Consider the following 144,179-nt stretch of genomic DNA (forward strand, 5'->3'; position numbering starts at 1 on the left):
GATTTGAACGTGCTAAACATTAATTTAAAAGTAATTGTTCCCGCATTGTAACGGTGTATATAATATTGATACTGTGTCCCTTGTTGTCTGTCTGTCTGTCTGTCTGTCTGTCTGTCTGTCTGTCTGACTCTTTAGATGTTGGACCATTGCGCACGCATCACGCTAATTCAGGTTGACCGGGGCTCTTTCTTGTGACAAAACCGTACAGATGTCCTCAAATCAATAGATGTCAAAGAAATATGAAAACAAGCATGACACGAAAACCCGAATTCTGGACTCCCTCGCTGAATGGGAATGTGCCTCTATATTCTCAGGGCGGCAGATTAACCCATTCTGTAGTAGACTACATTAGGCCAGTGGTTCTCAACTTTTTCATGTCAAGGACCCCCAAATTATTATGTAATTGGCAACGGACCCCCCCCCCCCCCCCCCCCCATCTGAAAAGGTTTTGTGAAGAGAAGATTTGTGTAACATTTTCCAAACGTTTTCAATATTTTTCAAATATTTTCAAAAATATATTTTTGAATAGCCAACATATACATGGATAAAGTGGTAACATGTATTGTGACGCTATATTAACTACTTTTGCTGGGGACCCCCTGGTAAGGATCCCTGGGGGTCCCCGGACCCCACTTTGAGAACCAATGCATTAGGCTACACAAACTTATGTAGCCTTAATATGCGTCTTGATTTACTGGCGGCCTCATTTGTTGAGGTGCCTTTTTCAGCAACGCAGGAGGGTTGCATCTGTTAGGGTCCAATGTTAGTCTTAATTACTGGCCTTCATGTTCTCAATGGCCCTCAACCGTCTTTAATTAAAACCTCGATTGAGGGGGGGGTCTTGGGCAAGACTCTTACCAGATGGGATTCAAGCAATAATAAAGACTTTATCCTCCACCGCTGCTGTCTGTGTACCATAATGCTATACCCGTTCATATCAAAGCAGCACAGCACGTCTGTTAATTACATGTCTGATAACGAGTCGTTTGTGATTAGATTTAGAAACGTTTCATGTTTTACATATAGCCTGTATCTCAGAGCAGTAGCCTGACATTTTGTATTTTAATAAATGTAGCCTACTACACTGTTTTGTTGGGGGGCAGAAATGTGTATTATTAGGGGTGATCATATAGGGATTAGGTTGCATGAATTGCCTCAAATCCTCCAGGAGGTTATCTGATTTAAAAAATATATATAGGCTATTGGTATCCAATGATTTCATAGAGAACTTTCCCATGATCTGCTTGTTTTAGATTATTCTTCTTTAGACAATTCTTCCTTGATATAATTCACACCAGCTGCTGATTGTATAATAATGCTAATTATTTGACCAAATCAAATTCAACGTTGGTTTATTTTCTTGTCTGTGGAGTTCTTGAGAAATAGTCACGACTGCACTGTCTGTTTCATATTTCTCTTTCCCCTCCAGTTTTGGCAGGTGAAAGTGAGCCATTGTAAAACACAATGGAGGTCAGCCTATAAGGAGCTCCTTCATGACCTTTGACAGGCCCGGATCTCCATCCAACTCATATTATGTCTCAAAGAACATGTGATTAGTGAAATAGCCAAATCAATAAATAATGCATTGTGTGGAGAATTGTAGGAAGGAACTCACATTTGCATATTTTAAGATTCGTCACATATGAATATATCTTGCCATTTGTCTGAAAGTCATCAGAAGCAGTACAACATCGTCCCTTATATATTCACAAGACGGAGGAACTTGCAAATAACAATCAGGTCAATTATCCTCAAAATATTTACTCCAGGATAGAATTTGTCATCCAGACAGAGAGAGGGAGGGAGGGGAGGGGAGGACAAAAGTGAATTCTTGCTGCACTATGCGTCCATTTTCCAGACGGTTTGCCGTCGTTATTGCCTGATTTAGTGTGTTGTTTTACAACAGCCCGGGTTTATATGTGTGTGAATTCACTACAGAGTTGCTGCTGCATCCATTTAAACATATCACTGAGATGTGTGTTGAGTTTGTCACATTCTGTGTCGCATGTCCCGTCTCCACTGTGATGCCCGCAGCTATAGGCTATGTTATGTAGAACATCTTAATGGACGACGTCATGCCTGAGCCACATTTAAACTCCACCGTACGACGGTGTCTTTTGCAGTGGTGGAAAAAGTAGGAAAGCAAAGAAAAAAAGCATCAATACCGCAATGAAGAAATACTCTGTTACAAGTAAAAGTCTGGAAAATGTACTTCAGTAAAAGTACAAAAGTATATTGGTATGGTAAATCAAAATGTAGCCTACTAAAAGTAGCCTACCAAAAGTAGAAAGTAGACCTATACTCATTATGCAGAATGTCCCGTTTCACAAGTTTTCACAAGAATATAGCAGATCTACAAGCTCATAATGCATCACATCATGACACATTGTGAGCTTGTAGATCGGTAGATTTTCAAATGGCCGAAATGTATATAAGGCTGAAGTGGATAACGTTTTGTAATAATCAAAATCTACAAAGTAACTAAAGTTTTAAAATGATTGTATTGGAGTAAAAGTATAATATTTGCCTCTGGGATGTAGTGGAGAGTAGAAGTAAAAGTAAAGAAATGTTTAAATACTCAGGTAAAGTAAAGATACCTCAGCATTTTTACTTATACTTGAGTAAATGACTTAGTTACTTTACACCACTGGTATTTTGCCGAAACGAACAGATGCGACAAAATAAGCCCTTATACTTCATCACACGATGGTGTCACGCATAGCTTAAGCCACAATTAGGCTTATAAGCTTGAAGATCAGTTCTTTTTGCATTCTTTCAAAAGTAGCCTATAGTTTATTCATAACTTATATCTGTCTATTAGGTCATTTGATATCTATGGCGTACACACATCTCCACATAAACGGTCAGAAAGGAGCACGTTTATACCTTCAGAACCACACACACAAAGCACAGTTTATTCTTGAGATAAACTCTGAAGGCTGTAATTACCTTCCTGTATGTTGTTCTAGAGGAGTGGTTTCCAACCCGTTTCATATCAAGGTCCGTTATTTATTCGGCATTTGAGTAAGGGTCCATTTGGTTTCATTTTACACTCTTAAGAGTTCAAGGTCATATAATGGTCCATTTGGTAGCCAACTCTCCATCATTTAGCTGCGGGGACCACCTGGAACCCCCTCAAGGACCACTGGTGGTCCCCGGACCACTGGTTGAGAAGCACTGCTCTAGAGGAGCAGGTGCTGTGGTCCTCTCCCTGCTCTGCTCACCCTGCAGACACACATAGAGAAGTGCTGGCGGCGAGCAGCGCCATGAGGGCAGGTGATGTCATTAGTGAAATGATGGCTATTTTTACCCGAACATCCCGCCCCCTCCACACCAGGATATAAATGAGCAGGAGAGTGAGAATACCACGGGTAAAAATAAATGTAGGCCTATATATAAAATGTAACATTATTTCACCCAAACATTAAAGACACTGGTATCCCTATAATTACCCTACATGTTTTTGAAGTTCATCTCATAGACCAGTGGTTCTCAAAGTGTGGTCCGGGGACCCCCCCAGGGGTCCTTAAAGGGGGTCCCCATAATTAGTTAATACAGCTTCAAAATCAGAAATCAGTTTAAGCACTTTAACCACATGGCCTACATTGGCTCTTTGGAATAATGAGCTTGGATGAAAACATTTGAATTGAAAGAATCTGAATATATATTTTTTACATTTTAACAACGCACATTTTGTTTGGAGGTTGGGCACAATTTTTTTTTCAGATGGGGGTCTGCAGCCAAATTAATTTGGGGGTCATTCCTTGACATGAAAAATCACTGTCATTGACCAACGTTGAATGATTTTGACAATATTTTTTAATTCGCTAATGGTTGCGTCGTGGTATATTATATATAGGCTACTACATTGCCTATACCAAAACACGGTTCTTCAACGGTTCTTTGGCTATAGCACCTCTGCCATGCAAAGAACCTGTTAGACCCCTATATGGTTCTTTATGTTCTCTTCAGTTTAGGGACCATCATTTGACAAAGGTGATAGCCTGCACCAAAATAGGTTTGGTGCAAGCTATACATGATTACGAGCCAAAGAACCGCTTTAGTACAATTTAGCACACTTTTTCTTGAATGTGTAATAATCACAAAGTTCTGAGGACAAACTCAAAGTCGGTGCTTTTTTGTATGGTCAAATGGGCCATAGGGAGGAAACAATGGTCAGATATGGAACATGCATGATATTTATAAACACTAGAGAAAAGGCCCTGCAACCCACCTGCTATAGGCTACTTAGTTTCATAGCATCATCCCTTATATATGCAAAACTAACAAACATGTAGAGGCAGCATCACATAACACCAATTACACAGAAGAATGCACATCCTCAGATCTGTTCAAGGGTTTCACGAATCCTGTAGACAATAGCCCATACTCGTATGTATAGAGGGGAACTTTTTCATTGCACTTTCAACGTTTTGTTCTGCTTATAGCGCTTTATGTAGGCTAGTAGGGACGCAAATTAAAACTACAATGGTTTTACAAGGAAAATATGACCTACACAGGTATACAAATTGAACAGTTGGTCCATTAAAGGTCAAATTGGTTCTATTTGTACACTCTCAGAGCTAAATTAACACTGAGAATTTGAATGTGCACGAATGATTTCTGATGCATGTCAAATGAGCCACAGAGTGACACAACTACAGATTCTCCACTGCTGATTTGCTGACTCAAGGCAGCTGCTTGACTCTGGAAAGTCTCTGGAAAGCGTAAAAAAGCGCAACAACAGCCTAAAATACAAGTATATGAACATATTACTTGGTATTTAATAGTTCGGTTGTGAAACAGAATAATAGCTCTCTCTTTTGAAAACATATGAAAAACTTCTATATCCACTTCTGAACATCTAGCTACAGCGATGTGGATTATATTCATTTAAGCTTCTGGAATTGATCCATTCTGTCTGTATATATCATTATTTTCTTAATTGACAAATAATGGCTTCTGACCAACTTCTGACCAACTTCTGACCAACGTTTTTTTTTTGTTGTGTGTGTGTAAATTCAAGCACATGTGCTTTCTTCTTCAACACAATTTGTACGAAATGGGAAGTTTCTCTAAATGTGTTCAAGGGAATATGCAACGGGAAAAGCCAAGCCCAATGTGTAATACTATATAGGTTAGGTTAAATCCGTTTAATATAATCGCATTTGTTAGTCAACATAACAAGATCGAGAAAGTTCAAGGTCGAGGTATGGTGTGTCAGTTGCTCTCGGTGGTGCTGAAAATCCAGGCCAACACCCTTTAACTGATGCGTAATTTACCTCGCCGTGCGTAATTAACTGCGTCGCCGCGTCCACTCGCGCAAGTCCACAGTATTAAACACTTTATTTTGAACGGTGCAATACGTTTCCATTAAACGTTATTAAAGCGCAGGGATGTGACGAGCTCTCATTTGTCTTGTCAGTACATCTGACAACCTCGTTAACTCCCATTTTCCCTTGTCAGCTCACAGCGCGACACGGACACTGACTACATGAGCCACTCCTGGCAAGTGAGTGATAAATGCGCCTACTCAGCCCTGCGCAAACAGCAGCATTATTGTTGCCAGCACGGGGCATCTGAATCAATCACGGGAAAGTCTGCTTGGCAGGTGTCAATCTTGCGTTTTTTATTTTGTTAAATCCAACCCACTGTCAATCTTTAATCTAATTTTAAGGGTCACAGATTTGGAGCATATCCCCTCGTTAGACCATGCGCAATCAGATCATTAGCCATATGATAGGCCTCTAGATTAGAGGTGTGACAAATTGAATTGTTATGAATATTTTTGAACAAATTGAAGATCTTGTTATCTTGCAAAAAAAAAGAAGGACACTTAATGGCATGGGATCTTTACGCTTGCTGCACTTTCAGATGCAATTGTAGATCGAAGTCAGCCTTGTCACGTTGAGCCAAAGTGAATTCCTAACATCCAGGACGTGCCTGTCTACTCCGGACAAATTGCATCCAATCACCCCGGGGGAATTCGGCTAATGTCTACGATCCAGGGCCGGGGAGCATGGGGAGAAAACAAATCAAACTGCACACAGAGCGTGTAGGGCTTATTAAAACATTTCACACAGGGGGAGAGAGACTGAGAGAGGGAGCGCGAGAGAGAGAGAGAGAGAGAGAGAGAGAGAGAGAGAGAGAGAGAGAGAGAGAGAGAGAGAGAGAGATGGGGTGGGGTTATGCTACTCTTATTTGGACACTGTCCATCTAAAGTGAAGACACCTGATCAATCGAAAGGTATGGAGCTCATATGCCCATTTGACACACAGCCATTTGACAATGCATGTAGGCCCAATTGTTTCAGCAAGGCCTCACTGAGATTAAACATGCCTTTTATTTCAAGTGTGCATAGTGATCTACATAATTATGAAACAATAGCCTGTTAGCTTGGAGAGATTCAGACTCACTTACCTCCTGGCTCCTATTGCTATTAATCCAAATGGATCAAACCGTTGGGCGTTTGACCACCCCATCCACTCCCCGCGTGGCTGTTCTGCTGTCCAGTAAACGTGGTCCGTGGCCGGGTCCCAGTGTGCTACAGCGGCAGTAAACAATCAGCTCATGACGCAGAGCATAGCAGCCTAATGTTCTGCATGGCTAGAGAGGGGAGGTCGATCATTACAGAATTTGTTTTAAATTTGATCAGTCTGAGTGAGCAAGGGATGGACATTCCCTTGAAAGCTTCATGGAGTCCAGTTTTGGAACATGCTCTATAATAAGTTCCCTATTTACAGCATATTCTAATCTTGGCCTATTAGCTATTCATATCCATGCCATGCTTGTGTAACATAACAAGCAAATGTCACTTATAGGCTATAGGAGAATGTCTCATATATCTCAAAATATTGTATCGTGTCTATTGGCTACAATGTATCAATTTAAGCTCAGAGTGTACACATGTAGGTACATTTAACATACTGATTGTTTCAAAAGTAAAAACACCACACACATACACACACGTACGCACGTGTGTGTGTGTGTGTGTGTGTGTGTGTGTGTGTGTGTGTGTGTGTGTGTGTGTGTGTGTGTGTGTGTGTGTGTGTGTGTGTGTGTGTGTGTGTGCGCGCGCGCGCGTGCGTGCGTGTGTGTGGGTGCGTGGTGACGGTAGAGGGAAAACCGGCTGGACAGATTTGCCTTTCCGCCTGATCGGGTTGTGAAGAGCGTGTCTGTGTGGGAAGGGGAAAGGGAGCACCTGGTCTAGCATCTCGTTTTATTGACAGCCTGATAAGCGGGGACCCGAGCCGTGCCGTTTCCAGCGCGGATGTCGAGAACCCTGCTGCGTTGCACAGTATCAAGGCCCCTTAATGGTTGTTACTCCAAATAATGGTCCAAACACAGCCAGTTCTGACCAGCCCGTACCTGCGCCGTCCCGCTCCCTTCCTGGGAGACCAGCGGCGGCGCGGTTGTCCATTTACTCACCGTCTTGTTCAAATTGACACAAACATCAAAAGGTTGTGAAATGGGATCTGAGGCTTTTAGCCTGCCTTGGTAAAAGGGAAACCGAAGGCCCATTATGAGTTACAGACGACAACTTTATAGGGCTACAGAAATAAATAGTCTACTTTAGGACTTTTTTTCCTACAGGTGAAAAGAAAATCGGAGACTACATAAATAACACGTTTGAGGCATATAATCCAATAACACGTTTGGGGCATATAATACAATCTAACATGTTCCAAACAGAATGGATATTCAGAGGGTTAAATAAGGTCACCAATACAATAAAACAGCCTGTTTTTCGTGAGAGTGATTTTTTTCATTGATAAGGGTGGTGGTTCCATACTCATTCTATTTACACCTGTTGCACAATGAGCACGCTCTTGTTATTAAATAAATAAATACATACAATACGATATAATACGTTTTCCTTTTGCTCGTGTGTCCATTAAGGTCATAGTGATTCAACAGCTTGTGTCCTGTGATGCCCCATCCTGCTTCTCAGTTTGACCTCAGGAGACTTTTGAGCTTCTTTCAGGTGATTTTGGAATGTCATTGGTAGCCTATATGATTAGGATATTATTGGGAATAGTCGTTAATTTGCATGTGGCAATTCTCAAGCCAAGCCAACCCCTTTGGCCGTTACTAAATGCATCTTTGGCGTATATTATATTATCATCATATCAAATACATTCATTTTACTGCTCAATTACAAAAACATAAATACATCCCCCGTCGTAAATTGATATAGGCCTATTGATTAGTTAAAGGCCCAATATGTTGTTGCTTGTATATACGAAAACATCTACAGCCTTCGGATTCCTCTGTTTAGCAGCAATACCGACACGCTTAATTGTTTTTAATAGTTCAACATTCACAAACGAAATATTTATGCAGGCTATATATGCATATTTATTTAGGATATAGGCTACTTTACATCGCTGGGAACTGTTATTAATGAGACAGTGCTCAGTAGTACATTTACAAACAAAACTTTTAATACATTAATAATATAATAATGATAATAATAATAATTGTATAATAATATATAATTTATGTATTATTAATCATTATTGTTATTACTATTATTACTAGGTTATTATTATTACTACTAGGCTATTATTATTATTAGACTATTATTACACGTCAATTTTCAAGAAGCCAATACAAATAAGTTGTTATTGCCTGTATGCATGTTATTATGATGCTGGACAGTATGGGCCGGTGTGCAGCAGCACATGGACCCTCCATTCACTGCTGTGTCCTGCTGAAGGTGACGTGGAACCTAGGCTCTAGTCTGGCCAATCACTGCCAACCTGAGGCTGATGCGACTGGGAAAGTTGGTCAGCGATGCAGCTTGTTCACTCTCTCATTGACATTTCAACTCCTCAACGGATGGTATAAGCGGGACCTATAAGTTTCTGTCGTTTTGATATATACCTAAGATATCATCTATATGTAAAGGGTGAAGGAACACACCAAATATTTACACAGAGGATAGCGGTCAGGTCTGCTGCCCTGAATCTGGTGAGTTTGATCGTTTATTTCAAAATATGTTTCAAATAGGCCTATAATGCATTGCTTTCACGAATGTCGCATTATTTTGACGGGGAGACCACTCCGAATTTGTGTGCTTTTTTACTTTCAAAGGGTAGTCTATAAGCCTATAGAAGACCGGGAAAGCATCGCTGTCATTTTAGATTTATTTGGCTATTCAAAAATAGCAGATATACAAGCTCATTGCGCGGCACTAAGTGCCTGCACTATGAGCTTGTAGATCTGCTGTTTTTGAAAAATCGTGAACATTATTTTGTGCAAATTTTTTTGAATATATATTTTTCAAAAGCGAATATTTGTAATGGGGGGGTTTGCTTCTGGGGGGTCCCTGGAACAAAATATTTTGAGATGGGGGTCCGTGGCCAAATACAAATCATTTTGGGGGTCCTTGGCATGAAAAAGTTTGAGAACCACTGATATATATATATGTATTATACATTAATTTAACATACATTTAAAATATCATATATAGGCTACATTATTTTAATGTGGGGAAATGGGCAGGTCAAATGTTTTAGCAAATGTAGGTTAAAATATCAATTAGTTGGATCCACGCTATCGTAGCTATAAGAGAGGTATCTAAATATCCATGTCGTCGAACATGCTGGTAAGAAAGTGACTTCTTTATGTTGTCATCTATCAAAGACTCACGTAGCGTGTAATTAGCGATCCTCACTGAGGTTGCCTATTACTCGCATGATGCTTCTTAAAGAGTGGCTATTATGAGCTTTACGCGCACTGATCTAAACGTGTGGACAGTAGATTGAACATGCAGGATCTACCCAATTCTACTGTCAGACTAGCTGATTTATTGGCGTATATGCCCTAAAACCAAAAATATATAGATTGTGGAAATAGCCATGTTGAATTAACAGGTGGAATAACAAGGTTGCAACTTATAGGCTATACCTTTTCCCACGAAAGCAGTTAAGTATAACATAGCCTGTTATAACATGATAACAGTGCAGATAAATGTTCTCAGGAAGTTATGAATGAATTATCCATAACAGCCTAACTCTCTGTGGTTCCCACTGAAAGATCAAAATCACTTAAAAGCAGAGCTACTTATCACATGATGGAGATAAGGACCTCAAAAGAAGCATTTTCAGTGGGTTGTAAGATATAGGCTAAATCCCGAGTTTAACTGGTAAAAAAAAGTGTGTTTTAAAAAAAAGAAAAAGGACCTATCTCAGAGTCAAACCCTCAGGATTATTCTGTAAGAGTAGTTGGACTTCTTTTCTTGCGCAAGGTCCAGATGCAGGTGTTTGGGTCCAGTGTTTTCTACTGTGACACGATTATCTGGAACTATTGACCCAGCATTTGCCAGGACGCTGCATGGCAAAGGCAGGTGGGATGTAGGCTACACATTGCCTGCATAGCAATCAAGGACCATGCCCTGACAAATGAACGACCAATCTAAACAAACAGTTAACAAGAAGAACATGCTCTTATTTACTGTAGGCTACTTTCATCAGCACGTGGCTCACATTTTTACTGATTTAAAAAAGGCACGCTGTCAGCCAATGACGGTTGTCAACACAATTGACAATACAGTATTTTTTTTTTTTTTTTGTAATGTAGACTGCACATAAATTGTATTTAACGGTGCATTTCATTAATCTGCAAGTGTGTATTTTAGACTAGTGACATATAGACTTGCATGACCTCACAAGTATAACGGATTTGTGTTGGAAATGGAATAATACATTATAAAGAACGTGGAAATGTAGTATGCACACTAATCTGTTTCAAGTTAGCATGCAAATTCTGAGATGCGCAAAGATGCATGGGATGTGTTTTTGTTGTTATACTTTTAATAGAAATAAAAAGTATAGCCTTCTCTAATAAAGTAGGCTAGTGACATCATAGGCCCTCATCAGTAACAGTGGCCATTCAAAATCGAATGACACAGAATACATAGGCCATTTTGATAAGCAACTCTGACAAACAGCAACAATAATATGAATAATATCAACAATATTAATAATATGTCATTAAAGATTATATACAAACACAATAGGATCAGATAATAATAGAAGTAATACCTGAATTATGACTTATTATAATATATTATAAAGACTTATTAATATTAATCTATTAACAGAATCACCTCAGACAGTCTTAAGTAGACATGCTCACCTGAAACAAATCTCTCTCTATATATATAATCTTTCTATCTTTCTATCTATCTATCTAGACTATAGGCCTATTGAAACCTTTATATAGGTCATCATCATTTGAATCCGCAACATCAACTGCAGGTGAAGTGATGTCCGGGAAATCATATGCCTTAACTGCAATGCAGCATTTATTCAACATGTTTTGCTAAAGAAACAGTTTCCACTTAGCTAACTTAGCCATCCAAGACATGGGTGGCTCGTATCCTGTTTTATCCATTTGAAACTCCTAATTTAAGTGATAATAACTCCTAATATAACTCCTAAGATAACCAAATGGTCCCTTTCGGGTCCATTTGGTTATAGTTGTATTCTCAGAGTTAAATTAACACTCGGGCTTTTATCGTTCCACTTCCTCTCTCATTGGTTGACTGGGTAGTCTTTTCACCATAGATCCATGGACCCCAACTCTTTGTTTATGTTTTCTAATAGACCTCCCTTTCTCAGTCTAAAAATGACGTCATCGCGCACTCCCCACAACTCCCTCCCCTTATGATTTTCCCCCTTTCTTTCTGGTTTAAAAGTTTTTAGAGGGGTACAAAGACCACATTGCCTCAGGGGAAAATAGCGACAAGATTACGGTTTCTTTTCAGGGCCTGGGACATTAGTTGCTGCTAATCCGAATTGGGCTAATTGCTTTTCTGCATCAGCCTATCCGTTTGCAGACACTTATCTGAACTGTACGTGGGCTTTAATTTACAAGCAAAGAAATAAACTGTCAGTGTTTTTCATCAAGTGTCTTAATTGATACATAGGATGGCTGAACATAGCAGGTCTACGTGGCATGCAAGAGAAACTGAAGGAAAAATATATCTCTTGAGAATGGAGACGACGAATTAGCTCTGGTTGGAGAGGATTTGCAGCTTAACTAAAGAAATCAATAATCTAATGGGAAGTATTGTTTCCAAAGAAAACTACTTGACTCATCGGGGAATCTGTCTTTCAGTGGAGCAGGTCAGTGTGGTGAGATTTTTTTTGTCAGCTGCACATTGTAGCAAGCTAATGGCAAAATACATTTGCACTACAAAGTAGGCTACTGGGTAGTGTAGTTGATGCATGGGAGGGGGCGTGTATTTAGAACTTTATGTGCCATGGTGAGTTTACTAATCATGTTTTCTTTAACATTTACTTGGTAAGAAATTGCTCTACACAGTAGGCCTATTAGGGTACGTCAGCCTACGTGTATGTTATGTTTTGAACCTCTGCTTATTTATGTAAGCAATGGTCTCAAACAAACAGCTCACGTGAAGCTTTCCATGCAAACAAAACCTGAAAATCATCTGACATTAAGGATAGCCTATGTCTCTACATCGTTGGTGCCAACATGCTCCACGTTAGAGGTAATTAGAGCACGCCTGTCGTGTAGGCTATAAGCCTAAACTCAGGTGGCCTGGTGGCCTCTATATAAAAACGAATTTTGTTTTAAATGATCATCATGGGCCGCATACAACAACAGTGTAGTTTATAAACTGCAACGATTATTATGTGGGTCTCGAGTCAAAGCCACCAGTCTAAATGAGAGGAAGCAACGTAGAAGGAGAAACAGATGAATGTGCTCGTTTAGTTTACGGGTTGTTTGATGGAAAGTATTGGCCAGAGTGTTGTTCCTCACCACGGGACCCTGGGTGACAGTTTGAGCTGGTCCTCTCGGCTCATTATCTGGCGCGCCCACTGAGGGCCCCATTCAGGCCTCCAGTCCCCCCCCCTCTCTCTGGCAGCGTCGTTTGTCTACTCATTGAACCCATAGTCAGGAATGCGATGGTTGTTAGGGAGCCCTCTTTCACCTCCGAAGTGCTTTATTGATGAGCCCTGACTTCTCCTACTTTTTCACATGTCAAAGGAAGTCAAGTGTAGGCCTCCATGACTTCATTTCATGCCCCCTCCCGAAAATAAATAAATAATAAGACCCTTCTCCCTTCCCCCCTTCCCATGTATCTCCCTTTCTCTGATGGCCTTTCACGCACATCTTTTCTGCTTTGGTTTGGCTCCACAACCATACAGCTAGTATTCCTTTGCGCCGGTTCTATTTCTTTGGAATAAGCGGCGGGGATCCACAGCACCGAGACTGGTGCTAGCCAGTGTATGGTGTGTATGGTCAAACATGGACACAGAGGGGTTGCTTTCGGGTGCGTTGAGGTGTGCATTAATGGCCAGCTATTCAACTAGCTCAAGTTTGGGAGCGTGTGGTCATGGCTACACAGTCATTTGCTTTACTTTAGCCTATTTACACGTGCTATTTGCTGTCAGGTCATAGGAGTGACGTTGTGTGTCCATAAAATGCACCAGAGCTTGTCTAAACGCACGCCGGTGCTTGCTGTTTGTTGACAGGAGGGGTAGCCTAAGCCTATTCAGCGAAGGTGATGCCGAAAAGAGTCAACAAAGGCACGTGGTAAAAGTTTGGATTGCTGTTTAGTGAGTTTGAGCCATGCGACTTTCAAGTGCACTTGATACACTCGGATAAAGGCGGTAGCCTAATAGATAGTCTATAGCACTGGTTCCAAAACAGTGGCTCGGGACCCATTTGGGGGTCGCAGATCCATTTCCGTGGGTCGCAAGTCAATATCCCTTTATTTTTTGTTTCCTAAATTGTGTAATTAATTATTATTATTTTAAAATATTTTCGGAAGATTTCCACAAAAAAAAACAGAAACTTACATTTCTCAATTAAAGGATTTCATGAATAAAATAAAAATAATGAAATAAATTCCTTATATTCATCAATCATCAATCATCTAATTTCTCTTTTGGGTCTTGAGTTAAAAAGTTTGGGAACCACTTGTCTATAGCCAACAAGGACTTATTCTCCCCTCCACTGTCACCAGTCAGTCACTGAGTCACACATATAGGCCCACAAGAATGAAAGTTCATCTGATATTTTTTTCTCAAAAAGAAAACAAAAAAAAAACATCAAAAGTTTCACATCGGCAACGCAATAAAGTATATGCTGCAGCACTACAAATTCACATAACTATAAGACTGTCCACCGACACCTTGATCAAACAATAGTCTAATTGGTAGCCTATATAAAGTATATTTTAGGACGGTTTCTAGCGCATTTTATTTTCCTATAGCTTCGTGGTCTCTCCCCTCAGGTTGGAGCATGCCTGAGATTCCCAGCGCGGACCCAATTCAGCCTGGAAGAATAGAGCTTTTCCATCCAATGGGCATTTCACTTGCTTTGCATAGGACAATATTCAGCAACTGAGCAAAGGGTATTTGCATGCGTGGGCTGATTAGTGGGCTGGGAAGACTCTCTCTCTCTCTCTCTCTCTCTCTCTCTCTCTCTCTCTCTCTCTCTCTCTCTCTCTCTCTCTCTCTCTCTCTCTCTCTCTGGCTGTGTGTTTCTATGGGGGATGATGACAGAGGTCGGGTCGCGCTAATGGGCCAGTGAAGAGCGGTGGAGGGAGGCGAGGCGAGGCGAGCCACAGAACAGACCAGGCAGGAACACATACATTAATACACTTGTTCCATCACCCATCAGCATAGGTGTGTTCATTCTCTTACCCCCACCCTCCTCCTCCTTCTACCACTCACTCTCTCTCTCTCTCTCTTTCTCTCTCTCTCTCTCCCTCCCTCCCTCTCTTTCTTTCTCCCTCTCTCTCATTCGCTCGCTCGCTCACTCACACGCGAGCGCACATTGTCGCTAACTCCGTGGTCCTGACATCTGAGTTCACTGTCAATCTCTGTCTCCTTCGCAGGGATATCCCCTCCGTCTCCGCTCAACGCCACTGGAAACTATTTTTCCTCGACGAAAGTTTTGCAAGAGACCGACACACATTTTTGGGTCTTTCCGTGGGGTGGAAAACTATAGGCTATATTTGCCAAGGACTTTGACAGCGACGCAAGATGCCCCAAAAAGGTGAGATCCTTTAACTAACGTTTTTTTGTAGGATAGCTACTGCTAAAAACACAAAGTTCAAAATGTAGGACATAGTGAAAAATAAAATAAAATCCTATTTACGCTATATATAGGCATAGTACTTAGCATTTCACAATTTCAGCAATTATCATTATTATTACTATTATTATTATAATTATTATATTTATTATACAGTGAGACATTGACTATTGGGTCGGTTCAAGCACAGTTGTGTAGAGGTTGTGGTGTGGGTGTATAATTGTTGGAGTTTGCAGGCTATATTCTGGGACGTCAAAGTGCGAACAGCCTTTAACTTCCCTGTCTATTTTATGTGCTCGATTTTGTTGTTGTGTTTAGGCCTACGGATAGCTTACCGCTTATTTATGACAGCAAAGAGTAAAAAGTCACGTTAGGCCAGGACAGTGATCATCGTGGAGAATGGGGCGCACTGACCCGTTGAGGAAAGGTGTCAGTTTGATTCATGCAGGCGAGTCACCCAAGCGCCTTCTCAAAAAAAGCTCCAAGACCCACTCGGGGAGGCCCTTCTAGCTTTCCCCGTTATGTGTGTCAAAGAAAACGCAACTTATGTGTTTCCTGATTTTAATATAGGCTATTTCATTCGGCCATTATATAAGCGAAACATTTGCGGTTTTAGCGATAATGTAATAACATAGATTAAGATATAGCGAGAAAAGCAACATGACATTGGACTCAGTGATTCATATACATTCCAGTGTTATTACATACGTAATGTGCATATAGTTTATTTCTGCATTCCAAGTCGCTTATTTTGTCAGAAATATAATAGTCTTATTTTGTGCAACTTTTAGAAGTGTCAATATAGCACGCACTGTTAAGATAATGATTTAAAAAAATATCCAATTAAAATGTTATAATACAAATTATAATGTAAATATATATTTTTTGTTGTGTTATCTTTAAATACTTAATTGTTGGCTATTAATAAAAGTCGAAAATGTATAAAAGCAATTCAATATATACCCAATATATAAACCAATTCTGCATTTGAATGTTATGAACGTATACGATCAGAATAAGCATGTTGAATTAAGGCATTGTTTTGTCGGATTACTAAAGGTAAAGAAATGCAGATTAGATCTAACAACAGCATCGTTTGAGCTTTTGACTTTAAATAAATGATTAACTTAAGGGCCCTATACCAGGCTAAAAGCTCCAAACCACCGACTCCCCTTTCTGAAACAAGATGTGCTAACATAACGGATGTCAGTTGGTGTGGAATTGTGTTGTGTTTGGCATAGCTAAAAATAAATAAATAAATGAATTAATGATGAAGAAAAAAAGACTAATTAGTTGTGGTAGGACTAGTTTATGCTAAATAACCTAACGTGGGCAATTACCATTGGTGGTGGGCCAGTGTGAAGGAATCTGATTTTGATTAATGACTGAACGCCGTATACCGCTTTTATAAGTAGGTAATAAAGGCCTCCAAATGCAATGTGATATAGCAAAATGTCTCTGTCTACATGCAGACTCCCCAGTATAGCCACCGCTACCCGGCACACACAACAAGTACTACTTTGGTAGAGGGAGAAAATGAAACTTCAGACGGTTCCTTTTCCCTGGCCCCCTTTTTAGCCTGTCCCATTCAATAGCTTCTTTATTGCGTTTGTCTTTTCCAATTGAGCGCCCTACTGAGCTGTTGTGTCTTTAAAACCGCCTAACAACCCAGCACCAGCAACACAATATAACCTACCAAATATTTATAACGAGAAATTACTTTTTCATTTCTGGAAAAAACACTGCAAACAAAAACCCCACATTCACGCACTATAGCACCGAGGTCACGGTCAGTCTGTGGTGACACTGAGGTGTGTGTATGTTCCCGGAGGGGGTGGGTGGCTCTTTGTATTCTGAACTTGTTGGTTCGTTTAGTGGGAAGCTGTGTTGCTAGTCGCGGAGGCCGAGTATTCGCCCCGGGTTTGGGGTATGGAGGCAGAAAGGGGTGTATTGTTGGAGTCCAGCAGGCTTTGTACACCAGCTCCTACCCCCCTCCCCGCTTGGGACTCTTTGCAGAGCAGTGAGGCGAGGTAGACAAGCGTGTGTCACTGTACACTTGTTAGAGACCAATGGTTCTCAAACTTTTAAACATTTCAAGGTCTCCCCTTAAATTAGTTAGTTCACCCCCCCAAAAATAGGCCTACTCATTTTCTATCAATTACACTATCCCACGAAGCCTTGAATTCATTGTTTTTGTTTTTGTCGCATTCCTGAGCTATTAATTTGATGACTGGGTCATCGTTCAATAGGAGACTCAATGGAGTTTTCTTTGAGTCTCTTACCGGAGACATTAGCAACTTGGCTTAGGAATGCTACAAAAACTAAAACATCTCCATGAATTCAAGGCTTCATGGGGTGTGTAATTGATAGAAAATAAGTCATTTTTTGGGGTGAACTACTCCTTTAACTCTGACAGTATACATCTGACAGTATACATTTGTATACTGTCAGAGTTACACGTAAGGGTCCATTTAGAACCCCCTAAAAGAACCCAGAGAGTCTAGAATCCACTTTGAGAACCACTGCTGTAGACGATAGGGTCCACAAGAGGAGAGTCATGGGTATAGTAAAAAAAAGAAAAAAAATAATTCATAAACCTCTTGCTAAGACAAACTGCTAGAAATATTAATTGGTCTGTCGCTGTTGAATGCTTTTTATGAGCCCGGGGGAAATAAAAGAAACTTAGGAAATGGCGATAAAGCAATTATAGGCCTTAGGTTTTGTTTTTGTTTCCGGAAGCAGCCCTATAACCAAGATAAAAATAGGTCTCCCGTGTCAATTTTAATTTACTAATTTGACAGCAACATTTAATACCATTCTAAATGTAGGGCGCAGACGTCAGTATAGCTGTGGCTGTACTAATATATTGTTTTGCTTTGTCCTAGGGAGACATTAAGTAGTGAAAACGGCAGATGATTGACTAAATTGTTTTAAGTGGACAGTCAACTCTGTTTCCAGGCAAGTTTAATATATTAAAATGCATACACACTATAGAATTTAACTCTTGTGTGAAATTGATAAAAAAAAAAAGAAAAAAAAAGAGAAGCAATATAAGAACCAGACTATCCGAAATGAAATTAAAGGAGATGAAAATTATTTGTCAATGTTGCAAATAATAATAATAAAACAACAGAACAAAACAAAAACAACAGCAACAACAACGTTATACTGTAGCTATCAGGTTTATTATTTGATGCTAACCAATTTGTTATTTCCTTGTGATGCTTAGAATACCACAACCAAGCCACGTGGGAGTCTGGCGTTGCCTCAATGATGCAGAACAGTAAGTTGTTTTACATATTTTTCTTTTAGATGTTTGATAACAACCGCAAATTCTATTAATTGCATGAAACCAACACCCACTGACATTTATGTATAGCACAATAATATGTAAACTACTGATAGATTTTTTTTTTCTCCTGAAAAACTTTGTGTATTTACATCACTCTGAGAAGGCGATGATATCAAATTTCCTCAGTTGTTTGATGGCCGTTTCATTGCTGTTAATTTATTCTTGGTAATGATATGTAGGCTAGTTATTATTGAACAAGTTAATCATGTGTCTTGTTTGAGAGAGAGAGAGAGAGAGAGAGAGAGAGAGAGAGAGAGAGAGAGAGAGAGAGAGAGAGAGAGAGAGAGAGAGAGAGAGAGAGAGAGAGAGAGAGAGAGAGAGAGAGAGAGAGAGAGAGAGAGAGAGAGAGAGAGAGAGAATAGAGGGGGCTGGGTTGAAAGGGAGATTTTTGTTTCTGCTTGAGTTGGTATTAAATAATTGCACAGCCGTATGCATTAGCGTTAGAGCTGACTGCCAGGCTGCATACAAGATTAGCTGCATAGAGAAGGGCCTTGCATGAAACATGAGGAATAGCAATAATGTCTTATGTAGATTAGCCCATATTCTTCATGGGCAGACATAGCAGGAACTAAAAGGAAAATGCTCATAGTAAACAGTAGCCCTTACACTATGATGACAGAATAAGAACCACATTGTCGTGGGTGCCTTAAGGGAGAAAACATATAGTTGAAGAGGTTGCTTTTTCATAGGCCTCATATGTTTAATTAAAGTAGCCCCTGAGTTTTGTAATGTCTTGTTGGCCTATTAAAGCAAAAAAGTTAAACATGAAACATTTTCTCTCTTGCTGCTGGACAAGAGGTGTATGACATCTGTGATGAAGGTGTGTGGAATGATTTCCTCCTATAATTCTCCTCACCTTGATGACGTGTCTGTGCTGTAAACCTGTGCGAATAGTGTATTTATATACTGTTTAAAACCATATGACAAGTATGACTGTTTTTGATATAGCCTACATATATATATGGATATTTTATTCACCGGACAAATCCTAAAAGCAACAACATTTTGGACCGCAGGCGGACTTAATTGTGTGCATCCTTTCACCAGGCCAGAGCACTATATGCTTTGATTACGCAATCACAGCGAATGTTTGCCCATGCAGTTGTCTTTTATTGAGATGATGATGATGAGGCCTTATCAAAGCTGCGAACAACACCCTCTGCTCCTGCTTTGCTGCCGGATTGATGTTAATGGGATGCTCTCCTGGCTCGGCGTGTGATGTCTGCATGCGAATTGTCGAGGAGATATCACTGGGCCCGGCCCTTTGGGTTGTCTAAAGGTCGCGACGGCCTCGGCGGCTTTTGTGCTAATAACTCCTGGGTGTATATGGTGGGGAGCGTCCAAATTGACACCATATGTTTTCCTATTAGTCGACTCGCAATAGAATACAAGGCGCATAATCAGCGCCAGCGGGCGAGATCGACTCTGGGCACTTTGGGGAATTGTGCCATGATTAGGACTTAACCTTAGGAGACTTTAATATTTATGTGATGTCCTTATCTGACGGCTTTATCGATCCAGTGGATTTATATGATAGTTATAAATCAGAGGTGATGGAGCAGCCATGGAAAAACCCACAAAGCATGACTACTTAATGCGGCTAGGCCAATTTCAGTGTAAGAAGTCTATTAATTCCACTTAATCCTGGAATTACCAAAGACCGAAAGGGGATGATAATGGATTTTCTATTAATCAGATCCACGCTGGAGGATTATTACACATAGTGGCCAAAGAGATGCGTAATTCTGTTTAACAGATTTATGTTTCGCTCAAAACAACTACAGGCCTAACTGTTTATTTATACAGAATTAAGTAGGCCTATATAACCCCTGTAAAACATATTCCCATAAGCGCAGACAGCCTACCGATTGCATGCACACAACAGGACTGTAGTGGCTGTGAGCATTGTTGTCAAATACAAACGAGAGGGGGAAAAAACGGCATGTCAGGTTTAATATGTTGAGAATCCGGGCGCGCCCTCGTTTGTGTGACCGCGCGTAGCCCCTGGCCACCTTAAAACGAAGTCTCCCTCGAAGGGTAAACGAGTATAGCGTCCAATTTATGTCTGAGTTGATATCCAAATGCAGACAGAAAGGCTCGTTTTTATCATGCTACTATTTGTCGTGACGATGCGATTTTCCAAAGCAGAGCGGTGTCATATAAAGTGACATGCCTGCCACAAGTGCTCCAACTGATCTTTTCAATTAGCCTTCCATGCATGATCCGAGGCGACTTCCGCCCATTTCCAGAAATTAAGCTCAAACTTGACGTGCAGCTAGCTTTATTTTAAAGACAAATGTCAGGCTAGGCTCATCATATTTTCTTCCCCCTCTTCTATATTTGGAGCTTATTTATTGCTAAGGAGCCTCTGCTGCTGGAGTCAATGCGCCGGGCGGCAGCGCAGGGGAAGGCAGCGGAGACACGGAGCAGGCACTGCGGGGAGTCAGCTCTCCCTTTTGGAGAGAGCTTTAATTGTACTTTGCAGGCTGAGATCATAGAACAGAGGCGACTTTACGATTTACCGGCACTTCGAAAAAGGTTATATTTTAAGACGATATCCCGCTATAAAGCATCGGGTTTTGAGGAGCCTATATTTTTTATGTGCACCTGTCTTGATGACGCGTGATTCCAATTTAGGGTAGTTTATACGTATGTGGTGTCTGTCCTGGTTATGTGTGAAGGGCTAACGGTATGTTTTAATGCTGAAGCTTGTGGTTTTGTTGAAGTTGGAAGAATTTTCTCGCGACTGAAGTAGACAAAGTTTTGTCCGATTTGAATTGTTGATTTCATTAGTTATATGTTTTGGTCCAGCTGTTGACGCTATATACTATAGTCGATGTTCTGCATGTGTTTTATTACTGTGCAATTATTGTCTTGAGGTTGGGGCGCTCCGAACGAGACTAACAACGTTAAATAATTAGGTTACTATTTATTATCATAATTTAAGGCATTTTACGTGCAGGATACCGTGACGTTGATTTTTGTATAGCAATCGACATTTTAACCTACACAATTAATTCCTCTGGTGTTCCGTCTTGAACTCGTTTATGTCGAAAGCTATACCATTTTATTCACCGTTAAAAGATAAATAATTTGCTGGTGTGGTTTGTAGACTCTGTAATGTGTTGTTTTGTCTTGATCCAGGCCATAGTGGTGTGAACCAGCTTGGAGGAGTGTTTGTTAACGGTAGACCACTACCGGACTCCACCAGGCAGAAGATTGTGGAACTTGCTCACAGTGGCGCACGGCCGTGTGATATCTCCAGGATTCTGCAGGTGAGACAAAGACAGTTTTATTTTTCCGCAGATACTTTCTAATCAATAAGCATCACTTGAAAGATTATCTAAACTTAGACTCAATTGTGATATTGTTTCATTAATAAACTTATGTTCCATAATAATATAATGTAGGCCTTTTTGCTGATCGTCTTTGCAATAAGCCAACATCTTTCTTTAGCAGACAATTCAACATTTCTGACATTTTGTACAAAAGGTTAAATAGTATTATATCGATCTTATACAACGCTTGGCCTAATATACCATTCAAGGCATATTTTCTGTGTTTATAGACCCATGATGATGCAAAAGTCCAAGTGCTGGACAATGAAAACGTAAGCTTATAATTGTTTGGGCTATCTTAAATTTTTCGCAAATAGTCCTAAATAATGTATGTGAATTGTGTCTTTTGTTTTTCTATCCAGGTGTCCAATGGCTGCGTGAGCAAAATTCTCGGCAGATACTATGAAACTGGCTCAATAAGACCGAGGGCAATAGGCGGCAGCAAGCCCAGGGTCGCCACTCCAGAGGTGGTCGGGAAAATCGCTCAGTACAAGCGGGAGTGCCCGTCTATCTTCGCGTGGGAGATCCGTGACAGACTGCTGTCGGAGGGGGTCTGCACCAACGACAATATACCCAGTGTAAGTGTAAGTTGTACTGTCTGTAAGTTGCGTGCATGATTTAATTTAACACATGAAATGACTTTTCTCATGCGGTGGAGGGAAAAAAGATGATGGGCAACCAACCATTCAGTCTTATTACATCCACTGCATTGGAAAGTGTATAGTACACAGTAAAATACTGAGTGTTAATATAACTCTGAGAGTAAATGGAACCGAATGGACCCTTCCATTTATACTCTCTCAGAGTTCCAAATGGATAAATAAACACTGAGGATTTTACTGTGTACATGCACAGGCACTGTGGCATATGTGACCATCCTAACACAAGTTATAACATAGCCTCGGGAGTCTGGAAGCTTGTGTGTTTCTCAGCAACTCCTCTCAATTCCTCACTTATTTCTGATGGTGCATTTGTGTCTGTGTGCATGTGCATGCTCAAATGCACCTGTGCATACATAACACATCACATCACATGCCTGTGTCAGTGAAAGGTTGCATACCTATACACACATACCACATACGCATTATGAATGAATCTAATTCCGACACTGAGTCTTATCATTTCATTTGTCATTCAGGTGTCATCGATAAACAGAGTCCTCCGCAACCTGGCTAGTGAAAAGCAACAGATGGGCGCAGATGGCATGTATGACAAGCTGAGAATGCTCAACGGTCAGACAGGAACTTGGGGGACCCGCCCCGGCTGGTACCCCGGAACATCGGTGCCAGGGCAGCCCAACCAAGGTGAGCCTCATTATCACATGGTAACTATAGAGATACATGCGATGCATGTACAGCTGGACCAATGTACACAAACCAATGCAGATTCTGGGATTTTATTCTGAAGGACATGTAGGCACTATTTTTGCAACCACTTTTTTTTTTTTTTCTCTTTTTCTTAATAATAGTAGGCATAATGATGTAGATATTATTATATCTGACAGATAGCCACAAGTCAGGTGTAAAAAAAAACATAATTACATAAACATAACATCACAGTGTGGTGTTTATCCTGGTGGCAAAGCAGATGTATATGGCTGGATTAATTTCACTTAACCATATTTGCTGGTGGGGTGTTGAAGGTTCTGGGTGCACTACATTTTTTACATGAATGTGTTGTATTGGCATGCTTTGATGCCCTGGACAAAATCCCCAATTAAGACTATAGTCGATTAGAGGATGCCATAGGCCATGCAGCCATGCATTCTGAATACTTCCACTGTCCCAGACAAGGATGTGCGTGACAACGGATTGTCCTTTCAGCAGAGGTGTCCATCCAACAGCCCGCATGGTCCTTGCTCTCCTGGTGGGGGGAATGGTGCTGAACGGTGTGCGGGATTATTAGTACAAAGGAAAGTTTTCCTTCACACGCCACGATTGGCTATGGGAACAGTATGTGTAATTGCTCATTAGAGAAAGCTTTGTCTCTCATTATGACAACATGCAGGAGTGTGGAGCCGGTGGAGCTGCTATGGACGTGTTATACACTGAAACACCTTACTCTGGCAACCAAATGGGCGCTTAAGGTCAATTTGGCTACACTCTCGGAGTTAATGATGGATAAATTGACACTGAGGATTTTACTGTGTACTGGCCAAATATAAGATGAGTTGGTTTAAGAACTCCACCTGTAGGCTTTGCTGTGCCACTGATAGCCTTTCATTAAACAAGCGTTGTAGGAGGAAGCATTAGACCTATTTTATATTCATCAGGATGGGGGAAAAGTGCTGCCTGGAATTCACATGACAATAATGGATTTGCATTTGTTTGATGACACGTGGAGCTGTTATTAGCAAGCAGCAAAGCGGAAAGGATCATTAATATTATTATTATGTTAATAAAATATGTACTTAATTTTGTAATCACTTAGGTGTAATCTCTATTAGACCATTTACATTATTAACATTACTACACATAGTTTTGTAATTGAACACAACAATAATCATAATAAATAATGTATTTATTATATTATTATTATAATTAATTATACTATTATTATTACTGTTGTTGGTATTATTATTATTATAGTTAGGATACAACATAACATGTTAAACTAGCTATACTGTCATTATTATTATTATTATTATTATTATTATGCTAACAATTTGCCTGTTTTGTTTTGAATTAAATTAGACCATTTTTAATTAAATGAGCATTTAGTCGAGTCCACTATTCTCAAGGGAGGGAAAATATGTTTTCCATCCGCCAACAACTAAGTAACCATATATAATAGCTACATGGAGAATGACAGGGCCCCATAAGAAGACAACTCTATCGAGAAAGGAAAGAATAAAACTCCACCGATTTAGTCTTAGATCTCTTTCTCTCATAGCATTCGTTGGCTATATGGCACTAAATCCCGTCTATAGGATTTAGTCTCTCACTTTCTCTTTCAGTTTAAGCGGTTTCTCAAGAGTGTTTTGATCCGGTCTCTGCAGCTGAAAGGTGCCGCAATTGGTTCGGTATCTCTTTTGCTGCTTTTCCGCCTCACTGACCGAGACATCGTGATACTAAAGAATGAGTTTATTTCCCAGCGCTTTTATAAAGAAAACAAATCCCAACCTAGCGTCAGTGGGTCTGCAGACGGATAATAGGCTGCACATTCTCTCCTTTTTATGGATTATAGGCCTATCCGTATAGTGGAAAAAAAGAAATGGCGTGGGCAGCGTGGACACAGGCCATTGTTTTTTTTTTAGAATATATATATTTTGTTGATACTTGGCAGCAAGATAATTTGTATAGGCTATAGCCTAATATTTATTTTATTTTCCTTTGAATATTTATTTTTGACATTTAATTTTAAGCCTATAGCGTTATGACAATCCACTTGCAGGATAGTATTCTCATCAAATTGCATTGGTATTATTATTGGTTAGCTGTGAGAAGTGGCATAGCGTAGGCTACACATTATTACTAATTGGACTAGGGGAATTAAAATATTTGATCAGGTTATTTTTTTATCATATAATGTTTCTTAGCCCTTGAAAACCACGAGAACTTTTTATTACCTTTTTTATTATTACGTTTCCATACACATTAAATAAATAAATAAATAAATATATACTTCATTTCAACCAAGCCCAAAGCACCAGTCAAATATTGCATAGACCATTCTTTTGACTATCAACGTTACCCCCTGCTTAATTTCACATTAACTTCTCGCCGTGATAATGATGTCCAACAACAACAAGACAGACATTAGTCGATAAGCCTCGCCCTGCAGAACTGAAGGGCCTTCAGGCCCACCGTGAATAGATTGGCCTTATTCTGGTTGTTCAGGGGGTTGCATCAGGGTTGCATACATGCTCTCTCCTCACTCATTTGTTTCCAATTGAAGACAGGGATCCTGACTGGCGTGTAGCTGGCCGGGGGACGTGATTAATGATGCTAGTGGATAAGGGTTAACACACTGGGATCCTCGTGTGCACAATGCCAGAGCACTATAGCAAGAGAGAGAGAATCCTTTTGTCATCTGTCCTCCAATAGTGCACTGCCCCCCCCCCCCCTCCTTTATATTATGCCCACGGAGGGTTCGCTGGTCGTCCCCAGGGTTGCCATGTCCGCTTATTATAAGCAACCATGGGCTTGTTTTTCTGTAAAGTCGCTTGGGCCTGTTTTGTTTCTAAAGTAGCCTAGTTGCTTATTTGGGCTTGTGTCGTAATGTTGTTTAAACTAAGTCAAGGACCCCCAAATTAATATGTATTTGTCTGCGGACCCCCATCTGAAAACATTTTATACCAGGGACGGACCCCCATACAAGATTTGTGTTGTTAAAATGTTTCAAAAAATATTCCACATTTTTCAAATTTTCTTCAAGATTTTTTTCTTTTGAAAATAGCAGATTTACAAGCTCACAACGAGTCGTGTCACGTGATATATATGATGTAGGCCTATATGTTTAAAGTGCTCACGTGGCCCGCATAGTCGCTTCTTTTCCGGTTGCTTGTTTCTCTCACACAATCTGGCAACGCTGGTCGTCCCTCGCCGTGTCCATAGTTTAATGGTTTCCCTTATACTCCTCCACGGTATTGTATCATTGTGAAAAGCGTCTTCTTCTATTCAGAAGTTGGTGGTCAACTCAATGGCTCTACCAACGCCCATATGGGACCGGCCATTGAGGCCATTGCTCTGCTTTAGAGCGTTTGGGCTTTTAATACATTTCATAGGCCCTGAAAAGGGGCTCTTTTAGCCACATCTTGTCACATTTCTCTTAACCTTTTGAGAACATACGCTATTGTTGGGGAGTGATAAGTTTAGCGAAGCTGTTTTTCCCACAATATTTTATAAACAGTCCAACTGCAAAACCCCTTTTTGATTGATTGATTGAATACTTTATTTAGCAGTTTGCAAAAAAGCACAGAAAAGTACAGTTCTATACAAAGGGATGCTAAATAGGATAACCAAGAAAGCACTAGTGGCTTGTTCCCATTGGGGTCCTGTGTATTCAATTCATCGAAAAATGTAGTGACAGACAAATATACAATATGCAAAAACATCCAATAAACGAGTTGTAATAAAAACATATATTGTATGTAAATATCTCATGCATGGAATTGTTTAGGTCTTGAAAACATTTTTTTTTGTTTTAATTAAACCAACCATGGTAGGTTCTCTGTAATTAATGTTGCACCACCACGGTGCATTCAATTTGCGGTAGGTTAATTGAACACGAAGACAATTAATTAATCAATCAATTAATTATCCTAATTAAATGTATCCGATATTTTAATTTAATGGTTCTTTTGTATTTTTTTTGCAGATGGCTGTCAACCGCAAGACGGTGCAGGAGAAAACACAAACTCCATCAGCTCCAATGGGGAGGATTCAGATGAGACGCAGATGCGACTTCAGTTAAAAAGAAAACTACAGAGAAACCGCACGTCCTTCACTCAGGAGCAGATTGAAGCGCTGGAGAAAGGTGGGGATGGACTATGAAAATGATATGCGTTTTTAGAGCCATTTGTATAACCCCTCATGCTACTTTTTTATAGCCTCAGGAAGGCTAATATAGCTATCTATAAGCTTATACATAGTTAAACACAGGCCTATGTCATATAAACTATCCTAATCATACCGTATTAGTGATTTAATAAAGAATTTTGTATTTTACAGAATTTGAAAGAACTCATTATCCTGATGTTTTCGCACGGGAGAGACTAGCAGCCAAAATAGATCTGCCTGAAGCAAGAATACAAGTGAGTGCGATTTATTGCAAATTTACAACGAATGCTCCCGCTTCAACAAGCATGCGTAGCCCGGCCAGCCGGCCTATATAGGCTACGTGTAAATAAAAGGCTCTGGAAACTAATCTAAGCATTTGTGCAGGTATGGTTCTCGAACAGAAGAGCGAAATGGAGGCGGGAGGAAAAACTGCGAAACCAACGTCGTCAGGCCAACAACTCCTCCAGTCACATCCCCATCAGCAGCAGCTTCAGCACCAGCGTCTACCAGGCCACTCCACAGCCCATCACGCCGGGTATGTATGACTATGTAGGCCCCATTCCACAGCCCACCACTCTGGATAGAATATGTAGGCCAAACCTCATTCAGAACATTTCATGCATAAGAGAAAAGCAGAGAGACCTTGTTGGCAGTGGTGGAAAGTACATTTTGAGTTAACTTAAGGCAACAAAAAAAAAACTCCACCCAAGGCAGCTTAGTTACTTTGTAGACATAATTATATTATAATGAAACATACATTAACTGATTATCGTGTATTATTATATAGTTTAAGCTCAATAGCACACACATTAACCCCACCTTTACCAGCTGTAACCATTAGCTATATAAACATTAAAACATTGTGCATTAGGCATTTAGGCTACTTGTAAACCAGGAATAAGATGGGCCATTCTGCACAATGAGTACTTTTGGTAGCCTACGGTTTGATTCCAATACCTTTGTATTTTTACTCAATTTAAATGCTGATTGCTGTACTTTTACTAAGGCTCTATATTTCTACTTTTTTGTTTTCTTGGTAAAAAACAATCTGAATGCATATTCCACCACTGCTTGTCAGCATGTGTGTTACATAAAGATGCAGCATGGTAGTCTATTGATGTCTTATGCACACAAATGGTTGATTGAGCATTTGATTTTCATTTATTTGCTTAATTAGCGAATCAGCCACCAAGGCACATCAGCAGAGCTAAAATTCCTTCGATATGTCAATCACCCGAGACACATTTCTGTCCAGACCTATCAATCTGTCAAAGAGGCGTCACTTTGCACATGCACCAATTAACGCTAATCAAACGGTCTCCTACCCCAGTGGAATGCATGAATTCAGCAGATTTTAACGGTTAATGTTTCTATCTCCCCTTCCTTAGTGTCTTTCACTTCGGGGTCAATGCTGGGTAGACCTGACACTGCACTCACAAATACCTACAGTGCGCTGCCCCCTATGCCCAGCTTCACAATGGGCAACAACATACCTATGCAAGTAAGTAATGACCATATATTCATTATTTTCTTCATTATTACCTTTAGGAAAGTGACTTTGTATGGATATTTCCTTATCAAATGTTAGGAGTGGTGTCAGTCACGAAATGAGATAAAGTAAATCCTATTGCCTATAACGACAAGTATCCTTAAGATTTTTATTTTTTCAAAGTAGGCTACAAGGAGCATATAGACTAGTCTACACAGGATTATTAAGACTAATCTTCAAATGAAATCTTAGGCTATCACTTCATTATGTAGGCTATATTGACTAAGAAATTGATAGACAACTACTGAATATGCTTATAACAGTGTTGATGCTGTTGTATTGACTTAAGCTGAAAAGTTTGGTCATCAAAGCTAATGTAACGTTCTCTCCTCGTCCATAGCCCAGCCAGACCTCTTATTCCTGCATGCTGCCTACCAGTCCGCCTGTGAATGGGCGGAGCTACGACACATACACGCCCCCTCATATGCAGGCACATATGAACAGCCAATCAATGACAACTTCTGGTACCACCTCAACAGGTAGGCAGAAAGTTCATTGTGAAGCAACCTGGTTGGAAATTAATGAAAACAAAATAACACACTCTGATTTACGGATTAATATATATCTGCCACCTTTCACGTAATTAGGGGGTACTACATAGCCATGCTCACATTCCTCACTTCATAATCTTTCATAACAACTCTATTTTTACCTTCCCTCTATTTGAAAAACTGGTTAAATATCTGAGGGTCGATATCACATTCCATTCCATTTTCTTTCTCCAATTGAATGAATGAAGCTAATTTCATTTCTGCTCAATGCCATCATGTCAATCCAACTCCTCCAGCCCATAGTTTAGTTCCATCCCATTAGAATGCTGTTACTGAGGGCCATATATACTGGTTATACTCATGAAGAGTTAATCATGCATAGCTGCATTTCCTCTGTGCTAAATTGCTAATTAATTTGATTCATTTGGTCTTGTCCTCTATCCGTTTAAATGCCATTGCCGAAGCCTCAATTTATTGAGCTAGCTGGCATATTTCTGTGTATCCATATGGAGACCATTGTGACTCATTACGGCTTGAATGCTCCTCTGCTTATTTGCAACCCTTTTAACTTACAATGCTATATTATACTGTAAGGCCAACTAGCAAAAGCTGTCACGGTAAATTTGCACAGCATGTGCACTTATCTGATTTAGCATGTACTTCATGTCGACTCATTGGATTGTTTTACTGATGTCTTTCTTTCCTATCTGTGCAGGACTCATATCTCCTGGAGTGTCTGTCCCTGTCCAAGTCCCAGGGGGCGAGCCTGACATGTCTCAGTACTGGTCAAGACTACAGTAGAGAGAAGAGCTACTTCACCCTGTAACTGCCCACTCCATGACCGCCCTCCGACAGTGTTCCTCACACATACACAGCAGAGCAGAGAAGGGGACAGGAGAGAGACTCTGGCAGAGCCTTGGGGACATCTGGGCTTTGTTTTTGCGATGGGACTGTGTGCTGTGTAGCTCTATAGGCACATTCACATGAGGACTTGGGAGAGAGAACAACGACGGAAAGACAGAAAAAAGGACCTCTGTAAAGTGCGCGGTGTTACATTTTTATGGAACAAAAACTTACTTTTTTTTCTATTTCAAACTTCAGTCATTGTTTCCTTTTTTCTCTGGTGTGTTTGTAAATGGCCATTTGTATGTTAATATGAAAAATCAAGATCAAGTACTGATAGATGGACCACTAGAAAACCATGCTGATCTTGCGTATATTTGAGAGGAGAACCTGAGAGATGCCATGACTATCGTTTAATCTGCTTATATCGAGACTTTCTACCAGACGTTGCATGGTCTTTGGACGCTGTTGCATATCATTTAAGAGGAAAAGCTGGAGGGAAGACTAACAGTCAAAATAAACCCCAACTATTTATTGGTCTCAACCCTTCATAATGGATATTAGCAGAGGAAGTTCAAATTCGATCCACCCACTTAGGCTGTGGCCCTGACTCCTCCATGGTCAGGTCAACCAGCCAGGCATGGGCTAGGAGGCTTATTTGACCAATGGACCAATGGCAACAAGTAAAAGGTGTGCAAACATGGTGGGACGCGCAACAATGCTTGGACTCCTGCTTTGGTGGCTGGATTGACTTTAGATGAACACGAAGAACACTACACGTGGAAAACAGGCACAAGAAATGCCTGTAGCCTGTAAATGGTAGACTGCTTTATCGATATAACCCAGTTTGTTTATGTCAAATTGTAAAGTACTTGTCTTCCCTAGAAATCTTCCAGAAGGATTTCTCCCAATAAAAGTTGATTTCATTTATATCCCCAAGAATATTCTATAAATGTCTCATGCATCATAAAATACATTTCTTTAGGGTCAGGTACAATTTGTCTCTTAGGTATAGTTGTATTATAGTGTCCTATGGTCAAAAAAAAATGTGCAACTAGAAATATTTAATTCCTATAATTATGATTAAACATTGCTTGACAAGAGTTTTAAACATAAGTGTTTGGCAGTTGTTTACAAGTACATATCAGAATTAATCATTGTTGATTGTAAAACAGACCAAAGCCTTTGTATTTCATCTAGTACACAATGTTTTTTTTAAGGATATTAGTCTTGTGTTGCAAAATTTTGTAAACAAGTTCTGTTCTATTACATTGGCTTCGAGTTCGTTAGACTGCAGTCATTATTTATAATTAAAGACCATGGGAGGGTTTTTCTAGCATCATCTGTCATGCTCTTTTGAGTTATGCGTTTTTATTTCAATGTGTACGTAGAACATGAACACGTATACTGGGTTTACGTCTGAGCAATGCTTCTGAGATAAAAATGTCTACACGCTGTCTCTTAAATATTTCAATTTAATTTTATTTAAAATGGAGCTTTCTAAATGTATTTTGTGAAAACTATAAAACATTTTGTACAGTAAAATTGTGTCTAAAAGAAAACTTTTTTCCCCCCTTTTGCCTGTTTAACGCAATCTAACACAACCTGTTAAGCGAGCGGGCGGACACACTTCCTCAATAATGGAATAGATGTGTCACTGGTGCAAAGTTGAAAATCAACTGACATGAATACCGTTGTGAGAAAAAGCCAATGGAAGAGCTTCTCATATACAAACAAGATGTCCAATTCCCACCAAACCAAGGTGTCCAAAAATAACAAACCTCTCTTGATGCATGGTATGCACCAGCTCTACACAGACCACACAGCACAACAACACCACACAATGGGAAAGGTCAGGCAATTCACCACCGCTGGCCTTGTTTTGGTAGAGTTACGATGGTCTGAAGGAAAAAAAAGAAAAAAGCGAGGGAGACACAGTACCAAAGAGGAGGAGGAAGCAAGGGAAGAAAGGGGGGGGGGGGAAGTGGGTGAATAAAGCATTCAGTGCCGACAGCGAGGCACAGGACCGATTGTGTGGCAGAGTGAGTTATTTTGCTTCACTTGCTGCCGCCGCAGAGGGGTTGTCTCTCAGTGTGTGCACACGCCTATGTGTGTATGATTCCAAGACAGTGTGTGTGTGTGTGTGTGTGTGTGTGTGTCAGAGAGAGAGAGAAAGCGAGAGGGAGGGAGAGAAATTGAAAGGGAGGAGCGGGAGGAGAAAGAAAGAGCACAAAGGTGAGTGGGTGAGTCTAAAAGGGGGGGGGGGGGGGGTTGCAGGTGAGTGAGGTCAGGTAACATTCACACAGCATGCCTAAACAGTAACATCACCAGATATCTCTAATTGATTTATAAATATACAATGCCTACACTTCACTGCCTACAAGTTCCCCTCAACAGAGGTGCAGCCTTGGAGGTGATGCTCATCAGTGTTTGAAGAGAATTGTCTTTATTTTTTCTTTTCCCTTAGGCTTAGGCTGATGCAATTTCTCAATTTCATTTTTGAGGACGTATGATAACCCGCTTGTTTTACAATTCTGGCAACAGCATAAATGGAGAAATAATGTTTCGAGAACAGAGCAGTGCGGTGGGTAGTCAAGACAACCTTCCTAAGAGGAAGAAGGAACATTAATAATTACAGAGAACAATACACAGATGGCGAAAAAGAGAGGAGAGAGCAAGAGATTTAAAATGCAAGAAAGACAGCAATTAGTGGAAGTCTGAATAATACACAGCATCGGGATACCACAGGATAAGTGAGAATCCTGTTTAGAACGAGGTCAAGTCAAGGAAAGGAAGTTCCTGTAAAAGTTCCAGAGAACTTACCACTCTCTTTGTTCCGTCTTTGTCCTGGTAGTGATTGACACAGTAATGCCTGATTTACACTTGGTTCCATGCCATGGTGCGCACTGACAATAGCCGATCTACAACACATCGCACCACAACATGTTGTGGGCTTGTAGCTTAGCTATTTCCATCATGCAACAACAACGTGCAACTAGCTATAGATCGGGCTTAATCATGGCCTGGAAGATGTTCCTATATCCCCTGATGAAGGAACATTACATCCACTCTGGCTATGGGTTATGATGAGATGCTTGAATTTGAGAACAAACAGACACAGACACAAAAAACACCCTCTATCTCACTTCTATATATACAGTACCCTTGCTGAAGTGCTGTTGAGCAAGCACTGCTTCCCAAGCTCCAAGGGACATCATGCTGTGGCGTGGAGGAGACCAAGCAGGGCTGGAGAATTTCCCTGCTAAGAATAAGTCATACAATATGATGATGATAATAATAAAAAAACATGTTGCACTGTTGGGGGTCAATTAACTTAAATCACATTTTGAAACAGAGATTTCAATTTAAACCTTTTAGGGTGGACATAGGAATAATTTGATCATTTGTATCATATATTGTATTTCTTTGGATTAAAAAACAAAAACAAAACAGTTAAATTTACTTGAACTGAAAGTGAATCATCCAACAACCCTGATACTGTATGTAGGTGTGCAGTGTACCAACAGTATTACATAAAGCATGACTGACGGCATGTTTGCAACACTGAAACAACTTTCCCTGAAGTCAGATTGGATTCTCTATAATAACAAGTGTAAACACAGACAAATGGATAGGAGCATAAACACGTGTCAAAAATGTTTAAATGTATCTCAAAGATGCATTCTGTCAGTTCTTCAACAACAATAACCATGGATAACTGCATTTTGACTCTAACAATAGCAGCTTTTTTCACCTGTAACAGTGACCTGTGTGTGACATCTCTCTCCTTGCACAGACATATACCACATATAAGAGGAATCCAACCATGCATGAAGCTGTCAGGTTATACACTTGCCTTTCCACACACGTGTGTTGCAGATGGTTACCAATGGTGCCAGTCCTTGCAGGCAAACACATTGGACCCAACATCAATGGTGAAACAAGAACAAACAGAACTGAAATATTTTATTCCTCACATAACGTTTTCTGTATATCTCTGTCACCGTTTGACCTAATTTGTACTTTTGGGGCGTGTCATGGCAGAGCAGCTCATCCAGCAAACATGCCTGATGAGCTGTGAAGTCAGCATCCAAATCCAGGTCCCCTACCCTGTGCCTGCATTCCTATCAGCTCTCGTTTCTACTCACCTCCCACTGGAGGTAGACGTCATTCACTATACAGTCTTGGGGTCAGATGGAGTGATCTCATTTCTAGCCTGAAAAACGTCAAGACAGACTGGAGATCAGAGGTTCATAACACATTAGTGCTTACTTTCCTTAGTGTTTCACACGCAGTAACCAAGTAAACAAAGAAACAACAAAATAAGAAAACAGTTTTGATATTTTGTTTAATAAATGAAAAGACACTTTGTTGAACTATCCAGAGAAATAATTGACCAGCATATATACAATAATGTAGAGTTAAGGCAGAAGTAACTATTTCTTTTTATGTTAAAAATTTAGTTTAGGGGAGTCCTATTTTCTAACTTTAATTCGATTTTCTTTCTTATTTTGCATCTACTCGCTCTCCCTAAACAGGCCTCCCTTTGCCAATGTACTGTATATAAGAATGTGTTCTTAATGACTTCTCTCGTTAAATAAAGGTACAAAAAAAAGAAAAAAGCCGAGCAGGAGTCACAACAAATGGACTCCCGGATAACACATTTTTACAGATTATACATTGTTTATTTAAAAAAAGAAAAGAAAAGAAGGCAAATTCTTCCATGATTGTTTCCGTGAGGTTAAATCTTTGTTGCCATACATTTAAAGGGAAATTCCACTGAAAAGTAAGAAGCATAAGTGATCTCTGCACAGAAATAGCGACTGCAGAGGTGAAGTGTTTAGAGGTAAGTATACTTAAAGTAATGACATACCTTTGCCACTCTCAATCAATTTTGAAGAACTAATATCTACAGAGATAGCTACAAAGTTAACTATGGAGAAACCAAGTGATGCCCATGATGTTTTCCCCCAGCTTCAGTCCTTTGTAAAGCAGGAAGTTGGAACACGTGCAGTATACTTTAGGTTAGGGCTATATCTCTAGACTGACAATAAGGGGAAAGCTGGCTGTGAGCTCATTTTACTAAGTAGGAAAGAGATCCAGAGTGGCATTTCCCTTTAAAAATAAGAGACTTGAAATGCCTGTTAAACATGTCTGTTACAAGTTGAGGTATTGTGGAGATTTTGCTCATGCCCTTAATTTATTCTCTGCTGTACGACAGTGTCCCATGCCGCAAGTAGCCGACCTACAAGCTCACAACAGGTCGCATTGCCGCACGTTATGAGCTTGTAGAACAGCTATTTTCGACATATGACACCATCGTACGACTAAAATCAGGCAAACCACTGGTTGGGACAGTTGGCAGGTGGAAATGGTCGGCAGGGTGATTAAGGTTGACAATACGCAGGTGAGGGAACAACCTGGTTGCTGCAGTCAAGAGGACAATACTCCGGAGTTCCAGGTGTTGGCTGCCCCTAGTGACTGAGCGGGGGCTCTAGAAGTCCAGGTGCTTGTTGCCGGAAGTACCGGAGCCACAGGCTGAGCCCGCCATGACTGCTCCTGCTAGCTCCCCCCTGCTGACACGACTCACTGTCTCTGACAGGTCTGGAGGCAAGTGCAGCCTCTGCCGTGGTGAGAGAGAGAGAGAGAGAGAGAGAGAGAGAGAGAGAGAGAGAAGGGGGGGTAGTGTGGGGTCAGGGAAGGGGAGAGAGGGGGAAAGAGAGTATTGCATTAGTGCAAATGGAAGGGAGACAACAAATACAACATCAACATAGGCGGTACACTTCAGTGATGTTCATTTCACGGAGAGCCCTTGTCGAGTTGAAATTGCATTAGATGCTTCAGCACTCCCCTCAGTACTGGCAGTGTGGCAGAAACCTGCTAGCATGCTGCTAAATGCCTCAGAGAGCTTTAGGTCTGTTACAGCTCATGGGGAATATAATAATGTGTGTGTGTGTGTGTGTGTGTGTGTGTGTGTGTGTGTGTGTGTGTGTGTGTGTGTGTGTGTGTGTGTGTGTGTGTGTGTGTGTGTGTGTGCGCGCGCGCGCGTGCGTTCGTGCACATGCTATGTGTGGAGGGATGTATTGAATGTATGATTATAGGACATGAATTTATGGGCGAGCTTATAGAAAGTGTGCACATGTGGACGTGTACATTTGAGTGTGAATACGTGCACTTGTGTTTGTGTCGATTGCAAATGGCATTTGTAACACAGATGTTAAGTTGGCTTACACCAGAGTCATTAGAATCAAGTGATTTAGCGGAGTAACTTGTTCCTTAGTGAAGCTTATCAGTGGAGGAGCCCTGTGCCAAGTTGGAGCACAAAGAGGCTAGAAGGTTAATGAGGGCCACTCACGTAAAGCCCCCCAACGCTAACACGCTAACTGCTGTAAAGCTTTAGAGGGGCTACTCAGCTCTCCCTCTTTCCCCCTCTAAGGACCGCCAATGGCACTCCACGAACAAAGTACTGAAGAGGTGTTGAGTGCGTCAAAGGAGGTTGAAGATCTCCAGAGTCAAGTGTGTGCACAACAATGGTGGAAAGCAGCCTGCTGGTAGAGTGTCTGTAGAAGGAATAAATGAGAACACAACCACCCCCCTGGTACATGAGTTAGTTAAAACCTGTAATTTCACCCTGAAAGAATCTACCAGGAGGACATCTGAAACCTGACAGTCCGAACCTCCACACCCAATCCCACCCCACCCCATTAAACCTTTCCCCGCCCGCCCCCAACCGTACAGCCTCCAGCCACACAGCTTTAAGAGAGTCCTTACTACTACAGATACTTATCACCCTCCTAATGACTAGGTGTTTGGGCATAGGGGTTAACAGCATCATTACAAGGAGATAATTCAGAGGGACTATACAGAGCCCCCCAGCCTCAGGGTGGACAGGGCTGCTTCCTACTTCAGCAACATATTGTTTTAGGTAAAGACAATGTCTAAACATCTGCAGGGCATGTAAAGGTTCCACATTGTCTTTGTGTTTGAGATGTTCTGGCTCCTGTAGCTCACAGGTCAGAGGCGAGTCGTGCTCATGCAATCTCTCCTCCAGTCTCACACTCTTCCTTTCTTCCTTCCTTCCTTTGTGTGTGTTTGGAGACAGGCAAGTAGACGATGGCTGTCATGCAGTCCTAAAGATTACCTTGGGGGCAGGGGAAGCCTTGAGATGTGGTCAAGGACCTATCATTTAATGTCAGACTTGGTAAGGTAAGATGACCGAGGCTGAGACGCACAAAATCTACAGGACTCGCAAGCATAAGCGCACAAACACTGCTTTTCTGCTTCTCCATGTTGATGATTCTGACTGGCCACACCTGAAGATTTTTTTGCCGCTTTGGGCGGAAAAAAGCAGCATGTCCGCACGCGTATTCTCATCGAAATACATTGTACAGTATAAAGGGTGACGAGACGTTCCAGTTTGGTCGGGATTGGCAAGAACAGTTACGCACAAACCTGTGCAAACAGACAACAGAGATGTGTAATGGGTGATTACCAAGCTGGATTGAACCACTTAAACCCTAAATATTTAAATGACCAGAGTTCCTCAGGGGTCTATACTAGGCACCCTCCTTTATTACTTTAAAGTCTCTTAGCTGAAAATAGTCGATCACGATCACCAAACTCACACGTGTTGCATTGCGACACGTTGTGAGCTTGTAGAATTTTTCTGTGGTTAAATTAACCCCATGCCTAATGAAACCACTAGAAAAGTTTGCACAAAGATGGCATATTGTACTAAATGTTTCTAGACCTCTCTTTCACGGGCTCTTTTTTCACAGACTGCTTCGCTCTCACAGAAAATGGTTTAATAATCACACAAACTCATGTGTTGGGCTCCAAGGAGACCTCCAGAAAGTCTGCCTCCGCCCCTGCTTAAACTCACCTGCGTAACCTTTCGTGTCTACCGCTCATTCGAGTGTGATTGAGAAAGAAAAACAATGCATTGATCAAGCCTGGACTCGGTCCTGGTAAGTGCACTGCAGCGGAAACATGGTGGAGAGAGGCTGGGAGGAAAATCAATCACATATACATCGTCCTCAGTGGGTGAAGACATCACACCGTTGTCTGGCTGTCACGCACTCATGGGCCTGGCTACCGAGTGCCTGCTTGGCTCTGGGCTCCGGGAGCCCACTGAGCATGTGCAGAGCGAAGGTCAAACCAATCCAGAAGTGCAGCTCAACTCTCCTAACCTTTGAGTTCAGGGGCAGACCAGAACAATCAATGCCGACATCAAAGTTTGAGGGGGGGTGAGGAAAGAGCCAGTCGATAAGTTTGACACACAGTGGGGAAAAAGAGGGCCAGTGACAGCTAACAGCCATCCCTGAGCATTCAGCAACAGCAGGTAGAAAACAATGTCTGTAGGTGGTTTCTTGGTTCCTGCGCCGAATCATGCACCATTATGCTTTCAGTCCTGCTCCATAACAACTGATGTCATACCTGAATTCAGCTGTAAGTAAATTAAGGACGGCAAGCGCAGGATTCAGAGCATTTCACCCAGATCTTAAATGTATATGAATGTATAATGTGATGCACTTTCAGTTTAACAGCGACAGGCCGACTATGTGTGGCAAATGGATGCAGGTCAGAATAAGACTGAGCCAGCGATACACAGTAAAATCCTCAGTGTTCATTTATCAATTTGTAACTCAGAGAGTGTACTAATGTAAACAAAAGGACCCATAACATGTGTACACTCTCCGAGCTAAATTAACACTGAGGATTTGACCGTGTAGACAGAGAGGCTATGGGTGTGCGTCCTTATGACCTGCACACGCCATGATGTAAACAAGCACATCCGGAAAACCCTCAGAGGCATCGTGGGGTGTATGTGTGTATAAAGTCTTTCCCTGCTGCCTGGCAACCTACTGGGGGGTGGGGTGAAAAAAAACCCGAGAAGGGGCTGGATGTGGGGTAGGAGTGGGTGGCGGGAAAAAAGACCATTGGCTGCGGTGCATGGGGGCGGGGTGTCTGCGCATGTGCCACGATGCGAGCGTGCAAGTGTGTGAGTCTGTGCGCGTGTCATTGGAGTCCATGTGTGACAGAACAGAACGATAAGAGCGTCAGTGTGTGTATGTGTTGGAACTGTGATGTCGGTGTTCACTCCCTTGTGGCAGGAAGGGCTAAAGGTCTGTGGTTCAGCTGTGCTCCACAGCTAGAGGGGCTGAGGCCATGCTGGAAACAGGGTGAGGGGTGACAAAGCCCCAAACGAGCGCTAAGCACTTGAAATGAGCCCTCAGGACCGGCCCACAGACTAGCTTTGCATAAGAGGGTTACCGTAGTAATATCACCTCACAATGGACAAAACCCCTCAGTTTACTACTCAACTCTAAAGACTTATGGGATATAATGCTTGACGCTGGACTACAACACAACTGGTCACTCACGATCTCCACTTACAGCACCTATTACATGTATGGACTCGAGAGTTAATTTGACACAGGGCTGATGACAAAGGCTGATGAATTCCACAGTTTTTTGTTGAACTGTGTTCTGACTTCATATTCACCACATGAACCCTATCGTTCCAAACCTGGGCAACGTGGGCATGTAATTATAGGTGAACATTCGGCGAAAATAGGGAAAGATTTGGTGAAAATAGGCTAACATTCGGCAGATGTACAAGCTCACGCATTACAACATGTTGTGATGCAATGCATCGCATGATGTACAATGAAATATACTTTTTTTTTTATGACACAAACAGCCTTATTTCCCCAAATGGAGCACAGAGGGAGCCCAGTTGCACAATGCAGCACCCATCAAAGGCATTCTACTGGTGGTAACGGCTTGCTAATGACTAGAGTATTAGGTGCTAATTTAACGAGTCATTTCTTCCATAGAGTTGTAGCCACACTTTCAAAAGGCCCGTGTCACTGTACAGCTTAGAACTCTGGGAAACCCAACACCCTGTTGGAACACATGATGATTGGTCTGGCTGTTCCAATCAGATTAGCTGATGTCGGAACATGCTCAGGGAACTGACACGATGTTTACCATAAACACCTACTTAACACAATCATTGTAGAAATTCTGCAAGCACATAAGCTCCATTAAGTCACTGATATACGACAGACAACATGGTGTCAATTAAGTTGATATCACTACAACCGCAAGCAGAATGACAACCGAGCAATCTCGCCATCTGCTATCATGCATGAATAAATAATTCACAAAATTCGACGGTTGCGATAGTATATGAAATACACAATTTCTCACTTCACCACAGTATAGATGGATGGATGGATGTATATACTATATGACAGTATTCATGGACAGTGGTCACATTCGAAGCAGCATCTCGCGCACAGATTCCATTTTCTTGAGCGGCCGAGCTGCAGTGCAGCCACTGTAAACTAATGTCTGGCCATCACACCAGTCCAATGTCCTCCATTTCCAATCCCATTTCTACCACAGGACAAGGGTCAAAATGGTAAGAGAACATTTCCTGGCTAAAATGGGTAGAAATTTCCCAGACTTGCTGCACTATACAGTCACTAGAACCAAGCCAAATCACCTCCCAATACCGTAATCCCTCACACCTATAAAGTTACCATGCATTGTGTGGGAAATAATTTGCTGAAGGTTCCAGTCTTAACTTCAGCAAACCCAAAAGCCCACATAATGAGGTGATGTTCTTTTCTATTCTGGGGGCAAGCTAACGTCACATTTACGCTAGCAATTTCAGAGAATACTTCCGCTCCCCTGCCTAACAAAATGCAGAAACGGCACAGCATAAATCCCATCACTTTTGGTAATTCTAGCCCACCTGCACCTAACAAAGACTGACGAGAAGCTCTACCTTCCTCTTCTTTTGTGGTTACAAAGAGAGTGCAACACGATCCCCGGCCTTGCCCTCAGAATAACCTGCAAACTCAGAGAGCTTTTCATCCCCCCTGCTCTAGGAAATTGTAGAATACAGAATGGTATGTGCGTCTCTCATATGCATTTGCTCTTGATGCAGTTCTGTTGTATCCTTTCATATTGTCCTGTTCTATTGTTTTGAAAAGTATGCATGAGTAAAGTGTGTGTGTGTGTGTGTGTGTGTGTGTGTGTGTGTGTGTGTGTGTGTGTGTGTGTGTGTGTGTGTGTGTGTGTGTGTGTGTGTGTGTGTGTGTGTGTGGGGTAAGTGAGAAACAGAGTTGGAGGGGATGGGTAGAGGGAGGGAGGGAGAGAGAGTAAGAGAAAGAAGTGCAGAAAGTAGGCTAATAGGCAAATCTGGGCCTCATCTCATGTTTCTCCTTGGTAATTGGGTGATGGTCACCTGCTCACCATGTCACCTGCCGTCTGAACCAGGATAATCTCAGAAGCAAGCAGACAAACAGTCCGATGAATGCAGAGAGACAGAAAGAGGCACGGGCTCCACAATTCTTCTGCTTCACGGCTAATGCATCTGACAGACCAGGCAGGCGGGAGAGGGATGAGTAAGCATTCTAAGAGTAATTATATTCCCAAACAGTGAAAGAATAGGAAGGGACTAATAACCTACAGGATTTGATTAAAATGAGCATGTCCCAACGGGAAATTGATTAGCTGACAATATTTCTACCATTTAATTTTAATACCAAATGGAATGTTGTTATTTTTTCTCTTGAACGGCTAGCACCTTACTTACCCTTCACGCTCCAGAGACTGGCGTGAAACAGCATTTGATAGCATCTGTCATGTTACTAAAGATAAAGCTCATGAGAATCACAGAGGTCCGCTTCTGAATAATGCCGTCGTATGCTTCAGCATACGACGGCGTCGGGCACAAAAAAAAAAAAGATCTATAACTCACAGCGCGTCGCATCTGCAATGCGTTGCGAGGCTACAGATCAGCTATTTTCGGTGCACGCCGCCATCGTACGACGAAGTATGAAATAAATCGGGCTTAAGCCAACGGAAAGACACAGACATCTAACTGTACTGTGCTCTAGTACTGTACAACACAGCTGGGCTCGTTATCATCATCTTCATCTTCAAGTGAACCTTCCTCTGGGGGCTTCTGCTCAGGACTGTCAAGAGCTTTGACAGGGACGACGGTACAGGGCCGTTTTGCATTTAGTCTTTTCAGTTTGGTTTTGTTTCTTTTTGGAGGGCACTGTTGGTTTGGACCGTGGGCATTGTTGGGTGAGGGGGTGAGAGCATGTTGACCACAGTATGTGTGTGTGTGTGTGTGTGTGTGTGTGTTTGTGTGTGTGGGGGGGTTAGCTGGTGTTATGGACTCGGGCACAGCCAGAGAGTGCTGGTCAGTCCCTGGAGTGACATCACGGTGCCTGGGGAGAGAGGGGGAGGCGTAGAGGGCGTAGAGTACAAACATGCATAAGTGTTGCCTTCACTACTGATAGGGTCTCTGCAACCAGCACGGCTGCATGGGTTATGACAGCGTATCTGGGGCACCTCTCATGCCCTCCACCCCTCAAACACACATTCTACCCCTCAAACCATGACTCGGATATAATATTCTCAGGGTTAAAACACCCCTGACACTTCTGGTAAGAGCACATTTTCTAGCGCAACATAGATGCCCTGTTTACACTCCTCACACTCTGGTGTGAGAAAATCTCCTTAAACAGTATCTTTATCGCCTAAAAATACAAAATAAAAAGCACAGCTTGCCACCAGCTACAGCCGGGTAAGTCTATATACTTCCACAATACAGAAAACCACAAACATTTTAGCCCATTTCCTCAACTGAACCTCATCACGTAGTATTTAGAAATCAACTGTAGCCCCTCGGACAATGTCAAGACAGGATTCTCCTACTAGCTGTCTCCTCACACACAGCATTATTTTAACTCTTACTGTGCAGCATCAGTCATCATGCATAAAAGAGCATTTCCAATGATATTTTATCATGCATTATTTACACCTTCTCCCATTGCATTCACTCTGGAAATGCCCACCACAAACGCACACACAGACCTGTGTCACAAAGGGGTATTTACATCAGTATACGGGAGCTTGCCTCCCTAAAAATGCATCCCATCCCCTCCTTTTAACCCTTTCCATTTCTGTCTTCCCCCTCACTTTTCCTCTCTGACTGGGTTCACACAGTTTACAGGCACAACATTTGGCAAAGTGAAAGGTCGTCTGGAGGTTACTGTGTCAGCCTGGGTAAGGGGCTGACCCCTTGGGAGTGTGGTGGGGTGATGGAGGGGGTGGGATCTGTTATTGTCTGTCATTGTACTACTGGGTTCGCTAGCATGAGACCCACAACTGGAGAGAATAGGAGAGTGGGGGTTGGGGGGGGAAGGACATTATCTGTCATTTGAAATATTTAGCTGCTTTTATTAGATGATGTTATCGTGGCTGCTGTCACCACCGAGACATCGGACCCCCCCCCCAATCCCCCCCCCCCCCCCCCCACACACACACACACACACACACACACACACACACACACCTGCTGACTGCTAATGTACTCTGTGGTGCGACTTTCACCACGCTTCGCCCGGTGAAGAGAGATCAAAGTAGCTGTCTGTCTTTCTGTCCGCTCAGTGCCACGAGGGGAACCCAGCAGGGCAGCAGGCATTTAATCTGTTTACACAATAGCAAGAGGGGAAAAGAAAAGATAGGAAAGAGGTAGGTGGGTCAGCGTTTCTCAACGCTAATGCAAAGCAAATGCTTTACAATGGCACAGTACTGCTACTGGGACGAGTAAAGCGCTGCATACTGCAAGTATATTATCTTGGAATTAGACGGAAGAGCCAGACCGCCTGAAACCATCAAATTAGACATGTGATCAGTGTGAGCTCAGCCGGACTTCTACGTACATCTTGGATGGTCTCAATCCAGGGTTTTCCAAGATCGTGTAAGCCTGATTTAAACTTAAGTTACTTGCACATTGTGTCGCACACTTACATACAATAGGCAATCTACAAGCTCACAACGCGTTACAGCACAATGCATTATATAAGTTTGTAGATCTGCCATTTTAGGTGTGCGATACCAGCGTGCCACTAAGTAAAAAATCAGGCCTACTTGCAGGAGGCAAGATGAGGGTTCAGAGCTAGACGAGTAAAAGGGATGAGGAGAGATGTGGGAGGTAAGAGAGATGGACAGAGGGTTGTTTGATGTGGAGGTGAACAGAGGGGGACAATACTTATTCTTCAGAGTAGATCTACACTGAGTTGTCAGGGGGGCCGTGGGTCAAAAGTGTGAAAGTGTGTGATAATGAATATATGATATTTAGTGTGTGTGCCAAAGAGAGGCATGTGTGTGTGTGTGCGCATCTTAATTGTTCGTGACATATGGTGGTCCAATGTGTTTGTAAGTGTATCTGCGTGTGTGTGTGTGTGTGTGTGTGTGTGTGTGTGTGTGTGTGTGTGTGTGTGTGTGTGTGTGTGTGTGTGTGCGCGCATATGCGCTCGTGTCCGTTTGATGGCCCAAATGAATAAAAGAGGCTGGGTATAATCCATCACTAGCTGATAGTCCTCACAAAAAAGGAGCCCTTTTTTGCTGAGAGGACAGCCCTTGTGTGGACAAAGACCACCATACTGGGGACTTCATAGGACCCAGCTGAAAAGGTGTTGCCCGGAGTAACCCCATTCACACTAACAGGCATGCCGGCCAAAGCCAGTCATTACTGCTGACTTGGACCAGCCGGGCCACACATAGACCAGCCTAGAGCCTCTAAGGCCATTCACTGGGCCATTCGGCCCACAGGCAAACAGCCTGAACTCTGCCACTGGGGGAGCATCAAGAATTGTTACCGTCCTATTCGACTGTCTGCCTTGACAGCTTGAATGTATGCAGCTTCTTTCTTAGGAAAAGAAAATGGGGAAAAAGAAGTGAATCTTCAGTTTTACTGGGTAAACTTTGAATATGATCTGAATACGATGTTGAATGTGGCAACGCGGTTTGAAAGATAATTCACTATGCGAGATGAGATGATTCAGTATCATCTAAGACTAAACTCATTGAATGTAAACAGCCAATCCAATAAGTATAAACGATGAGGAAGTAAAACAAAAGGAAAAATAAAAAACCCTCAATGCAAAAAAATATTTAAGACTATTGCCAACGCGTTGACTTGCGTCTTCCTCCATCAAGGCAAAAAACATTCTATTTTTGGGGTAGTAAACAAGTAACTGCTATTTGGAATTAAGGGATAGTTAACTCTGAGCTGTGCGGTTATCGAAAAAGAATGCACATTGTAGAGGCTAATAAGCCCCGATGAGAAGTGGAGGAGGGTTTGCCTCCACAAACAGCATTCTTTCATTATCCTTCGATAACAGAACGGTTTGCATTTGATAATCCCACTTATTCCATTGCCACTTACCAAGGATGAAAAAAAGAAGCAGCATTTATTCACACTTTGGGATAATGCTCTTTAAAAAGAAAACTGCATGGTCACAATCTCCATGGGAGAAGCCGTAGTAACGATGCAGACATGAGTACCAACTCAGTCAGTCAACTGACTATAGGCTCTGTGTAGTCCCGGGTTTCCAGAAGGTCATACTGTTTCCTGTTTCGCTTCATTTTCCATAGCTTCACACACATAAAAGGTGTCATTTGTGTTTCCCGTTCAAAACTGTTGTCTGTTGAATCAAATAAAGCTATGGGACAGTGGACCGGAACAGGAAACAGGTATGCCACCTTCTGGAAACCTGGGACCACAGTTATGCACAGAGTCGATAGTATGTCTTTTATTTTTTTACCACAATATAATTTTGTGTTCCCCAAAAGGTTGAAATGAATATTGAAATCCATGTTGTTTATTGCTTGTAGCTAATGTTAGCTTAAATAATGGCTAATACAGTCAAATGTTTAAATAATGGCTAATACGGTCAAATGTTTATTATGTGTATTAATTTAGAATGGTGTTGAGACCGCAGCCGCATGGTTATCTGATCATAGAGCAAACTGTCTGGCCAATCAGGGTTGAGTATTCTCTTTCAGAGCAATTTGATGAACCAATATGAAGAAAATGAAAAATGTACATAGTTTTCTGTGCTTGTTGTCACCGTTTACAGAACGTTCATCAGTGTGGATGGTCAAATCATTATTGGTATTGTTATAGTTATCATTCTTGGCGTAGAACCCTGTAGACAGTAAAATATTCAGTGTTCATTTATGCTTTTGTAACTCAGAGTGTAGGTCCATTTGGTTACATTCATTTTGTACACTAATTAACACTCATAATTTAACTCTCGCAACCCCACACACCCTCTCTATTTCAGTGCATGCCACCCCACCCCTTCATCTCTCCTCCCCAGCACTGTCCCTGTGGGCTGGTGGTTGTGTAAATTTAGCCGCAGCTTAGGTGAGGTGCATCCTGGGTAGATGGTGGACACAGCCACCTTTAGGGTGTTTAAGATGTCAAAGGCAATGAGACATCACCTTGGTTGCCCTGTCAAAAAATCCCCACCTTCAACGTTCCCCATAACCCCTAGGAACTGAAAGTACCATGGTGGTGATTCTCATTTTGTGTGGTTTCTAATTTTGCCTGAAACACACCAGCCATTATCTAACCTACAGCTAGCAACACTGGCTGGAGTGTTAATTGTGAAACATTAGTATGGCTATTAAAACACTGAGCCACGGCCTGGGGGGAATGCTTACCAAAGATAGAATTCAGACAGACAGCACTAAAACATGTGCTCCCCTCCCTGTAAGTGACACCTACAAGAGCTGGCAATACAGAGACTTGATTTAATCCAATGTTCATACACAATATAACAATTCAAGAAGGGTGACACTTGTTTCCCTGTTTGACAACAAATTGAAATAAACAAAAAATAGTTGTAGGCATTACTACAAATTTGAATCAATGAATACACAACAAGTGTCCACGTATAAAGTTAAGCTTGTATAGGATTTGTATTATAAACTCTCTCTTACAGTAAACATCTGTCTTACAGTAAACAATTTGTGCCACTGTGTATTACAGTAGCTCTAATTGATTCATTAGTCATTCATGTTGGCTTCTCTGTTCTAGTTATTTGCGCACAATTATTTCCCCCTACAACTGTGCGTTATTGCCAAATATTTTGATACAAGCCAACATTTTGGCTATGGTGGTGAATATATGTCACAAATAATGGCAAGTGAGTAGTGTTAACTTGCAGAACTCCAAAGGACATAGCTATACCCCATCAAAAGTGAAGAGACAAATAATACCATCCCTGCAAAAGGTATGTGTTCAACACACAGGAAGCCATTTTGTCTGTTTCAGATGTCATTGAAGCTCAGGGGGAGCATCAGTGTCAAAGCAGAGGTTCAGTTTGAAGTGCTGTGTGTGTGTGTGTGTGTGTGTGTGTGTGTGTGTGTGTGTGTGTGTGTGTGTGTGTGTGTGTGTGTGTGTGTGTGTGTGTGTGTGTGTGTGTGTGTGTGTGCGTGTGTGTGGAAGTGTGTTTGTGTGTGTGCACTGTGTATAGCATACAGTATCTATCTGCAGGTAAGTTGCCATAGTGGTTTACTTAACAAGAAAATCATATCTCTGTGAAGCTGGTCCACAAAAACAAAACAAAAACAAAAAAGTAAATAAGAATAAGTCTTTTCCTATCTTACTTTAAACCTAGAACTAACTGTGCAATATTTTGCTGGCATTCCTGTAATTATGCTGACCAATGTGCAAGAGTCTTCTGGAAATATAGATTTGAGTTGGACAACTTTTGGTTGTCCAAATCAACCAAAAAGATTCTGGCAATGTCTCCTTTGAATATACTGTAGGTCCTATGGTATATTGAAAGGAGTCATTGCCTGGGAATCAACTAATCAGTGCTGATTCATGGTAAGTGAAGCCTAGGTATGTCATCATCTTGAGTAGTTTTTGGTGGTAAATAAGGATATTGGTAAAACGATCAAAATAGAACTTTGAGAACAATTAATTTCCCCCGAAATCTTTTATTGATTCCATGAAAAAACATTGCACTATTAATGCCCAACTGTGCCATCTCGAAATTCTAAGACAAATGCAGATACAAAATACAGGAGATTATGGTGCTGAATAACAACATTGGGAGGCATTCCAAATGTGACTATCAGCTTCTTCATTTTCCCTGATGCCGAGTTAGGCATTTTGCTGGGAAATGGGCAGCCTGCCAGATTGGGGCCAAGTCAGAGTTGTCAGGGGATTACAGTTCTGCCTTGCTCTCTGCAGGGGGTGTAGAGTGGGCCTCAATTACCCCAGAGCGGCGTGTTTGATTTGGCCCAGCACTTTTGGGGACAGACCAAAAGCTGAATAATGCACCATTAGCAACTCAAAATCCTGCCCTAAAATGAGTCCACTTATGCATCGCATACAGTAATTGTGTGTCTATCAAAGGCTGGCAGGCCTACACCAATTACCCTGATAACAACAAAACATTCTATGCATATTATTATCGGCCAAACACCTGTGGGCAACCCCGCAACATCCAAACACTGTGGAATAAAACTTATTCATCTCACACACAACTAATTTGTCACTAAAACACTAAACACTTTAGAACATTGTTCATAAATACATTCTTTTTAAAACATTTCTTGCAAAAACAATATAAAATGTATCAAGAGAAAGGGTGTGATTGTTGAACTACACAGGAAGTGATATGTGTTTATCTGTTTATATTTGTATTTAGCGGGTGTGAGGTGTGAGACAGAGAGAGAGAAAGAGAGAGCAAGGGAGAGCGAGGGAGAGAGAGAGAGAGATCCCCTACTCTGGCTACAGTTGGAGCTGTGCAATTGAATTTCACAGGATATGAGGCAGCAAATGGCATGTAAAGGCTGGAGCGTTGGACGGCTGCTGCTCGACGGGCCAGGCAGATAAGGGAGGTGTAAGTGAAATCATTAGGTAACTCTGCAGGGCACCAGGGCCAGTCTGAGGCTGGCAGGGGGCTCGGTGAGCCAAAGGTCCTTCTTGAGCTCCATTGAACACCCACTCAGCCTGATATACATGCACTTACAAACACACACGGAACATCACTTACACAAACACAAGCTCCAAGACAAATAAGGACTCGGCGGTGCACACACACACAAACAAACAATTGCACGCTGCTTTTTTTCACATGCACAACGTTGCGCATGCGCGCACATTCATGCACAGCGATGAACGTGCACACAAACTCAACTCAATCACATATGCACACACAACGCACGCGCACGCACACGCACACACACACACACACACACACACACACACACACACACACACACACAACTTCAAACTGCAGACGCCTCATTGAGGTATCAGCCCCAGTGATTGTGTTTGTCCACCTGGGTATGAAAGAGCCATTCTGGCCTGTGTGGCGGAGACAGCAGTGTGGTGGCTACAGCTCAGCCCGGAGCCCAGCTAGGCTGCGTCTGTCCTGGGCTCACGGGGAGGGGAGCAGCCAAGTGTGGATGCACCTCATTACCTCACTCATCCACACACCAATTACCCCTAAATAAATACACCCAGCCCACAGGCAGCAACAATGACATCCAGCCTGAAAGGGAAGAAAGGACGCCGTTCAGAGAGCATTTGCACGCACAGAGAAGTCCTGTTGGATGATGATGAAAAAGAGGACAGAGAATGGAAGAACATGCAGGGGGCTCGTCCGTTTAAAAGAACTCAAAGACGAAACGGAGAGAGTGAGAAAAAAAGAAACAAACACCAGGCGAGTGAAGTGATTCAGAAAATGATAATTTCTTGCTAAATTTCACCCGATACATCCGAAAGTGATTGTTGTGCGGGGGGGTGGGGGGCTGAATTGTTTTAATGCATGCAACCATGAGATGGCTCTGCTGTGGACTGAAAAGGGTGATCATTGTAGAGCCGACACATATTTGCATGTAAGACGGACCGCTCGGGGTGACGGTAACAGCAGCGTGGTCACGAGCCAAAGAACACTCTCTGAAATGTCAGCTAAGCCACACTGTCTGCGAGAGAATGAACCCTCACTTAGTATGTGCGAAAAGCTTGATCCCAAGAACTGCCATATTTGACCAAATACGTCAGGTGGTGTGAAATACGATGATAAAAAAGAAGCATCATTCTGAAGAAGTATTTTCTTCCCCTACATCATAGAAGTCCCTTTCAACACCAAACAACGGTAAGTCTTCAATGTAACAGCGAATATTACAATTTACAATTCAGGCATTTAGCACTAGCACACACTCTTATCCAGAGTGATTTACATAATGCAAGATCGAGAGTAAATGGCATGAACCCTAGTCACTCAAAAATGGGGTAAGTGGTCAAGTTAATAGTGCAAAGAAAACAATAGAAATAGCACAAAGTAACTTTGATAGCAGGTAGACATCAGACCTTGCATCTGTTTAAATAGCATACCATCTATAAAACACACTCTGAAAGGAAGCGTCAGAGAACAAGCAAACAGCATATCCATCTAAATAACACACACGTCATCTGTGTATTGGAGATGGAATAGCGATGCAGCTGAAAGGAGAGAAAATGAAAGTGGGGTGGGATGGAAGACAGATGTGTGCTCAAGGAAGGGGGGTATCACACAGAATGGAAGCCAAGAGAGGTCCAGGTCTCTCCCTCCTTCATGCCTCACAACCAACCCCCCTCCATGTGGGATCTTTCTGCACGAGTAACTCTGTCATACCTGGGGGACAAACAACCTCTCTCACTCACTGAGTCTCTCTCTCTCTCACGCGCACTGTCTCTCTCCCCCATCTCCAATTCTTTCCTTCTCTCTCTCTTTCTGTTTGCCCCAAATCCCTCCCACCTTTCTTCTCAAGTGGTGAAGTAGAAGCCTATGTTGTTTCAGTGAGGCTTTGAGCACCAAGGTTCTGAAGACTAAAGGAAAACGGTAACATTTCAGTACCATAACACCATAATAAAAAAAAAAGGTGTTCATGCCTTTTCCATAATATATATATATCTTTTAATTAAAAAGTTGTGCCTTGCATCATAATCATGGCACAACTTGTACAGTGGCAGAAACACGTCTTCCATGGAACCCAAAGGCAAGGGCGGAGGATGAATCACTTCCTTTTCCGACACCTGGACGGTCAGGGGGTGGGTGGATCTCTTAAGGCGGTGTGTGTGTGTGTGTATGTGTGTGTGTGTGTGTGTGTGTGTGTGTGTGTGTGTGTGTGTGTGTGTGTGTGTGTGTGTGTGTGGGGGGGGGTGTAGGATATCGCTCCTGATCGGCAGCCCTCTAGTCACCAGGACATACGATCAACATGCCCATGTTGCCTGAGCCTGCAGATTGTTTTCAACAGAAACAGCGGCTGTGAACTGTCTCTCCTTTTCCACGCTGTCAGATACGGGTATCAACTTTAAGTTGATGGATGGAGCGGGAGTGAAGGGAAGCAGGTTAATTAGAATTCCTTCCTGTTAGAGGGCTAATTGGGAGAGGGCACCCTGGGCAGATCTGGTGCCACAGGTGGGTGGAGAGGCACTGACATGCCATGACAGCATAGTCAGAATTCCTGGTGAACAGCCCAACCCTCATGGGAATCCTCACCTGTACACAAGGCACTCAATATGAGGTACCGTGCAATGAAGACGCACGCACGCACACACACACACACACACACACATGCGCGCACGCGCGCACACACACACACACACACACACACACACACACACACACACACACACACACACACACACACACACAAATAGTTTAGATATTCATAAAGTATGTGAAAAATTAGAAATGTGCAGCTATGTTAACTATGTACTCTGGCATTTTAAGCTACTGTGTGGTGAGGTTTGCGTGACCCAGAACGTTCCAAAGAGGATCTAAGCCTGACAGGAATGTACAGGTGATTTGCAAATGCTAGTGTACACACCCACGGCTGGTCTATGCTGCACCTCAAAAGCAAACAAACCCCAGAAATATTCAACATCTGCCTCTACAGTATCTATCAGTGTTCACACCAAACCTCATTGTGGTCTGGCAAAGCTCAATAGGGATTTGCTTTGGATGTTGTCATCATCCGTGCAAACAACCTGGTGGTGACTGATGTCAGTTGGAAAATCAAACTCTTGTTAGGCCTGTCTCAATGATTGAGAGAATCGCAATTATTTTGCATAATCGTCACAATCATTTCCATGTTGAAATATGGTCCCAAAATAGTGGAAATATAAGATCTACAAGCTCTGCGATGCGTTGTGAGCTTGTAGATCGGCTGTTCCCACTATTAATGTTATTTAATAAGTATAGTTATTAAATATGACAGCCTAGGGTCTGCCTGACGTTTCTTCCAGTTCAGGAGGAGTTTTTCGTGACAACTTGTTGTGATTTGACACTTTAATAAAATTGAATTGAATTGAATTTCTTTGTATATTTAGGATATTTGTCATATCTGTCCTGTGCAACTTCAAAGCCTAAAAGCAGAACAGATATGTCATTTTTATTCATATGTTCCAGTGTTCAACATCAAAAACACAAGGACTAATCACAATTATTTGGGTGACTATTAATCGTCATGTAAAATGTCATAACCGCGACAACCCTGTCAGGAGAAGAACAAATATAATAATATCTCGACAAAGACCATACATTTTTAAGGTAATTCTATAGCAGCATTGACTAACCTCTTCAAGTGCAGCCATTACTGTCATTCAACGTTTGAGGCCTCTCATTGTTGTCACCATTCAAACTTTAAATGGGGAAGGCTTCAGCATCTGAACATTAATCGGATAGCTAATAAAAAATCTATTTATTTAGCATGCAAAATACAGGGTGACTTGCTTGATTAATATTAAATATTGCTTTATTTGACACAGTGCCATTATGTTTGACGTGTTTTACCGCATAGGCCCAACGTGCCAATGACGTGTTTGACGTGTTTTTTCCAAGATATCATGATCCGAAGATTTGCTGCTCCATTCACTTCTTGGTTAACTTATTACTTAAAAAGGTTGTATCTCGGCTCCTGTGTACTTTTTTTTTTACTATGTATTTTTGGCAGAGACGTGCTATTTTCGAAGGCTTATAAAATTGAACGGGGAGATCGCGATGACATTTTTTTTTTTTTTTGCGGAAGCACAGTGAAACCCGCTGTGATTAGCAACCATCAGGGGATCGATCATACCGGAGATAAATATTCTGTGACTACTTGAAAATCTAAGAAAAATCAAAAAATCTCTGGCACTGGGCAAACAAAGCCAGAAATAAGTCTGGCACTGAATGAGTTAAGACATTATCTATCAACATAAACCAGAATTCTTCCAGTCTTCCTCAGTGGAAAATACCTGGGTGGTGAGGTTCTACTGAGGTTTTTCCCATTGAAAATCATACTATCAGCATCATTTAGGTTTACAATATTTTATGGCGGCATATATTATTTTATTCTTTTACTGTAACAACCAATGAAGTTAAATGTTTTAACTTTAAAGAAAATACCATAGGAACCATAATTTAATAGGTACCATAATTTGTAAAAAATACTTTCACAAAATTATCTTAAAGCTGCACCATGTAACTTTCCTATTCTACCCGGATTTTACCGCATTTCCTGCGCAAGTCCTGCGTTTTTTACCATTGAGCTAATCAGGGAATAAATTGAATCTTGACCTTCAGGTCAAAATTCGTGTCAGATCCTGTGTCTAGGTGAGACATGACCTTTGACACGATCTAAATGTCTCAAAAGAAGAGCAGGGACACTAAATACAACCACCCCAATTGTTATATTGTATTAACATACTCTACCATACAGATTGGACAAAATTACATTTTATTCATGAAAAAAAAAGTTACATAGCGCTGCTTTAACAAATCACAACAGCAAAACAATCTCACTACATCTTTACATTTTCAATGAAATGCTATAGAGAAGAAAAGTATTAGCAACTAGCTTGCTAAAGGCTGAAGAAAAGTATCTTACTGTATAACTCTGATCCACCATTCTTTTAAGTTATATGACTTTGGAAACAAACAGCTGAACAGCTGTGGACACCAGTTAACTTCTTATCAGGTAGTAATTCTTAACTTCTTATCAGGTAGTAGCAGGCACAATACACAGCACCTACATCGCTACTTCTTTATCTCTCACCATTTGACCGCAGCTTCCATCATATCATCTATCAAGCCTGCTAGAATGGTAAAAAATTATACAATGGAACCCAGGATTAGTTTCTTGTTTTCATCAGTTTTTAAAATGCAAATTTAATTCCAGTCAAATGTCAGATCACTTGAATATGTGGAACCATATAAACCCAGCAACCTTGATACAAATCTGTAGTAAAACTCATAGGTAACACTCTTCCGGAACCACAAGAATTTCCCTGTTACTTACAAGGCCTATACCCATCCCACCAATACAGTGTTTTGTGCTTGTAGGAAGTTTGAATGAAAACGACATAAATAATGTACACAACAGACAACTTGATCCAAAAACAAAACATGTGCCAATGTAACTGGCTGCGTGTTTAAACAAACTGTATAGGTGCTGCTAAACTTATTCTCTGTAAAGAGCATCTCCTGGCCCTGACAAGTGTGTCTATTGGGCCACCCAGTGTGTGCACACACACACACACACACACGCACGCACGCACACGCACGCACACACACAGAATAGGACAAATCATTATATAGACCCTGCTCTGTTGGCCGAGAGAAATAATTGTATATGGACAGATTGGACACATCACAACAGTTATGAATGTCCTACATCAGGAAATAGACTAACAATCCCCTCACCATTGCATGATCTCGGGTCCCCAAATCAAAGCCCGATGCAGTCATGTATGTTGGCAAACAGGCTAACTTCATCTGCCAAATCCCTAAATTAACACCTTTTTCGTGAGAAGGCTCATTTTGGAAAACGTCACTCCAACACCACAGCTGGCATTCAAGGGTAAAATTAATTACTTCAGATACATGTGCTTCCTCTCAAAGCAGACTTATTTGCATTGAGGAACATTCGGCAGAAGTAATCGATGCACACGCAAAATACGGCCACCCAATGACCCCGGCCCCGTCTCAGAGTCCCCCCCACCGTCCCCAAGGCCCCGACAACTCAGCCACGCATGGAGGAACAAACACAGGTAGCCAGAGCAAATCAGAGCCCAACAAAACACAGAAACATGAATGGGGGGTTATTACAATGAGGGGCCGCACAGGACAATGGGCTCGCCATTAAACAAACGGCAAATCCCAGGATGGGCTGCAGGAGAACGATACAGATTACAGGCAACCTAGTCCCTTGCCTGGGGAACTAGGGAGGAGAGAGGGAAAAAGGACACAATATTGCAATCTGACAGCTGACGTCTTCATATAAATGTATGAATTTACATTCCAATTAGAGGAAATTTACATCTTAATCACGGTGAGCCGTGCGTCGGTCCCTCGGTTAGCAGTGTTGCTGCGGTAATGAGGTGGGATGCCGCTGTGCTCTCTCATCCAGACAGTGATCTGTCAGTCGACGACACCTCCTCAGTACGGGCAGCGCTGCGCACCCGAATCCAGCCGCCGGTGCGATCCGGTAATATCCAACCAAATCTGTCTTAAATACCAACCAAGGTGTGTGTGCCGCCACCCGAGGATAATGTGCCAAATATGGAGTTTGAAAAACATCAAACATATCTTAAATACAGTGCAGTGAACCACGAGTGTCTCTGACTGTCACTCAATGACAAGCTTTCATCAGTCCATGGCATCCCAGGCCTAATTTCCATACTAATAATGGGCGTATCATCTTTAATGGTTTGATTTTGTTTTTATGGCATTTCAAATGGATGGCAGAGCTGTCTTCGGTATTACTCAAACATATCATGTCATCAGATCACATGCTGTTCTGCCACTAATGAAGACTAAGTGTAGAGAGCATGGTGAATATATCAGAAACGTTCTTTCCCCCATTTAACTGTGATATCAAGTGTAGAATCCAAAATATCCTTTTAGGAAAGCATTGCCTCGTGTACAGTATAGGTGAGAGGTTTCTGTCGATGGTTGTGAGAAGAAATAAGTCTGGGAAGAAGTGTAAAGCCTTCCTACTCCAGATTTGTGAAGTCTATTTAAGGACACTGTTGTGGTTTAGTTTAATTAGCAGACAAGAGTGGCTGGTTTGAGGTTTGGAAACGAACTCTGAAACCACAGAGAAAAGCCTAAGGCCACTCGCCCTCCAACACTTTTTTTCACGAGTTCAGAGCACCGACAAACTGAGCACAAGTCATGGCGCATTGTGCATATCAATTTTAATGAGTTCTGAAAATGGTCTATTTGAAAAAAAGGACCAAAACCCCCCCCCCCCACACACACACACAAAAACTTCAAACTTTTACTCTCACCAAAAACAACTTCAATTCATTGAATCCGTTCCTTGTACGGCATTCAGATTGCTGACAATGCAGTCAGGAGGAGCAGATTAGCTGCCGCAACAGAGCGGCACGCATAAATCTGTTTAACACAGTCCTTTGCCATCTTCACGCTTGACTTTAATACAGAGATGTGTGAACAAAGAGACGGAGGTAAATGAGGCATGGCTTCTTTATCACCTTCTTCGTGGCCAATCGGACCACTCCCGTCAGCGACACAGCTCTAATGGCTGATATCTGTGGGAGAAGCCCATTACTGGATACTGCCTATAATTAAGACAGTCTGATTACAGCAGCCCAGTGCCTCCTCGCTGATATGTAGGGCTGCCATTAGGGGCTAAAAGTGGCCATCCACTACTTGTACACTGCACAACAGAAAAGTAAGATGTAGGGGGGAGGGGGGACAACAACTGACATGCTTACAACGATGGAGCTAGCATGTTTAGGGGTATGTGCCCCATAGCCTTGTGAACCGGCCCATGGCGTGATATGCGGGGCGTGGCTGGGATTGAGCGTTAGCCTGCAGGGCGGTGGGAGAGGGTGCCAGGGAGCTGCAACACACCCCCTTTGGCACAAGTCTGACATATTCTAACCTCGGAGATTGATTCCCACAACGGCACGGCACTGCCTAACCCTTCTCACCCAGCGCCTGCTGGCCAAATAAGATCTCTTTATCTTTTTTTAAGGGGCAAGTGAGGTTCAGCTGTTGAGTTTTACCATAATATTCCCATATAATTAGAACATCCTAAAACAGGCGCAGGCTTATAAAATGCCATGCCGAGTTTGTTTCTAATAGCAAATGAGGTGAAAGGGTGAGTGTGAATGCTATTAAGTTGGAATAAGAGAATCGAGAATGGTACTGTTAAAGAGCTGACTGCGGTAAAAGAGAGGGACAGGGGTAGGAGAGGGCAGGCCAATAAAAAACAGAGAGTGATAGAAGGGAAAGCACTTCTGTACACAGAGACCTTGCTAACACTGCCTGCTCTAATATTCACCACTACACATGCTTTTGTGCTCTACTCGTCGCCCATCTAAACACGCAAACCTGCTTTTCACCTCCCTGCACACACGCACGCGCACACGCGCACACACACACACACACACACACACACACACACACACACACACACACACACATCTTACCAGCCAAAGCTATCTAATGGCATGCACATGCAGCCTCTCTCTTTTACACACATGCAAAGATGAACGAGACACACGCACGCACGCGCGCGCAATCTATTGGAAGGGTGCACAAAATTCCCTTTACTGATTTAATTATAACTTTGTACATTACATCTCCCCTCCTCTCTTTGCATGAGTTTTGTGTAGACGGAGAAAGCTCAGGCGATGACTACTGAATGTGAGAGTGATTTTAAGGCTGCGCATCAAAGGAAGCTGTTTAACTTTCAGCGTCCTTTGAGAATTTGCATGCAACTGGGCAAGGACGTTCGATGGAATCTTTTTCTGTTGTCAAGAAAATCAGGCTCTTTCTGAGGAGATCAGAGACTCCGACTGAAGCCTTTGATTTCTGATGCCGAGAGCTGAAATTCTCCCATCCAATCTGATCCAGCAAAGGCAAACCGTCACACCTCAAAGTATAGACTGAGGCATATACAGTATATACACTATTGATTTCCCCAAACTTTCTGCATTTTTGCATTAAATAGTTCCACAGTGGCATACCATAGTGGTGCATGGATACATTGTAAGGCTTAAATGCATGCTCAAGAACACATACACACACACACACACACACACACACACACACACACACACACACACACACACACACACACACACACACACACACACACACACACACACACACACACACACACACACACACACACACACACACACACACAAATGCAAACATGAACAGGCACGTGTGCATAGAGGGAGATGAAGCTAGCGTACATGACGGTCCCCATACAAACAGGCTGTGTAAGTGAGCGTACAACATCAGGCCATCAGATCACTTCCCTCTCCAAACATGAAGGCTTTAATAGATGTGAAACTCGGGGCCCTGGACTTTTTCACACCACTGAGTCGCAACTCACACAGAAGAACAGCAGGCAAAGGATGACGGAGCAAAAAAAAAAAAAAAAAGAAGTGGGAAACTGACTCCATGCTGGAAAGATATCCCATTTTCGGCATCTGTCCTGTGTTTCATAACTGCGGTACTGCCATGACAACTGAATTTCCCATGTTGGATCAATAAAGGTCTATCTATCTATCTATCTATCTAAATATGTATGATATGTGGACATCCCTGACGATGAGTCTCATGTAAAGGAAGATCAACCATTCTGGGCGTAAGTGTGGAAAATATACAAAGAACAGAATATATAACACAGATCGCAAGAAGCTTCAGACTAACATATGGAGTAACCTTTGTTCCCTTCTGGGATTTGGGATAGGGTGGGCTGAGGTGGGTGGGTTTTGTGTGTGTGTGTGTGTTTGTGGAGGGGGGTATAACGCTCCGAGGACTGTAGGCACGCCAGGGAGAGGTGAGCTGTCACCCCCCATTATGATCACCGCCTAGGCTAGGAGAAGGGGGAGGGGAGGGGAAGGAGAGGAGAGGAGAGGAGAGGAGAGGAGAGGAGAGGAGAGGAGAGGAGAGGAGAGGAGAGGAGAGGAGGCAAAAAGCTGGTTTGTTGCTAACCGCCATCCCGGGGCATCAGAACCCAACCCTCGGTGTACCATTCCCTCCAGGGAAACACTTGCACGCATGTCCTCCCTCAGCTGCAACCATAAATGTGATGTGTGTCTTTTAGGCTGCGTAAAAGACATTCTTTGGATTTAAAGTGTGTGTTTTTTTGCCTCAGAGAAAAAGGAATAATACTGATGTGGCTGTAGGTTGAGGACACATACAGTAAGGGGGTTTTGCAATCAGTAGGCTAGCGTCTCAGATGAGTACTACAGTACTACATTAAACTTTAACCCATTCAATCCGGGGAACGCATCTGTGTCACTTTAGATTTCTTTGGCTATTCAAAAATAGCATATATACAAGCTTGTAGATCTGCTATTTTTGAAAAAATAATTATTAAAGGTAGGGTAAGTGATATTTTTGGGTTAAAACAAAAAGTATTTTGTTAAAAGGTTAAAGCACAATATTCTGATAGTAATCATTGCTATAGAGTGTTTGTTCAGTAAAAGGAGTCTCACTGTCTCTCCAGCTATTTAATAAACATAAAATACATTTTCCGGTAGGTGTCGAAATCTCAGCCAATCAGGAGAAAGTACCCATTTTTAAGCTTCATTCTTATAGTGTTCCAGTTCCAATTTTGCCTGCTCATTTCTTAGTGTCATCACTTCCAATTTCACTTGTTTAATCTATATCCTGATTGAGTTCTCTATCCTGATTGGATCAAATTGGAAATTAAACTGAAACTGAAACGAAAATGCATTTTCTGTTTTATAAAGAGCTGGAGAGACAAGGAGGCTCATTTTACTGAACTAACACTCTATAGCAATGAGTACTATCAGAATATAGAGCTATTTAACACTTATTTTAACCAAAGAAAATCACTTACCCTACCTTTAATATATATATTTTTGCTTCTGGGGGGGTCCCTGGAACTAAATATTTTGAGATGGGGGGTCCGCGGACAAATACATATCATTTTGGGTGGTCCTTGACATGAAAAAAGTTTGAGAACCACTGATATTACAGCAACATACGTTTTTTTTCAAAAAACAACTGTTAGGATTTAGAAGACATTTGTAGAATCCCCAGAGGCAAAGATTTGAGTTAAAAATGTTAAAAACATATATTCAAAGATTTGCACACATTTTCTCCCCAAAAAATAGCAGATCTAAAAACACTCGGTGACATGCTATGAGCTTGTATATCTGCTATTTTTAAATAGCCAAAGAAATCTAAAGTGACACAGATGCGTTCCCGGATTGAATGGGTTAAAGAGGCAGGAAGTGCTAGACAGGGATGAGTGACTATTAAAGGGCTCCAACTGCATACATGTATTCACATTGTATTCAACAATCCCACATATACCCAATATAAGAGAATATATTAATCTATAATAAGGCTTCCATGAGTCATAACTCAAAACAAACCAGAGACCACACTCTTTGGTAGAATGGTAAAACTACTTTTCCAAATAATGCATACAAGGAGGTATAGGGTAATGTAATTATATCCAATTAACGGTCTGGACACTGTAGAGAGACATCATAATGAAATACGATGCATAAAATTAATTAATACAGTCGCGGTGCTGTTAAATATTATGCTTAGCTCAGACCTGACCTTTTGCTGCCTTTTTCAGTGAGCTTGGGTGCTGCTGAGGCACATTCTGTTCCCCAGATCCCGTTCCTAACACCCTTGTCACTCATCATCACTCATCATTGTTAGGGACAATAGGAAAGTTTGGTTAAGGCACACACTGCAGTACGCCCCCCCCCCCCACCCCATCACATATTTGTGCATGTGTGTGTTAACTCGCATGTAAAAGTGTGTAAAACACTCACATGCACATGCATATACCCTCGTTGTTGCAAACACACAAAATCACTGGACGCTAAGCATCACACATGCACCGTAATCCTTAATCCATTAAGACCGGGAACGCATCTGTGTTATTTTAAGATTTCTTTGGCTCTTTTTTGAGAAATCGAGATTTTTTTTACAAATCTTTGAATATATATATATATATATATTTTAAAGCCAACATTTTTATCTCCAATATTTGCTTCTGGGGGTCCCTGGAACTAAACATTTTGATATGGGGGACCCGGCCAAATACATATAATTTTGGGTCCTTGACGTGAAAAAGCACCAGTGATATAATAGCAACATAAGTGTTTCAGAAAACTGTAAGACATTTGTAGAATGTGTCGTATCTCAGGCCTTAATGGGTTAAAAATGCAATTGTCTCATTTCCCTCGGACGTTGTCTTTTGAAGTGCGGGGCCTGTCCTTCATATGGCCCTCTGAATAATCTACTGAGTGTAATTAAAGTCCATTCAGTGCTCTATATGAGTCCTGGCCGCGCTCCATCATCTGGCCAGGCTTTTCAACGGCCACCTGTGAACCCTTGCAGGACAGGGACTCTGACCCTCATAAAATTCATGAGTGCGCTACATTCAGCCGCCCCTCCGACCTCCCTCAATGGACAACAACCACTTTAAACAAGTCATCTGTTGACTGTTGGGGTGAATCCTTTTCAAATACCCGATTCCCAACCATATTCACAGTGGCAGGGGTTAAGTGGCTGCCGTGATTAGCTGAGATGGATGTCTTTATATAGTTTGCTTGGAAATAAAGAGGATCAAGAGGGGGACTGTTTGTTTTCTTCAACCAAACTTTAGATGTATTGTTCGCAGACGGGTGGGGGAAAAAAACGCTTTTGTTTTTGTTTTTGTGCTGAATTGATTCATAACAGATAATAACGACGACTCAGTAATCTCATCAAAGAAAAAGTCTGGATGAGGAAAAACTGGTGGAAAGGTCAGGAACATCGATAAAAGCATTTTTATTTATGCCGAAATGGAAGAATTATGAATCCATCCTATTATGATGATTCAATCATTTCAGGCATTTCAGGGAGGCGAGCCTCAACTCTAACCTCCAAAGTCAGCTAAACAGAAACAAAACACTCTCTAAAAGGCATGAGGTTGAAATCCAGCACATTTTAGTCTCTCTCTGCAGCTAAAACAAACACAACACATACACACACACACACACACACACACACACACACACACACACACACACACACACACCTCTATACAGGCATACACAGATATGGAGCGCGCGCACATAGACAAGCCCCCTCACACACTCACTCCTCCTCCTGACCCCCCCAGGACACAGAGCATTGGGAGTGTGGGAAAGTTATTTTTAGGACCCATGCAGAAAGCGTTCCTGGGCTTGACGCTCCTGCGCTGGATGGATCAACATTCCACCTTTGAACCACTCCGACCGTGGACCTGTTTGTGCCGATGATGACAATTTTAACGTTCTCTGAGGACCAATGCCAGTGAGAGGGGGACCGGTCCATTTGGTTGTATTCTCTGAATTGCCATGCTATGGGACGGTCTGTGCTGATTATTTTACTAATATCTACAGGAGTGAAGATGGTGATAGCTGGACCACATTTTTTCTTCAGAACAGCACTGGAACGGAAGACGTTCAGAACATTAAATGTTGGGATTATGTAACATAATTGGTTGATTTAAATACACTTAAATACAGAGAGCTAGCTCTTAAAACATTTATATAACCAGTCTTGCACTCTAATATAGAGTAAATCATTTATTTAAATATGCGTTTGCCATATACTTGTATAGGCCTGGTGGGCACGCCAGGCCAACAAAATCCTTGTAGGATGCTCTTTTGAAGATCTTGGCAATCTTTTCATTTAGAGACTTACTGTTAATTGTCCCAGGGAATGTTTGAAAAAACATGTGGGAAAAAATATGCACATAAGGCCCTAACCCAGATATGACAGGCCAAATATGTCAATGATGATAATTTGAAAAGAATGAAAATTTGTAAGATTTAATTATGTGGTAGATATACAGTAGCTGGCAGTGCATGCAGAATGATTGGCGCTAATTTCAAAAGCAAGTAATTTGTAAATGTATTGGTGTGGAGTATAGTATTTATTACAACCTGAAAGGAGATAATGTTTGTCTGTTGGTCTGTCTATTAGCAGGATATCTTGAGCAGTTATGACGGAATGGAGAAGAAGAAATTATTACCTACTTTGCTACTAGTGTTGATGATGTCTTGTATATTACACATGTCTTTAAATGTCTCGATGAATTGAATAAACAGGACCACAATGGAAACAAGCCCTTAGGGCTTTTCATGTTATCCTTTTAGCACCATTGTATAATCGTACCACTGTACTATTTGCAGATTTTCAATAAAGTATTCAATCAAAAACCTTTTCATTAACATTGATTACAATGAGCATAGCAGTGGGTGTGACATATGTGCATAACTAGAAAGAAAAGTTGTTTTATCATGGGCTCAAGGACAACACCCAGAAGACACTGAGTGTCAGTACCTCCTGAGTAGGATAGGATACTGTTTGATATTAGCCAAATGTAGCACTGCATCACCTAAAGCCTAAGTTATACTTACTTACGTGGGTAAGACTTTATATTAAGGTTGGGTCTATAATGTGTTATAACTACATTTATATGTGCATTATAATGCACATATAAGGCATTATAACAATAAAAAACTACTTAGAACAAGGTTTATGAAGTATTATAACTTATAATAGTAACTTATAAGTGCTGGTCATAATGCATTATGAACTCAGTGGAACAGCACATTATAACTACCAGGTAACACTTTACTTAAAGGTCGGGTCTATAATGCATTATAACCACATTTATTATGCATTATAATTATTTTCGTTGTACAACACAGACGCGCAACTTAAAGTTTTGATATAACTTCATCCTTAAGTCCATAGTAATGTTTAAGAGCCCAAACCTCAAATGCAAAAATGGAACACTTGAAGGTGCATTATAGGCTTACCATCACATTTTTCAGTGACGTATTAAACATAGTTTAGATGCTCTGTATGCAATTGTTGAATGTTGATTATAATACATCATATGATGTCACACAGTTTATTACTATGAAATAAATACAGCTTATTAAGTCAAACCCTCCATTTTTGTCTTGCATATACAAAGTGAACACACATTTGAATGCAAATATCAATTGCAGACTGCTGCTGCAGCATCCACCCAAATCCAACTGCGCCAATATGCCATCCTGTGTTCCGCCTATGTTCAGAGGTTTTTCGGCGTATACCATCAGGCCAGAAAACAACAGCATACAATAAAATCCTCAGTGTTAATCTAACTCCAAAGACTCAGCAAGGGTCCTGTAAGACCCGTAACCCTTACTGGCCCATTTGGTCCCATCTGTACACACTTCTGAGTTAAACTAACACCTTACTGAGTAGGGGAAACACATAAAAAAATACTCAACAACTCTACATGATTCAAATCTTAATATTTTTTATGATGTCAGAGTATTGATCTTTAGTTATCATTAAAAGAAAGGACTGCAGAGGTTTAGTGCAATATTAACAGTGAGCACATGTACTGTATAAGTCTTACCAGCAGTGCTCTCACATTCATGAAAAAAAGACAATCCTAAGGCAGAATTAGAGACTACTTCACAAAGCTTAGACAATGGCAATAAAAAGATATGACCCCAGGATACTTCATACAGAGAAGACACAAAAAGCACCAGGGGAGCAATGGCCCCAGTCACTGGGATTATGCTAATGGCAGGCTATTTCTGAATGCACTTACACATATCCTATAGCACCACGTGACCCCATGGTTGAGGGGTGGCACGCAAGTGGCTAGCTCCTCTTTCTTAATGGAAGCTGAAGACGACTAGGGCTACTTTAATCAAGTCTGAGTCCAGTGTGGCCATACCAAACCAGTCTGGTCTAATGGGGGCTGAGCAGTACACACGCCATGTTAAGGGTTCACTGCTCACTGGGGAAACAGCTTCTATTCCAGGGCCAGTTCGGGCAGACCACAGTCTTACTGAGTGTGACAGGAGGGGCACATGTGTCCCATTTTGTTTTGTTCTATTGAAATCCTGTCTGTTTGTGAGAAATGTTTCCACGTTGTATACACATGGTAAAATCCTCAGTGTTAGTTTAACTCTGATAGTACGCAAATGTAACCCAAGGGACCCGTAGGAGTCCATTTGGTTACGGGTACACTCTCTGAGTTACAAATGGATAAATGAACACAGATTTGAGTTGGGCAAAGTGCTTGGCAAAGCGCCCGATCTTGTCTTCTCTGAGCTTTGACTAAGACTACAAGACAAAACACCACAAACATATATGCGATCGCATTTGCTGACTAATTAGAAAAGAGGGCTCAAGGGTACTGATTAAACCTGCATCCTGTCTTGAGCCTCTGAACCTTGACCTCATCAGGATACACATATCCTCTGTCCCTGGGCTACACTGATTCCTTATCATAACACCTATCCTTGTCCCCGGGCTACTCTGATTCACTTATACTTACTGCTGTAATTGGTCTGCTTTGGTTCTCCATCCACACCCAACAAAAAACTTGGTAGTGGCACGGACGGCTGGCATAGCAGTCCGGGCAATGACAGTGTGTCACGGGTTTGAATCCCGTTCCCGTCGACCTTTGCTGTGTGTCACCCCCCATTTCTCTCTCTCCATTTCCTGTCAGTCTACTGTATTCTATCAAATAAAGGCAGAAAAAGCCAAAGTATTTGTTTTTCTTTTTTTTCTTCAAATTGGATCTCTCCTCGAGATAGAGATTGTGAAAACAGGGATAATTTCAGCATACACAACAATTATAAGTTACTACTTTGTGAATACTGTATTTTGTCAGTCACATCACTGCATTTTTCACCATTTTGAAGCTTGCATTTTAAGACACCAGGTCATTTAAAGGGTACCACACGGTACCCTTTAAACCCCTGACTTCTAATTCAACAAGATTAGGCGAGAACTGCGTATGTCCATTTGGACTGTATAGTGTGATGCGACCTCATTATACAGGTATCATCACAAGGAAACATGTGCACGCACACAAGCATTCATGCTCAAACACACACACAACCACACATACTGTACACATTCACATTTGCAGAATAGATAAAACCTCTGCTAAATAATTGATGTAGATCTGATATGTTGTGAATATTGTTCAGCTAAGGGGTCCAATCGCGTGCCATGGACTGGCCTGCACTGGGCTCTCTCTCTCTCACACGCACACGCACACGCACACACACACACACACACACACCCCATACCTTGTCCCAAAACAGTACAGGGACCGGCGTGAACCGAGGGAGGATGTATAAATTATTAATTGAGATTATTATTCTGAAGGTCCGTTCCCATTTGATTTTGACTACCAAAGCAGGCAACGGAACCACAGGCAGATGTACTGAATATCCTAACCACATGAACCCTAGCGTCCCTATTCTGGGCATGACATAGTAGGGGAACATTCAGCAAAAATAGCAGATCGGCTAATTTCCCCAAAGAGATTTTGGTGCAGAGGGAGAAAAGCAGACCCTAACCCTAACCCAGTATAGACCCCTGGGGGAGTACATAGGGCTTAAATGGTTAATTGTGTGTGCTGTGAACTAATCAGGGACATCTACTGATGCCGTTGTTTATTTCTTTATTCTCTGCATGGGATTATGTATTGTGATCCTCTATTGATAGTAAATATTGAATGACCTAGTTAGGTTCCATCTCTCATAGGGGTTCTTTTCAGCACTGGCTTTTCCTCTCCAATCTATGCTGTAGTGCCGCACATTAACTGAGACACGGTAAAGCAGAGATACGAACAGGCATGGAATGCAAACAGAAACAGAAACACAGTAAACAAGCCCCACGGATGTAGGTGAGCTGTCTAACTCATTCCACAATGATTCTCTTTTTCCTTCCAGTAAAATCCTCACTGTGTTAATGTATCCATTTGTTACTCAGAGGGTGTACACATTTAACCACATGGACCAGTAAGGGTCCATCTGGTTAAATACGTACAAATCTCAGAGTTAAGTTAACACTAAGGATTTGACTGTGTTAGGCGGTTTGTGGCCTCAGAGGAAAAGCCCTCATTTTAATTAGACCTGACCTGAAAATCACTTAACTGCTCCTCTCCGCTCCCCCCCTCCCCTCCAAGCCTGCGCACTGGTCCTCACATAGGTCCATTAACACCCCTCCCTTGGCACCCACAGGCTTCAGCGGGGTGGGGGCGGGGGGGCAGGCGTTGTCTTAAAGACGTTTTGAGGACACGCCAAGGAACATTAACCTACTCCACCAGCTCTCTCGCTCGGACTCCCTTACTGCAACTTCCTGAACTCTTCCTCATCTTCGTCATCACCTCACCCCCCACCACCACCACCCAATCCTCTCGTCTTCATCATAGTCATCTTCACCTCACCCTCCCCACCACCTATTCCTCTCATGTTCATCGTAGTCATCTTCACCTCTCCCTCATTACTTATTCCTCTCATCTTCATCATTGTCATCTTCACCTCCCCACCACCAATTCCTCATATTTTCATCAGTCATCTTCACCCCACCCCCCACCAATTCCTCTCATCTTCATCATAGTCATCTTCACTTCTCCCCCCATTAATGATTCCTCTCATCTTCATCATAGTCATCTTCACCCCAACATCTTTGCTTCCACTCTGTTCAGCTTCAAGAGGTGTTCAGATGAGCTGTAACCTCAAGTCGTCCACACCTTCAGTCAAGAGTGCTAAAAGTTTACCGCAAAGCCAACACACGTGCCCCGACCGCACGGCCGTCTGAAAGACGGGGGCTTGTGTCAGTTCCATGGCGGCCTCTCGATGGCCTCTCTAAAATGGGACTAATTTGACACAAATCCCTCCGTCTTATACTGTATTTGACCCATTGACCTGCCTGTGGCACCCCAGTACCCCGCAGGCGCATTGCCTGTCAGTTTAAAGGGTCAGATAAAGGTAAGCGAAATGTAATTGCGTACCTTCGTGCATTCTTTCAAGCTTCCTCCTCAAAGCCCCTTGCATTGTGAGACATAGTGACTTGAGTGTGTGTCAAGCTTGTGCGCCAGTGTGCGAGAATGGGAAAATGTTCGTACGCGTGTGCTTCTGAATAAATACAAGTCATGAGATGACACAAGCGCATATTATGCACTTGTGTCATCACCATGAATATGAACATAATATCTATGTGTGGTTTCTGTAGTATGTGTTAATCTTCTAAACACCTAACACCCCCTCTACCTGCTCAGACAGGGCAATGGGTTAATTCTGGCTTCAGGCGTTGTGGCTAATAACTGCTCGTCAACCCCGGCCTGAACTTTCAGAAACTCCAGCGGTTACCATGGCAACCTTATCACTGAACCTGTGGAACAATTTTAGGTCTAGCGCTGGTGTTTGCCTCCCCATTATGTGGGAAAACTCAAACAATTCAAATAAATACATTCAAAGCACACATCTTTACTGTCAACCTTTACGTTATATGTTGGTAAATCAGCGTGCTATTGAGTGACGCAAGTGTGAGCCTAATAGCAGTTCAGAAATGTGTTGTTGGTGACTATGAGAATTTGCAATGTGTAGGTGGGGCATTATGCTGCCGTCAGACCTCACAGACAAGAAATTATAGCTGTCAATCCCCACGTACTAGTCACCAATTCCTAACCAATAGACAAATAAAGAAACAAAGACAAATAGAGAAACATGGCACACTGTACCATGGGAAAGCTGTGAACAAATAGAAAGAGACACGCAGCAGTAGCAGCGTGTATCTGCAGCACACAGTAATATAGTGCTAATTCAACCCGTAATGGCACAGTTGAGTACATTGTTACACTCTCAAAGTTGGATTAACACTGAGGATTTAACTGTGCAGGTGACTTAAGCAGAAGTGGATGGTTAAAACAAAAGACAGGCAGGGGTGCAAGCTGTGAGCAGTGTGGACCTGGAGGAAGCCATTGAGACAGTGCTGTGTGCGGCCCCAGGGAGACCAGTCCTGTCGCTGAAGAGTAAACGAGGTGATTAGCAGGGCGGGTGTGGGCTGTCACACATCACACGCAGGGGCTGACAATCTGATCGCTATCTCACATGTCAATCTGCCGAGACAGTTGACCAATGGGTCACACACACCTTGGTCGAGACACGCAATCAGTAGATACAGGTAAACACAGACAGATCTGCATGTGTGGATGTATAACCTGCACGCGCGCGCACGCACGCACGCACGCACGCACGCACGCACGCACGCACGCACGCACGCACGCACGCACACGCACACACACACACACACACACACACACACACACACACACACACACACACACACACAAATCTGAAATCTTCAACTCGAATGATAAATGAACTATTGAGAGGCAATCAAAGTACCAGCGTGCAAAAACACAAGAAGTAGTGTATCACAATGGATAATCATTGTTTTGATTAGATTGATGGATGACTGGCAATGTGATACTATGTCCTCTGGAAATTCCCAACACACCACACCTGATCACTGTCAGCGCTTTTGAGTGGCATTTCATATTGCATCTGCTTCTTATGTCAACACAGTAAGCTATTTTCAGAATTTCATAAAGTGCTCTTTACACCCCTCTCTTTGTTCTCGTTGCAAAATCTCCTGCACTGGATGCGACACAAGAGCTCGCTAATAAAAGCTCCTTAAACAAGACAAAGCCTGGCCCTTACAATGTGCTGCTGGGATATATATGACATAGTAGCCGGGCCCGCAGAGCAACAGAGGATCTCCTGGCTTTTGCCCTTTGCCTTCCCACCACGGAGGCCTAATTAAAAGACCATTGAGGAGAACCACCTTGACTTTTACGAACCTTATAAATCTACACTGCACAGTGGCCTGAACACAGGGATGTTCGGCCAGAGGAGGAGAAGAGGGCCAGAAAGAAGTGCAGAAAAGGGGTGGAGTAGAGTGGGATGGTGAGGGGCTGGCAGAAAATGAGAAGGGGTTGACCACACCCCTCACCCGCGGCCACCACCACCTCCCGTCTGTGACAATAGACCCCTGATCAGAGCTTAAGGAGCACAGGGTGTGATAAGGTAATGATAATGTAATGAGGACCAATCATAAGGCTGAGCGAAGGGGAGGGCCCCTTAATTTGTCTCTGGAGTGGTGCTCCTGTGACAGATTGATTACTCTGAGTGAGAGTGAATTGAGTGATGAATTTGGCAGGCAGAGTGCATGTGTGTGATGCAGAGAGAGAGAAAGAGAGACAGACAGAGAGAGAGAGAGAGACAGTGACAGAGTGATGGTAAGGAACATGTATGTATACATCTCAGTGAACAAAGTAATGAGCTATACATATAATATTGTAATTACTAAAAACATTTTGCACCCCATCGTGTAAACACAGTACAAGCGTCCCAAATGCTCGACTTAAATTGCAACCAGAACAATGTAAAGAGCATTGTCGCATCGCATATTCATTCATGAGCATAGACGCACTTTTCTCTCACTCTGCTGCCTTTTGAAGTTACGCTGGGGTAGGTGTGACGGCAACGGTGTATAATCAATAGTTTCACCTTTCGCGTTGCCACCCGATAGCAGACGAAAGCGAGCTCGCTTTGGCCGTGCGAGGCTAACGTGAGAGACTGCTCATAATCCTCGCCACTTAATGGGAGTGCCACTGGGAACAATGCTTGGGTAAAAAACGTAATGGCTTTTTAAATAAATCATTACTTTACATCTAAGTGGAGCTCTTGTTTTATATTAATAGTTTGCATGCGTTGCTGAGAGGGTGAGGAAAACGCAATTGGTTATACATCTGAGGAATAAATTGAGGACGGTGCAAAAAGAAAAAGAAAAACAAGTAGGCACGAGAGGAGCCCATGGCAAATGAATCCTACCTCAATGGTGAACTGTTTCCTCTTGAGTTTGAAGGCCAGGTCCTTGTGGTCAGGAAGGTCACTCACCAGACCGTTTAGGCGGGGCACCTGGCGCACATGTAACAGGCCTGCAAGAGCGAGACAGCGAGAAACCAAAACATTGACTCAACACTAATGAAATAGACCTCAAACAGTGGATCAGACAACCCAAAAGTGAAGTTGTGATAAATAATATGTTTAATGAAGGAATGCTGTGCTATTTCGTACTGCATCTTGGGTCCTGACTTCATGGTTGAAGCAGTATTTGAGTCCCAGTGTGAGACCATTTGAGACCGACTGCACCGAAGGCATAATTACAAGGGCAGGACATTCCTACCCACATTGTGCCCCAGTTGTGTTTTGCTGTGCCAAGCACTAACACCCCTGAGGCAACGAGTCATGTGCTGATCCTTGATAGAGAAGAGAGCCTCTTTGAAACATCTTACAGCGGGTCAGTCCTCTGCACCAGTCCTTCTCAAACTTTTTAGAGCTCTAGAACAGCAGCATATTTTGAACAATCTTCAAGGACCACCCCACCCAAGAAGAATATACTGTATATATTGTATATTTAAGAAGGCATAATACAGTGATCTCTATTTTATAACCTTTGTTTGAATTCATATTTATCATGAATGATCTTAAATCCAGATTCATACCTAGTTGCGCACACTGAAAGTAGCATATCTACAGGCTCAGTGAGCATGTAGATTCAAATTCGGTGTGCGACACTGCATGTAATGAAGTATATCAAGCCCATAACAGTCATTAAGTTTTTCCCCCACACTACGCTTACAAGTTCAAAACATTTCTTACATTTGCTGGATATATTTTTGTTACATTTACATAAAGGTATAATATATTGTTAAACATTTTCCCATGGACCACTAGTGGTCCGTGGACCACTGGTAGAGAAACAGTGCTCTGCACTCTCATTTTTCCCTCTCTTTCTCTCTCTCTCCTCACAGACTTGGCTCTTGCGGAGCTCATGTGACACTGTAAATAGGCCCATGTAATGAAGCAGAACAAGATAAACAGTGATTTTAATTGTTGAAGAAAAACTCTTTTTCTTGCTTGCTTTTTTCAAAGGAATATCTGGTTATGGTGCGTGATTTTATTCTCTCCCTCGTGTGTGTGTGTGTGTGTGTGTGTGTGTGTGTGTGTGTGTGTGTGTGTGTGTGCGTGTGTCCGTGTGTGTGATAAAAGAAGTGCGTCCACTAATTCCTCTCACTGGCAATGCATTAAAAGGCACGAGGTCGAGAAATGAGTACATAGACCAGGTCTTCACACAAAAAGAAAAAAGAAAGAGAGGACGACTTAATACAGCTTTTCATTTTTTTGCCTCATCCCTCATTCCGTTTTACTGTGAAGTGACATTTTCATAAAACAGGGGTGGTATAAAAGGGGCGTGAGAGAGACAAGGAGGGAGAGGGGAGAGAGAGAGAGAAATAAAGAGAGAGAAAGACAGAGAGAGCATGAGAGAGTAATGGAGAAAGGGAGAGAGACAGAGAAAGAGGGGGATGGTGGGTTCTCTCTTCTGTGCACTTGGGTGATTTCCCCTCGCCTGATTTGCAGTGACAGGCTTCCCAGCATGCTTTGAGCAGCCCTGAACTGCTGCCGCAAACACATACGCACGAACACGCACGTACACTCATGCTAACACACACACACACAAACGCGTGTGCGCTGTGCCCGCATAGATGCGTTCGCACTCGTGAACACACATCAAAACAATCGCACACATAAATGTATTTCATAACCTAATTGGATTTTCTAGAGCTGGCTAAAAGCAGGGGTGCGTATCATTGTTAGAATGGAGATTAAATCACAGAATTTGTGCGAGTCCCTTTGGTATATCATTAAGAAAATGAGGCGATGTTAAAGTAATGTGTTGAATGGCCTTGCAATGCCATGTTTTTACCTGTGTGGAGGGACGTGATCACTACTATGTAGGCCTGCACCTATGAATTATTTTCTTCCATTACTTTTTCCATTAATTGAATAATCAAGAAACGATATTTTTTTCATTTTGTATATATTAACAAATCGATTAACAACTTTTAAGCGATTTCATACTTCGTCGCACAACAGGGTTGTGCAAAAATTGTGAAAATTGCAGATTTACAAGCTCACAACACTATTTTTGTTTCTTAACTTCTCGCCTACAATGACATGCCCAAAATAGAGACAGATTTTTAATCAATTATTTTATTAAATTACAGATATTTTTTTTATAATCTATTAAATAGATAAGTTTGATTGAATGACTGCACCACTACTACTAAGCATTGTGTTTTATCGTGTAAATAAAACACCCACTGACGAAACCAAAAGCCATCACTGAATGTGTTCAATCCTCATCAGGCCTTCACATGTCACAACTGGAACTGTCTAACTCGGGGAGAGGAGGAGAGGAATGAACCAAGAGGAAAAGAGCAAGAGAGAGAGAAAGAGGGAGAGTTTGAGAGCTACGACTAAAAATACCCCATTCGCTTAAACTGACCTTTATGTGTGGAGAGTGTGATAGTGATGGAATAGAGGGACAGAGCACAGAAAAAAAGAAGGGGATGGTGAAACGGGGGAAAAGGGAACGATGGCGCGTATGTGTGTTTGTGTGTGTGTGTGTGTTGTGTGTGTGTGTGTGTGGGGGGGGGGGGGGGGGGGGGGGGGGGGGGGTAGAGGAGTACAGCGACAGTGCCCTCTCCTTTCCTCTCTTTCTCCCCATTAGCTCTCGCTGCTGTCCTCGTCCTCCGACCATAGAAGAACCCCTTCGTCTTCCACTTATTACCAGAGCGGGCCTGGCCACACGGAGTCACCGAATGAGGGAGCGGGCGATGGAGGACGAGAGAGAGAGAGAGAGAGAGAGAGAGTGATGGTAAGAATATCGATTCCCCATCGTTGGCCTGTTCTGCTGCGGGCCTCAGGGGCATGGGTCTGCAGGCTGGATGGAGCGGGGAGAGAGTGTGGGGAGGGGGGTGGGTGTAGCGCTCTGCTGGGGGAGGGGGGGGGGGGGGTGAGAGCGAGAGGGAGGGGGAGGGGGGTTGGTGCGGTGTGGCAGCTGAATCCCCCCCGGTCTGTCTACTGAGGAGCACGTCTGATTGAGCAGCAGCACGCTAACATGCACTGACAGCCTGGCCTGTGAGGGGGCTGCCCTCCCTGCCTCCATCCACAAGCCCAGCCCCAGCCTTAATGCACTGCCCGTGTGTATATATGTGCTCTATCAGTGTGTGTGTGTGTGTGTGTGTGTGTGTGTGTGTGTGTGTGTGTGTGTGTGTGTGTGTGTGTGTGTGTTGTGTGTTTGTGTGTGAGACAGAAAGACATGGGTAGTGTACGTTCTTACCATGATAATCTCTGTAGAGCGCGTTGGTTTCCCTTTCGGAGCCTTTGAATGATTCCAGAGCGATGGCATTGTCACACAGCCTGGTTATCCTACCCATTAGAGCTCTGTTCTATAGGACCAAACAGACAGACAGAGAGAGAGAGAGAGAGAGAGAGAGAGAGAGAGAGAGAGAGAGAGAGAGAGAGAGAGAGAGAGAGAGAGAGAGAGAGAGAGAGAGAGAGAGAGAGAGAGAGAGAGAGAGAGAGAGAGAGAGAGAGAGAGTATGTGTGGGGGGAGAGAAAACAGAGGTGAGTGTGTTACTTGGGCAGGTAATTAAAAACCTCCTGACGAGCCATCGGTGCTGCAATTAAATTAGGTCATCATTACCAGCCACCAGGTCACTGCTGCCCACCACTTAGGTGAGGCTGGTCAGGCGGAGAGGGGACTGGATGCTGATGGGGGTGACACAGGTTATAGAGGGAGGGAGGGAGGCGCACGGACATAACCATTAAAGGAGCATCTACAGTACAGACGTGACACAGGACTAAAGCCACACAAGTCTGAAAATTGTTCTACCCCATCCAGCAAATAAAACTTGTCCGTGCGCTTGCACACCCTGTGCTCATTCACACACCCAAACACAGTGCGAGGGGAGGGGGGGGGGGAGAGAGAGAGAGAGAGAGAGAGAGAGAGAGAGAGAGAGAGAGAGAGGCTTGAGGAGGAGGGCTCCCCCTACTGGTTAGGACAGTCACTTGACAGGGATGGAAAAGAGTGACAGAGTACAGTAGAGGAAAAGAGTGCAGTGGAAAAAGGGGACAAAAGGGCAGAGGCATATTAGTTAGACAGAAAAATGGAGGAGAGGAAGGAGAGAGAGAGAGAGAGAGAGAGAGAGAGAGAGAGAGAGAGAGAGAGGGACATTGGGATGAAGGGAGAGAGGGAGTCCTGTATTATTCATCCTTTTGCCTCTTGAATCATTCAGGTCCTTATCTCTGTGTTGGCTGCCACAGCCTAATGCAGTTTTCATGCCTTCATGCCCCCCCCCCCCCCTCCTCTTTCTTCTTCCTTTTCATTTTTGTCCTACTTTTAAGTATGCATATCCTCCAGTCAGATCTGTCAGCCCTGAAAGGCTATCTGAGGTCAAGTCACACATATGAAAAGTGTTTGGCCAGGCCAAATTACTCAGCACATACAGCAATGTATTAAAGGCACAGTGAATGTCTCTGTGATTGACACAGTTGACTAAAACTCTCTTTTTCTTGAACCAGAGGGTCAAGACGCCACTCCTATGTTTAGCTATTATCTACATGGTAAAATCTTCAGTGAGATAAATAATATAGTATACTAAATAAATACCCTGTATTTTGGGTATTTCTCTGCAAATGTTCAACATTTTGCGGAGAAATACACAGAAGACAGGGTATTTCCTTGACCACACTATATTATTGATCTCCTCACATCAGAACAATGTGATTTTGGTTGTAAAGTTTTCATTTCATTTAATGATTTCTATGAGAGTGTACAAATATAACAATTGTAACCAAATGGACCCAGTCCATTTGGTTACATTTGTACACTCTCCAAGTTACAAATGTATCCATTCATTAATGCTGAGGATTTTACTGTGTAGATGATAAAAGTACAGATTAATAGGGGAACCTCTGTAGTGCAGAATCGACACTAGTAACACTGTAAGTCTTTGCTGTCACAAACATGTCAGCACAGACTTCTTAGGCATGGCAGTAGGAAGGGTAGTACCAGGTTCTTCATAAACACACATTGACTCGGACGACACAAACAGCACAGGAAGAAAAGAAAGAAACCTCACCTCAACATTAACCACATGAAGCGTAACTTGTATATCAGCGAAACATAAACGATATACAAGCTCACGAGTCACAACCGTAGATCGGCTATATTTGGTGTAGAGGGAAAAGGAGGGGGGCCAAAGAAGTATATACGGTTTAAGTGCTTAACATGCTTTTCCATGTGTTATCCATAATAGATAAAGGGGGCTAAAAATGAGAGGCACTTCAGTTCAACTTCCAGCTCATTATGAAGGCCTATGCTGGCTCAATGAGCTCAGATTCCATCAGTGTAAATCCCCTGAATGTCCCCAAACCTCAGCTGACCACCACTGCCTGACAGAGTCCAGTGAGAGCCCAGGCCTTCAATAAGTCATTAATAACAGAGACACTATTGATGGAAACCCTTGTTGAGTTGTTTGGCTCTGACTGTCGTTGTTGTTTGCCATAATTATGTACTTGTTCTACTAGTGCACCTCAGGGCGTGTTTGCCTGTGCTCCACTGATTGGACAAGACGCATAGCAGTCAGCTACTGGACAGCCCTTGAATCTGACCTAGACGCAACACATTTCTCTTAATCACATGAACCCTATATACTATATATATACACTATACATATTTATTTTTCTGAATCTTCGCCTACTATGGCACACCCAGAATCGGGACGCTAGAGTTCAAGAGGGTGTGGAAGATGTGATTGTTATTCCAATACATATATTGGTGACATGACCACAACATAATGGATTTTTATGAAATGTGATATCACTGGAAAACATGGAATCTACCTAGCATAAGTAGAGTCTGACCGGTGCCAGAGTTTTGGGTCAAATGCTGATTCTGGAGTCCTAGACCTAGACAACAGATTACCGATGTTTTGACTGATATTTTGTCAACAAGCGCAGCATTTTCTAATCAACTTTGATTTGATTGAAGTTTATATTTCAACATTTAACTTGTGAGAAAACAAGTAAATATAAAATACAGACAAAGTGAACTTTTATTTAACCACTTAAGCCCTATTCAACTACGCATCTACAAAGCTTGTAGAAATATTTTTGAAAACTTTGGACAATGTTTGACAATTCACCTTATTCAGCAGCACCATTGCCCTTTTCTGCGGCTTCATTCAATATCTGGTCACTTCCACCCTAATAGGCTGCAGGTGTAATGCAGGTAATCAGTGTGTTGCCAGATTTTGCGAATCTGGCAGAGAAACAAGCGGACAGAATGAAAACAAGCCCAAAAGAAGCAACTACGCAAAGTTTTACCACTTAACATCGGCTATTTGAAAATAGCAGATCTAGAAGCTCACAACGCATCACATTGTGACACGTTGTGATCTTGTAGATCTGCTATTTTCATGTTTTTAACAACACATTTTCAGATGGGGGTCCGCGGACAAATATATATTAATCTGAGGGTCCTTGAAATGAAAAAATGTAGGAACCACTGGTTTAAAAAACATTAGGAAGCAAGCCCAAATAAGCAACTAAACTTTAAAAACAAGCCCAAAGTCGCTTATTAAGCCTCAATCAGAGGCAGGTGGGGAGGCAGCCGCGCTGCAACAAGTCAGTTAGATGCGCTTTGATTGGCCAGTGGTCAGCGTGCTGTGATTGGCCAGTAGTCACTTTGAGTGGCAGCGTGCCTCCTCTAAAATGGCGGCCGTGATACAGGTCGCTCCAACGAACTGCAGCGGCCAATGAAGTATCTAGGTTTCTATATCTATGCACCACCCCCCCTACTCCCCTAACTGGACGTGGCCAGGTATAAGGTGAATAATGACCTGTCCTAAATAGGGATGCTAGTTTGAAAGTGGTGAAAATGGAGACACAGATAAAGATGTTGTTTAAAGAAATGATATATATATTGGTTTGGCTCTAATCATAAGGCCCTGGTATGTACAGACACAGATCAAGTTTACATGGGTAAGAGCAAGACAGGTAAATAGAACCTCAGTGGTTTTGAGACCTCTCTAGAAGCCTATACCTACACCACAAAACAGGGCTGCGGCCCTCCAAACTCCCTTCCTGAGAGCTCTGGCCATGCTGACAAATGCGGGCCTTTACATTTGCATGTCAGGTCTGAGGACATCGCTTACTGTAAGCAGCAGGTGAGGTGGTACTATATATGGGTGCATTTTAGAGAGGACCACGTATGCGTGTGTTTGTGTTTATTTATGGGTGTGGTAGTGGGTGTTGGAGGACCAAGCTGGGACAAGCCTAATGAATGTTTCAGATGGACTGTGGCACTGTGCTGCTGTGAGGAGGCTTTCAGTGAGTTACTCAGCTTCCCAAGCTGTTCAATAATGGATGAGGACCCCGGTGCTGTCTCAGCCAGCTAGCCCACACCACTACCCAGTCTAGACTGTCTTCCAAGGGCCAGACAAACAAAAGCTACAGTCATTATCTAAGCAAAAGACACTGGCAGAAAAGTGTCACACACGTGTCTGTCCTTAGAATAGCAGCCATAGTGGGGTCATTAACCACCACCATCAGTTGATCAATTGGATTCTTCTCTTAAGACAATGTCCGATTAATTTCACTGTGTTACAGAATAACATGGTCATTTTGTAGATGCCCTGTGTTAACAGCCTCTCATTACCTCCATGTTGGCTTAATCATCCAACACCTGATTCAGGCCAAACTCCCCCCCCCCCATCTTCTCTCCCCCACTCATGCACCTCTCTCCCCGGGGGTGGTGGAGAGGGAGGGGACGGATTAAAGTGTTTGGAGCCCAGGGCAGAGAGGGACAGTGGGACTGCTCCCTGCCACAGCTGACATCTGCTAGTTAGCCACTTTAGCTCTTTCTGAGGAACTCTAGGCCACTGTACACTGAGCCTACAGGCTCGGAGCCAGAGAATGTTGTGTGTAACACAGCTGTTCTAATCTAAGCGTTGGGCTGTGACTTTGAATAATACGGAATCTTAAAAAAAAGGTGCAGTTTCCGTACATCCTGTGGTGTATGAGGAGTGTGTGAGGTGTAAGATGTTTTAAGTCGCGACAGATACAGAACATCTCTAAAAAGTCTCAGATGGCTGTTGTGTGGTGAGTATGGTGGACAGTTTGGGGGATGGGGGGGGACTGTGCGGTCTGCCATATGCCTGAGCAGATGACTCCACCTTCACACTGTGAGGCCAGACTGGACACACACACACACAAACACACCCTAAATCCTGAGTGTTACTTAAGGGTCCATTTTTACACTCTCAGAGTAAAATGAACACTCAGTATTTTACTGTACGGATGGATATTTCTAGAGATGAATGAAGAACAAAACTCTCTCTGTACAGTAACAGTCGCAAGCAATTACAAGTCAAAACAAACAAATATAGATTCAAAACAGTCCTGAATGAGGTGTGCACTCGACTGAGTCTGGACCTGACGCTTGGAGGAAGAGGCCTCTCGCAGGCCTCAGTCATACCAGGGTGGCATTGAACCAGAGGGTCAAGAGGAGGCCCCCACAATCAAAGAGAGTAACTTCATGCCCCATTGAGGATGACACAAAGCAAACTTACATGGGCCAAACATACACAAACACACAATCCTTAGCGACTTCTGTCAGTTAAGCACTATGAGATACTGTGTGATTCTTACCGTTGTTGCAGGACTTGTTAACCACTTCAAACCTCTAGACTTGGTAAAACAGACCTGAGTTGGCTCTGTACATGGACTGCTTTTTTCCGTCTACACCAATTCTCTTCACCACAAGCAGCCAATCTACAAGCTGACAGCGCATCACGTTGCAATGCGTTGTGAGCTTGTAGATCAGCTGGTGTTCCCCCCAGAATATGGATGCTGGGGTTGAAGTGGTAACGGAACACTGGTGTGAATATAAAAGGCTAGTCAGCTCATGAGAACATCCCTCTTCTGAGGGTGGGTGTGTGTGTGTGTGTGTGTGTGTGTGTGTGTGTGTGTGTGTGTGGTGTCAAAACACTGTCTCACCTGGATGAGGTGTGAGGGCACGGTAACTACGGCAACGGAGAGCGATGACCTCATCAACGCGCGGAGTCCGTACAGAAACGTGGTGAGGGCGTGGCTGTGTCTGGGGTTGTCATGGCAACACAGGTCGTCGCCCCACAGAGCGGAACCCATAGAGTGGAGCCCGATCCGCAGGACGTTCCGCGACTTGGACTGAGACATTTACAACGAGACAGTGAGACAGGATAGAGACACAGAGCAACAAGTGGAGAATTAATGCCATGTCTTGTCATTTTTATACCTAATATTTTAACACAGCAAAGAGTTGAGCACAACATGTCAAATTAACATTGAGGTGCACAGAATACACTTTCTTTCTGGAAGGATGCTGTTGTGTTGAGTGGAGCTCAACATCGCTGGGAGGCTGACTGGACAGTGCTGCTCACCAGCACAGGCCATCCGAACACAGTGCCTAAACGTGATTGGACGCAAGCGCCCAATCACAGAGGCCATCTGACACAGGCACAATGGACCTGTCAGACAGGCTTCCAATATGGCCGCCACCCAGAAACCCCGGCACATTCTTGGCACCACCGAGAATGCTCTGCAGCCAAAGGGGCCTGGGTAAGGGTGGAGTGCCTTCCCTTGAACGTCCCTCCTTACCAGTGCACCACCACCACCACCACTTCAACCAGATCAACGGTAACCCACTCTCACGCAAAAAAAAGAGACAAAAGTATGTTGGTCGCCAACAGTGATGGGGATATATATCACTGACACACAGGGACAGGAGGAGCTTTTCCACACCGTGAGAGGTTTCTAACCTTTAGTACAATTGCCTTTTATCTCAGGTTTCTTCAGGACAAATCCTGATTACTTACATGCAAGCCAAGGGTGATTAACCAAGATCTGGCCTCAAATCTGATCTATTTTCCTTTTTTCTCTCTCCCTCCCATTCTATCATCTTGGCCCCTCCTTAAATTCACCCCAGCCACAACTCCTTGTTTCTCTCTTCCTCTCTATACAGTATGACCTAATATGTGTTTAGTTCTGAATTAGAATCAAGGGCATCTAACACAAATAAACCCCATTGTGTTCACACGTTTCCACCATTGGCTCAGGGTTTCCCCAGGCAGGGCTCTCTCTCTGGGCTCTTCCTTTACATTCACCCTCTTGCCATTCAACCTTACACTCTCTTTCCATGCCTACATCTTATCACACTTAGGTATTATCTCCATATATACGTCTGCGTGTTTGTCTGCACGTGTGTGTGTGTGTGTGTGTGTGTGTGTGTGTGTGTGTGTGTGTGTGTGTGTGTGTGTGTGTGTGTGTGTGTGTGTGTGTGTGTGCCATGCTCATTATTATACTTGCCCTCTCTTTGTGTGGAAGGCTCTGCCTACTCAGGTCTCGGACCCATAGAAAGAGAAATCTATTTCTATGTCTGGAGCCCAGCATGAGGGAAACAGTGGCAAGATGACTGTTGCTGTGGCAACGTCAGGAGGCAAGGCCAAAACTAAACTCCTATAGTTTTAAGCCTATAGGAAACCCAGGGAACGGTGCCAGTATAGCCCAGCAAAAAGGGCCAGAGGCCAACCACATAGGCTACAGCCAGTCTGGGCCACAACCTAATCACCAGCCGGCTTCAGCAGCAGAGTCACAATCCTGCTGCCTTTCTCCTGTTCCATTCAGCCTAGAAAGATTTCATGCACATGTTTATCACAGAATGCTTAAGACCTACTTGAATCTCTTACTTTAACCCATTAAAACCGGGAAAGCATCCGTGTCATTTTATACTTTGGCTATTCAAAAATAGCAGATATACAAGCTCATAGCGTGGTGTGCAAATCTTTGAATATCTTATATATATATCTTTGTTTTTTTAAGTGGACATTTTAACTCAAATCTATGCTTCGGGGGGTCCCTGGAACAAAATATCTTGATATGGGGGTCCACGGCCAAATACATATAATTTTGGGGGTCCTTGACATGAAAAAGTTTGAGAACTACTGATATACTGTACTGTAGCAACATAAGTATTTTCAGAAAACTGTTAGGATTTAAAAGACATTTGCAGAATCGGTCTCGGGTCTTAATGGGTTAAAACTCGAATTGAAATATGCATTAGGAGGACAACTGGCTGTAACAGTTGATCTAGTAAATAAACACAGATAAACAAACTTCCCCCCACGCGATCCCTGATCCCCCATACTGAGCATTCTTGTGCCAGTGCCTGTATCGCTCTGTGCCTGTCTGCATTCCTGCGCTGTGCCAACAGCGCGACAGGCAGGACATGGTGCTTTGATGATGTCAGCAGTTAATCTGGCGTGTGAGTGACAGCACTCGAAAGGGATGGGGGAAGGGTGAAGGGTGGGGTGGGGGCTCGGGCGTACCGGGGGTGAATCGTACATGTCAGTGACAGGGGGAGAGGTGGCTCCAGGTGACGAGCAGAGGGGTCACAGAATGTAGGTGAGTAACACACACACACACACACACACACACACACACAGCGTTATCAGGCGTATACATGGCCCCGTGGAAAATACATACAAATGCCAAGAGAGACAGACGAGGCCAAGGACATTTCTGGCATTCTGCGGAGGATTGATGATTATTAAAAAGATGTGTGTCAAAGCTAAGACACACGCAGCTGGGATACGCAGGTGAGGCCAAACCAGGCAGGTGAGACGAGAAGTAAACAAGGTGCAGTGAAAGGCTCTGTGATCACAGCTTCAGCCCGGGGAGACAGTCTCTTCCTCATATTCTGCATGGAACACATGCTAGCTTAACCACTTAAACCCTTTATAGATATTCACTGACCAAGCTCACAATGTATCGTGGACACAGCGCGCTTTGAGCTTGTAGATCGGCTATTGTCACCGCGCGACACAGTCTTATGGTTCAGTCTTTGTTTTTTTTTTGTTTTTTTTCAAAAAATGTCCAATAGCCAATCATTTTTTTTACTCCCCCTTTCTCCCCAATTTTGTTGTTTAATAATTAATTCTTCCCCACACACTTTTCTGTGTTGTCACTGCTGTTGTATCCTACTGACTTACCTGCCAGTGAGGAGCCCCCACCGGGAGGATGTAGGGCCTTCGTCCTACTCCTCCCGTCCAACACTCCCCGCTGACAAGTACCGCCCCAGCCCGTAGGAGTACGTGCAATGACCAATATCACCCTCCCCACCCGGCTTCCCACCCCCGAACACTGGCCAATTGTGTTCGCATAGACGCCCGACAAAGCCGGATGCAGTGTTGGGCAGGGACTTCACCGCTGCGCCACCCAAACGCTCATGGTTCAGTCTGTATTGTGGCACACAACACTACCACACAAAGCCATTCAACGTCAATGGGAAAAGTGAAAGAAGGTAATCAGAACAAGACATCACAGTCATGGTGTTACGCCAAAACACATAACATAAATTAAAACAACACTACGCATAGTGTTCCACAACATAATCCCCCAATGCATTCCCATATTCAAATAATAAATAAATGATACAAATACATTTTATTTGTACAGCATCTCTCAAAACTGTGTGCTTTACACAAGAAGCAAAATACACATAAAATGCAGATACATTAAAATGGGAGGAATAAGCAATAAGCACACTTGGGAAATCAACATACCCTGTAGTGAGCTTCACACACCCAGTGTTGAGAACAGTGTTTTGTTCATGATTTTGAAACATAATCTTTTGGCTTTTTTTTTAATTGTTCAAATTGTTAATTGTTTGGCTGGTTTGGTTCATAACATTATTCTGTTGTGTGACAAACTGAGAATATCCTGTGAACCTGTGATCATGTGCTTTATTAACAAATTAATGAATGTGACTAATTTCGTGCAGGTGAAATGTTTCGATGTGAGACCTCTATAGCTACAACAAAACAAAACAACAAGAAAATCAATTCAGATCGTAAGAGGCCTAGTGTAAACAGTCTTTAAGACTCTTACCGGGGTAGCTGCTCCATCAAAGCCCTGCTTGTGTATGACCTCCTGAAGTGACTTGAGCAGCGTGGAGTAGGACTGGACCATAGGACTAGAGAGGATAGAGAACAGGGGAAAGGGTGGCTATAGTAAAATTGATATGCCTGATTTAGTCTTCGTCATACGATGGTGTCCCACACCCGAACATAGCCGATATACAAGGTCACAACGCATTGCAATGCCACGCGATGTGGACTATTTCCAGTGTGGGACAATGGCATGCAACAAGGTACCTGTATATTTCAGGCTCTAGGACAACAAAAATGATCAAACAATGGTTAATGGAGATCTAATTCAAACCAGTTTAGATAATTCCAGGCCAAGCCCATCACTGCAATGGCCTAATCCTCTATGACGGCAGCATGTATCTCCTGACGGTGCTTTTCTTTAACCACTGAAGCAGACAGATGATCCATATCAAGAGATCCAATTAATTTATTTGGTTGATTAAATTACAATGTGACTGGTCCTCTGTCAGCTCCCCATGGATCAGATTGTGCCGAGACAGACAGAAGACAGACATGTGAGACGCACGCACGCACACAATATACAACTCAAGAGGGGTGAATTAATGACCTGGTACAAGCACGGAAACTAGCAGGGAACAGCATTTTGGGGTTTAATCAAGGGTAGGATTTGCACCACTGTCAACTAAACAGCCACACCAATAGTTAGCAACCGTCCTGAGATAGCGTGCTGCTGAGCCAGCCATGTTGTCAACAGCATGGCCAAGAGGAATGTTAACCCTGTCATTTTACACAGAGCCCTCCACTTAAGAACACCCCACCATTGTAATGACCACTCTGCACTGAGTCGCAGTGGGCCGCTATGTGAGCTGTCAATTTGACCGGCAGGCTACAAAGGCTGATGCCCATAGATTTGGTCTCACACCAACAGCCCCTGCATAAAGAACAGTAATGTACACTCACGACACATACGCTCGGGCCAAGTATACCCATGTAGTCCGTTACAATTATTCAGCCAAACAATTGTGCCTCCTGACCCTGCTGGGGCTAATGATAGAGCTTGGTTCTGTGAAAGAGGGACACCTACCCACCAAGGCCTCTCTGGCCTGGGGCTTAAGAGTGATATATACTTAGTTGTGCGCTGGTGTCACGCCAGGAATATAGTCGATCTACAAGCTCACAACGCGGCGTGCTGCGGCGCGTTGTGAGCTTGTAGAGCAGCTATTTCCGGCACGCATCACGGCACGCAACCAAGTATAACGCTGGCTTTTAGGGGGCAGGGATGCTTCAACATGCCATTGAGCAGGAGGCTGCCCCTGCCCTGGCTCCTCAATTTGGCCACCATTGTGTAGGAGGGCAATTGTGTTTCCGAGTGTCCCCACTGGGCACCCTTCATTCAGGTAGCGATGAGGTCTAGGTGCTTAGCTACAGGGGCTAGCACGTCTGCTAATTAGGATCATACACAGGGAGGCTTCTTTAGCTCAATGTTCCTCTTTCAGTAAGGGGAGAAAGGGGGGGAAGGGGGGGGTGCATGGTCTTAAACAACAGGATCTGTATCACCTAGAGAGCAATTTGTGCCAATTATGCCTTCAAGTGAAATGGAGCAATTTAACAGCTAGGGTATCAACATGGGGCTGTGGCCACGTGCAAGGGGGAGTAGCCTGCTTAGGAGTGTGCGGTGTGTGTAACATGTTGAATGTGTATGTGTGCGTGTGGGATACTGTATGAGTGAGTGTGTGTGTGTGTGTGTGTGTGTGTGTGTGTGTGTGTGTGTGTGTGTGCATGCAAGATTGAGTCGGTACTGGGGCGTGGCTGGGGGCACAATGGAGCAGTGCAGGTGTACTTTCCTGCTGTCATATGTCTGTCAAATCTTTAACCATTCAGAGGCAAGGAGAGCGGTGCTCTTGTTGACTATATCAGTAAACCACCACACAGCACTGCAATGGGGAGGTTATTTTTTATGTTTTGTCCCATTCACAGAGAATAATCATGTAGGTGCTAAATGGACGACCAAGCATTAGCAACAAAAGGTTGTCCATAATGCAGTTTTTTTTTAAACCATGAGGATACATATAGTACATGTAGCATTTTGAGTGTGTGTGTGTGTGTGTGTGTGTGTGTGTGTGTGTGTGTGTGTGTGTGTGTGTGTGTGTGTGTGTGTGTGTGTGGTGTGTGTGTGCACGCTGCGTTAAAGGGTCTATTTGCTGAAATAAAAGCTGAGGGATTGCTCAAAGTCTCCATGCTCCAGATTGCTGTGTTTACCAAGCGTGTGTGTGTACGTGTGCGCTTGTGTGTTCAGTAACTCTCTAAGTAAAGAGCCTGTGTGACCTCTAAACCCTAAATACACTCAATCCTGGATAAATCAAACAAAGTCCAAGCAAACAAGAAGACCGATATTTGAATAGAAGTCCACATCCTTTCAAAAAGACTGACTGTCCGAGGCCAACCTCGAGCCATCTCCAAATGGAGGAAATGTCACCCTATTTTTGTTTAGATTAATACTTTATTGGCTCACTAAACCTCCTAACCTGATTATAGTAGTTGGCGGTTTGCTTCCCACCGACCTGTGTACAGTAGCCTTTACCAGAGAGCAGGGATAATGAATTGATCAAGTCAATTAGACATAAACTGTACCAATTACATATAGTTGAAACAGTAACTTCCATAAGAATACACTGTGAAATTGAAACAAACTGATCAACCTGTACATAATACTTATACGTTATTGCCAACTCGTCTAAGCAACTGAACTGAATATAATGATAGAGAGAAAAAACTAAATCACTTTTTTCATTAAAACTTTGAAGTTTTCATTGATTTCTGTGGGATGGGAGGATGGCTGATTTAAGCAATCACACCTGGCCTGAGTCAAACTAATTGGAGTCTGAGCTAGGTGTGACTGCACACCTGTTGTGCATCGGCCATCACCCACACCACAATTTCATTTATTGATTTTGCTAGCAGGGGTAGGAAATGCAAGTATACAGTCTCTGTGCCTGTGTGTCATGGCGAGTTTGCCAAATATAGAAATCCCAGAAACAAAGCGCATATTACGCCAGGGTGTTTGTCTGCTTGTCAGACTGATTATTGACTAAACCTAATTTACATATACTTTGTTGCACAACAGTGCCGCTCACGGAAAATAACATGATCAGTTATTTTTAGCAAGTACCACCATCATACGAAGCAGTATCAATTAGGCTTTAGGCATATAGTCGCTGACAGGTTTCTATATGCTCTTATGATTATGTTGGTTTATCTGTACTGTTACTAAACTTGTATTCTGTGGATGATGTCATGTCTGTTTATCCGGGTTCTGTGGACATTGTCTTATTTGTGCAACTGTGTTTTGCGGACCATGTCGCATCTGTGTATGTGTTCTCTGCAGATGATGTCTCATTGGTTTCCCTCTGTTCTGTGGATGATGTCTTGTCGTTTTACCTGTGTGCGGGTGATGACAGGGCAGTAGGTTCTGGAAGGCGGAAGCTGTGGCAGTTGGCTGCCTGACGAATTTCTGGCTCCATCGTCTTGGAGACGTCATAGTAGTGTCCAAATCTGGATGAGGAGGCCAGTGCAGTCTGGGGGGAGGGGTCGTGGGAAATTGCGCTCGTTTTAAGACTTTATTATGGCCTGGCATTAAAGTACATTTAGAAATAACTGTGAGTCACCCCTGCAACACACCCATTTGCTTTCAACAACAAATGAAGCTCATTACATACAGGTAAAAGTGGGAAAATTCATCTTTGTTTGCTTTTATAAGTGTGCTTGACGATACTATGGTAAAGTAATTGCATTGTTTCTGGGTCATTCCTCAAGATTCCTACAGAAGAGAAGTTAAACAACCAGTACGGCCACACTCTTAATCATTTCTTCACATAAATGTCCACTTCTGGCTGTGAAAACAAACGAGTCTGGGACGCAGGGGAAGGCGGATGTTTTCCTGCAGCTGAAAGAGAGAGTTTTAGCTCCTCTTCCCCAGAGAAAGCGGGGACTCCATTGTCAGAGGGGCCCTTAATCTACTCCTAATCTGGATTAGGGCCCCTGGTGTGTCCCTCTCCTGGCGGGACGAGGGGGTCAGCGGGGCAAAGGAGGGGGTCAGGGGCTCATCTTCTCTTTGTGAGCGCGGCAACCTGCTTAGCGTTCCATCCCCGCCCTGACGGCCTCACCTTTGATCTGATGTCTTCATCGAGAGAGTGACACAGTGGGCTAAGGCTAGAGAGGTGTGTGTAACGGGGGAACTAAGCGTGGACTCTAGGGGTGAATTTGGGATGCAAATCCTTTGGCGGGGGCTTACTGGAGGTTTGTAAAGACGATTTTACAGGGGTACGGGGGAGAGGTTGAGGAAAGAACACAGATATAAAGAAGTTTCCAGGGCGAGAGAAAGAGGGAAAGGATCCCCAGGGACACACTCTGTGTGCTGTTAATCCACATAGCGATATGGATTATAAGACTGGTGGGTAGGGGGGCGACTGCAGAGAAGTAGAAGGGGAGGGTTAGCTCTCCTCAAAGCGGAAGAAAGAGTGTAGGGCTGCCGACCCTCGCAGGGGGAAAGGCAGAGATTTGGGGGAAAGACAGAGGAGCAGGTCTGGGTCACAGGGTTGAGCGGGCAGACATGTCAATGCTTCGGCTGCAAGTATTCCTGTTTCCCAGGCTAAGCAGGGGTGCAAGCGTGCGCGTATCTGTGCATGTGTGTGTGCATGTTGGGAGCCAGTGAAAGCCTACCTATCGCCAGCTAAGTGTGAGTAATCTGGTGCAGCTCTGAAAGGAGAGGCTGAGGCCTCATACGCTCAACAAAAGGAGTTTAGAAGCTGATGGATTTAGTGGCTGAGACAATTGCCAATCCCTATGACTTGAGAGGCAGTACCGTATTCTATCATTGACAGACATGCACTAAAAACGTAAAGAAGCGTGATAAATCGTTGACTACATTCTATACAAAATACCGTACTTTACAGTAGTGCAGACATATTGACACTGTCGGGCCAAAATCTTGTATCTCCATATTCTATCTTTTATGTGTTTTCAGAAATGCATTGTAAGACAGTGTTGTGTAAAATTAACAGCAGATCTACAAGCTCACAATGCTGTAGGAGTAGTAGCGGAAAGTGTGTTTTGAAGAAAACACAAAATGGCGGAAGATCTTGTCATGCAGAAATGGACGGAACCTATTATAGGGAGCTGTGTCATGATGATCCAGGATTTTATTTTGAGGCAAGAGTTATAGGCCAAAACGTGAAGTGGCCTTATAAAGCGCCACCATGAGGCCGATTATAAACAATCTGGGTGGAGGTTCTGTCTTGGCCTACTGGGAGTGTGCGTGCAAAGTTTCATGCCGATTGGTCGAGCGGTGCCTGAAATCAGCTGTTCAAAGACTAGCATACACACAGACGGACAGGGGCGAAAACATAATATCCACCATCCGGCCGCTCCGGCCTGGTGGAGATAATAAATTAAAATAAACAACCATCAACAATATGTAGTATAATAGGTGAAATAGGCTACCTGCACTTTTGGAAGGTTCTGATAACGCCAGGCAATCTTCATGGACTCCTGACTGTCCTTAGGACCACACACATGCATTTGCCCCTCCATTGGGTTGTGGCTGGCGATGTCATCCAAAATGGGAGCTGGCAGTTCCTACGTAGAATGACACAGTGAAAATAATTGTTAATCGGATTCATATGCTTTTCACTGTGCCCATTGAGCTGTTGTTTATGAATTGTTCTCATAGGCGTGTAAAATTACAACATGGTGCTTTGCACAAACCTACTGAAACCACAGCTAGACAGTACACTCAGCCATGGCCTGTTAAGATTAGCATAATGTGAAGCTAACTGTGAAAACACTAAATGATGTGATATATCCCCATAGGGAGTACCCCTCTCTTAATAACCCTTTGATATGTAAAGAGGGGGTAAGGTGGTGACCCCTCCCACTATCAATCAGTGAGGGTAAGCCCCACCCCCTGTACACTGAGAGGCTGTCAGCTTCTGGGGGTCTTGTCTGGTCCTCTTCAAACAGATGCATCCGGAAGCACCTATGCTACCCTGGACCTCTCAGACACCCTTGCAGACCCCGACTTGTCTTGGTGAATGCTGAGTGAACCTCTAATAACTGCCAGATCATTGACCTGAACAAAGGAACCCAGGCTTCTTACCATGAAGTGGTAGCCCTTCTAGAAGGCCTCGTATCCTGTATTAACCACTTAAACCCTATATACTTAGTTGACTGGTGTCCCCCCGGGGTCTATATTTGGACCTTCCTTTTTTCCATCTACACCCAATTTCTTTGGTTTCTTTTTTTTATTACCTTATTAGTCCCGGGGAGGGAATTCGGTTTCCGGTTTCAGCCAGCTGATGGCTGCTCAGATGGTTATGCTGAGTGCTCTGGGGGAGCAGTTACGGGTTAAAGGAGAATTTCGGACTAGCCTTTTTCTTACATTTTTCAGGGTCCCCACACATTTTTAGTAATGAATTTCCAATACTTTTCCAAAACTTTTCCAGAATATTTAGCCCAATTTCCAGGCCTATATAACAATCATTCAGCGCAATAATGTGTCTCTTACTCCTATGTACAATGCCCAAAGATAGGCAGTGTAGCAAAATAAATAAATAAAAAACAATAAAAAGTGTTTGGGGGTGGGGCACAGCCGCGAAACCTCGCTCAAATAGAGCCTGCGAGCGAAAATAGGAGAGGTGGACGACATCGTTGCACGGTTCGTTGTCGCTTGCGGTAGGTCAGGACGGTCTCATTCAAAAACATGTATTTTAATGAGATTTCATCGCCCGCTCACGTCGCGTCACGTCGCATCGCTGGCAGTGCGGATGGGGTGTTACACAGCTCGGCGAAAAACTACTTATGTTACATATTTCGTGTAATGTTATACATGTTTATGAAAAGGTTTTGTATTAAAAAAAATCAATAGCCAAAAACAATGCATAGCCAAATATTTTTCCAGGACCCTTGATAAATTCCAGGACCTTTGATGAAGTTTGATCAATTCCAAACCTTTTCCAGTACTGGATTTTTTTTTTTTAAATTTCAAAATATTTCCAGGAATTTCATGACCGTGGGGACCCTGATTTTTTTTATTATTATTATTTTTTTATCCCACGATTTTTGTAACCTATTTTTCACCCAGTGCCAATGCCTAAGCATGTAATCCTGGGCACTACTCTCCCTCTGCCAGCCTGGGGAGAGCCCCGAACTCAGCTCATGCATCCTTCAATGCATGAGGAGTTAGCAGACCGCTTCTTATCACCTGATAGGGGGGAATTTCCCTGGTTGGACGTAGCGCGTGGAAGGAACAAGTTATTCCAACCAGTTCCTTTCCCCTCCATCAGACGCCCCGGCTGACCAGGGGGAGGCAGTATAGTGACCAGGATTACTGCATGTTTTTGTGAGGGTACCTACCCTAGAGGACAAGGGGAGAACATGCAAACTCCACACAGAGTAGGCCCTTTCGCCAACCCCACCTAGGGTAGAATGGGCACTGATGACGCGGAGGAGAGAACACGCCCACCTTCTAGCCGTGCCCTTTTCTTACCTTTACATGATATTATTATCCTAGGACGAGTGGTACAGTAGAAAATAACTCCATCCCGAGTCCTCCACAGCTAACAACCTGAGCGGACGGTCCATGCGCTAGATCGCCTATTTTCATTGCGATTTTATGTATATATTTTGGTTGATATCTGACGTTCATATTGACAGAAACCTAGCCACAGTGTTTTTGTCCCAAATGGGCCGCCGTAGTGTTTACAAGCTGACTTGAATTAAATCACGAGTGAAATCTCGTCTTGCGAGACTTCCGGCGGGAAGCATCTAACACAGACAATGTGGCTAGGTTTCTGTCAATATGAATGTCAGATATCAACATAAAAAAAAGAATACGCAATCTAGCGCACGGACCGCCCGCTCGGGTTTTTAACTTCGGTGGACTCGGGATGGAGTTATGAAAATCTTCTACTGTACCACTCGTCCAAGGACATAATAACATCATATAAAAGGTAAGGAAAAGGCTAGTCCGGAATTCTCCTTTAAGTGCCTTGCTCAGGGACACTTCGACACAAGGCGATGCAGAATACACATGCTATTGCCTACATAGGAACTGTACTGTGTGTATTATTGATATATGATTTTAAAGATATTTTTAATTTAAGAATTTTTCAATAATTATGGAGATTAAGGCAGAAGGGCTGTCATGGGGACAACTGGATGGCAGGGCACAGGACCAGAGAGGATGGTGGAGTTTCATCTATGTCCCTCTGGGCATTTGCCCACTTGAACTGATCCCTATTCTGGGTGGGAACCTTCGAGGAAAATAGCAGATCTACAAGCATACAACATGTCACAACATGACATGTGAGCTTGTAGATTGGCTATTTTCCGCAAAGCAATTTGATGTAGAGGGGAAAAAGAGCACACAAAGTGCAGAGCCAACTCAGGTCAACTTTAATATAGAGTGGTTAAAGGCTTCTTGTATTTGTAATTTTTGTCTTCCTCTTCTTACTCATTTTCCTCTTCCTCCTCTACTTTTTCCTCATCCTACCCTTTTTCATCTTGCTGCTCAAAATGCCCCTTCTGCCGACTTCTCCATAGGTTCGTTTAGCCTCAGATATTAGATCATTTTTTAATTTATCATCACAATACGATATAATCTTACAATATTGATATTGGTCATACATATTGATATTTGAATTAGTCCATATGGCCCAGCCCTACTGTCAACATGGTTATATAATAATTGTGCACATTGTGGTCATCCATACCTGTAGGATGTCATCTGGATCCTCTTGAGCTGACGCCACAAAGAGTTCATGCCCACACACCACTCCCTCTGCCAGGAAGTACTTTAGGATCATGCGAGAGTAGCTGTCATACCGGTCCTCCTCTAAAACAGAACAAACAGACAAAATCAAAGCGCAATTGGAGCGCAAGTTACACACAATGTTGATCCAAACAAACATGCACAGAGGAAAATGTCATACCGTGCAAGATAGTAAACATCACAGGGAGATCCTAAGAATGGGGTTCCACTGTTCAAATAACCTAAACATCTTCCCTACAAAGAAATCCCCAATGCATCAATACCAGAACTAGTCTCTCTGCTCTGAATGTCCAACTGGATGCTGCGGTTCACAGCCGCATCACAACGGCTGACTGTAATTGATCTAAGGACTGCTCTCTTGCTGACCCTCTTAGGAACAGATGAGGGTGGGAATCAACATTGGCATGAGAACACAGGTGTCACCTTGCTACCTGGGTATCAAATGGGCATGACACCTCCAGCTCTACTATAACAGTCTCCACAGAACTCCCATCCACTTTCACCACATCACATCCTGGACGGATCGAGAAGGTGTGAGGGAGACACCTGTCTGGAACATTCACCTGACCTCCTCCCTCACAATCCAAAGGTGTAGAACTCCTGTTGTCAGGCCAAATGACAGAGGTAGACGCAACTAGGGCGGGATGTTGATTCTGTCAAAATGTTACTTGTCACACACCTCGCTTTCATATACAGATGCATGTATGTGAGTTTCCTGTGCTTTTCATTACCATGTGGTCCTCACACTGTCCACATCAAGAGGGTTGACTCACAAAACCCCTTAACAACAATAGCTGTAAAAATCTAGTGGGAGGTGTGCTTACTGGAGCTTAACCGAGCTAATGCGTGCTTCAATACATGATACATCCCACTCCTTCACCCACAGGTAGCCATTCTCAGACCACACAAGACAGCCACCCAGCCATTCCAAACCCCAGGACCACAGATAAAACTAGCATCATCATTCTGAACCCTCCCATCCCAACCCAGCTGGCCACATAACTCTGCCCAGCATGCCACTGCTGCTTCCTGTCACAACCACCATTTTGTTAGGATGTCATAGGCCTCTCCACACAATGACAAACAGTGGGCACAAGGACAAAGGCAGCAGTGACAGTTTAGGGTGACAGGCAGGCATACAAATGACAGCTTGGGAGTGACATCCTGACGCGTCATCCAGGAGCATCCGGAGAATGCCCCCCCACCCCCCGGCATTCCCAGGTTGTGTCCCTCACCTACAGACTTAGAATGTCTCAGGAAATTCCGCGGCTCTTCAATTTGTTGTCGGTGGGGCTCCCTGTTCTCTTATTGATGGGTTTCTAGGTCAGCGGGCCTTTGTGGCTTTCAGTAGTCCCCACAAAGGCTCCCAGATGGGCCCTCTCAAGATGGGGCCTATTGTGGCTGTGTTTCTATGGGAGCCTTACAAATGGAACCTCCAGGAGTCATTAGGCTGTCGAGGCGGGGGGCAAGGGGACGGGAGGGGAGAGGGATATAGGAGTGACAGCGAGTGGAGGTTGGGGTGGGAGGGAGGCAGGGTCATATCTTTGAGGTAGATCAGTCACTCTGGACAGTCATGGGGTGATATGTTTTTTTGTTGCTCGTGCTGTGTAAGGTTTGGTAGCGGGAAGGATGCTTCTACTGAATTTGCCTTTGAACAGCAGAGTGGGAGTGGGAAAGTCCTGAATCATATCGCTAAAGCTGGAGGGGGAGGAGATAGAATATCTAGGTCAGAGTGATTGCCCCCTAGTATGACTGTCTACTCTGGACTCTTGAGTGTTTTTGTAGCCAATATGCAGCTTAATTGCATTCTGTCTGTCTCTCTCTCTCTCACACCATACTTTGTCACTACATGTCTAATCACTACAGTATATAGTATAGTTTCTTATAGAATTTGTCTAATTACAATGCCTTGTTCAGTCAAGGCTAAACAGTTTTCTCTCATATTGTCATCTATGGCACATTTATGACATATTCAACATTAGTCAACGTTCTTAGGCAACGCACAACTCAGAATTATGAAGTTATACCATGCTAAAATAAAATCAATGGAACCGAACCACACGTGGTCATTGAAACATCAACTCAGAAGCTTTGTTATTATTAGTTGAGAGATCTCCAGCCAGCAGCCATACTGGGCTCGTCCCACACTGGATGACAAATCAGGGTGGACAGCCCAAGACACATCAAAAGCAAACAACAAGCAGTCTGATAATTTTATGTGCGACTCACAAACAGGCCATCGCAGCTAAGAGGGGGGAGTCTGTGGGAGACGAATGCCTGAAACAACTAACACAAACAAAACCACACTGTCAACTCTCCCACACACACATGAACAAAGTAGACACACAGACAGACAGCACATGCACAAGCATTCACAAAATAAAATGAGCATGTGCGCATACAGATACACACGCACCGCTCTTTCACAGACAAACACAAGTGAACACGCGCACGCAGATTTCACCTTTACTGTGTCTCTCATTACCAGATGAAACCAACCGTACATTGATTCACAAAATGGAAGGGAAGAACACATTAGTGTGTAATCACTGACTCCTGCATCGATTGGGGGGATGAATTAAAGGGCAAAGCAATATCATCAGTTGGTATAGGCCCAGGCTATACACAAATTACAGCTTCAAGGCAAAATGAGACTACCTTCACCTTACTGTCTACCAGTCCATGTAGCCTAGCCTGCGATGAATGATAATAATAATAATAATACATTGGGAAACATTTGTGTCCCGAAACTGTATTTGCTTTGAATCTAATGCCATGGCTTATATAATATGGCAGGGGATGGGCATATTAATTGAGGTTCACAGCATGAGCATGTCCACCTGGGATTCTAACCAGCGACCCTCAGGTCAGGTCAGTCTATTTGTCATTCTGCAACATAGTCCCACACTCAAACTGCAATCCCACACTCAAACTACAAAGAGCCTTACAGCAGCCAGCTAAATATACTGAAGCGTGTAGTAAAATCATCAATGTGAATTTAATAGAGTGCTTTAATAGGGATTTTTTTCTGGTTGGATTATGATCCGCAGCCGAAGGCTACATTTTGTTCATTATGATCCGTTATGGACAAACCAGTAGGTTAATAAGAGCTACATACAATACTCAAATTTGAATTTGAATTGAAAAACAGAATTGTAGCATTATTGTCCTTTATACTAAAGCAAATTTTCTTTGTAGCTTCCCCCAACAGTAAGCCATCTGATGTTGCCAATCACACACCAATTTATGGCCATTCATTTGGCATTAAAGTGAAAAACACAATAATATTGAACTTATGAGTTTCAGACAGTACTACTTGTCAACCAGTGGCAGAAATGGCTCAGGAGTTAGAGCGGCCGCTTGGGAATTGGAGGGTTCCCTGTTCGATCTCTGGCTACCCCTGGGTTAGTGTCAAAGTGTCCTTAAGATACTGAACCCCCGATGGCTCCCGATGAACAGGTTGGTGCGTTGCATGGTTTCCTCTGCCGTCGGTGTGTGAATGTGTGTGTGGGTGAATGTAATGCACATTGTAAAGCACTTTGGATAAAGGAGCTGTAAGAACCATGCACCATTTAACCAATAGGCACCAAGGTTTACATTCCTCAATATAAGAGTAGGGAGACCACTGTACGTAGATGTGCTAGTTAATATTGTATTAAGATACTCTACCATACGGCTTGGTTAAAATAAAATTGTATGCATTCAAATATGTTCCAGATTGGAACATAAAACGTCTTGCGGAGACAAAATAATTTAATTAAAATAAATGTGGAGGAAAATACTCGGTTACATAACTGAAATCAGGGCCAGAGGTCTTTTTGTGTGTGACATAGACGTCTACATAGGAGAGTGGACAGTCACAATGGGAAGCATTCTAAAATCCACATTGGAAGCCAAACTGGAGCCAGAACTGGACTGGAGCCAGTTAGACTGAAGTCAATGGAAGTGCTTCTTCCATGGATTTGGCTCATTTTTGTGGCTCGGGAGTGAGGAAAAAAATAATATCTGGACGTCCCGTCTTAATTTTTGATAAGATGGTGGTTGTTGCAAGTCCCTGCAGTATGATACTTTTTTCTTTTTTCGCCAGGACAGAAAAATAGATCCCTGTATACAATCCGTCTCACAAACTCAATGCTAATACCTGTGTTGTTTGCACCTCCAAGACAATGGCGGACTCGGCCACGCCCCAAAATATGTGTGTCACAAAGGATCCTGAGGCATTCCCAGGTCAGCACGGTGACATAATCACCCCCCACCTGGTCCTCGGTCTGCCCCGTGGCATCTTTCCCAGATGGGCGTGCCTGGAAAACCTCCCTCGGAAGGCAACAAGGAGGCATCCTTACTAGCTGCTCAAACCACCTCAGCTGGCTCCTTTCTACGCAAAAGAGCAGCAGCTCTACTCTGAGACTCTCACAGATGACTGAGCTTCTGACCTTGTCCCTAAGGGAGATGCCAGCCACCTTCCTGAGAAAACCCATTTCGTCCGCTTGTATCACGAAATGTGGGTCATCGTGACCCACATTTCTTGGCCATAGGTGAGAGTACGAATGAAGATTGAACGGCAGATCGAGAACTTTGCCATCTGGCCCAGCCAGCTCTCTTTTTGTCAAAACTGTGCCGTGATACAGCGAACGCAATACCGTTCCCCTACTCTGATTCTGTGACTGGTCTCCCACTTCGTCTTCCGCTCACTTGTGAACAAGACCCAGAGATACATAAACTCATTCAATTAGGGCAAGGACTCATTGCCTACCAGAAGGACAAGCATTTGAATAAAAATGGTCTTTGAATTATTTTTGACCTTTGTCAAACAGATAATAAGAATTACTGTACCACAGGTTGTTTCCTGATCATTTGTTTTTGGATGCATGCATTATATAATGTTCTCTAGGTATCTGAAGCAGGTCATCAATGTTGGTGGAAGTTGGCACCCATGTGCATTGTGCACTGAACTCATGCATAGCTACAATGAAGTATCCGACCGTTCCTTCGTTACATAGTCCTTGCACACAACATGGAAATATGTGCGGTTGTAGATATTCAACAAAGACCTTTTCACTATGATGAAAACACTGGTCAAAAAATAAATAAAAATAAGCCCCAGTTGATAAGGCTATCTTTAGTTCTGCGTGAGTCCATTGTCTTCAAAAGGGCAGGTGGTGGCTGTGTAAACTGAAGTCTGTCTGACTGTTTCTCAAAATGAACCTTAGTACCAATTAACTAGAGAGTGACAAATAAGTATTTGGGGGGTTGTATTAGTGTTGTTGACAATGACAAGGTGAAAACGTTTTGTACTGTGTAATCAATGTAAAAACGAGTCAGGACATCATTTAATATCATAATAAAATACATGAATATGAATACATTAGATTCAGATTCCTTTCTGTGAAAGATACATATCTTCATGAAAAGTAATTTCCATATTGGTATTAAATAATCCTAATTAAACAGAACTGGAATGAATACTGTTTTAGCATGAAGACATCCATTTCTAGATGTCAAGTATTCCAGAGTGAAACATGTCCATTAAAAACACAATTTTAATAAACAATGCATTTCACTCAAACAAAGCACTTGGCTTTTGGCATGCTTAGACATTTACTATGACTTGTGGTATATTGTGATTACTAGTGGCCATTTCCTAAAGCGTACCATAGTTTGTTTATTTTTTAGTTGTTTCATGCAGTGTCATGCAAAAGTAGAGAAAATAGCTCAAACATGTCACATCGCGCAAGCTTGTAGTTCAACTATTTTCGCAAAGAAATTGTAAATCTTTCCCAAAAAGCAATTAACAAACTTTTTGCCAGGAATAACACATCCAAAATAGGGACACCACGTTTAAAGTGGTTAAGGGTCTGTGGGTTCTATGAATATTTAACCAATGAAAAGTATTATGAGCTGGTAATTGGATCCATTGGAACACAGGTTATTAATTCCATTTCCTGAAAAGTACGGTTTTGAACATACAAGGTTTCCGCCTGACAGTGACGATATACTACAGTATACGGCAGAAGCTGTGAATAGACAATGATGTGTATTGATGTTAGTATGGTACTTTTGGCCCTTTCTCTTCTATGATAAACCTCCTTCAAAATCTATTACAAACAAAAGTTATCTATTGGCCAATAAAAAAAGAAACACATGGTAAACAATTCAAAAGAATTCAACCAAGTGTCTTCAGCTGGGTATTGTCATACAAGACCCCACAAAAGTATCAAACACAAGGAACAAACTTCCTCTTTTTAAATGCGTATAATGTAGCTAGTTAGTTTTTAGTGATAATTTTCAGGCTCACCTATGAGAAGTACTGCTCCAACTGCTAGCCCACCACCTGTTTTTGAAGACAAAAAACAACAACAACAGCTTCATACAAGTGATAATGGTAATTGCCTATTTGGACCTACAGTGGATAGCGATTAAGATGACAGCCTCCTGGATTGTTGTTGTTTGATCGTCATAGTGTTCCATATGTGTCATTTCACTTTCTCACTGAACTGTTAAGAACAGATGTTGATGTTATGTGTGATTTGTGTGCCAAACTTTGGGAAATAAGGCAAAGAAATGTTTTTATTCTCGTCTCTACAGGGCAATATCTGACAACAGCTTTACGATTCCAATGTATGACGATCCCAGTGAGTTAACTCGGGACTCCCTCTTTTCCGATTGTATGGACCGCCCCTATTATGCCTAACCTTAACCTCACAGAAACAATGCTTAAATCTAACCTCAAAACCACACCTGAGGTGAAATCCTCGGAAAGGCGGTGAGACTCGACTAAACCATCCTTCTCCATTCACATATTTTATTACATACTATTTTATATTGTGCTTAAACATATAGTACAATCAGTACAAAAAAAACAATGCTGTTGATGATGACAATATTGTCAATATTTCAACTGGATCCATAATTATGTGTGACAATTATGAAGAATAGTACAATGAAGATTCAACATCAGTCAAGGTTGATAGGATTCGGTCTGTCTCACTGTGACAAGATAAACACAGTCCCACACAATACCTATTTTATACATATATTGAATTAATTAGCATATCATAGAGAACATTATTATCAGTAATAATGTAAAGTAATGGTATCAAATCCGGAGGCTCGACAAAATACATGACATGTTCCATTATCATTTTGCCTTAGCTTGTGTCTAGAGCTCACAAACCTCATTATAGAGACACACATTGGATTACACCTGTCGAAGCTCACGGGATGATTACCGTATAAACAATTGCTGGGATTATGCCTGTATGACATTGGGCGCAAACATTTTGATTTCAAGGACCCCCAAAATGACTGCTGCACAGTTGAAAGAACAAAAGTATCTATAGAGCGTGCCAAAAATCCTGAAGGGGGCGTCGACAAGTGTCTTTTGGTAGCGGCGGACATGATCTTTGAGGGGTAAAAACCAGGTTGACTTAACATTGCCCCCCTCAAGTATGTCTGCAGCTACTATGCCACGCCCCCCCGTGGCATAGTAGCTTTTTTCATTAAAAAACGCAGCCAATCTGTGATGTTTTAACAACATAAAAGCTGAAAACAGACAAGCTGAAGACCACATGTGGAGGGATCCACTCACAGACATTCCACATCAAGTGTCAGTGGAGCAAAGGTGTTTATTTTGAGCTGACAGATGTGATTTATGTCCCTTTTTTATGTACTATCATCCCATAAGCAAATGCTGACGACACAAAGCATAGCTAAACAGCTACGTAGTGTAGGTGAATATCCTGTATAATAATAACCGTTAGTATTGTTTTGGCTAGTTCTCAAAGAGGGGGTCCAGACAGTGACCCTCTGGGTTCCTTGAGAGGGGGTTCCAAATGGACCCTACAGGTCTGTATCTCTGAGTGTACAAATGGAAGTTATGGGATCAAATGGACTGTGTATTCATTGGTACTCCTGAGGAGGATAGTTTGTTTGTTGTGTGATTTGGAGGAAATTGAAAGTGAGGTTCATTTTTTAGTTTTACTGCCCAGTCTATGATGAATGAAGACATTTATTATTTAGTAAAATGTCATCTATTTGTGTTAACCTTTTTTTGGTTAGATGATTATGAAAGACTTTAATTGTGTGTTATGTAAAGGTATTTTCTTTTTGGCAGATTTCATGTGTAAGACTTGGGGGGAAAGGCAGAATGTTCTGTATGTTTGAAGTGGAGTTTGAAAAACATAGTTTTTATTTTGTTTTATATTGTACACCTAAATGATGCAATGATTGTATATGTTGTGCCCTGTAAGTCCAGGTGGGCTGGGCACCTTTGGGTGCATGACACAGAAATAAAGAAATCTATCTATCTATCTATACACTCTCACAGTTATTGGGGGTCCTTGAAACGTAAACATTGGAGAACCACTGGGCTAAATATACATGCATTGCATATATAAATACATGGCTACGCGCTAACCAGCAGACAACAATAACAACACTGACCTATCAAATAGTCGAGCGACGTGACGCCCGTGGACACTATTAACTGTCCGTTTTGAACCGACAGCCTGGTGCCGGGGATGGAAACTAACTTGCTTCTGGTTTTCTTCTGAAAACTAGTCGGCATTGTTGAACGTTCAACTGGAGGAGGTTTCATCATCTTCCCCACATTGTCCATGGGAGCCGCCATGACACACTGCCTGCTGCCTGGTCAGGAGGAAGCAACGTGCTAACGCTTGTTGTTGATGTTTTGGAACGCGGTGACCAATCAGAAGACGGATTACTAGCCCTGAAACTTGACTTTCATATCATGACAGTCATGGCTGAACTTCAACCCGGTGTTTGCATTTTTTCCATTTACGGCCCGTACATCTACTTAAACGTTCGTATTTCAAATATAAAGTGCAAATCCTATGGCCACAGATGTTACAATTATGTACGGTCCCTCCGAAGTACCAATAGTATCCGTATTGTTCAATAAAAAAGCATTTTAATCCGATTGGTTGCTATTTTCTCCACGTTTCTTCCAAATGCTTTCAATTACGTGACCCTATCGGTTGGGAGGTGTATTGCACTCTGCTACATTATAACTCTATGAAAAGATTGCCTCCAATCGGATTAAAATGCTTTTTATTGAATAATACGGAATATACGGGTACTTTTGTAGGCCCGTACATAATTGTAATATCCGTGGCTATGGGGAAAGCACTTTATATTTGAAATCTGAACGTTTATGTAGATGTATGGGTCGTAAACGGAGTAAGTGCAAACACCAGGTTGAAGTTCATCCATGACGGTCGTGACAGACGACTGTTGCGTATCCATGGCTAGCGGATTACACGCACTCGACCAATGAGCACAGAGAACGTTACGATGCTACACGGTCCTGTCATTCTGCCCGTGGTGCTGCTGCTTAGGTAAAGCCTGGTGAACTGGTGAGTAATAACATGTTTAATAGATTAGATATACATGAGTAAACCTGGAAATATGCCTGCTTTAGTCATGGTGATCTGTACACGTATACCACCTACACGATAGTGAACTAATAATGACAACGAGGAATCCCATACAGAGAAAGATCGTATGACTCTGATGACCTTTCGAATGCAGTGATTGTATAAAGCCTTTTTAACTTCAAGGACCCCCGGTTTGATATGCATTTATGCCACAGAACTGCATGTTATACTGATTTGCCACAATTAAATGTTTGATTACTGTTTACTCTAACTCAGAAACCATTTGTACACTCAGATTTACAGTAAATCTATTGAGAGTGTACAAAACCTAAACCAAACCTAAACCTAACTATAAATCATTCTGAATCTGGAACCCCACAACAAGGACAACATGCCACATCATGTTGCGAAGCAGTGTTCTAATTCACTGCATGATATTTCACAACTTGAGGCACAACCTGACACTATCAGTAGCTTAGGTTGACAGACTCAAAGCACGTCTGAAGATAGAGTAATATGTACAGTAATAGAACTTGCCCAATATCCTCTCTCACGCTGCACAGTACTCATCTCATATTTACTCAAAAATAACTACATATGGATGTGAAACGGTGTCAGAGAATAACATATTGAGTAAATATGAGAAAAATAAATGTCAGTGTGAGTGTGTTGGTCTTTTCGGTTTATTCTTGACAAATATATGAGAGCAGACCACACAAATAAAGTCCCATAGATTTCTCTTCAGTTTTATTCTTTGCTTTATTACTAATCTACTCTTTTATATTTTATTCTACTATGTTCATCCAGGTATCCAGGTCTGTACTGTATGTCCAGAGAAACAGATTCTGTTGAAATTAATGCAAACGTAGTACATGAATGAAAGCAAACTATAGTGTACATCTTTACAGTAGGTCATGTACATAGTGTTATGTAAAGTAACAACTAGGTCATCAATTGCAGTAAGTACATACAATAATGTCATCTTATATAGTTGTATAGTTGTTCATCATCTGCTCTGCGGCTCTGCCAGTGTTGGTTTGTACATAACTATATTTTATATATACATTTTAATTCATTAATTAATTTGTGTAATTTTAGCAGTGCTGCATTTATTAATACTGAGGTTTCCCATTGAGATTTGCACCTCTTTATAGATAGACGTCCAAAGAATATAGAGGCAAAATTTGGGTGGCTGGTTGGGTTTACATATACAACGATGCAATTGACTTTGTATACCGTAGCTTAAAGTAATATCCTATATTAAGATATTAAGGGAGGGAAGGCCAGCCCCCCCCCCCTCTCCTTCTTCTTTTGTACATATTTCTCACTCTTTATACCAGTAACCTGTAAACTGATTGTATGACATTCTATAGTAGTTGTGTATAACTGTCTGTCTCTTATATGTCACCATGATTTGTGTGCATGGGGAACTCATTTGAAACAAGCTCAGTGCTTTTATGAGTCTTCCAGTTTAGTAGACCTCGTATTGTGAATTTGTACTTCCATGTACTGTTGTTCTCATGTCTTACTAAATAAAGTACATCAATCAATCAATCAGCCGGTCAGCGGGCGGACCTCTGACGTCATGCTCATGTCACCATAACTCAGCCATAACCATATAAGGAGTTCCCAATGCAGGTCCATATGTGGGCATATCAGTCGGATCGGCAGTGCGACGTAGGTGAACCTCTAGTAACTAGAACCAGGAGACCTGGTACTGCCAGACCCCTAGTGGTTGAAATCTGAATGGCCGGGCTTTGCATGACGTGTGTCCCTTCTATGTCCCTTCTATGACGAAAGGGGGACAGACTTTTTTGGCTGGGGCCGGGGGACAAAATGACATACCATGTATGGAGAAAACAGATACAAAGCCTCATGTAAGCCCGACCCCTTGGGTCTGGCAACAATATAAGAGCAAAACCGCTTCCCAGTAACCTTTATTTTATAGTATGATGTGTTAAGCAATCATGAGCCCATTGTCTGGTTTTGAAATCGCACCCTCAGAGAGGTATCAATAGAAGATTTTCTTTTTTGCGTTTTCAATCGACGATATTCTTCAATCGACAGCACTAGATTCATATTCACATGATAGTTGTGAATGAAATGTGATTGACAAGTTAAATCCCTGTGCATCATTTCCAAAAATAATGAGAAGAAAACTGCACAAGGGGGAAACCCAACACAGAAAGCCCACCTACTAGCTTATGGCTTGGTGAAGTGGTGAACACTAGCACCCCCTGACTGGCACACACGCTGTTTTATTTCATGTCAGTATCTGTAACCATGGTTACAGGTTCAATTTCATTCATAAAACTGTGCTTGCATAGGTAAACATTTGTTTGAGCATTGTGTTTCACTGCTAGTCTATTTCTGATAAACCCAATCATATGTCCAGCAAGTTAGCAGTGTAAGAGTGACACATTGATTTTGGGGGATTCTTTCTCTGATACACACTTTATGTGGTCCTGATTTATTTATTTTTAAATTAAAACATACTGTATTTGTCAAGTCCCAGAATATTTCCATCGGACCATCTGTATTGTTGTTTTAATACATTGGTAACGGCCACGGGTAACACTTACTTAAAAGTTGGGTCTATATGCATTCTAATCACATTTATAATGCCTTATAATGCACTTATAAGGCTCCATAACACTTTTTATAACACTCAATTTTACATAACAACTTATAACAAGGTTTATGAAGTATTATAAGTGCTGCTGGCCATAATGCATTATAAGCTCAGCGGAGCAGCACATTACAACTACTATACATACTACATAGTCAGTTATAAAGTGTCTTTGGACACTGCATAAAAGCCAGCAGATGATGCAAAAATCTTACAGTTCATGCTCCACAAAGTCCAGTTGAACCACCATCAATCACTCTCACATTTAGAATTAGTACTAGAGGTTCGGGTGTGTTATACCGATATGTGTCATAGTGTTGGAGGCTTTGTCAGAGTACCCATTGTACCCGTCTGTCTGTGTCCCTTTTGTGCCCATATATGGAGGTCTCTGTATCTGTCTGTCTACCTACCTTTGTCCCTTTTATGCCCATATATGGAGATCCCTGATATCATTAGTATATGCCCATCCATACCCTGTATATTGGCATGCCCATATATGGGCCTGTTGGTTGGATCGGCGGTTCTGGACAACCACATGTCCGAACTCCCTCGAGTCCTTGCCAATGCGCACGCCGAGTTTGAAGTCGGTCGGTCACATACATGCACATGACCATATTATGTGCGTAGCTGTCGGATCTCTGGACAACCGGACCTCCATATCTGCCTGTTTATGGTTATGTCTGAGTCATAGTGACATGCCTATATATGGGTATATCTGGTTTGTTTATGGTTATGTCTGAGTCATGGTGACATGCCTATGGGCGTATCGGGTTTGTTTATGCTTGTGTCTGAGGCCGAGTGACGTCAGATGTGTGCCGGCTCTCAAGACAATTTTAATATAGGATTAATCCTGATTAATAGTTGATCGCTCTCAGAGTATCCTCATGTGAGCCAGGCCGGGGGCTGAGGCAGCACACAGGGTACAGTAATGCTCCAGAGGAAGCAATAGCCCAACTGCTCACTTTACAAACGCTCTCAGCAGAGGCAGTCCTGTTGTTTTGACAGCGCTTTTGAGTTTTACATGTACTGACAGGAGACCCAGGGAATATATCGCGACTGACAACAGTGGGCATTGTGGAAAGCCTAAGAGACAAATAAGAGGCTCTGACTGGCCTGCATCTCAGAATGGGGGTTAGCCTGCTTGAGCACCGAGCGTGTGGGCTACTGGAGTACATTGGACGAGAATTCTACCGCTTCTGTTGTACAGTACTAATTTCCACTGAAAACCCCAATTTAACTCCCCGGGCTGTGTGGCTCCATGCAGTGTTAGTATAAACATGCTAAAGTAATAGCAAAGAAATAACAAATCTTTTTTTTTCAATGTGTCATCTGTCCCTGTATATTTTTTCTGTTATGTCAGTTTTATCGATCCACATATCTGATTGTGCTATATAATGCCACCAGTCAAAACATGTCAGGGTTTTCCTGTTCAGATTGTTTTGGTTTCTCTAGTCTAACACAGCCAGAATTGTGGACCTTGGAGAAGCAGTAGACGTCTTGTGTCCGGGGGATGCAAGATTTTCATCAACATGCACCGCGTTTGTTTTGTTAGCACTGAAAGGAAAACATAATATTCTAAGGGTGAAACTACAATAAGGTCAGGATTGGTTTTTGTTCAGGGCATTGCTAATTTTGACTAAGGATTTGGCTATTTCCATTTAGCAAATGTCGAGATGACTAGCTATATTTTTGCTTCCTTTGAATTCCCAGCAGTTGCTCGGACCTTTGTTTAGCTTAGACTATCAGATATGTCTCAAATACTATAAATAAAATGCATGTTAAGCATAAAGTAAGCCGGGACCCTATTCTTCTAAAATGTTAGACTTGCATTTAAGTCGAGGTGGCTGTCATTAGCTGGTGTTGATCTATATTATGCTTTGTTATGGGCTGACCAGGCCCAAACGTAAACTCTTTTGTGAAACCAATACAAGGCCCGATAAGATCTGTCAACTCTCTCGACACCGTGCCAGCACCACACATGCACCTACGCTCAATACAATAAAGCTTAGTTGCTGATTTTCCATTCTATGTAATTGTCAGGGGATGCAGTCAGCCCACACTTCCTTTTCAGTTCATAGCAGTTGTATTCATATCACTTGGCTATTATTTGGTCTGGCTGACCCATTGATTGCAGGTTTAAACCCCAGCTCCTCAAATAGTAACTCCGCTCAGCTGTTTCACGGCTGTGTTGCCGTTAGCAACAATGAAAAGAGCAATGTGGAGATCAGTCGCTTCAATTAAGCCTCTGCTAGAGAGTAAGCCTAGCAGAGATGGGGGTTTAGATGTGAATGGGACTTTTACATCTGTCACTCCTCATCTAGCCAGGTGTCTGTATCTAAATCAGCAGGATTATATTTGATTGAACTGATAGTTGCAAAGGGACACCCCAAGTTGCCATACGTCCCCTCCTTTTATAGCTCACATTACGATCAAATCAAGCTCTGCACAACAGGACTGATGTCCCACCCTCCACTGCCTTCTGCTGTCCAGGGGAAGACATCAGAGGTGGGATTCTGCCTCCTCCTCCAGACTCCCTTCCATCTGGGATCCTCAGGGAGAAGGAGCATATCTGACAAGGGGCCTGTAAGCCTCTTAGCCCCCCTGTGGCCCTGCTCTCTCTCAGCCCATGTTTTCCTAATTTAGGGGTGTAAGGAGACTACAGCGAAGGCCCTTGTGAGCTGTTTGAATTGAGATTCCCTTTGTGGTTCTAATAGACTGGGCATGTTTATCAATTAGCGCTCCCCGACAAATGGCAGAGTCAAACCTCCAGAGAGCAGAAGCAGTGATTCTTATGTGGATCTCACCTCATTCATTGCCTACATACTGTTTCTTTAGTTGGTTTGAGCTGTCATTGGGTACGGGGGCACGGTATCTCAATTACTTTTTAAGTTACTGCTGCCTCATTGATACCTGATTAACAGACATTCACATTACTATTACACACACATATATATATATATATATATATATATATATATATATATATATATATATATATATAGGAGCAAGATTAAGTTAATATATATATATATATATATATATATATATATATATATATATATATATATATATATATATATATATATATATATATATATATATATATATATATATATATATATATTAACTTAATCTTGCTCCTGTAGGTTAATTGAATAATCGAGAGTGCATTTTCTTTTGTGTAATTCTTTTTACATTTCCTATATATCAATGCATCGAATGAATAGATTCAGATTTTTGTATAAATCGATTAGTCTGACTAACCACTACAAGACCTGTATTTTACAATACTTTGTTGTACAATAATTGCGAAAATAGCCAATCTACATGCTCTTGTAGACCCTCACAATTGATTAAATAGTCATTCATAGTCTAACTAAAAACAGTGCAAATAATAGTGCAATTCATCTATCATGATTCAGTTCATCTTGGCTACTGTCCTTAATATATAGATATAGATATAGAGATAGATATAGATATATAGATATATAGATATGTATATACATACATACAGTACATACACAGAGGGAGGGAGAGAGAGATATATATGTATGTATGGTATGTCTGCTGTATTGTTTATATCAACAATTCATAAATTGTGACTATTGATTCAGCTCATTTGTGTGATTGCCAAGTGTTGTGTGAGTGAATGAGGCTCCCTTAGTAAGAGGATCACAGTGTTAAACACACAATAGGGTGGTTCCATTGGCAGCCGTTCATTTGGGATCCCCCCCTGTCCTCCCCTCTGTCGCGCGGTACTGTGGCTGCAGGAAGCCAGTGGACACAGATGGTTCTGCAGAGACGAGCTGCACTGACCGCCTTTGTTTTCCCATGAACATGTTTGCCGTGTAATCCTGGATTAACTGAGACTTTGTGTTAATTTACAGCTGTAATATGACATTCAATTAATGGTAGCGTTACCCAACACACACACAGGGTATTAGGGTAGATGATAGTGGGGATTGTTTCATGCTCGACACAGGGGACGTAGGAGGTAATAGAGATCCAATCAGAGGTGTGTGTGGACGTCCACCTCATACTGAATCCCAAATGAGTCACCACAGCCTTACGCACACACATACACAGCTATTGTTGCTGCACACGCGCACATGCCACACTAGACTGCAGACACCGCATACGCGCGTGCACACACACTATCAATGACAGAGGGTGCCACGGAAAACCAGGCGGCTGCATATGGACTCTCTCTTGATATCACTCACTGGCCGTGTGATCTTGTTATGCAAAGTCCCTTAATCCCTACCTATGATGAATGCACCCAGGATTGGGGGGCCTGAAACAGAGATATGAAGGCAGCTGTGTGGGAGGCTGGACACTGTGCCTTGGGAATAAGAGCCATGGGGACAGGGGAAAGATTCCTGATCCTTTGACCCGCCAGGAGAAGGAAGAAGGTGTGCGAGATCATGCTTCATAGCGCACCACTGTAGTGTGGGATCCCGAGGTACCGGAGGAGGCAGATGAGAAATAGAGTTATAGCTCAGACGTAAGATTCACATTAACCTCCCCAACAGAGGTATTATAGGGCCAGAAGTGTTATTGGACCAGCTGGAGGACGATGGAGTCTATAGTTCCATAGAGGAGAGCATTGAAGACGGAGAGCAGGCTACAGCTGGACTGGGGCAATGTGATGTGTGCGTATTTATACTATGTTCCCTTCTACCTGCTTGAGCATTGTCATTCACAGTGATGAAAACTGAACATTCAGAAGTTGGTGTTTTTTTGGATCAAGGGATGGGCGGAGCCGCCTAAAGTTATGAATCATGTTAACAATGGAATAGATTTACATAGTGCATGGACAGTTGGCAGTTATGGAATATGGATGGAGTGAGGGATACATATGTGCATGCCTGTATGTGTGTTGTGGGGTGGGGTAATGGGATTAGGGGTAACACCTTTGGCAGGGCAGGGAGAGCCACCTGACACCCAGTCTGTTGGGGACCAGGGGAACGGAATGGGAGACAGTGGGAGGAGGTGGTGGAGGTGGAGGTGGGGGCGGAGAGGGAGAAGTTGGGGCTCTAATCCGTGTCCATCTTTGGGAAGTCATTCCCAGAGCTCTGAGGATTTGGGGCTTTGGTTTCCGCTCCGCTTGCTTTGGTTAATAATACCATGGGAGGGATGGTGGGCATGGAGAGAGAGAGAAAGAGACAGAAGGAATGGGGGGGGGGAGAGAGAAAGAGAAGATTTCATTACCCTGTGGTGGACCGGCCGGCAGGACCCAGGCCTAAGCCAAAAGCCTGGAAGTCTGCACTACCTCTGTACCTGGGTGTGATATGAACTTCTCCTGACATGTACACATTTAATCCTCTCCATTTCATTACTGTACACAGGACCCTCTGAACGTCGCTCTGACAGTCCATTCTAGCCTCCTTGGCATTCTGTGCATGTGTTGTGGTTGTGTTTGTGCATATGCTGTGCATGGCAGTATGTAAAGATTGACTCTGTCTGCTTTCTTCCTTCCATCCGGCACGTTGCAGCTTGAGTAAAAGTCAATAGCCAGAGTGTTGCAGGGTTGTTTGCTCAGAAGACACACTATCCTGTGTGTGTGTGTGTGTGTGTGTGTGTGTGTGTGTGTGTGTGTGTGTGTGTGTGTGTGTGTGTGTGTGTGTGTGTGTGTGTGTGTGTGTGTGTGTGTGTGTGTGTGTGTGTGTGTGTGTGTGTGTGCGTGCGTGCGTGCGTGCGTGCGTGCGTGCATGTGTCTCTTCTGTTGTTCCTGTGTGTGTGTGAATAGGCCGCTGTGTGTGTACATGGTCAATAAAGCCCCCTCATTGTGTTTCCATGGCACTGACAGAAGTTGATAACCACCCCGATGATTCCGGTTGCAGGGACGGCAGCACAATGTTAGAGATCAGCTGCAGACAGCATGGAGCTGCTTGGCTGGAAGTGTCACAGCTTCCATGTTTTGTCCGTCACCTGTGAGCCAGGTGTTGATTGGGCCATCTCATGTGGGATCAAAGGTCAGGAAGGTACTCTGGTGTGAACTAGCTGCTGAGCCCCTGAGAATGAAACACCATGGATAGTGCCACCGTCGCGTCCGGCTGCCCTAGCAGAGTAATTGGCCGTCTCTGACAACCATGTCCTCACCTTTACAAATGACCCCCCCGCTTTAGTTTTTTTGCAAAAGGACTGCAAAAGGACTTAGCCCTACGATACATGGAAGAGCTATTGTATGTTTTTGGAGTCCTATAATAATTGCATTTTGTGACTGTAGGTGGAGATGTTTCGCAACATGCTATGGAAGACCCTGGGCTTTGTGGGCTACACGATCCAGTATGGCTGCATCGGCCATTGTGCCTTCGAATATATTGGAGAGTTTGTGGTGGTCAGTATTTATTGAAACGGCTTCATCAATGTCTGCTATATTTGTATTATCTTTTTTTTATCTTAACACATTTAGACGAATTTGCCCTTGCCATGGATTCTATGTTTAATCAGAATCAGAAATCAGAATCAGGTTTATTGTCACATCACAGGTTTACAAGGTAAAATTTTTCATATTTTTTCCCAAAAACGGCCATAACCGTTTTTGGCACACCTTGTTAGGATTATGAAAAACGGTCCGGGCCGTTTTTGGCACTCAATGTGTTAAGTGGGAAGGAGATCAACAGAGAACAATAGAAGGCCAAAAACAAGTTATCTACATATATATTTAGTACCTGAGATAAGAGACAAACTAAGGTGCCTGAGCATAGCAGCAATGTATGTATACTGTGCATGATATACTTATAGACGCTAAGGTGCTTAGAGAGAAAAAGAGCACAATAATAAAAATCAAAAAAGGTTTGTGCGTTATACATGGGGATTAAGGTGCAGAGGGTCAGTGCGTGTTCACCTAAGGGTGGACTGACCCTGGTATAATCCGCAAGTAGCTCCATGAAGGAGAGCAACAAAAAGTAATCTTTAGCATTTTGACTAAAGCTTTTGCCACAAAGAGTACATTTAAGCCCTTACACATTTTTAATTAAATTGTTAAATTGTGATATTATCAATTATAAAAAGGAAATGCATGTAATTAATTCAGTTTGTCAAAAGCAGAGACATGGATTCCCCCCAATCCAAATAGAACCCTGGGCATTCATATCGGTCAGTCTGTGCATCATTATCCCTGTCTCTGTTTTCACAGTGCTCTGGTCCATCCATGGAGCCCACCATCATAAGCCACGACGTGGTCTTCTCAGAAAGGTTGAGTCGCCATCTTTTCAGAATTGAAAAGTGGGTTTCAAACTTTCAAACTATCTTCAGTATACAAAGAGAACACATGGCAACCATGTCTAAATATATATTAATGTTATGTTGTTCAAATGTACGATGGACCTTGTGAGTTAATGCAGACTAAATTGTGAACAGCTGAATACTTCACACAGTTATGTAGTTTCTATTTTATTTTATGAACTAACAAACAAGTGGTCATGTTTATCTTCTCTTTATAGGGGTGATATAATAATTGCAAAGAGCCCATGTGATCCTCATATGAACATTTGTAAAAGAGTCATTGGACTGGAAGGCGACAAAGTCTGCACAAGTGGCCCCGCGGATATGTTCAAGACGCACACATACGTGAGTTTTCATGCAAGCCCACATTCAACACCATTTACCACTTTTCAGCTGCATTTCACACGCAGGTATATCTCTTTATTTACCTTACCAAGTTACCAAGGTTTGTATGCAGTTTTACAATTTGGTCTACAACAGCAACTCATAGCCTCTATATGAATGAAGTTAAAAGGATACAGCAAAGCAGAGACTGAATGAAAAATGTTGTCTGCTACAAAGCACTTGATAGTTAGTTTCAGACTTGACTAAGATGACAGACGGTGTCTCCATGCATAATGCAAACCCTCTCCTGTGTTTGTCCTCTGGTCTTCTCGCTTCCTGTGTGTACTGGAATACCCTATAGATAAGCATAGCTGTTTTCATTTTGGACCACACTCATCCATTTTGTGTCACTGGTCAAAATATCAGCCTTTGACAACAACTATATTTCCTCAGAACAGTGATAAAGCTGAGCATGGGTTCTGCCGGTGAAACCACTGTCATTGCTTTTCTATTACTACCGTCCCACACGGCCATAGCTCAGGCCTGCAATCTCTCTGAAGCCTGTTAGAGTTAGTGCCAGACGAATGGACAGACTGATGGGTGGGCGGAGGTACTGTATGTGTGTCTGTCTTTTTTGTCTTTGTGTGTGTGTGTGTGTGTGTGTGTGTGTGTGTGTGTGTGTGTGTGTGTGTGTGTGTGTGTGTGTGTGTGTGTGTGTGTGTGTGTGTGTGTGTGTGTGAGTGTAATATGTGCACCAACAACAGTTGTGTTTATTTAGCATATCTTGTGTAATGTTCAGACTTTATGGATAGGATACTGAATAGGTTCAGCAATACACAAGATACACAAGGCCAAAGCCTATAAGTGTCATTCATCAAATGAAATAGCAAGCAAAGATGTTTCCTGTGCTTTGGGCTTCACCCCTGTATATGGAGTGTGAAACCCGGTAATAGTAACATCGTAGTTGTAGGTTTGATCCATATTCCACTGGAGTCAAATGTGAATACAGTTATGGATATTTCAGGGCGTGGCCAAATCCTCCATTACTTTGTACGGTCAAACATCACAGCTATCACAATTGGGATTGTGAGACGGAACGTATGCAATGTTAAATTTAGATGTTTTTTCTGTCCTTAGCACAAACCTATGGTTAAGTATTGTAGTGCAGGGAATGCCAACAACCACCATCTTATGAATAATGAAGACGGGACCGCCAAATATTCGTTTTATAGTTCCCGAGATTTATTTTTCGAAACCTTTTGCCTATAGAGATGTCCCCAAAATAAGGACACCAGGTTGACAAAAATAAATAAATCCTGTGGGGGAAAATAGGGGCATTCAGTCAATTGTTTTGGGATAGCAAGAATTAAAGTACATCTGGTCTACAACAGGTGCAAATATTTACAACGTAGAACACCAACATCATCAACACAATGGCGTTGGTAATCAATAACAGCCACCTGTAGCATCAGCAAACAATGACATATTTAAAGGAAGGAATTAAGTACTACTAGGAGTCCCTATCAGGTAAACATAAAGGTTCCCTAACTCAGCTGATGGCCTTTCCTGGGGATTATTAATCCAGACATCGGTGTAAAATGTATAAAATATTAAAAAAAAGAAGCACCTGTTTGCTTTGTTTCTATGAACCATTTTGCGCCTACAACTAGATGGTAGATGATTTATACTTAACGCGTGATGCCACTGTAGCTGAAAGAATATCTTTTATAAAAGATTTGCAGTGACTGTAAGAAAGGCAGGCTGAATGTTGGAAAAAATCATCAAGTGCACCCAAACCTGAGATATTTGTAACATTTGCATTATAGCCTTATCTCTGCTCTTTTTAGCATCAAGATTGAAATTTGTGTCACCAGGGTTAGTGTGCTTGCTAATGAAAATGAAGGCGCTGTTTGACAGCATATGAGATAACTGAGAAAATACCAGCTGCACACATAAATGTTTGGCCTCCCTGAGGGAGCTGGGCTGTTTTTGTGTGAGTGTGTGTATGCGTATGTGTTTGTATGGGTGTGTTAGGATGGTGTGAGGCATTGTGGGTAGACCTGTGATGGGCTGCAGATGAATTCTGGAGGCTGGTGTTAGACCCTGTCATCACCTCCTCTTCTGTCCTGACAGACAGGCAGGTCCTCTATGCCCTTAGAGAATCAACACAGACTAATTGGCCTGTCACCTTTTTAGGAATCATTTCTCTCTCTGAGATATTGTGTCAAAACAGAGACATTCGATCCCCCAATATCACATCCTATAGACAGCTAACGAGAGCTATTGGGAGGATGTGCCCACACACATACAGTACCACATAGGAGATATGTGTATATGTGAGTATGTATGTGCTTCAGGTAAATGTATAGCGGCTCACCACCTCAATCATGTTAACATAACGAGAGCTGTAATGGCGCGTCTGTTAAACAACACACCTCCGCAGTGAGGTGAGCTCCAATTTCAGTCCTCCTCGACACGTCTTTGACAGGTACACAAAGCCTCATGCCAGCCCAACCTGCAACCGCAGAATGGCTTCCATCACAACCATCCATCAAACAAGAGCCGCCGGCAGGGCCGATCAAAACAGCTCCACATCTTAAATCCTACAAGCGGGCACCGGGCCTGCCTGGGTCCCTGGAACCCTGTGTGGTTGGAAACAATGTCGGTTGATTACAGCTCAGCTGGCTGAGCTCATTCTGTTGCAGTGACTCAGGAGGCAGTCAGGGAGAGGGCATGCCCATGCCGTGTGCATCATCGTGAAATGACAGAATGATTGGAGTATCTCCTCTGTCACCCTGTCCGTCACTGCACGGCTTATCATCATCCAATATCAAGTGATATTGCCTGCTAAATCAAGTGGTTTCTTGAGTGTTCATAACCCGAGGGAATAATTTGCAGGTGTTTTCAGTGGCGGTTAACTACAGTACATCCTTGAAGGGGTATCTGGGTGGCATAGAGCAGTGATTCTCGAACATTTTCATGTCAAGGACCCCCAAATTGATATGTAATTTGGTCACAGACCCCCACATGAAAATATTTTGTGCCAAGGGCCCCCAAAAGAGAAGATTTCTCAACCTTGTCCTCAAATAGCAAATCTACAAGCTCAAAACTCGTCGCAGCGCGACGCATTCTGAGCTTGTAGAATTGTTGTTTAAATTGTTCCTAATTTTGCTGGAAACCCCTGGAACCCCCTCAAGGACCATTGGGGGTCCCCACTTTGGGACCCAATGGCCTAGAGGTAAAACACTCACCCACCACTGCAGAGACACAGGTTCACTTCCCAGCAGTGATGAACTTGGCCTGGGCTGCTTCGCTAAACAGAGATAGGAGAAGAACCTCGGCTGGCAACTCCATATGTATTAGAGTGTAGGCCAACAATCAGGGGGGTTGGCAGCAAAAGGGACCACAGGACAGGGACATTGGCAATGACTAAATTGAGAACCCACATCCTTGAAAGTCATGGAGTCGTACTTTGTATGGCCACTGTGCCATTTATCCACCATCTCAATTATATCTAATATAATTCTGTGTTTGACCTCTGATGGATTTTCTTTACCCCAGACATCTAAGACCCACAAGGTTATATCCACCAGCTTTCATTCTTCACGGTTTTCACGGTTCTTCCGAACAGTAAGCTTTTCAATTGCTCTGAAACACTGCCCGGTTGATCTTTCCTTTCCTTTCCCCATGTCCTTCCAGAGGTTAACATTTCTCCATAGGTTAATTAGATTTATGAGACAGACCACAAATCAATCATAGAGTAGTTTGTTGTTGTCAGTTCTTGATTGACCCAAGAGTCAATCAGATTGATTGACCTTGTTAGCAGATTCACGCCCATCAGACCCTGAATGGAAGGGGATTTAATGTTAAGATGCTTTCCTATGCAGTTCCTCTCCTAGCATTAAGATAGTTTGCTGTACCCACCATCACAGCATTCATGGAAAGGACACCTTTTAAAAAATGTCTTCAATACAAACTCTAACCTCTTATGGGGACGAAGAAATTGAAGCTGTTAAGAAACAGGAGTGTTCTGGTTTGGCAGATGACAAACGGTGGTGTTTCTATTTCCTGTGCTTGGGAGCCAGCATATGTTACCATGCTAATGAGGTGTAATGGTGGGAATCCAGCATGCTGACATATGGTTCTCAGATGACTCCTTTAATGATATTCATTTGTGTCGTCGTTACTCTGCGAGTTGTTTACCTCGTGTTAGGTCAACATGTCAATGCCTCGTGATTATGTCACGTCATCCGTCTCAATTATATCCAATATGAAAACGAAACAGCAACACGCAGACTGGGACCGGACACACTAATCAGAGGGCGGGGTGATGCGGACAAAAGCAAAGATGTCTGGTGACGTCTCCTCAACGCAGATGAGATTCTCTTCCTTTCTGCTCTTTATCCCCTTTTTTTCTAAGAAGAAGACTTTGGCCGTTAAAAAGTTAGCCAACACAAAAATAGACTCTCGGATTGTGATGCCCATTATGACAATATAATGTGTTGTTGATCCTGTCTGCACATATAGGGGGGACAGCGCACTTAATTAGGGCCTTGACAAGCCTACTCTCCTAAAGTGATGAGATTAATCATAATTGGTGTCACTGTGGATTAGAGCTCGCTCGGATGACCGCCCCACTGGCAGGTCGGACCGCTGTGGAGACCCTTGGACACTGCTGCTAGCCGAAGCTTAGGCCTCTCTCCCATTCTCCCATTCTCCCTCTCTTTCTCTCTCTTCTCTCTCTCTCTCTCTCTCTCTCTCTCTCTCTCTCTCTCTCTCTCTCTCTCTCTCTCTCTCTCCGTCTCTCTCCCTCTTTCCCTCTATCTCTGGCTATGGCTCTCTCAAGCCCCTCTCCTGGCTCTAACCCTCCCTGGGTAAGAGGGGCACCGATCTCAGCCAACAGCCTAATGACCCTGTTTGAAGTTCCTCTAAATCCCCCGACCCTGCCCCGTTACCCATGACCCCTCTCCTAAGACCGAATGGGGTTAAAGAGGGACAGAGAGGTTGACGTTAAGTTAGGGTGAGGAGGGGAGGAATGGCTGAGGCGACTGGGTGTTGGGGGGGGGGGCAGATTCTCACTGCATAATAGATTACAGGGCCTTCCTCATACATGTAAACAATGTTACAAACTGTGAACGGTGTTATGTGTTCCATTCGAAGCGTTGTGGAAGTCTACTCTTTTTTTCTCTCTCTCTCAATTTGACCTGTTATGGTGTTTCTAGGTTCCAAAAGGCCATGTATGGCTAGAAGGGGATAACATTTGGAATTCCTCTGACTCCAGAAGCTATGGCCCAGTTCCCTATGCCCTCATCCGAGGGCGTGTTTGCACAAAGGTAACAGTGGCGCTAGCTTCACTCCCATTCAGCGTTCATTCATACTAGACAGATTTCAACATTAGGCCAGCAGTTTTGGTGAAACCTCACATATTGGGTACAGTGACACTTCCCAGTTAATTAATAAAGTCCTTTGAAATTTTAAATGATTCTCTGGCTCCTGGCCCAGTATGGACATTTTGAAGCACAATACAAAGACACGAGTCAGTTAGAAGTTCAAAGTAAGTCTGTTTGATTGACCAAGGCCTGGACACCATATTGTCTAGCTTTCCATTCTGCTGTGTTGTCATATCACTGGATGTCATAGCAACCATGACCCTGGAAACAGGTCAGCCAACCTTCTGTCCGTCTGATTGGACAGCAGCACTCCACTGGAAACTCCACTATGACAATGGCTGCCTCGATATTTTATGTCAAACACTACTATTTAAATGCACATTAGCACTTGCATCCAGGAAATTGTATTGACAGTAATAAAAGTAGGGCTGACCAATATATCAATATTAATTCATATCAATATTGTGATATGAGACTAGATCGTAATATGATATGGCAAAAAGGTGTCTTTTCCTCGTTTGAATCACTTAAGCCTTATTTTATACTTTTTACTTGTAAAATATAGCGAAAATAGCCGATCTACAAGCTTACAACACAAGTTGAAAATGTAAATAGATATATGGTCACAATATTGATATATTGTATTAGGTCTGCAAAGACGCATGAATGTGAATTCATGCGACCGGGATGGTTTACCAGGCTAATACTGTAGAGCTATTTGGTGAAACACATTGTGATATTTGATTTTGTCACATGCCCAGCCCTAAATAAAACACAATATACAATACATAGTGCATACATACATACATACATACATTACTGCTACTTGTCTTCTTATTTTCTTTTTTAACCCAATGTTTCTATGTTTGTGTCATTTCCAGCTCTGGCCTCCTCATGCTTTTGGTGCTCTCAAGGAAAGCCCAACAGGACGAATAACTAAAACACCCAGTGATACAGACTGACTATGTAAATATGTTCCTTTGCTTGTAATAGTTTTTGAATAAAGCACCTGTTTATAATAAACAAGTTGTTCCTTATCTGGTAACTGTATATTCTGCCAATGGCAGTTTGGCATAGACCCTGATGCTGGAGGTGTCGCTTTGAAGTAGAGCCCAACCAGTTTGGATGTTATCTGCAGAATAATCTGTATCACCAATTATGCAGCTGATGTGTCCCGATTTTTACCCCAAAAAAAGCAGATATTTAATCTCACAAGTCACAACGCGTCGCATCACGACACATTGTGAGCTTGTAGATCTGCTAATGTTTAAGTTAAACAACGTTCAGTTTATGTGTATTTTCTTCCCAGGCTTTTCTTGCATTTATTGATATAACTGGGAGAGAGAGTCAGTCAGGGAGTGACTGCAGCAAAGGTCCACCGGGCCCGGGAATGGAACCCAGGCAGGGCCGGCCGCTGCCATAAGCAACATAAGCGGTGGCTTAGGGCCACAACCACTAGGGGGCCACAAAAAAATAAAAATAAAAAAATACGTTTTTATTTTTTTTAATTTTTACTTTCATATTGTAATTATGTCATGTATCTCCTATCCAACAACTAGTGTTGTTGGATAGCAAAGAAATCTTGCTTAGGGCCACGAAAATCCTAGGGCCGGCCCTGAACCCAGGACTCGCTGTCAGGCATCAGAATATATGTGGTACTAGCCTTAACCACTTGGTGCCCCACATATATTTTTGTTGTTGTTGTTTGCGTGTTCATCGTATAATTAAAGTTAAATGTTCCTTTCATACGGTATATTGAAGTTTAATTACTTAATTTAAATTATTAATTCATTTAATGTTTGTTTTGTTTTGTTTGTTTGCTTATGAGTTAAATGTTGTCAAATAGAAAGTTTTTCAAATTGATTTCAAGACTTTCCACTTAGGGTTAGGTCAGTAATTGGCGGTCTAGGACTCTCCGAAATCGGGATCGGCATCAGACCCAAATATCAGGCCATATGTCGTTCATCAGGAGGATGATTTTGATTATTTCATAACTTCCAAGTACTTATCATCTGAGACTGCTCTAGAACTGTAAGAACAGCATTACATGACGGGTGAGTAAAGCTGTGTCTCTCTCCATGGAGTTGGTAATGGCAGAGAGAGGCATAAATGGGATTATTCTACAGTGGAAAATCCTGAGTGTTCATTTAACTCTAAGTGTACAAATGTAACCAAATGGTCCATTTACATTTTTACGCACTGACAAATGGAGGATTTCACACAGAGCTTTTTACGGTTTACTCCCCCCTGAGGTTGTATGTTAGAATTCACCCTTGTTTAGGAACTTAAAAGCAAATCAGTTTTGAACTTGAACAATTTTTTGAACAATTTACTTGTTGTTGGTTCCTTCTTGTAGAATTTACACAACTAATGTTTTAGCCCCTATCCAGTTATGGATACCAGAAATCTAGCAGATTTGCATCAAAACAGTGATCATATTGGATTCACAACTTTCAGCCTCTGAAAACAAGTCTTATAAAAAATAAAAACACAAGTTATTAATTGAATGTTTACCCCCCTTTTTAACTCTTACAATAAAACAAAAGCTCTTTTGGTGTTTAATATTTCATTGGGCTGCCAAAGCAATTGAAAGAATGTTAACATTTCCCATTTAACCATGCAATATTCATAAGCACTTAGTAAGGCAACGCTCACCATCACCGAATAGTGTGTTGCGTGTATGTTGTACGGCCGGGCCAACCCTTACATTTCTCACAGGGACAAGGAGCGCGATGGTTTGAAATATAACAAAAGTCCAGGCAAAAAGAAACAAAGTTGTTTATTACATCACATTGTTTGGCCTGACCACCTCACTCCCACAAAAAGCCCTGGCATCCCTCTCTTGGGCATGTCGTCATAGGCGGCAATGTAAAGAAAAAAGTCAAAGTATCGAAACTAGCAGATCTGCATGCTTACAGAGCGCCTCTAGCTGCAATCCATGACTTATTTTTGTAGATAAAACATTGTTTTGACTTGATCTTCTATTGAGAAATCGATTAATCCTGTGTGTCAGGTATAGGACCACTACTGGTTTAGAAGTGGTATTGCATGAATCTCAAACGCGCAACATATCCTCTGCCCAAACCATAGAGTTAAAAATATTTGAGAGGGCACCAGAAATCCCCTCCCATCCACTTGCATTGAGTTGCTCATAGTCTCGCGTAGCCAGACAACTATTCCACAATCTCTGAATGCTATATAGAGTCTGGAACTACAGCTCCCGAAATCCGATTGAGGAAACTGGCACTTCCGTTCACGAAAATATATTTTAAAATATCTTTACACTTTACTTTTAATTTCCATTTCTGCTAAGCAGCAAGCTATGTACAGTATACTTAGATGATTTGTATTTATATTAGGATAAATTTGCGCGACTGTAAAGACGAAACGGAAGTGGAGAGGAGGCTCCACATCCGGTTTATATTTTAATCATGATCAGAGCTTCTGAGTCCCAGACTGTATGACCGGAAACATTTGAAAATTGTGGGAGGCAACAGTCTGGTAACGCGAGACTAAGTTGCTCACCCAGCGCATGAGGCGAAATCACCCCTTCTTCCGGGTTGGAAAGAAAGTGTGATGGGCGAGGCCTATTTGGGGCCACTGTGACACGTTTTGCATCACAGAGATGCGCAGCTCTGTGCGCAAGCTCGTGCGCAAGCTTGCGCAAGCTCGTTAGTCGAGCCCATTGGTCGAAACTGCATTCGCTCGTTCATGTACATTGGCCCCAGCCGTTTTAAGCTGCATTACCTATGAATGGCCAGCATGTCCAATGGGCTTCAATGCAACCACTGGGTTCTGGGGGCTTGGCCCAGACAGGATTTTTGTATTATCCGTGTAGTATCCATGTCATTTTAGATTTTCGAGTTGGCTATTCAAAAATAGCAGATATACAAGCTCACAGCGCATCACTTCGTTCCACGCTGCGAGCTTGTAGATCTGCTATTTTAGAAAACATGTGAAAATGTGTGCAAATCTTTTAATATATTTTGAACACGAACATTTTAAACCAAAATCTTTGCTTCTGGGGGTCCCTGGAACAACTTATTTTCAGATGGGGATCGGCGGCCAAACACGTATAGTTTTGGGGTCCTGGACGTTTGAGCACCACTGATATAGTAACATACTTTTTTCAGAAAACTGTTAGGATTTTAGAAGACATTTGTAGAATCGGGTCCTCAGGTCTTAATGGGTTAAGTGGTTAAGGCCTTTGCATTGTGCTTAGACCCAGATGACCATGTATTCACACGCTGTACTGTACTGTACTACTTACTGTGGAAGCTCAGCTGGTCATTCTCCAAGGAAGAGGGGGGACTTTGCTCCTTAGAGCTCCCCAAGGGGGAGTGAGTTCCAGGCAGGCGGCCGTGGGTCCCTGTCCAGCTGCCTCCCATGTCTAGAGGGGGGCCAGAGGGTCAGAGACATGGCTCCCTGTGACACTAAATTTTCTGCTTGAGTGTGATCGTGCCTGCTGGGAGGGAATCTCAAGATTGTGTGTGTGTGTGTGTGTGTGTGTGTGTGTGTGTGTGTGTGTGTGTGTGTGTGTGTGTGTGTGTGTGTGTGTGTGTGTGTGTGTGTGTGTGAGAGAGAGAGAGTGTGACTTTGTGTGCGTGCGTGTCTGTGTGTTTCTGTGTATGCGTGCATATGAAAAATATTTTTGCAGGCTTTTGCTCCAAGCACATCTTATTTCTCAATGTTTAATATTCATCTGCTGCATGTCAACACAGCTCAATTGAAATGCTGACACAAGTAATCTTTTGATGATCCTATAGAGGGCGCTTTGGTTGCTGCCCAGTGCAACAGTGGCCACAAAGCCTTGATTATAATTTATGTAATTAAAGTTGAGGATTGTTTCTCACATATCTAAAAAGTAATTATTGGTATTGCTGTTATTTATTTATTGCTCTTTTTAAGGAGACCCCCCCCCCCCCCAGGTTCTTTGATTGGTGTTGATGCCTGATGGAGAGGTGAGTAAATGAAATGCAACTGCTCAGCAGGAACTTTCCACTATGTGCCTGATACCTCAATTTGACCTCCATATTATTTGCAGTTTCCCGCATGGTGTTCATGTACACGGCACATTCTCGGTTTACCCAGCTCCAAATACATGACCAGGCATAACATTGTGCTGAGTGGACATAAACGAGAATGAGAAGAAGAGATAGAGTAGACATGAGAAGAAACATGACAAACAGCTGTGCTGATGTATGTAGTCCATGTGTATATGACTATATCTGCTATTCTGTCAGCAAGACAAAGAGTTGATGAAGGCTGCAATAAAACTGCAAAGTGGCTGCTCCTATGTATTACGTGTTAACATTTTTTTTTATATTGTCTTGTATTTTTCAGTTTGGTGAAGCACATTGTTTTTTTACATGACACAATCATGAGAATTGAACATTTAAAAACACTGCAAAGCAAAGGATGGACCATACCCACATCAATACACATCAAATTATCCCGTTAATGGCTTTATATTAAAATGGCAAAGTTGCATTTATTTCATTTTATCCAGTCTTACAGTCCAACATTACTGAACTTACCTGAATAATTGTGAAGTGTTGGCAAAATTAGGGTGATTAGGGTGTCCGTAGCATAGTGGGTAGAGAGGGCAGAAGGTCACCGGTTCACCTCCTGGACTGCCCAGTAATACGTGTTGAAGTGTCCCTGAGCAAGACACATAGCCCCTAATTGCTCCCCCCAAGCGCTCATCATGACCATCTGAGCAGTCATGGGTGATAAATAAAGATCTACAAAAACAAACATCATTGCTCTGCACTGTATCTCAAACCAGTTTCAAGTCTTTGCAAGTTGATTTTCATATCATACCGAAATAGACAGCTTCCTCAAAAATCAAACAAAGAGTATGCTTTGGAAAATGGTAGTCAAGTATACCTTGAGTCGTAGTCGGTGTGTTAAACATGCCAGGACACCGGTGGTCCTTTAACCATATGAACCCTTAACATTCTGCAGAAATATTCGCTCTACAAGCTCACAATGCGTCGCGACTCGTTGTGAGATTGTAGATCGGCTATTTTTGGCGAATTGATTTGGTGTAGTGGGAAAAAGGTGTAGGGCCTATAGTTTAGACCCCTGGAGGACTCTGGTATGAAGTATATCGTGTTTAAGTGGTTAAGGAGTGAAGCGAGAGAAACATGACAAATACCCAGAGGGTAAATGGGAAAGTGGAGTGGAGTGGAGTTGTTTGTGGGACAGAGTGTGTGAGGGAGAACTTGTTTCTGTTACCCTGTTACCCTTAGTTCATTTCAGGTTAATTGAATTCTTTTGGAAAGCAGAGGCACTTGAGAGGGGCCACAGAGAGGGAGGGGGATAGAGAGCAGGAGAGCCCGCCTCTCATTGGTAATAGTCTGGTTTTGTATGTTTTCATATCCATGGCAGAGAGCCTGACCCAAAAGTAAACTGAGGCCACCCTCCGAAGCATTCCTGTATCTGACTAATAAAACGCTACGCATGTCTGCTTCCTTTTGCCTGATGGTCAAACATGTCTGTCTTGTTTCCGTAGGTCTCTAAACAAGCAGATCTCCATTGAAACGATGCCACCCAATGAATGTCTATACAGTACATCTATCAAACTAAACTTTTGGCTATGAAATGCCTCAATAAACAAAATCACAGTGTGGCATGCAACACATTACGCATCAGTTCCCTTTCCTCTCCCTTTGCATCCCATTCCCAACTACTCACACACTTTCTTCCATGCACTTTTGCTTTCATTCTCTCTAGGCAGTCCCTCCTGTGTTCCTGTTAGCTGATGAGGGAATTGGTCCTTTCATTGACGGATCCTTTCATTATCTTCTTTTAATCAAGCTTGTTAGTACTTTTTAATTAAGACTTCACAGACTCTTTTCATCACATTTGATTTTGTGTGTGTGTGTGTGTGTGTGTGTGTGTGTGTGTGTGTGTGTGTGTGTGTGTGTGTGTGTGTGTGTGTGTGTGTGTGTGTGTGTGTGTGTGTGTGTGTGTGTGTGTGTGTGTGTGTGTGTGTGTGTGTGAGAGAGAGATAGAGCAAGAAAGAAAGAAAGAAAGAGACAACGAGAAAGAGTGAGATCTTCCAGTAGTCCCTATTTTGTGTGTGAAGATGACTGAACGGCTTCAAACAAAAAAAAGGGGGAGAATTGGTTGAAAAGCACCTTCTCCAGTTGCGTTCTTCCAGTCCTTGAGGCTTGCGGACATCTCCCAAGCCAACAGGCGTCAGCCCCTGGAGATCCATACCAGACAGATGGTATCGGAGGCTGGATAGGATGTCTATCGAGCTCCCCACTGTCAAGTTTGTTGTGATGATCAGACACATCAGTATGTCAATACACCACAGCCCAGTAATCAAAGAAAAAGCTCAACACAAAGCCCATTTAGAAAGCAAAACTAAACTTTTCTTGGAGAGTTGAGACATGGCCATGAACTTTCTTCTCAGCACGGAAATGGAGAGGCTTCCACTGACAGTTGAATGATGTTAATTCAGTGAAGAAAAAGATGAATAACCGCATACTCTGCTTCATATACTGTAGATGATTTATTCACCTCAACGTTGGTGATGTGAATAGATGGAGCTGAGTTTGTGGTTATTCTTTTTCTATATATCTAGGTAGGCCACTCCCTCAGTAACCAGCACATCTTTCACTTGGTGTGATGTTCACCATTGCACCACTGTTGTTTTCTTTCTTTTCTTTTTTTCCAGTGCGTATACATCAAGTGAATAACTGTTCATGTCAATAATACAATAACACCATGGATTTTACAGTACTGACAAAGTAAGCCATGCCCATAAGTGAGGATGTTAGCATGTCAGATGGGGGGGGGTGGCACACTATAGAGGGCCTTTGCTGTACTGTACATACACTCACTGAGGGTCCTAATGGAAGGCTACGGGACCTCTTTCCCCAGGCGAGAAGGGATGCAGAAAGGGGTGTGGGGGATGGAATGGAAGGCAGCCTTAGTCTGACAGGCCTGACCTATATCCCCCCTTTGCTTAGCAGAGAGTGAGAGAGAGAAAAACTGAGTGAGAGAAAGAGAGAGGTTAATTGGAAGATATACAGTGCAAATGTGCCGTTTCTGTGGCTGTTGGTTCTTCTCACTATTCTGCGTACAATGTTACTGTCATCACAAGAGTTTCCTGAAACAAAATCAGTGTTGCATCGTTCTCCATAGTGTGTAGGTGTTCAGTCACTGCACTTTTGCTTTCATCCTCACTAGATTTACTTAGTGTGTGTTCACGTCAATAGATACAGCCGTTCTAATGGTTGTTTTTCAAATTAAAGGGGGTGTAAGTGATTATGTAAGTATTTATGTTAGCTCTATATTCAGATAGCAATCATTGTTATAGACTGTTTGTTCAGTAACTCCCCGCGGGCGACAGGGGAGGTAAAATGAAAATACATTTTCAGGTCAGGATTCAAATTTTACAGGATAAACAAGTTGAATTGAAAGTGATGAAACAGAAAAATTAGCAGACAAAATTGGAACTGGAACACTTTATAATTGAAACTGATAAATTATCTTTGTGGGGCTTTCTCTCTTGATTGGATAACATTTGCAGGCCGAACTGAAAATGTATTGTCTGTTTACTAAATAGCTGAAGCTAGAGCGATGGGAAGATCCCTGCTACTGAACACTTTAGCAAAGATTACTATTGGAATATACTGTAGAGCTTTAACCTTTTAACAAAACAATATCACTATATACTTTGCGCGTGCGTGCGTGCGTGAGTGCGAGTGCGAGTGTGTGTGTGTGTGTGTGTGTGTGTGTGTCTGGCATGTCCTGCACAGTCCCTGTAGTGAGATACACAGGCCTTTCTGCCTGGTTTACTGATGGGGGCTGTTCGGCTTCCAGGCAATTTAGCAAAGGAAACTCGGCACAACAAACATACTGATCCAGGCAATAACGGAGGGCGCACACACAATGCAACACACACATCACCGAGACACACACACACACACACACACACACACACACACACACACACACACACACACACACACACACACACACACACACACACACACACACACACACACACACACACACACACACACACACACACACACACACACACACACACACACACACACACACACACACACACACACACACACACAGACGCACACATGCTGTAGCCATGTACGATATACACAAAAGATCCATAGTATAACAAAACAAAATACATAGTATTTAACACCAACAAAATTTGATATCCATTTTATACTGTAGTACAGTGTATAGTATAGAAACTCTGAGGCCTACTGAGTACTGACAGTTACTTCTAAACTTTCTTTGCCATTTTTTCCCTCAGCTCCTCGTCTGCCCCTAAGGTTGAGGAGTACAGAGGAGAGGATGCGAGGAAGGGGAGTAGGCCAGGGCAAGAGAAGAGCAAGCAAGGGGAGAGGATGAGGGAATATTGAGGAAGGGGAGAGGATGGGGTGTATAGGGTTAGAGAAGAGCGAGGAAGTGGAAAGGATAGGGAACGGTGAGGGAAGAATGAGGAAGGGGAAAGGATCAGGTAGGGTGAGGGAAGAATGAGGCAAAGGGAGAGAGATGGGGAGGTCAGGATAGGCATGGGGCCCATGTGGTGAAGCAGAACTGGCATAGGGAAGCAGAGCATTGCGTGCGTGTGTTTGTGTTCCTGTCCGGTCACTGTAGTTCAAAAGCTGAACCGCATCCAAGGCTTGGTAATGACGCAGCCGGCCACAACAGACTACAATAACCAACAGTCCACGGCTGGCCAATTACTGTCTGCCACAATTATATTTCCAATTCAGAGGTAACAGGGGAAAGTGGCCCAACTCAACTAATCATTTCGAGCAATTACTTTTAAAACTAATTAGAATGTCAGGGTCAGTTGTGCGTGCCTGAGCTTAGAGGAGGTTTTTGTTTGTGTTTTTGTTGATGTTTTCACTTTGTCAAACGGGTGGACTTGATGGTTAGAGATGCAAGAGGGGCCAACATCAGTGACAGTGCAAGCCAAACATCAACCCCATCTACTGATTGAGAGACATGGTCATTATGGGAATATGTGTTCAGAAATCAATTTGGTAAAGAGGGTGCTGTGTTCATTCTGGGACTTTGGAAGGGAAATTTGAATTGAGTTCTGGTAATGTCACCCACCTCAAAAGCTCAGAGATGACCAACAGTTTACACAATTGTGAACCAAATATGTGACAAGGTATAGGGGTGTTTTGAGGTAGCCTGGCATTGCCAGACTGATCATGTGGGATCACTCACACGTTTCCCACGTTATCTTGGGGAACTTGATCCCACATGATCAGTGTGGCAATGCCAGACTAGTTTTGAGGAACCACAGACACAACATGATAAAAATGGTTGGTTATCTTGATTCCTGTATTGAAGACTTTAAGACTTTCTTCTGATTAAAGTCATGCAAGGGAAAGATGGAAATCTTGTCATGGTTAATGACCCATTGCACTTAATAAAGAATAATGATTGCCAACAAGTAAGGCACACCTCAAAGTGATGGCCCTGCAACATTTCGAGCCACTGGGCAAGTTGTTTCTTTGGGCTCCTTAAAATTGAGAAGCCACAGAGGAACTCATATCCACTGATACGCTGGGCTGTCCACACAACCCTATGGAATGCTTTACGGTTGAGGGTAGTATACCGTACCAGGCAGTGATGCAACTGGTCAGGATGCCCCTCAGTAGTAGAAGGCTTGTAGGACCTTGGCCGCATGCCTAACTTCTTCAGTCGCCTGAGGTGAAAGAGGTGTTGCTGTGTCTTCTTCACCACATGGCCGGTGTGCACATCCCAGGTGAGTTTCTCAGTGGATGCCAAAGAACTTGAAATCGCTGACTATCTCCACTGCGGTGCCATCAATGTAGATGGGGGTGTACTCTCTGTCTGTATTCCTGTAGTCCACAATCAGCTCTTTTGTCTTGTCAACATTGAGACAGGTTGTTCTCCTGGAACCACTATGTCAGGTTCTCAACCTAATTCCTGTGTAGACCATCATCGTCAGTGATCAGGCTTATCACTGTCATGCAGTCAGTTAACCTGACCACTATTATATAGGAGCTAAGGTTGCCAAACGTCCCCTGAAATAAGGAATCCCTTATTTGGAAACAAAAAGGCTTGTCCCTTATTGAACCGATGAGGGACACACTTTGTTCCTTATTTTTGGGAATCAATCAATAACACACAAGTTCAAATAGTTCATATACATATTCTACAATACAGGTTTTTAACCACTTAAACCCACTAGACTTTCTAAACTGGAGGTGTCTCTGTACTTGGACCGCTTTTTTAAACCAAATGGATTGCCAAAAATAGCCAAGCTACTATTTTTGTAGATCGGCTATTTTTCGCTAATGCTCCCCCAGAATATGGATGCTGGGGTTCAAGTCGTTGATATAGAATACAAAAATGATATATACAGTGCGATTTCCCTTATTTTTAGGGACTCCTGGCCGGGTGTCTCTTATTTTTATAAAGCACAGCTCAAGACCTACTTCTTCACTCTTGCTTTTAGCTGATTTTTTCCATCTCTGTGTTGTTATCCATGTCCTCACTGTATTGCCTGATTCACTGCCTTTTGCTATTATTTTAATGTTGTTTTATGCTTTTGCTTTTCTTTTTTGCTTTATTGTTAAATTAGTTGTAACTGTAATTGTATTCTTGCTCTGTAAAGCATGTTGAACTGCATTCATGTCATGAAAGGTGCTCTACAAATAAAGTTTATTATTACTCTCCGCCAGGAGAGTATTGTTATCACTGCGTTTTCACTTTCTAAACATGACACACCGATTGGTCAAGCCTCACGTGACACGTGAAATACTGTGATCTGATTGGCTAGTGACGCCACCGGGCCTATATATACATGGCATCACTCTGACAGTGTCTCCGCCACTGTCAGAGTGAGGTAAGACGGGAACCATGAAATGGCTGCATGGCTGATACATAATTGGCAGATAGGACAGATAGGACATTTATATAGACAGGAGGGATATGACATAGGACACTTATACAGACAGGAGGGATAGGACACTCACACAGACAGAACGGAAGAGGACACTTACCCAGACAGGTTGGATAGGACACTTACATATACAAGAGGGATAGCGACCTATAAATACATGTGTCACTGTGATAAGCCAGATTCCAATACCGAAAATCCGGCCACTAGCTCACTCCCAGACCTTCGAACCGGAAGTAGTCAAGTAGTCGCGGTCCAATTGTTCCTATCTGTCTTATTGGACAGATAGGACAGATAGGACACTTACACAGAATGAACGGAAGAGGACACTTACCCAGACAGGATGGATAGGACACTTACATATACAAGAGGGATAGCGACCTTCGCGACCTTCGAACCAACACAAGTCTTCTGGCGGAGAGTTGTGCTCCGAGGAGCACTTTTTCTAGTTATTATTATTATTTGAATTTCAGGTAGTTGGCAACCCTACTTGGAGCTGTGTGTGGCCAAGCCATGCAGTCGTGGGGGATTAGATGAAGGGACTCAGAATGCAGCCCTGGGGGGCTTCTGTGTTGAGGGTCAGGGGCACCGAGGTGTTGGAGCACCACTTGGCATCGGTCTGACAGAAAGTCTAGGATCCAGCTGCACAGGCTTGAGTTGAGTCATTGGTACCATGAGCTTGAAAATAGACACACATTCAGTATATTTACAAAAGCATATATAAAAAATGTAAAGGATCTACACCATGAATTTAAAAATATATATATATATATTTAATATCATATTGTTTATGTCCCTCAAACGTTTTTCAAAAGGTTTGAGCCTAAATCAAGCCTCAGATATACTCATTCCAACTAACTTCTCTCTGGCTTATAAAGCTCTTTCCCCTGCAATACCACATTGTCCTGTTTGGCACGGAGCGCTATTGAGACAGTTTGTATGCATGTTATCTCCTGGTTCTGTGTGGAAAAAGTACAAAAAATAAATTAAAAAAAAAAGAAAAAGAAAAAAATATATATATTTTTATTTTTTTAGTTGGAACTGAAAAAACGGGAGGGATTGTACTGAACGTGACGTCACGTTCGGGTGAAAATCAGTTTGGTCTGTTTTGCGACCAATTTACAGAAAACCCCAGATATGCTGTGAAAGCCTGAGTGTTCAAACTGGGGTCTTTTTTGGGATAGAAGATAGGTAGGGGAGACCAAAAACACACAAAAAAGAAGGAAAAGTTAAAATTCATGGTGTAGTCCCTTTAATAAAATTAAAAACACATTTTGCATATCTGGAATGGTTATTGTGCATAATATACCAGTCAAAGATTATATAAAAAAAACATTTTTTTATCTAACTTTTGTTTAATTGAAAAAGTTACACAATATGACTTTCACTATGTTCCTGAAAGAATTTAGGAATGTTCCTGTTCTTGTTTTCTATATTGTATCATGTCTGAATTTCTGCCATAGCCTACAGTAGATAGGCTGGACTCCAATTATACTTTAGTACCCGGACCCCTAACTACAGTAGCAAGAAGAACTAATCAGCAACTTTGCCTATCGTTTGTATTCAATAGCCAATCAACTCAACAACCCCCTGGACTGGTCTACCCTTCCAGGTTCTGCCCATTGGAAGTTAGCAGAAGTAAGACGTTTTTTTCCCCAATATTAGAAAATGAACATTCACTGACAGAAAATGTTGTGTTCTTATTATCTCTCAGCCAGCAAGCTAGAATCAGAAGCTAGGTAACTATTAGCCACACATCTGCTTACGTTAGCTATATCAAATACAAAAGTAGCCTAATGATGCCAAGAAACGGGGGGCATGCGTTAATCCGACAGACCTTTTCTCCGACTATGTGGCATCCGCGTGCGGTTAGGGTTAGGGTGCGGGTTTGGTTCGGGTTTAGTATTGGAAACGTCGGAGCGCTCACCCCAAGAAACAGTAACATTAGCTAAGATTAGCTAGCTAGCCAACCTTTCCTGTCCATACTCCAGGTTTTTATATACAGTAGCTCCATGGGTGCAACAGGGTCACAGGTGAGATGCACATTGCACACTAATGTGAAATAGTTAACTTAAGTTATGAGATAAGCGTTGTTATTTGGGGCACATTGATCTAGTTTGTACACTGTAAAATTAAAGCAGAGTACTCTGAGTGTACAAATGTAACCAATAGTTGTGGGTCCATTTGGTTTCAGTCGTACACTCTCTGAGTTATGAATAAATTAACGATTTTACATAATAACAACAATAATAATAAACTTTATTTGTATAGCAACTTTTAAGAGCAGAGTCTCAACGCCAAACTAATAACAGAAGAAATCGCACCACAAGACATGACATAAACATAAACCAATAGGCATGACACAGGTTTGCTTAGCAGAAAGAAAAACACAGAAATAAACAATAAACATAACTTATCTATACAAAAAAAAATTAGATAATTATAAAACATAGTAGATAATGCCATTATAGTAATAGACTACTCACTAAATCAAATTAACAGAGCTAGCCTGTATATTTACTCTTTATGTATCAATGTATCATTTTTAAAGGTGCAAGGAGAAGCAATGCATCCAAGTACCATGAGGACACAGACAGGAGATGCAGATCGTGCAACATACAGGCCCACAGGTAGGCCTACTCCAGCAACTAATTACTATTTAGGTAATTGATTCATCTAATGATTAATCTATTTCTTCTTGGACTATTCTAACTATTATTTTACTATGTCTGAGTGTTTAGTCAACATATGACAACAGGGGAGAACAGTAATGTTCTTTTCGGACAGTGACTGGATGACTGATTTAACCTGTGTGCACAACAGATGTGTGTTGTCACACCTATAGCTCTAATAGTAATGTATATGCTTCAAACATAATTCTGTTGCAGCATGAGGGCCAACAACATATGTTTACGAGCAGAAAAACTGAAAGAAAACAAAACAAAAAACCTGGGTAACAGGGTTTTATATATTGACATAATCGGCTTTGTTCACATTTGTTGTTTATGTAAGTTTTGCCATGCCTTTCACTATATTCTGCCAGGGGAAACACGCAGTGAAACACTTTTCCTCCTATCCTTGAAGTATGAATTAGAGGTTAGGTTAGGTGAAACCTAGTATATTGTCTGGACTGTTAGCAATGTGTGTGGGTGTAGCATTAGTGACTCAGAGCAAAATCCTTTATCTCACCCAGCTAAGGAGGGATTCCCCTTTAGGCTAGTGGTTAAGATGTGTTAGTTTTCCACGCGGGAGACCTGGGTTCAAATCCTGTGTGTTTCATGGGCAGTTTGGATAGTCTGTGGTGGTATCTGTAAATTATAGAAAATTGCAAATTAACATTTCATAACCAGGCATCATCATCATCATATAATGCCTGGTTATGAAATGTTAATTTTCAATCTTCTGTATAGTATACTAAGTAACCATGGGAACCAGCCATGTGGCCCATGGGTCAGGAGCCTGTCTCCTGTTTCCTTAGCCTGAGGCAGCTTGATGTACAAGTACACTGGACATGATTTTAATATGTCACAGTATGCTGAGTGCCAAGCAGAGAGCATATAGTTTGGTATGACTCGGAATGAACCCTGACCTCTCAGTCTCAGGGCGGACACTCTCACACTGAGCTGATGTTTTTCCTGTATAACCGGATCTCCATACAGAAGGCTATATATGGGTTCATTGGTCAGATCGTCGGTTCTGGACAACCGGCGAGTAGAAAAACTCAACAGTTATCCAGAACTTTTTCCAGAATATGCCCAGACTGGATAATGTTTGCTATATTTTGCACTTTGTGTAGTACATTTCTTTTTATGTTATAAAAAATAGCTGATTTACAAGTTCACAATGCATTGTGAGCTAGAACATCAGCTTTCTTCTTTTTTTTTAAAACTATGAAATAAGGTTAAACAGTATTTAAACTAATCCTCATTTTTGCAAGGACCCATGGGGGTCCCCGAACCATACTTTGAGAACCATTGAGGTAAGTTAATAATGAAAATACATGTTGTCCCATATTAGTAGCATGTGAATGACATATTTAAGCTTGTCAACACTATTTAACTATATATGTTCTGTTTAGCACCATGATCTGTGACCTCACCACTGTAGCTCAGGACTCGGTCATGTCATCCAGAGTTTGGGGTGCCGAGTGAAAGACTGTATTTTTTGACCTATTTTCCAACATCGTATCAAAAATGTAACGTTAGACCAAAGTTTATACAGATGTATTGAAAATGGGGTGGAACAATGATGTGAAACAATTGGTTAATTATTATTGTTTTCTCTTTCTTTTACATCCTGTGCAGAATTTAAAGACCATAATGTTTCTGCACATAGTTCCCTGCATATTCAAACTGAACAATTACACCCTTGGTTAACTGAGCAATAATACAGTCTCTTTTGCTTTGATTTAACTGCAATTCTGAAATCGAATGTTACAGCTGGAGTATTGAAATATTACGTGTGTGTGTGTGCGTGCGTGCGTGCGTGCGTGCGTGCGTGCGTGCACACGTGAGTGTGTGTCAATGTTTCCAATCGGAAAATCTGCAAGATGGGCTGCGTTCCATATTTCATGAGTCTTGGGGGTTTCTTTTTTTTACCATACCACTCTTAGACACGCACACCCCTGCTATACTGTACACATACAGTAGCTGGTAAAGACCCACACTGGTGTGCGTTACTGTGTATTACGTGTTAGGACATTTTAGGACAGCATTGAAAATTGCTGAAAATGAACGGAAAACATATCTACAACGCATCACGCTGTGACGCTTGGTGAACTTGTAGTACAGCAATTTTTACGTGTGTTCAAAATGTTGAGGTATTTTGTCTTTACTGGAGTATTTACAATTTTCAGTTCTTTTACTTCTTCTCCACTACATCTCAGAGGCAAATATTGTACTTTTACTCCAATACAATTATTTGAAAACTTTTGTTACTAGTTACTTTGTAGATTTTGATTATAAGCTTGCATTGTGAGCTTGTAGATCTGCTATTTTCAAAATATTTTTATACATTTGAAAACTTAACATTGTGCATAATGAGTACTTTCTACTTTTGCTACTTTAAGTACATTTTTATACCAATACTTTTGTACTTTTACTTGTAACAGAGTATTTCTACATTGCAGTATTGATACTTTTACTTAAGTAAAACATTTGAGTACTTTTTCCACCACTGCTGATGATATGGATGGTACTGATGGGTTGGATGGGCCCGCGGGAGCCAAACGCAAATCTTGCAGGAGCGGGCGGTTTTCAAATACACGTGGATGGGAATCCCACACCGTCCTGCAGTAACTAACCGGATATAGCTCACCTGAAGTATGTGTGGATATGCTTTACTGTAGCTTGATTTGAACACATTTATCTTATGGTTAGATGCAGTGGAGAACTTAATCTCTATGTATGGTTCCCGACAGGTATGTGCATAATGCATCTATTTTATAATCTACTGTCAAGTCATAAGTCCAGCAGAGCCCACTGTGTCGCTGTCCGTGGTGCTATAATCGCCGTCTCTCTCTCTCTCTCTCTCTCTCTCTCTCTCTCTCAGTCTCTGTCTGTCTGTCTGTCTGTCTGTCTGTCTGTCTGTCTGTCTGCCTGTCTCTCTCTCTAGATCATTCTGTGTTTCTCTTTGTAATATCTTGTGGTAATGTCATGTGGTACTAGACACTGACAGTAATATTGCACGATTATGCGTGACTAAACGGCACTTCCATTTTTGTCACGGGCGGAAGTGGTTGTCAGAAATAAACTGCAGACGTGGGAGTGGCACTATAAGAAAACAGCAAAATCAGAGTGTTAATTCAACTCTGAGAGTGTAAACGTTTTTAAAATCGGATTTAGCAGGCTACGTACATTATTCATTGTGGGCTACAGGCCATTAAGTGCAAAGTTGTCAAATACACACAAGCATCCATTCATATGTGCACATGCATGCTTCTTATTGTGCATTGCGCACACACACACACACACACACACACACACACACACACACACACACACACACACACACACACACACACACACACATATGCGCGCGCGCGTGCATGCATATACGTCACAGTCAAAAGTTTAGGTCAATATTTACATTGTAGAGTTAGAGTTACTGTGTGTTCACATCTAGTACACTCCCTCCAGACAGTAGTTGTCATACCAGACTACCCCAGATGGAGCTATGTCTCATGATGGGGTAGCTTAAAGGACAAACATGGTGTCACCTCTCCTGCTCTAATGGTATGGTGACAGGTGACAGCTCTGCTCATAAGCATTCCTCACAATTTCAAAGTGGCACTTAAATGCATGAGTTATTATTATCTTCCCAGTCCTACAAGATATATGGCTCTGAAATGGCTCTGTAGGATATGAAACATATCAGGTGCTATGCAGTCTGCTTTAATAAAACCACAAGCATTGAGGAAGGTTTTCGATTTTGTTGAGTTGTAAGCACTATTGAACAATGTAATTCTTTATTTTTCTTTTTAGTACCAATTAACAATACATTTTATCCCCTTTTCCACAATTTAGTCATTATGCCATTTATTCCTCCCCACACATTTCTGAGTTATACCCTACTGCTATTATATTATATTATAGTTCTGCTATTATACCCTACTGGCTCACCTGCCAGTGAGGAGCCCCCACCAGATTTCCAAAATTCATCCCATGAGATTTTGCATGCGTTTAGTTTTTTGTTATGTCAGTCAGCCTTACAGTATGTGCTACTGACAAAAGCAAAACACTGCCATCAAACCGGAGTTTACTGCTAATCCCCTTGTTCTCTCTTCCAATCCACACGGCTTGTTTTTGTTTTGAGAGATGATGGATGGATGGAAACTACAAATTGAACAAATTGAAAAGGGAGTGCACTTTATCCTTATAACAATTTGCTTCATGTCATTGCACAGTACCATAATTATCATTGTGGTAAATACTAATTAGATATAAGAGATCAGCAATTGTTATTTGTTGTCTTAACGCACTATGGGAAGAGGGAGAAAGTATGAATACAAACGCTATTTGGATAGAGCGTTTGGCTACTGACCCATTAAAGCAGCTTATTATTCACCATTACACAGCTTTAATTGATGTTTGTCTACATCCGAAGCCCAATCAATCCTTGTCAGAGTCACATGCCCACCATGTTCACTGCACATACTGTATCTATATAGCTCCACAAAGGCATGGGTGAGTATGGTCTATACACACGGTACTCTGGTCTATACGCACTGTTACGAGGAGACGAGATGAGATGTCGGGAGGAAAAAAAGGGACATACGGGAGGGGAGGACCGGTTGGAATCAAAAGTTGAGAGGAAAGAGAGGTGCTTTGATTGACAGTTGTCTGGCCCGGTGCCTGTTTAGGTTGTTCCCCCTGCTGACTGCTATTATCTACAGAAGGACTTCCCCATCGCCTTGGCAGGGACTGTGTCACCCCTCTCCCCTGGAGGATGCTATTCCATTGGGGCGGAGATGAATAGGGGTCCCCTCACTCCGTATGAGGTCTCTGTGTACTGAGTCTATACAGAGAGTGCACAGTGGAGTAAACAGGGTCTATGTCAACACTCCAGCATCTCAGACAACTCCTTAAACATGGCGCGTCACACGGGCCCTTCTGTGGCCGAGTTTCAAACTGGACGATCGGGGCCGACTTGAACGTGATCCCCTAAGTGAACTCACCTAAGCTCAATTTGTCCACCGTTTTTATTTGAGAAAGTTTAGATTGTGGAGAAATAAAGAATGGGTTCATCCACTCTGTTAAGCTGATAACATAACTCTGATGTCACAGTTAAAGGCAGGATATGTATAATTAGAGGCAGCATTACATGAGTTGGACAAAAAATAACTCACGTTAACATTAACGTGAACAGTGTATTTTCAATAAAAGTGTTCAAAATGTATACTACCGTAGTTTAAAAGTAGAATATTTCATTTGTTCTATTAATGTTCTGTGGCCGTATCACCCCATAACTAACACGGACTATTTTTAATTTATCACACCACATCACCACTGGCATGAGTTCAGAACCAGAATGACAAGAGTCACCTGTCACTGAAAGGCTCATGCACTGGCTTAGCTAAAATGCCCTGACAGCCTGGGACTCAATCAAAGAACAGCGAGTGGGTGTAGCGCTTTAGAATGCCTTTATCTTGTTTGTTGGCACACCAAATGGATATTGCTGCCATTTATTTTTCATCACTCTGGTATGACAATTGCATGGCTGTGGTGGATAAATTATGCATTCCTTTTCACTTTTCGCTGATCAATTATGATAAATAAAATGTATACGAGAGTGCCCGTGACACGGGAGGGCGGTGAATCGGCGTGTCATGACATTTTGTCTCACGCTTACGATTTAAAGTAGCCTGTCTGAGAGTATTTGAGGTGCACAGTTCATTTCTGAAGGAATGCAGACAGTTCACAGACGACACAGACAGCTGCACTATTGGGTGATTGGCATGTTCAATGGACTGTGTGGAACAGAAAGTAAATCCTTCACGTGTGCAGGTGTGTGTGTGTGTGTGTGTGTGTGTGTGTGTGTGTGACAAAGAGAGAGAGACAGAGAGAGGGAGGGGTAGTGAGTGAGTGCACAGGTGTCAAGACCAGGTTATTAAATTTTGTTCTTTTCAGAACAACCCTGTGGCGATGGGTGCGGAGCACCTCTCAACATGCTTCTAAACGTGCTTTCACCAGCTTTTCTTACTGTCACATCAGCTGTGAACACGGTCAAATCCTCAGTGTTCAGTTAACTCCAAAGAGTTTACAAATGGAACCAAATGGACCCGTAAGGGACCCGTAATGGTCCATTCGGGTCCATTTGTAAACTCTTAAACACTAAGGGTTTTAATGTGAAGAGACCACCGGGAGGGATAGTCAAGCCTCTCTGGGCTCTATAGGGCCGCATGTGTCAGATTTGGCAGGAAGACGTCAAAGCCCGACCCCAACAGTATGCAGCCCATATCTAATAATAACATGCGTATGACTTTCTTCTATTGAAGAGCCATCTGTGTTAATGAGGATGCTTTGATCTCAATCGTTGTGAGTCAATGTGCCTAGTGACTGTGATAAATACGGGGGGAAGTATCCCTTTTGAGAGACCGTGGCGATGTATTGTACACCTAATGTACATCCACACACCTGAACCTACTGTATAGTACACCCACCCTGACACTCTGTCATTCTGTCTTTCAGTGTCTTAAATGCCCCTCACAGCCTATCGCTGACCATATACTTGGATCACAGCACCAAACTCACTCACGCACGCGCGCACGCACGCATGCAAGCACACACACACACACACACACACACACACGCGCACACACGCGCGCGAGTGGGCACGCACGCACGCACACACAGACACACAGAGTCAGATACACACACACACACACACACAGAGTCAGACACACGCAGACATCTTCACTTCTTCACTCTCAATTTAACCCTGGTGTGTGATGGGGCCCATGGTTGGGCTCCTTGCGGGTGTTAATGGCCAATGGAGCAGATATCGTAATGAGTGATCAATCTGGTTGCGCTCTTGCCGTCACGGAAACACATTAGCCATTCATACAGATTCAGTCCACTCGCCCAAGCAGAAGATCCGGAGGCATATTTAATGCTTATCTTTCACAGATCTCATCAAAAGAGACCTGTTCATAAAGTAGTCTTCGAAAGGACAGCCAAGTCAGTGTGAAGTCAGTGCCTGAATGACAGATACAAACAAAATGTGCAGACAAAAAATCCCAAAGAACTGATGTTGTTTCTAATGTCTAAACATTGATTTACATGCTATCGAGCATGTAAAGTCTAGCAGCAAAGTGACTATTATGATTTCAAACCATTTGCCCAATAATAAAACTGCAATCTGGAACTTATTTTAATGATTAAAACATTTTAACCAATCTGTATGGTAGAGTATGTTAATGCTACTGTACATCTGCAGTGGTTGAAGGTGGACTCCCTACTCTTCAACTGAGAATTGACCTTGGTGTTGGGTAGGACACATACTGGTTGACAACTAGTATTGCCTGAAGCTCATAGCGCAATATCTCCCCTAACGGGGATGCCTTATTTTTTGGCAGAGCAGTATAGGTTGGTCTTTCAAGATCTTTAAATCTAGGACATGCAAGTAAGGGATGGCAGGTTTAAAACAGACAACCTTGCCAAATAACTTCAGTCAAAGGTGACCCAAAAGCAAAGGACAGGATATGAAACAGATATGATGCATATTATGTCGGGATATGAGTGCAGGAGTAAAACCACACCAATCCAGTGAGATGGAGGGAGAGAGAGAGGGAAAGTTGCTGCGAGTGGCTGCTTTTAAGTACCTCAATCATGCACCTGTCACTCCGTTTCCTCACATAGACATCAGTGTTTACCAAAATGAGGTCTGACAGAAGACATCAGCGTGGGTTTGTGTGCAAACAGCTTGCATGGACAGCTTTACAGAGCCAGCCAATTCACTTATGTTGGCTGATGTATTTTTTAGCTCATACAATTATGTGAGATGGCCATTTGAGGCTGTTCAGAATGGGAAATGTTATGGTAGCAACCTTGTAGGCTGCTGCAAAAGTATTAGTTGCAGGATATGCCATGTGTACTGTATTATGTAACAAAATACCGGTCCCTTACTTTCACCACCTATCATTACCTATCAAAATCCTCAGTGTTCATTTATCCGCACTCAGGATTTTACAGTGTACCTCAGGCCCACCAAATACATCTGCAAAAACAAAGTGCCTTGCTTTGTTAAAAATAACCCTGGAATACATTTGCCATGGAACCCCCATTCTGAAGGCTCAACAATTGCAGCATCATGCATCCCAAGTCACCCGAACAAGGTCTGAAAGCAGGTTTCAAGCAAGGTTGGTTCCAATTCATCTGTGATAAATGAGAAGATAAGACAATCAGTGCACACCATGACACAGTGCACTGTTAGCTGTCAGAGCAGCACTCTACTGGGGCGTCCAGGTGCACCCACAGTCCTGCAGCCAAGGAAGGAGGGAAAAAAAAAACAGGGCACAAGGAGGCGTCCTGTAGCCAGTGTGTATAAATACCCAAACTATTAAAGGTGGCTATTTGATCATGCTCGTGTCAAGTCTGAGACTCACATGTCTGGTCTCCTCTGAACCTGTACAAGTCAGTGAGGCCTGTCCTCCACGTGGAGGATATCTCTGGAGAGCTGTGTGGACGACTGAGGCCAGAATTGACTCAGGACTTGTGTCTATGGTGTTACAGGATAAGCTGTGGTGCTCGCATCACAGTGAGTTATCCCCCCAAGCCAGGATGGACTGTGGGCTTGCAGATGAGTGTCTGTTTGCTGAGAATACTTTACCTACCATAGCGCAGGTGAGTTGAGTTGGCGAGATACCAAAATATGTTTGCTGATGATGATGATGATGATGATGATGAATACATGTACTGTACAGGTTGATCACAGGACAGTGTACAGTAAAATCTCTTTAATGTATTCCTATATTAGTGGGGATTTATCTATAATACAGTACATGTACTGTACTGTACCTCACTGGTTCTCAAAGTGTGGCCCGGGACCGCCAGGGGTCTTTGAGGTTGTTCCAGGGAATCCCCAGCTAAATGAGTAGCATCAGTTTCACCACTTTAATCTTAAATACATTTTGAATGTTTTTTGAAACATTTTAACAACACGTCTGGTATAGTAATATTTTCAGATTCCAAATTCAGATTCATTTTGGGGTCCTTCACATGAAAAGGTTTGAGAACCACTGATTTATTTGTACATGTACTGTATATACTGTATGTGACTCACATCCTGAAAGGGGGCCTGGATAACATCGGGGGATGCACTTCTCTCATCTTCAGGCAACACTAATGAGTGTGATTGTGAGTCTTTGGCTTTGTGTCATTCATAGGCATTTGACTCTCTTTCTCGCTCTCCCTTCTCGTCAGAACAAGCGCTGCTTTGCACGCAACGCAACGCCCTGGCCCATCCCCACCCCAAACACTTCCTTTCCTGTAGCCTATTAAGGTCCATCGTTGTGCATGTGTAGGCCCATGCAGTATTCAGGCCTTACAGAAATACCCCACTGTAGATTCCAGCATTTTGTTTGCGTCACCTTTGAGTCATGTGCTGTAGTTTTGGTCAATTCGGGAATTATCTACTGTTCTTTGTTCAGAATGCATTAGATGTATAGAACCATGTCAGTAGAAAGATGGTTTCTACACAGTAAAATCCTGATTATTAATTTAAATTTAAAAGAGAGTTGGGTACATTTGGTTTCATTTAAATGACTCAGGATTCCACAGTGTAATTTTAGCAGGAGACAAGGAATGTTGCAGTTGCTATTTTGACTATATTTAAAATCTAAAGCATATCTGCATGAACTAAAGAATTGGGCAAGTCTATATTTTATGAATGATTAAATCAAGACAATGTAGTAATCATTCATCTTCCTATAGGTAGGCTGTAGGAGATGGAATATTTGATGTATGTACGGTAGATGATCTTAAGCAGAAGTCTTCTTATGTCTTTATGAAGGTTGTGGAGGTGTTTGTGAGTGCTGGAGCAGAGATCTGACTGGGTATGATGTTGGCATGACCATACTGCCACCTAGAGGTTGGGAGAATTCAGACAGATGTACAGAACTGGATAGATGTAGCCTGTAACTAAATTCTTGTTGAGTCCTTTTGTAAGAGTAAAAAATACAGTTCTACTATTGTGTGTGTGTGTGTGTGTGTGTGTGTGTGTGTGTGTGTGTGTGTGTGTGTGTGTGTGTGTGTGTGTGTGTGTGTGTGTGTGTGTGTGTGTGTGTGTGTGTGTGTGAGAGTGCGGGTGCATGCTTATGCGTGCATGTGCATGCGTGTGTGCGTGCATATGTGCGTTCATGCGTCTGCATGTGTTCACTTCTGCGTTATGATTGCAAAAAGGACAGGAGGAGGTATCCCTAGCTACAATGCGGTTGTCACCCACCTTGTGTCATCTCGTTTGAACCCACCTGGCTGGCAGAAGGAACCCAGCACACCCTGACCTGCTCTCATCTGCTATCAGAGAGACAGAGACTAGAAAGAGAGATAGAAGCAGAGGAGGGGAGAGGTCTCACCTGTGAACCTGGAGTGGCCATGTTCAGGTGGGACCTGTTTTGACCTGTTGCCATACGTGCACAAATATGAGAGGTCGGGGGAAGGTTGCCATCTGTGAGTTCGGTGTGAGTTCAACGTGTATATGTTCTGGCCAATGGCCATTCCCCTAATCTAGTGGATTATGGGGACATCATTTTGTACATCAGACATTTCGTTTTCAAATTCCAGAAATACTCTCTCTTTGAAGGAAAGAAGAACTTGTAGTTTGAAGCAGAGAGAAGTTCAAACACATCTAAAATATTTTATACCCTTTGCATCTGGTCATAGGGTCTTTGTTAGATGGTTTGCCTGTCTGTATTTGTGCGTTTTGTTCACGTGTGTGTTGCTTAAATTAGCGTCTCCTAAATACTAAAATATTTTTCATTGTCAGTGTTCATTTGTGCTTGCTGTAGCAAAAATGGTGAATTGTGAAATAATCTGACAATGACAATAATCTAACTCTCTACTTTTTGCAGCTATAGGTCAGACGCTCCCATGACTGTAACAATAACAGTCAAAACAATATCACACACACTTATTGGAGCAATAACATACACAGACTCAGACAGGGAATGACCTTTGTTGTTTATATGAAGAACTGGTTGTCCGACAACACATACAGACACACAAACACACCCCACACCACTGATATGCGTGCGTGCGCACACACACACACGTGAACAAAACGCACACAAATACAGACATACTGTACCTCTGAGAGTATCTGAAAATCTAATTGGTATTTAAATTGGTAAGAGGCCTGGGGGCCCCTGCACTGTCTCTTGTTCCTGTCTCTCTGAGGTCATTTAGAAAGTGCTTGTTTAGGGATGAGTGATTAACAGGGATGTCCAGGGGCTTCCTACTCATCGGAGGGTTCCTGGAAAGGCAGTGTAGACCTGCTACAGTGACACGGGTGAACAATGAACGCTCCAGGGCTTTGCCATTCAAATACAGCGCATTGGGGGATTCCACTGTGGTTGTGAGCTTAGTGAGTCAGTCTAATGGAGCTTTTTTCACGTGTTTGTTTGTAAAACTGCGTAGCAGGTTCGTTAAAGTGGAATTCTCCTGTTAAAGTTTTTATGTCTTTAAAATAGCATCTGATTCTCACATCAAGATCACCCAATACCACAAGACAATGTGTTACCGCCCCTGAATGGCAGCATTGTACAGTACACACTAAACACACAAACATGTTAGTGGACAACAGACAATTATTAGATGTAACAAAGTCCTCTGTTGCCCCTGACATCCAATTTAACAAACACCAGTTTAAAGTCCTGTTGACAAGTAACAGGAAGGGAGAAGAGAAAGAGGATATGACATGAGGAGAAATCGGCTCCTTCTGTTCCTTGTCACTCCATATTATTGAAGACTTACCCAACATGCACCTGGGGGAATCGGTGTCTGTCCACCCGAGCATCTTCCCTCTCGTGTGTCCTTTCTCTTTCTCTCTCTCTCTCTTTCTCTCTCACACACACACACACACACACACACACACACACACACACACACACACACACACACACACACACACACACACACACACACACACACACACACACACACACACACACACACACACACACACACACACACACACACACA

The 144,179-nt window shown here is 42.5% G+C and overlaps 3 protein-coding genes across 10 annotated transcripts; 2 read left to right on the forward strand and 1 right to left on the reverse strand.

The window, feature by feature from the left end:
• Positions 1-15,026: 15,026 nt before the first annotated feature.
• pax6b (paired box 6b) lies at positions 15,027-30,110 on the forward strand (the record flags this gene model as incomplete). 5 transcript variants are annotated; one of them, XM_084047052.1, is made up of 13 exons in its annotated part: positions 15,027-15,039; positions 18,308-18,361; positions 19,221-19,250; positions 21,575-21,705; positions 21,999-22,040; positions 22,131-22,346; positions 22,907-23,072; positions 27,088-27,246; positions 27,441-27,523; positions 27,654-27,804; positions 28,658-28,770; positions 29,159-29,297; positions 30,025-30,110. In XM_084047052.1, the coding sequence occupies 13 exons, from the start codon at positions 15,027-15,029 to the stop codon at positions 30,108-30,110; spliced, it is 1,383 nt and encodes a 460-aa protein (XP_083903178.1). The 5 variants fall into 5 exon arrangements, with proteins under 5 accessions (XP_083903178.1, XP_083903182.1, XP_083903179.1 ...); XM_084047056.1 differs by having other exon boundaries at positions 19,227-19,250; positions 22,131-22,352; XM_084047053.1 differs by having other exon boundaries at positions 19,227-19,250.
• Positions 30,111-34,528: 4,418 nt separating this feature from the next.
• elp4 (elongator acetyltransferase complex subunit 4) lies at positions 34,529-101,214 on the reverse strand. 3 transcript variants are annotated; one of them, XM_084071869.1, is made up of 10 exons: positions 101,023-101,214; positions 98,876-98,911; positions 92,522-92,643; positions 89,253-89,387; positions 87,192-87,328; positions 83,752-83,836; positions 79,825-80,013; positions 74,102-74,210; positions 70,747-70,853; positions 34,529-35,775 (listed from the first exon to the last, which is right to left on the reverse strand). In XM_084071869.1, the coding sequence occupies exons 1-10, from the start codon at positions 101,207-101,209 to the stop codon at positions 35,647-35,649; spliced, it is 1,236 nt and encodes a 411-aa protein (XP_083927995.1). In that variant the 5' UTR covers positions 101,210-101,214; the 3' UTR covers positions 34,529-35,646. The 3 variants fall into 3 exon arrangements, with proteins under 3 accessions (XP_083927995.1, XP_083927996.1, XP_083927997.1); XM_084071870.1 differs by lacking the exon at positions 70,747-70,853; XM_084071871.1 differs by lacking the exons at positions 34,529-35,775; positions 70,747-70,853 and adding an exon at positions 73,460-73,559.
• A 696-nt stretch (positions 101,215-101,910) lies between these two features.
• On the forward strand, positions 101,911-118,938 carry immp1l (inner mitochondrial membrane peptidase subunit 1). Of its 2 annotated transcripts, none has more exons than XM_084064246.1 (6): positions 101,911-101,954; positions 110,834-110,944; positions 111,746-111,834; positions 112,053-112,179; positions 117,381-117,491; positions 118,430-118,938. In XM_084064246.1, exons 2-6 carry the CDS (start codon positions 110,840-110,842, stop codon positions 118,508-118,510), a joined length of 513 nt encoding a protein of 170 aa, XP_083920372.1. In that variant the 5' UTR covers positions 101,911-101,954; positions 110,834-110,839; the 3' UTR covers positions 118,511-118,938. The 2 variants fall into 2 exon arrangements, with proteins under 2 accessions (XP_083920372.1, XP_083920373.1); XM_084064247.1 differs by having other exon boundaries at positions 111,746-111,804.
• Positions 118,939-144,179: the final 25,241 nt, after the last annotated feature.

Source organism: Gymnoscopelus microlampas, assembly GCF_963454915.1.
Source record: "Gymnoscopelus microlampas genome assembly, chromosome: 1".
Lineage (NCBI taxonomy): Eukaryota > Metazoa > Chordata > Actinopteri > Myctophiformes > Myctophidae > Gymnoscopelus > Gymnoscopelus microlampas.

Coding starts and splice junctions, on each gene's coding strand:
- elp4 (XM_084071869.1), bottom strand. CDS start 101,209: ATGGCGGCTCCCATGGACAATGTGGGGAAGATGATGAAACCTCCTCCA. Junction 89,388..92,521: donor ATCCAGATGACATCCTACAG/GTATGGATGACC, acceptor CATTCTACGTAG/GAACTGCCAGCTCCCATTTT. Junction 70,854..74,101: donor GCTCTACAGAGATTATCATG/GTAAGAACGTAC, acceptor TCGCTCTTGCAG/GCCTGTTACATGTGCGCCAG.
- immp1l (XM_084064246.1), top strand. CDS start 110,840: ATGTTTCGCAACATGCTATGGAAGACCCTGGGCTTTGTGGGCTACACG. Junction 112,180..117,380: donor TGTTCAAGACGCACACATAC/GTGAGTTTTCAT, acceptor TGGTGTTTCTAG/GTTCCAAAAGGCCATGTATG. Junction 117,492..118,429: donor GAGGGCGTGTTTGCACAAAG/GTAACAGTGGCG, acceptor TGTCATTTCCAG/CTCTGGCCTCCTCATGCTTT.